At 43.7% G+C, this 144,179-nt stretch overlaps 1 long non-coding RNA gene across 2 annotated transcripts; it reads left to right on the plus strand.

Moving 5' to 3' along the window:
* The first annotated feature begins 21,060 nt into the window (after positions 1–21,060).
* Positions 21,061–95,301, plus strand: LOC137328107 (uncharacterized). 2 transcript variants are annotated; one of them, XR_010964621.1, is made up of 4 exons: positions 21,061–21,138; positions 81,678–81,778; positions 82,136–82,275; positions 93,259–95,301. It is a non-coding gene; the product is annotated as an uncharacterized lncRNA (long non-coding RNA). The 2 variants fall into 2 exon arrangements; XR_010964620.1 differs by lacking the exon at positions 82,136–82,275.
* The last annotated feature ends 48,878 nt before the right edge of the window (positions 95,302–144,179 follow it).

Consider the following 144,179-nt stretch of genomic DNA (forward strand, 5'->3'; position numbering starts at 1 on the left):
ATAACGAAAGCAATACAATAAAGATCTTGGAGTGTAATTGCTAAAATGGTCCATAAATCCGGCCACGCAATGCCCGTTTTTCGGGCGCAAACTACCCCAGTAAGCCCCCAATATGTTGGGCAGGAAGGACTCGCCCATTTCCGTTTGGAAGTGCACTGCCCACCATATTGGGAAAGGATAAAACTAGGCATCCTTTACCCATGCTTGAACCAGGCGTTAGGCCCTTTGATGGGGAAATAAGGGGCTTAACGCCTGCTTGAGATCCCCTCCCGAAGATTGGTTTGCCCCGCTGGCTGCACTCAAGGAAACCACCATAGGGACTGCCTGCCAACCAAGAAGGTAAGTTAGTTACCTGAATTTGGAGCTGGTGGAGCAGGAGTCCTCCGACTGACCCGACATTAAAGGAACTGATTGCCACCGCTCCCACTTCCATCACTGCCGCTCCCCTCCCCCACTGATACTGCTCTTGACCCTGACCCCCGCTCTCCCCCACTCCCAGTCCTGACCCCCGATCTCCGATGATCCCAACCCTCTCCCCCCAGCCTCCATTATAATGAGGCCCGAGGCCCAATATCTGGAGAGCCTCAGCTCTCATTATTCAGGCACAGGGAATGTATACTTCGTTCCCTCCCACCCACCCCCCGCCATCATCATGCATCGAGAAATGGACCCGCCCGAATTTCTGGGCCAATGTGTTTACTTCCACCAGGTGGCCATCTAGTGTTCGCAATATGCAAGTACCATACATAGCAGCGTATTGTCCGATATATGGCATTTTTTACAACTCTGATTTTTCTGATACTACTTAAAAAATAAAATCTTACTAGCTAATCTTGTCATTGTATTAGACAAAGACAACAAATAATGGAATGCACAGAAATCACATATGTATTTTAGATTGTGACTTTTACCCGTAGTTGTATAAAACCTATCTGCCCCGACCATTGTGCTGGCCTTCCTAACTTCAGTAACAACCTATACAATAAGTCTTAGCTACAATATATGCAGTGCCCCATAGCAAGAGGTTTAGACACATTCCACTGTCACAAATTATAAACACATGCCTGGAATTTTCACAGGGGTTCTCCTGATCTTTGGCTCAGGCACGATGGGCCGAATGGCCTCCTTCTGTGCTGTATCATTCTATGAATTACTTTGGCAGAACTCCCAAAGATGCAGCATAATTGGCTAAAATGGCAGTCTACAACAATAACTTGCATTTATAATGCATCTTTAATGTTGCAAAATGTTGCAAGGCGTTTCACAGGAGCATAATCAGATAAAATTTGACACCGAGCCACATAAGGAGATATTAGGATAGATGACCAAATGCTTGGTCAAAGAGGTAGGTTTTGAGTGCCTTAAATGAGGAAAGAAAGGTAGAGCGATAGAGAGGTTTAGGGAGGGAATTCCAGAGCTTAGGGCCTAGACAGCTGAAGGTACAGCCGCCAAAAGTGGGTCGAAGGAAATTGGGGATGCACAAGAGGCCAGAATAGGAGGAACGCAGAGTTCTCGGAGGGTTGTAGGGCTGGAGGAGGTTTCAGAGATAGGGATGGTTGAGGCTACAGATTTTCCTCCCCAAAGATTCAGTGGAAGAACCTTGTGGAATTCTCCCCCATAGCCTTGGGAATGAAATATTGATTGTGTTACAAAGTTTTTACACTGTGATGGTATAGAGGCAGTTAAGGCAATCTATGACAGGTAGTCGCTTCTTTTTCAAAACATAGCATAAAATGTCACGTGAAGAGTAAGCGGCAAAATCAAAAAGATTGAATGAAAGATGGCATCGTGGCAGAGTGCTTTAAAAAGAGGATTCAGCATAGCTGGTTGGGCTTGTCCTAGGTAATACTGGAACAGTATCCAGGCACAACCACATGTCCTCATAAGCATCAGTACCATAGCAGCTGTGCACAGCATGGCATTCACACAAATGGTAACAGCCCTACCAGCAGCACACTAGGTACACTTTTAATTTGAAAACATGAATTAAAGAGGCAGAATTTGGAGATTTTGTGGCTTATCTTTAACACCAGGAAATAGCAACTCTTCACTGACCTGCTACCTTAGATAAAAATTGAAACACTTATATTTTCATATATATCATTCATTAAAGACTTATGAGCTGAGAGATTTGTTTCTTGTTGCTCTTCTGTAGCATCTTCTAGCAGCAGGATTCAATTTTTAAGCAGCTTTGTAAACTGTGTTTTAAAGAATAAAATAAAGAGTGTAGGTATTCACACAGTCTAATAAATGCATGTTTGGAAACAATAACTGATTGGATTCCAGACTCGAGGTGGCACCTGGCAATGTTGGAGAGATCAGATCAAAAATAATTTTTTTTTTGCTGCAAGTAACAAAACAATGCTTCAACGAGGGTTGTTCAGACAGCGAGAAGATGATATCCTGACATTAGTCCTTCAAGGATTTTAAATAGCTTCCAGTGGTAAATGGTTTCAGGTGGTAATGTTACAAACACTCAATCAAATCCACGGCTTTAATGAGTGAGGGTGACTAATGCTAATGGATGTGACACTGTGTGCTGGTGGTAGTAAAGGAGACAGATCGGAAGACTAAAACTAAACTGGAAAGGCAATCAACGCAGAAGTTTACAGTACAAAATGAGGTTACTTGACTGATTGGAATTCGATTTTGACACTTGGCCGGCCGACCGGTAGAGACCACCTGCTGGTCGCCCGATTTCGGCTGCAATAAGGCAGCCATGATTTTGAGGCCCCAGCCTCATTTACATTGAACCGGCAAGCTGCGGACTGCCAAACAACCACCCTGATGCAGCTTGCCAGAATTCAGGCTGACCAATATCAGGCTGAGGCAGCTGGCTCCAAAGTGTGTGCAGAGTGGGAGCGGCGTCGCGGCCGTGACGAGGGGAGTTGTCCCAGGCCGGCAGCATCCCAGATCATTTTTGTGAGGCCCCGAGGAGCACTCCTGCTCTTCCTGACCCCACAAAAGTAATTGAAAACTTACCTTCGCTGCACATCTTTGGCTCCATCAGGTGACAGCTGTGGCCCATTGGTAGCATTCTCGCCTCTGAGATAGCAGGTTGTGGGTTCAAGTCCCACTCCAGAGACCTGAGCACAAAATATAGGCTGACACTCCACTGCAGTACTGAGGGAATGCTACACTGTCAGAGCTGCCACCTTTTGAATGAGATGTTAAACCGAGGCCCCATCTGCCCTCTGAGGTGGACGTAAAAGATTCCATGAGACCTTGTTGTGCGCAAATTGGCTGCCATGTTTCATAGAAACATAGAAAATAGGAGCAAGAGGGGGCCATTCGGCCCTTCGGGCCTGCTCCGCCATTCAAAATGATCATGGCTGATCGTCTAACTCAGTACCTGTTCCCGCTTTTTCCCCATATCCCTTGATCCCTTTAGCATTAAGAAATATATCTATCTCCTTCTTGAATATATGTAATGAATTGGCTTCCACTGCCTTCTGTGGTAGAGAATTCCACAGGTTCACCACCCTCTGAGTGAACAAATTTCTCCACATCTCGGTTCTAAATGCCATACCCCGTATCCTGAGACTGTGACCCCTAGTTCTGGACTCCCCAGCCATCGGGAACATCCTCTCTGCATCTAGTCTGTCTAGTCCTGTTAGAATTTTATGTGTTTCAATGAAATCACCTCTCATTCTTCTAAACTCTAGTGAATATAGGCCAAGTTGACCCAATATCTCCTCATACGTCAGTCCTGCCATCCCAGGAATCAGTCTGGTAAACCTTCGTTGCACTCCCTCCATGGCAAGCATATCCTTCCTCAGATAAGGAGACCAAAACTGCACACAATACTCCAGATGTGGTCTCACCAAGGCCCCGTACAACTGCATTAAGACATCTCTGTGCCTGTACTCAAATCCTCTTGCAATGAAGGCCAACATACCATTCGCCTTCCTAACTGCTTGCTGCACCTGAATGCTCGCTTTCAGCGACTGGTGTACAAGGACATCCAGGTCTCGTTGCACCTCCCCTTTTCCCAATCTATCACCATTCAGATAATAATCTACCTTTCTGTTTTTACATCCAAAGTGGATAACCTCACATTTATCCACGTTATCCTGCATCTGCCATGTTCTTGCCCACTCACCCAACTTGTCTAAATCACATTGGAGCCTCTTTGCATCCTCCTCACAGCTCACATTCCACCCCAGCTTTGTGTCGTCTGCAAACTTGGAAATGTTACATTTAGTTCTCTCATCCAAATCATTGATATATATTGTGAATAGCTGGGGCCCAAGCACTGATCCCTGCGGTACCCGACTAGTCACTGCCTGCCACCCGGAAAAAGACCCGTTTATTCCTACTCTGTTTCCTGTCTGTCAACCAATTCTCAATCCATGCCAGTATATTCCCCCCAATCCCATGTGCTTTAATTTTGCATGCTAACCTCTTGTGTTGGACCTTATCAAAAGCCTTCTGAAAATCCAAGTACACCACATCCACTGGTTCTCCCCTATCTATTCTACAACTTACATCCTCAAAAAACTCCAGTAGATTTGTTAAGCATGATTTCCCTTTCATAAACCCATGCTGACTTTGTCCAATCCCGTTAATGCCTTCTAAGTGTTCTGTTATCACATCTTTTATAATAGACTCCAGTATTTTCCCCACTACTGATGTTAGGCTAACTGGTCTGTAATTCCCTTTTTTTTTTCTCCCTCCTTTTTTAAATAGTGGGGTTACATTTGCCACTCTCCAATCTGTCGGAACTGTTCCAGAGTCTATAGAATTTTGGAAGATGATCACCAATGCATCCACTATTTCCAGAGCCACTTTCTTTAGTACTCTGGGATGTAGATTATCAGGCCCTGGGTATTTATCAGCCTTTAGCCCCATTAATTTCCCTAGCACTATTTTTTTTACTAATACTGGTTTCCTTTAGTTCCTCCCTCTTACTAGACCCTTGGTTCCCTCACATTTCTGGGAGGTTATTTGTGTCCTCCTTTGTGAAGACAGAACCAAAGTATGTGTTTAATTGTTCTGCCATTTCTTTTTTCCCCATTATAATTTCCCCCATTTCTGACCGTAAGGGACCTACATTTGTCTTCCTACATTACAATGACTACACTTCAAAAGTACTTCATTGGAGAAAAGCACCTTGGGCTATCCTGAGGTTGTGAAAGGCGCTTCATAAAAATGCATGTCTTTCTTTCCATCACCCGTGAAACTGACCGGAGATTGCGTGGCGTGCGCTTCAATCAGTTCTCTCCTAAAATGGCAGTCGGGGTCTTATATATATCATAGGAGCCCGACTTGCATATTGAAAGAAGCCTACCACTGTGACAGGTAGGCGCTTTGGCTGCCCAACACAAGACCCCTGTTGAAGTGCCAGTGGGTCAATCATCGGCGTTGATGGGGCAGTACACCTACCCACTCCATTTTGAGGGCATTGCCCCCATGTCATTGGTGATTTTGGGAAGTGAAAATCGACCCCTACATGGCTATGCTGTCTCTTTGCTAGAGCAATCCAAAGCTAATCTCATTGCCCTCCCATCTTCCCATAGCCCTGCATTTTGCTCTGTATCAAATACTTATCCACTTTTCCCTTAAAAGATGCAGTGTACATTGCCTCAAATATTCACTGTTTCAAAGCATTCAATGCTCGAACATTTCTCTGCATGAAGAGATTTTTCCTGACCTCTCTCTTCATTCTCTTAGTAACAAATTTAAATTGATGAATATTCATCACCGACTCCTCAACTGCAGGAAATGGTCTTTGCCTATTCACCCTACCAAATCGATTCATAATTTAATTTTTAAAAACTTATTAAATCTGCTTTTAGCCTTCCCTGTTCTGGTGTAAATAGCCCTAGTATCTTCACTCTCTCATTGTAATGACAGATTTTCATTCATGTTTCATTGAGGCAATCTACTTATTTTGGTGAAGGAATTCATCAAATTCAAAAGCAGTTCCCTTGGAACTAAACCAACGACAGAGTAAAAACCAAGATGGACAACGATGAGGCATCAAATATTGAAAATTCCACAAATTCAACAGGACTGCCAGAAACGGACGAACAGATGGCCAAGTTGGAAGCAGAATAAAATCATCAGACAAAATAATGTTGCTGTAATTGCAATGACATTCTTACAGTGGTAACCACTGCATCAGTAACTTAATGTAAATAAATAATCAAAGCATTATTCACCTTAAATTGCCAGTTCTGCCATTTTAGTTACTGCAAAACGATGGGAGCAGCTTGAGTGACATTATCATATCCATTCGGTACTAGCATAACATTCACTAAGGATGACATTTCAGTCATTGCATCAATTCCACTTTACGTCAAGATGAGAGAAAGCTCACTGAAGGGCAGTCTCATGACATTTTCTACGATATGAGGGTGTGCCACTTCAAATTGTTACTTAATTTTGAAACATGAAGTCATGATTGTTTGCAGAGCCTGTTATGTGAGGAATATTTCTTAAATCTTTAGGCATGGCTAACGGTGTCAAGAATAAGTGCTCCTTTTAACACTCATTTCTATTCCTCAGAAGGGCATAATTTTTGAATCCAGAGAAGGCGATAGGCTGCCCTTAAAGTTCCGAATGTTGGTAGGTCAGTTTCTTGCTAAAATTAAAATTTCACCAGTTTTCAGATGCGAGCAAGCTGAGTGTCTGCATAAGTGTAAGGATTCATGTGCAGAGTTCTGCGTTTCTCCAAAGTGGCAGCAATGTTGAGCGTGTGGTAGAACTCGGTGCTTCAGGCTATCTCAAAATCTAAAGGGAGTAAAAGGAGAATAATTGCACCATGAAGGGCATTTTATCAAACACCGGCCCCGATTTTAATGGGAGTGGGGAGGCGGATGCAGTGTGCACAAGCCTCGAAGTGGGCTGCGAACCTGAGGAGTCCGGAGACGTGGAGGCCCGGCCAATCTTAATTGAAGGGCCACATCTGAATAATTAAGATTGGTGTCCTGCTCAAAGTCAGCAGGAATGACGTCAAGGCCGACCGAGGGGCGGGAGCGACAATTGAGGTGGGAGCTGGCTGCGGGACCTAAGGGAATGGGGCCCTAACATAAGGTATGTGCTGGCAGTGCAAAGTGTGGGGGAGGGGGGGGATCCCAGACAGATGCTGTTGTCGGGAGGGAGATGGAGGACCGGGGCAAGAGAGGGTCCGAAGGTTTCTTCCTGCTCTTCCTGGCTCCCAAAGATTTCGACCGAAGAATAAAAAAATTAACCCTTCTGCAAAATCTGCTGCATCTCTGGTGGGTTTGACACTGGGCGGGCCTCCCCTAGAGTCATCGTAAAAATCACATTGCAGCACTGATGATGCCATCTAATTTGAATTAGGCCCTCGATTGCCTGCAGCGGGAGCCTCAATCAATTCAACGTCGGCGAAGATAAGATGTTGAAATGATTGAGGCTCTGGGCGGGAAGGGAGCGACCTCAGGCCATTAAGTGAACTTGGCCTAACTGTAACCCTGCCACACATCATTCTCACTGGATGAGGGAGGGTTAAAATTGACCCCATTATTCCACACCATATAACAGAATCAAGTTCATGTTGCAGTTATTGCTTTTTTTGCGTAAAAATCAGGAAAAGAAGGGAAAATGTGACTAAATATTTGAGCGTGGAAAAGGAGGAGGAGAAGAAAAATAGCAAATTAAAATGTTTAGTGAATGAAACAAACTGACAATGTCAACTAAGAGCATATCTGTACAACACAGTTGGTGGCAGCAAATTGGATGCACAATCCATATTAGGTTTTGATGGTTCCCAGATGGTGACACATTTTTCTACATTTATCATATAAACTTCAACTTCATTCTGAAGAATAACCGTTAGAGTTTATCCCACTGTGCACCACAGGCATTGTTTCCAAAAGTAAAGACATAGCCCACCTGTCCTTTACCAAAAAAATGTTGCATTCATATTAATTAGTACATGCTCTGAAATTTACTGTCCATTGCCTGTAAAAAAGATATTTTAATTCAATCTGAATGCCTTCAAGCCTGTTAATTAATGCATAGTAATCCTTCTCTGAGTGACCATCGAATACTTGTGTCTGGACTTACAGTTCTTCATTTTCAATTAGCTTCAATTTCTGCATGAAGAAAATGGCCAAACTTGTTAGTTTACCATTGTATTTGTCCGCAGCTTGCTGTAACACATACTAAATTATACAATATTTAAGATGTGGAGATGCCGGTGATGGACTGGGGTGGACAAATGCAAGGAATCTTACAACACCAGGTTATAGTCCAACAGTTTTATTTGAAAATCACAAGCTTTCGGAGATTATCTCCTTCGTCAGGTGAGTGAGAACCTCTCATTCACTCACTCACCTGACGAAGGAGATAATCTCCGAAAGCTTGTGATTTTCAAATAAAACTGTTGGACTATAACCTGGTCTTGTAAGATTCCTTGCATTTATACAATATTTAAAACCAACGCTTTGCCGACTGTGCAACTTAATAGAATGATTGAATGGAAACTTGAATCGGTTAATATAATTTCAGGCAACTGGCCATTTTTTAAAATGGTCTTCTATGACGAGGAATTAGTTAACAGGGGCAGAAAATATGTTACATCCTGTAAAATTAGAAAGGAATGCATAAAATACAATAAAACAAAGCGTAAATATTGGTTGTTTTATGGGAATGCATCTGCTTGTAATTTTCCCGAAGGAGAAATTTGAAATAAAAACAGCTTGTTATGAATGTATAATAGTCTGATTGGCAAAAGATTCCTCGCCTGAAAACTAGAAGGAAATTCAGACACAGCACATTTTCCATAATCTTAGAAATTCTTGAAGATATTTGAGTAGAATGTCCTTTAAAATTAGACAGTCATTAGTTCCTCAGATGTCACACCCTATCTAACATCCAATCAGGGATACACTGTGAGAAAATAACGGCCTAGAAATTCAATCATACCCAAAATCGGATAGGCCCGAGATGCACGTAATATAGGGCTTTAGGCCTCAGGCCTCATCATCACTAAGCCTGTAAGCTGCAGGCACCTAATGGGCATCCTCAGGCAGCTCACCAGAGAAGAGGGCTCAAAGATCGTCAGCAGTGGCCTTCAGGTAAGTCCTTAAAGGATAGAATCATAGAATCATAGAAGTTTACATCATGGAAACAGGCCCTTCGGCCCAACATGTCCATGTCGCCCAGTTTATACCACTAAGCTAGTCCCAATTGCCTGCACTTGGCCCATATCCCTCTATACCCATCTTACCCATGTAACTGTCCAAATACTTTTTAAAAGACAAAATTGTACCCGCCTCTACTACTGCCTCTGGCAGCTCGTTCCAGACACTCACCACCCTTTGAGTGAAAAAATTGCCCCTCTGGACCCTTTTATATCTCTCCCCTCTCACCTTAAATCTATGCCCCCTCGTTATAGACTCCCCTACCTTTGGGAAAAGATTTTGACTATCTACCTTATATATGCCCCTCATTATTTTATAGACTTCTATAAGATCACCCCGAAACCTCCTACTCTCCAGGGAAAAAAGTCTCAGTCTATCCAACCTCTCCCTGTAAGTCGAACCATCAAGTCCCGGTAGCATCCTAGTAAATCTTTTCTGCACTCTTTCTAGTTTAATAATATCCTTTCTAAAATAGGGTGACCAGAACTGTACACAGTATTCCAAGTGTGGCCTTACTAATGTCTTGTACAACTTCAACAAGACATCCCAACTCCTGTATTCAATGTTCTGACCAATGAAACCAAGCATGCTGAATGCTTGTCCGAGGAGTCCAAGAAGGGGGATGACCAGGAAGGTGTCACGTGATATCAAGAAACGGCTGAGTGCACTGGATACAACAAAGGATACAGGCCCCGACAACATCCTGACTGTAGTGCTAAAGACTTGTGCTCCAGAACTAGCTGTGCCTCTAGCCAAACTGTTCCAGTACAGCCACAACACTGGCATCTACTCGACTATGTGGAAAATTGCCCAGATATGTCCTGTCCATAAAAAGCCGGACAAATCCAATCTGGCCAATTAGCGTCCCATCAGTCTACCCTCAATCATCAGCAAAGTGATAGAGGGTGTCGTCGACAGTGCTATCAAGTGGCACTTACTCACCAATAACCTGTTAACTGATGTTCAGTTTGGGTTCCACCAGGACCACTCGGCTCCAGCCTTCATTACAGCCTTGGTCCAAACATGGACAAAAGAGCTGAATTCCAGAGGTGAGGTGAGAGTGACTGCCCTTGATATTAAGGCAGCATTTGACCGAGTGTGGCATCAAGGAGCACTAGTAAAATTGAAGTCAATGGGAATCGGGGGAAAACTCTCGAATGGCTGGAGTCAGACCTAGCAAAAGGAAGATGGTAGTGGTTGTTGGAGGCCAATCATCTCAGCCTCAGAGCAATCCCTAGGCCCAACCATCTTCAGCTGCTTCATCAATGACCTTCCCTCCATCATAAGCTCAGAAGTGGGGATGTTCACTGATGATTGCACAGTGTACAGTTCCATTCGCAACCCCTCAGATAATGAAGCAGTCCGTATCTGCATGCAGCAAGACCTGACAACATCCAGGCTTGGGCAGATAAGGGGCAAGTAATATTCGTGTCACACAAGTGCCAGGCAATGACCATCTCCAAAAAGAGACAGTCTAACCACCTTCCCATGACATTCAACAGCACTACCGTCGGCAAATCCCCCACCATCATGGGAGTCACCATTGACCAAAAACTTAACTGGATGAGCCACATAAATACTGTAGCTGCAAGAGCAGGTCAGAGGCTGGGTAGTCTATGGTGAGTGACTCACCTCCTGACTCCCCAAAGCCTTTCCACCATCTACAAGGCACAAGTCAGGAGTGTGATAGAATACTCTCCAATTGCCTGGATGATTGCAGCTCCAACAACACTCAAGAAGCTCAACACCATCCAGGACAAAGCAGCCCGCTTGATTGGCACCCCATCCACCAACCTAAACATTCACTCCCTCCACCATCGGCGCACCGTGGCTGCAGTCTCTACCATCTACAAGATACACTGCAGCAACTCGCCAAGGCTTCTTCGACAGCCCCTCCCAAACCCGCGACTTCTACCACCTAGAAGGACAAGGGCAGCAGGCGCATGGGAACACCACCACCTGTACATTCCCCTCCAAGTCACACACCATCCTGAATTGGAAATATATCGCCATTCCTTCATCGTCGCTGTGTCAAAATCCTGGAACTCCCTACCTAACAGCACTGTGGGAGAATCTCCACCATACGGACTTCAGCGGTTCAAGAAGGCAGCTCACCACCACCTTCTCAGGGGCAATTAGAGATGCGCAATAAATGCTGGCCTTGCCAGCGTGCCCACATCCCATGAATGAATTTTAAAAAAAGGGGGGATTGATCGGGAGAGGGGATGGCTGGGAAGGAGGTTGACGTAAAACGGGCTGCCGACTCGGTATCACTTGTTTTGCACTATCATGCAAAATCAAGATCTACCCCATGCACTTTTCAAAGGGGGACAGTAGATACTGATCAGGAACAAGAAGCCTGACTAATTTCAGTTAACAAAGAGTTAACTCCCAGAGACACACAGGATATCTGGGATGTTGTGGACAAATTAGTTAGAATACCAGATGGATCGGCCGTCTAAGGTGTGTATTCTCACATATCACAGTACTTTTGAGATAATGGAGGCTGTTGAGCACATTCCAGGATTGTTTGCACCATTAACGGTAAAGTGGCCCACTGCCGTCTCACTGCCCCTCCCCCACCCTCACCAAGACTACTGCTGGACATCCCTTCCGCACCCACCACATGCCAATGGTGATGGAGAGGGTGGGACCCTTGTCCCTGGCAGACTTTGCTTCTCTCTGCTCCAGTTACCACCTTCATGGGCAGCCATGTAGAAGGCCCAGAGTTCTGCTGATGGAGGAAGAGGATCTTATCTTTTCTTATATTTCAAAATATACTTTACTTCATAAAATTTTAAGATGGACACAGTTCAATGTAAAATGACACAATTTCAAGCAATGCAGCTCAAACCAATATAATGCAGATCATAAACACTACAATCCCGTTATTACAATTCAAAAAAAACACAGTACATATCTTCTAATACATTCTGTACAATACAAAGTGGGATGGCCTTACGCCATGGCCTTTCCCCATAGAACCTTTGCGTAGGCCACACCTCGCTTCAGTATGTCCCGCAGTATTCCTGGACCTTGGATTGTGCCAGTCGGCAACACTCGGCCATGGACAGTTCCTTCAGCTGGAAGACCAACAGGTTTCGGACTGACCAAAGGGCCTCCTTCACCGAGTTGATGGTCTTCCAGCAGCATTTGATATCCGTCTCGGTGTGTGTCCCGGGAAACAGTCCATAGAGCAGAGCATCCTATGTTACCGAACAGTTGGGGATGAACTGGAACAGATAACAACGCATCTCTTTCCACATCTTCTGCACGAAAAGGCAGTCCATCAGGAGGTGGATGACGGTCTCATTCCCGCCACAGCCTCGAGGGCAGCTCGCGGTGGCGTTGAGATTCCTTGAGTGTTTGAAGGACCGCACTGGGAGGGCCCTTCTTGCCACCATCCAGACTACATCCTGGCCCCTGTTGGTCAGTTCTGGTGACGAGACGTTCTGCCAAATGGCCTCGACCGTCTGGTCGGGGCACTGCCCGATCGGATCCACTCTCTCCTTTCTCTGCAGGACTCCCAGAGTGTTTCGCGCTGTCTGATGGTCTTGTGGTCGAAGGGGTTCCTCCTCAGGAACTTTTCCACCTGGGAAAGGTGGTGCGGTACGGTCCAGCTGGATGGGACGTCCTGCGTCTGCTCAGCCAGCGTGGCCAGACCCAGTCTTCTTGGTGTGGTGGACAGGTAGAAACTTAGCACATAGTGGCATTTGGAATTTGCGTACTGCTCTACACACATCCTGCGGCAGCCACACACAAAGATAGCCATCAGGAACAGAGCCCTTCCCCACTTTGTCCGGGGGCTTGTACATGGTGTCCCTGCAGACGCATTCTACCTTGGATCTCCAGACAAAGTGGAAGATAGCTTGGGTGACTGTGACGGTGGAGTTGTGGGGAATGGGCCAGATCTTGGCCACGTAGAGCGACATTGTGAGTACTTCACACCTTATCACCAGGTTCCTGTCGGTTATGGAGAGGGAACACCCCACCCACATACCAAGCTTTTGTTTGGCCTTGGCGACCCGCTCCTCCCAGTTCTTGGTGCTGGCCTGGGCCCCCCGAACCAGATACCTAGCACCTTTAGTCAGACCTGACGGTGAAGGGGACAAAGGATTGGGTCTCCCACCTGCCAAATAACATGGCCTCACTCTTACATCGGTTCACTTTGGCCCCCGAGGCCAGCTTAAAATGGTTGCATATGCCCATCAGTCTGTGTACCGACCGCTGAGGCAAAAGGCAGTGACGTTGTCCATGTACAGGGAAGCCTCAACTTGAGAGACCTCTGCTGCCTGGGATCGTCACCGCACCCCCCACCCCCACCCCCCGCCGATACCTACGTCCTTCCTGATAGACGCGGCAAACGGCTCGATACAACATACGAACAAGACCGTGGAGACAGGACAGCCCTGCCTGGCTCCAGATCTGATTAGAAAGCTCTCCGACTCCTACCCATTGATTAGGACTGCACTGCAGATGTCTGTGTAGAGCAGTCGGATCCAATCGCGGATTCCCTCCTCAAACCCCATTTTGGACAGCACGTCCATCATGTGTGGGATATTCTGTCAAATGCCTTCTCCTGGTCCAGGCTGATGAAACAGATGTTCACCCCCCTGTCCTGCACAAGGGCGATCCTATCCCTGGGCATCACATGGCTATCAGAGATCTTCCTGCTGGGTACAGTACAAGTCTGATCCGGGTGGATCACCAGCTCCAGAGCAGACTTGAGCCTGTTAGCAATGGCCTTAGATAATCACAGCCTCCTTTCTCTCCATTTGGCCCCAGAGGCTTACTGCTGAAGACCTTGGTTACAGCTGAGGCCTTCAGTGGGAGTCCTCTTTAAGGTCCCTCAGGTGCTGCTATGGTGTCCCCACTGCAGCACCACTGGGATTCTCCATCTTTGCACTCGCGGCAGGAATTCTGCCAAGAACCCAGCGTGCATATCTAATGAACCCCAACCCAGGAGAATAAGTCAGGGCTGGGACGGATATGGAGGGCGGGTGAAAGCCCTATCCTGCTGGAACTCTATTCCAGAGAGGAGAAATCTTCCCACAATGTAGTTGGCATAGCTTACACACCAAAGAGATGGAAGGTTCACGTACATGGTTGCGGCCTGGATTGTCAGTTCAGTAAACCAATCCTCAATACGCAGGACTAAGGGAGGGAGAGGGCTCAGAGGTCAACCTTGGCTGTCCATCGCTCTCTGGTTAAGTCTGAGGAACTTAGAGTGTGGGAGTCAGAATGAGACAGCAAGGTCTTGTTTTCTAGGTTAGTGCCAGTCATTTCAGGAATTGCTGACTTGTAAAGTGAATTTATCCCATAACAAAGGGTAAAGTTGTGGTAACTTATTATTTTGATGGTAGGAGGAACAACAGGAAGGAGATAAATATTGCGATGAAAATTATATTCTATTCATTGATATAGTTCATGTAAAATAAGTTGTTGTCTTGCAATTATGCTTTGTCTCACTAAGAGATGCCAACTATGCTTAATGGAATGACCAGTGATGCTGAACCCAAGAGAATATTTTGTGCAGACCTGAAATCTCCAACTAGCTCCAGGTCACTGTAGCCCCAACATAGGTTAGCTAACTCATCACAGACCAGGGATTAAACCTGGCATCATCCTGGTCTATATGACTCAGTACCGTATCTGGTTTCATTCATGTTTCATGAAGCCCTTTGGAAACGAGTGCTTAGGCAGATGGGCAAGAGAGCACAGTCATTTCTGAAGAGTTGAAATCGGTCGGGCACTGTGATTGACGATCCATGTTGTTTCTCTTTTGCAGCTCAGATGTTTTCTGCAGCTGTGCCAAGCTATGCCAGAGCAAAACCATTCGTTCAAACTGCAGCTCTGGACTCTAACAGTCTGTCCTGCCACTGTATATCTCACGCTGTGTCCATGTGCTACTAGCGCTGGATGATCAGTCATCTTCCGCTGAGGCAAACAAGTTCAAGACTTATCAGGCCTTTACTTCAATAGTTGTTGAATTGTTGCATTAACAATGTGCATCTGCAGCTACCTATCCAAAGATTGCGAGGCATGCAGTGGTTTTACCCCAATCTCACAATAGCTAATGAGATGTGTTTAAGAGATATTAGCTGGCTTGAAATGAGAAGTTTGGAGTTACCCACCTTTGAACATTTTTTAACCTATTACATCTCATTGTACATTAGTTATTTCATCTGATGGTGGATTTTGTCTTTGTTTATGTATTGTTTTAATAGCGCAATAAATCACAGTGTGTTGTGTGATCAGCATTGGACATTTTTTTAAAAATTTATTCTACATAGTACTGAGAACATGATGTAATGGACCAAAATAATTCACGGCATCTTCTGTAATGGTTTACGAGAAAAAAGTAGTGCGCAGTTATATTAAGTTTAATGAAAATTGGTGCATGTAATCAAATAGGGTCAGATCTGCACTATTATTTGTGTAACAAACAAATTAGATTGGTAATTAAATCTTTCAAGAGGCATGAACTTAATGACCTTTGTCAGACTTTGATGCATCTGTAACATGCATTATGCATATTTGCCAATGTAGAAAACAGCCTCAAAAAGCTGACAACTCAAAAACATACCATGATATAGCCCAATGACATGTAGTTACACTGAAAGCGCAATGAGGCATTATAAATTAAGTTGCAGGTACACTCTACATTCCATTTCTTGTATAATGGAAAACTGGCAAAAATTGCAGAGACATTGTATTCATGTTCTCCGTTGAAAAATCTAATAGTTTTTAAATTGTTTCTAGTGTTGTTACAGTGACGGTAAACTAATTTTCTCCTTCTCCCTCTTCTGTTTGTGCTGGCATTCTTTTCCTCCCCAGTTCACATAGACATCTTCGCCCTCTCTCCCCTTAATTTATGCCAGCATTCTCCTCCTCCCTATCAATTGATGCTAATGCTCTTTTCTACTCCCCTTCAATTCAAGCTGGTACTTTGCTTCTTCATCACCACCCCCAGTTCACGCTGGCATTCTCTTCCCCCTTACCAGTTGGTGATTGTTTTGTCTGCCTCCATTCCCGTTCATAGCCATGACATGCATAAGAACAACGTAGGTTGATATGATTGCTCATTTTTTCCCTCTCTATTCATACGCCCACCTCTTGGGAAATGTCTTGCCTACATTTAGTGATTTCTGTAGGCTGTCTCTAGGAACTCATCTTCCGTGACATTATTGCTGCCCTGGCTCTTACCTGACACTGATGCTGCTTCTCCAAGGAATGGAGTTATGCTGCAGGCGAGAATTGCTGATCTTGCAAAATTATTTCAAGGACTGCCACCCACAGGAATGTTCCTTCCCCCAAGAGCTGCAGCTATGATAGGCAGGAGCCGGGAGCAATGCTGAGGTGTGGACCCAGAAGTAGCGCTGAGGGGTGGACCCAGGACTGATGCTGAGGAGTGAACCCAGGTGTCTTGCTAAGGTTACGGTGCTGGGAGTGGCGCTGATTTTTGCCCACAAACTTGGGATAGCTGACATTGACCCCAAAACGCTGAGTGGACGAGTAAAGTAGATGATTAACAGATATGATTATGAAAAAATACATAACATAAATAATCTACGGTAAGCCATTTTGTCACTTTATACTATCTAATAGTGGTAATAATTTATAAAGAATAATGGATAACTATGAATGATGACATGACACTGCAAACAAGGGTAACATCATAAACCATGAGACCAAGGCTTAAACAATATATAAATGACATCTGGGCCCTCAGATAAGATTACTGCCAACTTCTGTTGAATTTATGAGCCTTGATTTGTGGAGAGCTTTAGTGTTTGACGAGTTTCCTGATCCAATGATGTTTGGCACCAGTGGGCTGACAGTTGGTTAATTAGATTCTGTAACATTTTATTGTAACATTTATTGCAACATTAAGATACCAAGTAGAACATTTTTTGACCCATCTAGTACAGGCAGGACATTCGTCTTCTAATCTCTGCCATGCCTAGGTAACTCCAATTCCCTCTATCCAATCACACGTACATTTTGGCTGCACTCTAGATCCAAACCCATTACTTTTATTTTCCTTTTTTTTCTTCTTTTGGCCCTCCTCGGGCTCTTCTGCTGTCTTTTATCTCTTCAACTGATTTCTCCCCTCTCTGGTACTTTGCCTCCTCAATTCCTACTCCAACCCATCACTACTCCTCTGCCTTCCTACTCTCCTGCTGCCAAATCAGGCTTGAACCCCTGCAACCCCCGATTCAAGCTATATTTTTCACCAACTGCCCCACCCAAACCACTGCGGTGGCCTTATTACTAAGTCACAACTAGATCTCTCCCTCCGGCACCTTCTCCTCCTTTGAGCATCCCACCTTGTTCTACCCCCTCACCTCTTGTTTAAAATCCTCATTATTTGCTATCCTCCCAAGCCCAACCACAAGTTTCTCCCAAGATATCCTTCCTCCTTGCCACCCTCGGCCTCTGCACTGAGTGGTTCCTCATTCTCAGTGATTTCAAATTCCATGACAGCTCCCCTTGCCCTCACTCCTCTGAATTCACTGCCCTCCTGTCCTCCCTAAACCTCTCCCTTCATATAAACTATCCTACCCATAGTTATAGCCTTACCATTTCCAATGGTCTGGATCACTGACAAGGCCATCTCCAACCACTTCCTTGTATCCCTTACCACCTACATTCCCCTACCCTCTTCCAACCCCACTTCCTTCTGCATCCACCCTTGGAAAAAAAACTCTTCCCAAGTTTCTTACAACTGCACTTTCAAACTGCCCTCGCTTGATTCCACTCTTACTCATCCAATCGTAGCCACAGCATCTCCAGCAATGGTTTCTCTTCCTGCCTCCACACCTGGAGTCCCACAAGGATCTATCATTGGCACCCTCCTTTTCCTCATTTATATATGCTGCCCCTTGACGGTATCATCCACAGACACAAGGTCAGCTTTCACTTGTATGCTGATGGCACCCAGATCTACCTTTCCACCTCGTCCCTCAACCCCGTCACTGCCTCTGTATTGTCAGGCTGCTTTTCTGACACTCAATCTTGGATGAGCCACAATTTCCTCCAGCTAAATATTGGGAAGACCGAAGCCATTGCCTTCAGCCCCCACCATAAACTCCGAACCCTTACCACAAATTCCATCCCCTGCCCCAGCCACTTTCTCAGGCTGAACCAAACTGTCTGCAACCTTGGCGTCCTATGCGACCCCAAGCTAAGCATCTGACCCCATAATCCTCTCCATCACAAACAACACCTAATTCTACCGCCGTAACTTTGCCCACCTCTGCCACTACCTTACCCCATCTGCTGTTGAAACCCTCTTCCGTGCCTTTGTCACCTCCAGAGATGACTATTCCAATGCTCTCCTGGCCAGCTTCCCATCTTCCGCTCTATGTAAACTTCAGTTTATCGAAGACATCATTGCCTGTATCCTATCCTGGTCACCCATCATCACTATGCTCACTGAGCTACATTGGCTCTCAGGTCCGTAATGCCTCAAATTTAAAATTCTCATCCTTGTGTTTAAATCTCTTCCTGGCCTCACCCCTCGAGCTCTCCATTCTTCTGACTCTGGCCTCTTGTTCGTCCCCTCCTCCCTTTGCCGCACTATTGGCGGCCATGCCTTCAGCCCCCCAGTTCCCATACTTCCTAAACTCCTCCATCTTTCCACCTCCCTCTCCACCTTTAAATTCCACCTCTTTGACCAAGTTTCAGATCACCCTACCTAATATCTCCTTCTTTGGCTCAGCATCCATTTATTTTATTTTTGATTAAGCTTCTGTGAAGCACCTTGGAATGTTTTTCTACGTTAAAGGTACTACATAAATGAAAGTTGCTGTTGTAGTTGTAACAATCACCTCCATAACTCAGTTACTCAAAAAGTGTTTTGACGAAGGGTTCACCCCTAATTTCTCCACAGACGATGCCTGATGCGCTGAGTGTTTCCGGCATTTTCTGTTTTGTTCCAGTTACTTATGTCTGGGGCCACTTTTATTCCATTTCCTATGTTGTGTCATTCTTTTTTGCCCGAGGTGGATCTCACAGCAAACATCAACATCAGGAATGCCTGACAATTTTTACATTCGGGGAGATCACCTTATGGCAAAATGTTTTGCTACCTATCTTTGTTTCTCAATTACTTAAGGAGGGTAGATAAATTATATTAAAACATGTTGTTGTGTCAGACAAGAGATCATCTCATCACTTGCATGTGAATTTGTCAAGGTAAAAATAATGCATGACTCATCTATTCTCTCTCCAGTAATGAAAGAAATCCCTCATTATAGCCATAATACTCGATGTAGTTTTATTGAATTTTTTTATATAATGCTGACTTTCTCTTGGCGTCAAGGTGAGAGATGTTAGAACTATGGAATAGGACAATTTTCCACATCTGGCATGTATTTTAGCATCAAGCATTCATACGTCGAGTATCGCATGTGTTAGATCTGATATAAAATTCCCTCCACTCTGCCTCAACTCCAATCTCAGACAAGCACTGAATTTTTATATTTCCCACAACAGCCAATTTTATGGCTTTCCTGACAGCAATTTGTGTTAAATTGCAGGCAGTTTTGTGCTATGGGTTTGGGCCTAACTGGAGCTTTGTGAAGAATATCCAGATTCATTTGACATGGAACCTTTACAGCTAGCAGAGAGATATGACTTTTAATCCCATCAGTCTGAGTTTAATTTTCACCCAGGGTGCCAGAGGTGAAAGGACATCATTCCAATTTACTGCACCAAGTGTCCCTGGGAGATTCTTCAAAAATCGTGACAGTTGGACAGGACAACTAAGCAGCTCATAAAGAGGGGAAGAAAAGGCATTTTAGACCATGAAGGCAAATGGCAAGGAATTAAGACAGATTCAATACCATATAAAGCCATTACGATGGCAAAGAAAAATTTTGATTTGATCATGCCAAGATAAAGTGAAGGAAAATAATAAAAAATGTTCATGTTACACTAAGAGAAAAAGAAAAACGAGGGATGGCGTGGGCCCACTGAAGGTTGGGTCGGGTGAGGACATGACAACTGATGCTATACAGGTTGCAGAAATGTTAAATAAGTTTTATGCCTCAGTTGTTACCAAGGAGGAGGCAAGTAACTTATCTGATCTGCAAAGGAAACTAGAGAGTGTTGCGGAGGTAAGCTTTTCACATTACTAACATCTAGGTTGCCGAACATCTGTGCAAACTTAAGGTGAATAAATCTCAGGTGCCGGATAAGATGCTTCCGAGGATCCTTGAGGAACTGAGGGAGGAAATTGCAGGAACTCTGGCACAAATCTTCCAAAAATCAATGAATACCGGAAAGGTGCCTGGAGACTGGAAAAAGGCAGATTTTTAAATAGGGTAACAAAAGTGACCCAGGAAACTACAGACCAGTCTATTGTGGATAAAGTTATCGAGACCCTTATTAAAGATAAGATCATGGAGCATCTGGACAGAAATAAAATCATAAAAGGTAGCCAATGTAGGTTCATGAAGGGGAGGTCTTGTCAATCAAATCTACTGGTTTTCTTTGAGGGTGTGGCAAAGGCGGCTGATAAGAGTTCGGCAGTGGATGTTGTATATTTGGATTTCAGTAAGGCCTTTGATATAGTTTCTCTGGAAAGACTGTTAATAAAAATAAAGAAAGCGGGAATCAGAGGAAATATCTTACAATGGATAGGTAATTGAATATATGAGAAACCTGAGACATGAAATATGATAAGTGTTTGAGAGAAACAGCTGACTTTGGGCCTACAGTTCCCAAAGTTTTCCATCACTAGCAAGTTTTCTTCACCTCATGTCTTGAGTCTGTTATAGACTAACTAATAGAGATTGATTGCCAAGATTAATCAACAACTCCATTATTGTTGTAGCACGCGCCTACCAGGATGGTAGAAGGCGAACTAGATGGACCTTGATCGTTTTCTCCTCTAGCAATTCCTATGTTGCTAAATAATTTATATCAATTTCCAGACTGTGACAAAGATAGAGGCATATACCAAGAATGAGCACACCAGTGCGACAAACATCAGGAATATATTCTGACTCGGTAAAAGGTACACTTTTGAATGCATTTCTGTTTTTTTGTACTGGCATCTTATCTAGTTTCTAAGTGTTTAAAGTGTGCAATATAAGATTGTTCTGTTGACACTCACTGGAAGCACTGAGCCCCGAACGTTAGCAGTTCACTCCTCAGACGGCATGTCAGCTGCAGCTACTCTGCTTGAGTTAAGAGGGCATTAATAAGCTGCATGTGTGCCACCTGAACAAAAATAACACATACCAGCAGTCTCATTATCAATAGCAGTTAAGAGTGTACAGCACTGTCAAAACAGTTATGTACAGCGACATGACTAATAACTGTACACAGTGCATTTTACACCAGCAGTGTATACCAATGGGATGTTCCAGACTCCAGGGTACTGCTGTATTTGTTTCATTAGTTCAAATGTAATTAGTCTGCACTTCAGTCATCCAGAAGTAGCTTACCATTTTTTGAAAATTAGTCATGATTTTTAGGTTGTGCTGACACTTAGCTATTTAAATGATTTAGTATTTACTGAGGGACATTGCTTAAATATGATTGCAGAATACAGGGATTGCCTCATACAGCACATACAAGATAAAGCAATAAGAAAGCTTCAAATCCCTTCACTATGTACCATCAGTTTCCATTACAGTAATAACTTGTTTTACTGGAAAATTGTACTCACATCTCTGGAGTATTCCACACAACTATTAAGAAGATTTGTTTTTTTTGCCTTTAATGGTAAATGTCAAGATATTGCAAGCATAAATACCTTCATACAGTTAATGTGATCAGCTTGAGCGAGCTTGGTAAGTTGCATAAATAATAGATTGCAGTAAACAACTACACTGTTTATACTGACGGAACCCATTTGTATCTCAGATTTGCCGGGCTATTTGGAGAGAGTTGGTCCTCTCCAGCACTTCTTCTGGACTAGTCTAGTGTTAAGATATTGGAGCACGATCCGCAGACAAGACCAATTCTGTAACTGGTATTATGCTTGAGGCTGGGCCTCGACAACGAATTCTGAAATTACTAGTGCCGATCTTCCTAATCTGTGCATGGAGAGATCAATCTGAAGTATGCCACCAGGTATGGGCATTTCACAGTCCTGTCAGTGCATACTGCCTGAATTTAGCTGCTGTGAAATCCAGTCTAAGCAAATGATACATTCACTTAAGCTGAAGCAGGAAAGCTTCTTTGACTATAGTGCCTGATAAGAAGACCAGTTATTGTAATCTCCCTCAACGGGGTAAGTAAGTGGCTAGCTAGGCTCCAATACTCATCTCCTTCTACACTACCCAAGTCCAATTCTGTGTGTTGCAATATCTCTCTGCCCACTTCTAGTGATTGATCAACCAACTGCCTATTTGTGATTCACGGAAGATGTAATATTTGAATTTGTGAATGTTATTTACATTTTGTTCAATTATACACAATTGTCTCTCATTCTTCCTTGAAAACATGACTATTATACACACATAAAAGTGATTTTTCTGTAATTCACTGTAAAAAAAAATCTGTAATAATACAATGCTGTAAATCCACGAGTTTCAGATCCTACCTTACAACATCACTCATACTCTTTGTACTACATCTAGCAGCACTCCATTCACCTACTAGCAGTAACATAAAGGCAGTTCCACAATGGGAAAAACGTTTTTGCTGAAAAAAAGCTTCTTTCCTTCATTTATTGTTCTCCTCATACTACTTATCACATACCATCAATGGCCAAAAAGAAGCCCATATACCCTCCTCCACGAATACTCTATCATCAATTGCTTAGGAGTGGGAAAGTGCCTGTCATTCGCTTATCATCATCTCAAGAGTGAAACCAGGAACTCACCATGTAGGAAATTGTGAGCATAAATTCCTTCTCTTCCAACCACTGCATTAGCACAATGCAACTTTGTCATCAAGAAGGTTCACACAGGGAACATTTGACAGAGAGAAATTTCACAGAGCTTTTATTATCTGAGGTTTTAACTGCAGTTGGTTTCCTCCCATGATAGGGAAATGAGCTGTTTATTCTCAGCCCAGATGCTAGTGAGTATGGGTCCAAAGCACAAAACTACCCTGAATTTGATATAAATTGCCCCCTAAGGAGTAAGATTTTCTTTGTGCACTATGTGCAACAAAATCACAAACCTGCTTACCATTTCTTTACATACAACGCCCAATTTTAACTGTGCCCGTTCGTCGGACACTAACCAGGTGGAAGTGCAGTTAAAATTATCTGTGGCCCTCACCGCCGACGTGCCACACTCACCCCTGCAGCTTCCAATTTTCCTGTTCTTCTGAGCAGGAGAGAGGGACACCTGCCGGAAATTGGCAGGGTCCTTCTTTAAATATGCAGATCAAGCTTTGATGATGTCATTCAGGACCTGTCTGCTATTTTAACCAAAGACCTGCGCAGGGAAGCCACTGTGGCTTCCCCACCAGGCCGACTTAGCGTGAAGAGGAGTCAAAGCCAGAAGAGATCCAAAAAGGTAAGTCATTTTACTTTATTTGACTTTCTTTGTGGAGCCCGAAGGAGCAGGGGTGGGCCTCCGGGTCCCACAAGGAAAGGTTAGGCTTCCCAGGCACAGGCTTCCCCCACTTCCCCCCACCCCGATCACGAGACCCTCCCAAACTCCCTCTTGGTGACTTACCTGAGCAGTGGACCGTTCCTGCTGCGTCCCGACATTGCGCTCCCCCTGGGCAGCTGCCGCTTCCCGCTGGCTGCAGGTGGGAAAGTCACTGAGGCTGTGCAAACGAGACCCGGGAGTTCAAATTCCCAGAGACTCCCGCTGCTGAGATCGGGGTGGTTTGTCGCCTGCGCAACTCCCACTCTGAGTTAAAATCGATGCTATAGCGCAAAGAGGAAATCTTGCCCCTAAATTGGCAATCTAACTCAGGTAAGCTTAAGGATGGGAAATGGAAACGTTCACATGGATACTAAAGGGATCTTTTTTGACGTTAGGGATTATGTTAAGGCACATAATTAGAGCAAAACAGAAGTCTGCATATGATCCTTGCTACACCTAACCAGAAAGTACTTTATGTTGACACTGGGGATGCAATGTGCAGAAGTATTTAATTTCTAAAGACTGATTTTTTGGATAAGCACAAAAAGTCATCAAAAAGTATGAATTTTAAAAACAACCTCTAAAGCACACTTCTACGGGATTGTCTATTTAAAATAAAAGAAAATTTACAATGATAAATAAATATGTATATGCAGATATAGCAGGAATCCTTCATTGAATTTAAGGCAATAATCCAATCGAGAGGTTCAGATGACAAACCAAACCACTCAAAGCTTTGATCTTCTGGCTTATGACATCTAAATCCCTTGATTGGATTACTGCCTTGTAATCCACCAAGAAGTATCCATTAGCCTCCATGTAATTTGGGACCTAAACATGGTGACGTGTAATCTATGCAACAAAAGAAAAATCGCATATCGGGAACTTGCAGCTTTGAATCAGGGCACAGTGTGTTGATGATGCAACCTATGTTTCCAGGGAGTCATAGGACATGGGCTCACACCACTAATTCTCCACATTGCAAATTCCCATTCTGAGACATGTCATTGTCAACTTCACTGCCTGGACAGGAACCTGGTGGAGAGAAGCATCGGAGAATCACCCTATTTTTGCTCTATGGGGGTAACTTTCAACTTTGATGGAGGCGGAAAGCTGGCGGGAACGGATCAGCTGCTCGTTATATATCCCCGCACCCCCCCAACCCCCCGATTTTCCTTTCCAATGAAGGAGTTGAAAGTTACCCTCTGTGGTGCTGGCAGTATGGCTAGTACAGACTTTCACATAGGGAGATTGAGGGGAAAAAAAGTAGTGAATGAATTATAGTCCCCACCATTTAAAACGGCCATGTTTAAAATGGGCAGTCGCTTATATCGGCCAAAAAGTGATAACCGTTATCCATTTGCATTAATGTCAATTTCAAAGTTGCCTGTTATAGCGTCTTAAGTGCTCTGTTTACTTCAGGCAGAAATTGCTGTGCTTACTCACTAGTTTGTTTAATTACATAAAACCTCACTCTTTCTACTGAAGATCAAGTATAGATTTCAAATATTTGTCTGTGTGCTTAACAGAAGCTAGTAGATCTGCCATGGCATTTTTCATCAATAGTCTAGGGACATAGTCCAGGGACTGGAGCAGCCTGGTAGGGAATGAAACGTAAAGGTGGTGTATGCAATACAGGGACAGGGAGCAGAGCAGATGGGTAAAGTGGGGCCTGGAGTAGGGTGCAAGTCCCAAATTGAAGCAGAGATGGAAAAGGGATGGTGTCTCTTATCTAGCAATTGGGAATGACAAGACTTAGGCCAGAGACATGCAGTGATGTTACTGATGCTGAGGGTGTGAGTGTGGGCATTTCTTGGGCTAAAACTGGGATGGAGGTGTTTTGGGGGTTCAAGGGGGGAAAGAAGCTGGTAACAGGAGCAGAGAGAATTCTGCACAACACTATGAAAGGTTGCAGTGTTATTGTTTGAACTATTGTGCTTTTTAAATAATAACAGAAAACTCTGTAAATACACAGCAGGTCTGTCAGCATCAGTAAAGAGAAAAGACAAGTCAGCATTTCAGAGAGAAACCCTTCATCAGAACAGGTGAGGATTAGAGGCTGAGCAAGCCGCAGAGGTTACGGCAATCATCCCAAGAGTGAGAGGCAGAGCAGGTTCCCAAGAAGGAGCCACAGTATTTGGGAGCAGTACTACATAACTGAAAGACCTGCAGGTAGAGAAAACCCTAGAACAAAGTTTTATATTAAAATTAAAACAACATACACAATATTAAAATTCAGTTCAAAATTAACTTATCCCAAGGAGAAAAATTATTTGGGAAAAAAATCAAGATGGCAGCCGAACTTGGACAGAAATGTCACAAATTCCACACCAACCCAATAGCCAAACAATACAATTACAACATGACCGGTTTACATGGGTGAAATCTATAATAAAGGTGGATACAGAGATTTATAATGGTATAAAGTTGACACAGAAAGTGTGACAAAAACATGACAAGAGGAAGTCAGGTTGTGCAGAAAGGAAGTGCATGGAGATGTTGGAGTTGTAATAAGATATAGACAGAGTTGTAGAGTTCAATCTTTAAAACATTGGTAAAAATTCCAGAATACCATTTAATAAAACTGGAATTTGAATTATTCAGTCACTGTAAATCAGTGACCCTGATGTTATCCCCCATATGGCATCACACTTTCTTCCTGTCACATTTTAGCCATCACACTTCAGATATCACAGTTTAACATATCCTCTCACTCACGTGAACAGCACCTCAGGAGAGTTGCTATAGTCACTTGATCAAGTATTTAGTTAAATAGGATTAATTGTAATCTGTATTTAAATGAGTCAAATCATTACATAAGTACAGCCAAGGACAGTAAAAGGCCTTTTGGCCCATTGAATATCCATTGGCTTATAAATTTATGTGCTTCCTTGCAAGAACCATTTGCAAAGAAGGTGCGGTGGCAGTTCTAATGCCATTAGTCAATGAACTACCGTTATTCAAGGATGCTTTCTTTGAAAAACCATAAGCTGAACACATAGAATTCCCATTATTGTCAATTCAGTTTTTCCAAGACAAGCAACATGACAATAAGCATGACGTGACAGCAATCCAATAGGATGTCACTACCCCAGAGAAACATTCAAGATAGACAATTTTTGCAATAAAATCTCTTTAATACAAAGCAGTCACTTTATTTTGCATTGACTGCCACTTCAGTTTTGTTGCACTTTTTGATTACGTTGCAGATTTAAAGGCAGGCACAAAGACTCAGTTTTGAGTGCTTATATACCTGCATGAAAATGTTATGTAGGTAAGTGACAATAGGTGTAAACTGACAATAAAAAAAGCTGACATTATCAGCTAAGAATAGGAATGAGGATATGTGGAGAAAATGAATCATTAGGGAAAACTGACACTAAGCATTAAGTAGTATAAAAAAAGACAACCATAAATGTTTTGCACTTTACTAAGCAGTTTGGTATGTTGCTGCGTTCTTGCACTGTTTCAAAACGTCAGTGTCAATTAGGTCACATCATTTAGGATATGTTCCTACATGGCAGATTGAGAATATCTTTTATGAATGGACTAGGATTACATTTGGACTATTGAGGATTGTAGCATTTTGAGATTTTTACCTATTTGGTCTGGAAGGGATTTTGTTTTAATTTATATTATGAATTCAAGAAGTCAAGCCCCAATTTTAACTTGGGCCGTGTTCGAGGCGGGAATCCCTCGCAAAGAGTTCAGTGTGAGGCCCAGGTTATTTTAACCCCTAGCTTCATTTGATTAGTCTTGATCCATCTCCCATTCAAAATTGGAGTGGCGGGAGTGGTGGGGGAGAGAGTGGCTTCAAGGCCGGTGGACCATCAGGGACCCAAAGGAACGGTCCTTGGCATAAGTTAGTGCTGGGAGGGGTTTCTCCAAGGAACTGATGGTGCTGGGAGAAAAAGGCAAGGTTGGGGCTGGGGAGGCCCAAGGACTCCTTGTGGGGCCCAAGGGAGCACTCCTGCTTCTCCTGGCCCACAAGGATTACAAACAAACATTTTTTAAAAAGAAATTTAGGACAGGTAATCTGGAGAGGCAAAAGACATCTCAATGGTGTAGCCACTGAAAGTGCCGAGATCTACAAGCAACATGAAGAAGACAAGGAAGAATCAATTCTGTAGACACTCCAGCCCCCACCCCAGAACAATCTCATCATAGTATTATCTTCATCACTTTAAATCCAAAGCTTTTTGTCACTTAATCACAACTTCATGATTGATTCCATCTCCTTGACTCTTTTCGATATCTGTGGTATCCCTACCCTATGGGCATTGGCTCCTTGCCTGGGTTTGCAATGAGAAAGCTAAAAGCCACATTTTATTTGCCATATAATCTGCGTTTAGTCAACTGAGACATAGTGAAGCACTGTTTCATAAACTAATAGTCCATTCCCCTAATAGCTAACTGAATGGAATAGTACCCTTGAAATTAGGATTTATTTATGATGAAAATCTGAGTATTAAACAGCTGGGCCCTGAATTTCATCAAGTAACTTCAGCGGGAGTCCGGCAGAACCTACCAGAAAAAGGCAGAGACTTGATTATGCTGGGCCCCGACTGATGTTCCTGGTTGGCTTTGTAAGGTTTAACCTCTATCTGCCTCTTACAGGCCAATGATGCCAAGGGGTCAGAACTGGGGGCAGGGATTCCCTACACTGCGAACTCATGATTCCCGAGCTCAGAAGGGATCCAGCATTTTACAGGATGTTGTTACACCAAGAGAGATAAGGCATACCTGCCTCCAGATGGTGCAAATGGACTACCAAGAGAAGTGGCCTGGACCCCCAATGAAAGATCTGTGTTTTTTTTTAAGTTTGGATCAGCTGCCTTACATAGCGGACTGAGGGGGAGATAAATGGGGTTATGGGATGGAAGGGGTGTCTGGCCTCAAACTCCGATAAGGTCAACACTGGAGAGCAATGGCGGATCTGATCCTGGAATAACCGCTGGGGATTTTCGAGGCCCTGGATCCTCCATATAAATGATGAAAATCATTACAGCTTCTTGCTGCTTTAATGTCTCACAATTTTAACACATCAGCTCAACCCCTCAAAGTATTACTACCTTGAATACCCCATATCCTCGCCATCATCAAGACCGCCTACTTCCACCTCTGTAATATCACCCGTCTCTGCCCCTGCCTCAGCTCTTCTGCTGCTGAAACCCTTATCAATGCATTTGTTACCTCCAGACTTGACTATTCTAATGCTATCCTGGCTGGCCTCCCACTTTCCACCCTCCATAAACTTGAGCTCATCCAAAACTCTGCTGCCTGTATCCTAACTCAACCAAGTCCCGTTCACCCATCACCCCTGTGCTCACTGACCTACATTGACTCCCGGTCCAGCAACGCCTCAATTTTTTAAAACACTTCATGCGTTGCCCCTTCTGATCCCTGGGACCTCCGTCAGTCCTACAACTCTCCAAGATCTCTGCGCTCCACCAATTCTGGCCTCTTGCGCATTCTCAATTTTTATCGTTCCACCATTGGCAGCTGTACCTTCAGCTGCCTAGCCCCTAAGCTCTGGAATTCTCTCCTTAAACCTCTCTGCCTCTCTACCTCTCTCTCCTCCTTTAAGTCACTCGTTAAAGCCTACTTCTTTGACCAAGCTTTTGGTTACCTGTTCTAGTATCTCTTTATGTGGTTTGGTGTCAAAGTTTGTCTGATAACTGTGAAGCGCCTTGGGACATTTTTACTATGTTAAAGGCGCTATATAAATGCAAGTTGTTGTTGTAATACCCTACAGACTTTGTGCCCTCTTACATATAAACAATAACAGCTAATAGTGCCTGATTTCAACTTAAGCTTCTTTCTAGTAGTCAACAGGTTCTGCTCAGGAGTAGTGCGTGGTTAATATATGTGTAAAGCTCCCTTAACTCTAAGCCATCCTCAGAAAAACACTTTCTCTGAGGCAGTCTGAACTTTTTTATTTCCCATGCCATGTGTCCTGGTGGCCTCTCTAAGATTACCATCTCTTGCCAATGTATGTTGAATTGTTCAGTCTTGTGTTGAGGACCCAGGCCCCCTTAAAAATGGGTTGAAACGGCCCAAACTCATTTCAGGTATGACTCATACAGCCATGAAAGTTCATTTCATTTAAATTGTGGTCCCGCACAATATTCTATTCCACTGCACCACCCAGTCCCAAAACACTCATACTGGACATTTGAACCATTCAATGCAAGGACTAGTAAACCTGTTGAACAATCAACAATTTCATTTGTCAGTTTCTTTGCTCAGAGAGAGGTCATCTTGTGCCACCAGTGCAGTATTCTGATTAATTTACAGCAACGACTTGTAATTACTTATAAATATTTTATCTGTGGCCAGCAGAACTGATTGAAGGTTAAGGACTATTAAACCTTTGTTAAGGATTTATCAATATTCTTTCTCCTTTCCTCAATCGTTTGACTGCTCCCTGAACTGCTGCCGACATCTCACCCCCATTCCAGCATTAAAGCTCAGATGTATGTGTTCTGATTAGCGTTAAACTGAATTGCCATTTCTAAATTATATGGGAAAATACCATTGAGCTGTGTAAAAAAAGTAGAAAGCTGTAACTCTATAACATCACTAAAACAGATTATTTGGTCATTATCTCATTGCTGTTTGTGAGAGCTTGCTGTGTGCAAATTGGCTGCCGCATTTACCTACATTAAAACAGTGACTACACTTCCAAAGTTGGCTGTTTGGGACGTTCTGTGGTTGTAAAAGGTGCTACAGAAATGCAAATTATTTCTTTCTTTCTTTCCTCTGTGGTTGCTTTGCGGTCTAGCTGAGGTATGTTTACATGATGCAAGTTTTTTTTTAACCAACTATAGTTTCAGTTTTCTGGACTAAAATTGTTAAAAAAAAAGGCTCCAAAATCTCCATGTCCTTCTTGTAGGCATCTTGGGGGATCATTTCTGTTGTTGTTTAATGGCAACAGTAGCGGAGATGTTAAAACTGGCATTAGACGAAGAAACAAGCTGTTTCCTTTTTCTGCACTACTCTGTTTTCCTCTCTGAAAAGAGCGAATGAAATTGGGAGCAGAACATTTTTGAAAAATCTGCCGTTGCTGGTTAAAATCTTAGCTCTTTCCGAGATAGGTGTGGGAATTAAAGTGAGCAGGTAGGAACTGGCTCACCCACTCAGCCGGAGTTAATTCAACGATGGAACAGCTAAACTCTTTTATCTGTTCGACATGAATATCCTTGCAATTGTTACATTAACTGGTTCAGCGCTGCCACTGATGAGAGGGCAGGCTCCACTGGAGGCTAAGTACCCATCTGACCAACTACCGTCAGGCTTCCAAACAGTCTACTACACTCTGTTGTGCTCACTGGCACTTTAATCAACTGCATACTGCTCAGCTCAGAGCACTTAAGGCAGATGAGCAATGAATATTGAAAAGCCCGGATGTGGTATTCAACTGTATATTTTATTAATCCCTCAAAGGAAATCAAAAATCTCATGGTTTGGATGTTTAAATAAATCATAAGTCCAAAGAAAACTGGAACTAATCAAGAAATTCATCTAAATATAATTTTCAATAAAATCTAAATGAGCAGACAATCCACACAATTTTAAAAACTTTTATTCCTGATTTCAAAATTCAGATGCATAAAAGGAAACACTTCAGTTCTGATATCTCTGGATCTAGAGTTCAGTCTATTATAAACTGGAAATGGCCCTGTCAATGAATTGGGATGTGCAAATTCACTGCTCTGCTTCATTTCGTACAATTTCCCACTCCCTGGAGGATTAATGTCCTTGGTCATTACTTGTGTAGTTAAGTGGCCGTTGAGGCACAAAATAAGCATTATTGGAGGCAAGTCCTGGTTGGCCAGATTTCTACCACTAAAGCTAACAAAATCCAATAGAACAAACTCACCCAGTAGAAAACTGAAGTGACTGGGATTTCTGCTTCTTGCCACTAAAAGAAACAAGAGTGGTGAGATTAACATCCCAGTTTCTTACACATGGAAAATATTTTTCTGAATTTCACATGAATTTGGTAGACCTTGGGGTCAATTTTAAATGCCTTCGCGTTTAAAATGCTCATTAACACTGGCGATGCAGCTGGCTCCATTTTGAAAGGGGCCTATCACAGGATGTGCAAGATGCCTGCCTATTTCAGGCGATAAGCCCCTTTTAATATGGAAATCGGGTTCCTGTTATGTAAATATGACCCCAAATGACATTTTAAGTCGGAATTGAAGATGCCCACTGAAGGTAAGTGTTGAAATATTTTTGCAGACCCCAGAGGATCAGGAGTGCTCCTCCAGGGCCCTCAAAAATAATCTGGGCCACTGCTATCCCGGAAACCCCACCCTCCGCGACCCCCTCCCCGCAACTCACCATGCTGGTGGCCGCCCTGATATTGAGGCCTCAATCTGGCGAGCTGTTTGGCGCCCACAGCTCCCCTGCCAGATTTAAATGAGGTCGGGGCCTCAAAGTCACGGGGATGCCTTCGCCATCGGACTGGGCGGCCGATCAGTGCGCTCCGCCTGTCGGTCGCCCAAAAGTCAAAATAGATCCCATGAAACTAAAAAGTTGATTGTCACAAGGACATGTCAGATATAATAGGATTCATTCAAAATATGATGATATCTTCATTGGTACTGGTATGCATATATAGACACAAATGAGTTAGTTTAATAAGTCACACGACCCATTGGAGCTTCTAATAGTTTTAGTTTCACTTGCAGTCTCTCTACAGATGCACAGTATGCTTGTTTAGGGTTTCTTGTTACAGTAGTACCTTTCATTGCTGCTAAAGTGGTTTTCCAAAGTTAACTTGTCCCCAGTTAGAAGGTAAGAAGAATGCACAGAGTCGGCAAACAAGCTGGACTGGGCCAGGCCATACAAAGGCCTGAATCTGTGTGGCCCAGATACTCTTCTCTCTATTGCATTACTGTGCTTTCGTTTCCTTGCAGTTATAGCATCAATCATGCTTTTTCTTGAGTGTCGTGCTACATACCAAAAATGAGCCCTCTGTCTTACACAAAACCAGGTCACCAGCAACTAACATACGGACGTTAACTCGATCACTGCCGTTGCAATGACACATTAAATGCTGCTGTCCCACTGCAAACATAGTGGCACTTTACATAGAATGGAAACTTTCATTCTTATTGGGTGCTTTGGTGTGAGCGTGATTTGCCCGCTGTACACAATAGCCAGTGTAACAGGGTAATGCTGTTACAGTACTCTACTATACCAGAGAACTAGTCAATGTTCAAGAAAGATCAATCTCAACCTAAGGATTTCCTCCTGAAGCATCTGTAAGTCATAGGAGATCCATAAGTCTATCCAAAACAGAGAGAAAAAAGCATTCAGAATTGAGGGGATTAGAAGGGCTTAAGTACTCAAAAAGTAAATGCACATTAACGAGGTGCTGTTTACTTATATTTGTTCCTGCATTCAGTGCACCTTAACGAGGTGCGAACAAATGAGTAAGCACAGCTGTTTCTGCCCGAAATAATCGGAGCACTACACGCTGTAAGCGGCAACTTTGAAATTGACTTTAACGTAAATAGTTAATGGTTATCGCTTTTTGGCTAATATAAGTGACTGCCTGATTTAAAAGTGGACGTTTTAAGCGGCGGGGACTGTATGTGAGAAATGACTGAGAACTCTCAAATCAATACCAGGGGCTCAATTTTCAAATGGCGGCAGGATGGCAGCGGTGGTGGGTGGGGGGCATCAGTGGGCACGTGGCAAACCCGGATAATAAAATCTTACCATTCCCCACGTGATCGCTAGGTAATTGATGCTCATTTTTCTTGTTTCCGGGTTTTGCGCCCGACAGGAGCTGCAACGCCGAGGGGCGGGGGGAGAAAGAGAGAGAGAGACGTCATCGGACGCTGGAACAGAGAGTGGAGTGCAGAAATTTGTCTTGGGCGATACCGCAAAATGAGTGGTTTCGCATGGTCTACCCATTATATGGCTTCAATGGGACTGAATAGCAGGCGGGGCATTTAACAGACTGCCCAGGCAATATCGAGCAAGATGCATTGCTATCCGCTAGTTTTTAAGTTGAATCTGTGACGATTTCTCCACTTCAACCACCTCCCACAAAAAATTACAACCTGAGTTTTCAGCCCTTTCACTGAACAAGGGAAAAAGCGATCAACTACCATTGTGCATCACTTGTGCATCTCTTTTATCTAAAGGTTATAAATTCTTTATAGAGGTTTCACTAAGCATTCATTTTTCACATGATACAAGGTATGTTTATCGATCTATTCTGAATTATTTAATCCTCTTGGATTTGCTTCAAAGTTAAACATTACATTCAAACTCTAGTCTTTCTCACTTACGTTAAATAAAATAAGATTACTCTTAATATAAAATGAAAGGTATAGAAAAGCCTGAAAACCAGAACTCTCAAAGTCATTTTGCATCAATACATCTTTTATGTACTGAAAATCACATTCAGATACACTCAGGATTCTGATGGACTGAATCAAAAGCACATCTTTCAGAAACATTTGTGTGTGAAAAGGATTGGAGGTGAGAGGCTCTACAAACCAGTGGGGTAATAGACCCCTGAGATGCATAAAACCCCACCCCTCCACCTACTTAGATCACTAGGGAAACAGACATCTCAGTAACTAGAAAAGAGAGTAGGGATAAACGGGTCATTTTCAGGTTGGCAGGCTGTAACTAGTGGGGTGCCTCAAGGATCAGTGCTTGGGCCTCAACTGTTTACAATTTATATTAATGACTTGGATGAAGGGACCGAGTGTAATGTATCCAAGTTTGCTGACGATACAAAGCTAGGTGGGAAAGTAAGCAGGTGGGAAAATGAGGAGGACACAAGGGAGATAGCAGGTTAAGTGAGTGGGCAAGAAGGTGGCAGATGGAGTATAATGTGGGGAAATGTGAAGTTATTCACTTTGGTAGGAAGAATAGAAAAACAGAATATTTTTTAAATGGTGAGAAACTATTAAATGTTGGTGTTCAGGGAGACTTGGGTATCCTGGTACAAGAAACACAAAAAGTTAGCATGCAGGTGCAGCAGGCAATTAGGAAAGCAAATGGCATGTTGGCCTTTATTGCAAGGGGGTTGAAGCACAAGAGTAAGGAAGTCTTACTACAATTGTACAGGGCTTTGGTGAGACCTCACCTGGATTACTGCAAAAAGTTTTGGTCTCCTTATCCGAGGAAGGATATACTTGCCTTAGAGGTGGTTCAACAAAGGTTCACTAGATTAATTCCTGGGATGAGAGGGTTGTCCTGTGAGGAGAGGTTGAGTAGAATGGGCCTATATTCTCTGGAGTTAAAAAGAATGTGATCTCATTTAAACATATAAGTTTCTGAGGGGGTTTGACAGGGTAGATGCTGAGAGTTTGTTTGCCCTGGCTGGAGAGTCTAGAACTAGAGGGCATAGTGGCAGGATAAGGGGTTAGCCATTTAAGACTGAGATGAGGAGGAATTTCTTCACTCAGAGCGTTGTGAATCTTCGGAATTCTCTACCCCAGAGAGCTTCGGATGCTGAGTCGTTGAATATATTCAAGGCTGAGATAGATTTTTGGGGAATCAAGGGTTATGGGGGTCGGGCAGGAAAGTGGAGTTGAGGTTGAAGATCAGCCATGATCTGACTGAATGGCGGAGCAGGCTCGAGGGGCCGTATGGCCTACACCTGCTCCTATTTATATGTTCTTATGTCCCTAAGACCACATACAATATAAGAAAGCATGCAATGAAGAAAGGACATTAGACCTTTCTCAAGCTTGCATTTCTATAGTCCATGTGTCTGCTCCGTAAAATTACATTGTGAATCTCAAAGGTGATCAAGCAAAACTCCAAAATATTTACTTTTCCAAAAATGTCTCTATTTAACCTTAACAGAGTGAAAGACTGTATTATAGTATGCATATACGCATTCATTTGTAGTTGTCAGTTAGATTCAAAGCTATAATCTTTGACGTTTGGTCAGAAACAAACTCAAGAATTTTGTGTCCTCTCCGTGTACTTCCCAAAAGCACATGGGGATACAAATGAAATGCACATTGTCCTATTCTTGGTAACAGCATATCAAATGGACTTGGAGGCTTATTACTGTACTTTCAATGAACTTTCCTTGGACTATAGTTTGCTTAGCATCAGTGGCAAAAGTGTTTTAAGACAGAGTTTAGTAATTAGTGGATGGGATGCCAATCAAGCAGCCCGCTTGATTGGCACCCCATCCACCACCCTAAACATTCACTCCCTTCACCACCAGTGCACCGTGGCTGCAGTGTGTACCATCCACAGGATGCACTCCAACAACTCGCCAAGGCTTCTTCGACAGCACCTCCCAAACCCACGACCTCTACCACCTAGAAGAACAAGGGCAGCAGGCACATGGGAACAACACCACCTGCACATTCCCCCTCCAAGTCACAGACCATCCTGACTTGGAAATATATCGCCGTTCCTTCATCGTCGCTGGGTCAAAATCCTGGAACTCCCTACCTAACAGCACTGTGAGAGAACCTTCACCACATGGACTGCAGCGGTTCAAGAAGGTGGCTCACCATCACCACCTTCTCAAGGGCAATTAGGGATGGGCAATAAATGCTGGCCTTGCCAGCGATGCCCACGTCCCATGAACGAATAAAAAAAAATTATCAATATAATTCTAAATGAAATTTTTAATAATGACATTCACCGATCTGCTTTGAATTGGTTATTATCCACTTTCATTCATTTGGGGAAATGTGGGTGCAAAGGCCACATTAATGGTAACCCTATTGCATTGGCCCAGGGTTTCTTGGAAAGTTTCAGCGTAACTATGCCCTAAGAGTAGAGTTGCACCATTCCTTTCCAAGGAAACTTGCGCCTTAACTGATTTACACTGGTTTTATGCTGGAATATTGCTATGCACGAATTTCCTCGATCACTTGCGCTGTTCCTGAGTTACGTCCGCTGAAATCCCATGTAACTCATTAACATTGCCCCGCCTCCCATGCAAAAGACCCTGTTCTGAACGGGCATAAATTAACGCATACAATTTCAGGCACAGCAGGACCCAAAGTCATCGGGCACGATTTTAGTTCCGAAGTCCGGGTGCGTTGGGAGCAATCAAAATCGTGGATTTCTCGAGCGGGAACGCATCCCGGCTCCAACCCGCTGAAAAATGCGTACGACCTAGACCCATCTGGGTGGGCGTGCACTTCAGGAAGCCGGAAGTTAAAGCCGGCAGGCCGATATTTAAAGCAGCAATTAAGGTATTTAAACTTGTTGAAATAGTTAATTTGATGTTTACTGATGCAGGGAAACGATTTTAACTCTGCCTCAATCTGTTTCCCCTGCTGTGTGAAATACGCCATGGAAACCAAGGCATGTTGCAGCCGGCAGCCATTTGGCCATTTAAATCACTGTTTTGACAGAGGGGAATCAAAGGTGAGTTATTGCAGCAGAGCACTCAGTTCTCTCAGACAAACTTTTGGCTGGGAGTTCTTTGTATCTAGACTCAGAATTCTTGGTTCACACGCAGAATTGTTCTGGTTACACATATTTACCTACTTTTTGGACCCCTCAAACTGACAACATCAGGATGGAGGATGCAAAGGCTGCATTCACTTCACCTGACGAAGGAGCAAAGCTCCGAAAGCTTGTGATTTCAAATAAAGCTGTTGGACTATAACCTGGTGTTGTGCAACTCCTTACATTTGCCCACCCCAGTCCATCACCGGCATCTCCACATCTTCACCAGTACAGGAGGAGGCACATCACCGTCCGCTGCAGGCACGGCCTGCAGTTCAGGCACTTGCAGCTCCGCAAGACGGAGATAAGCCACAGGGACTTGCAGAAGAGCAGAGAGGGGAACAACAGAGGGCCCGACGTTGCAGGAAGCACTATTCTCGTGAGAGGGTCTACAGACAGAGACTGAGCTTTCTGGCCCTCTCTGAGGAGCAGTACGTACGAAGGCTGAGTGTGAGTCGCCAGGTGGTCGCAGACATCTGCGCGCTCCTTCATGCAGAACTGTTCCCGGTTGGGCCCGGTGGCGTTGCATGGCCCGTGGTTGTTAAAGTGACCATTGCTCTCAGCTACTTCGCCACTGGAACCTTCCAGGGTGCCACCGGTGACATCGCCAGGGTCTCTCAGTTGTCTGCTCACAAGTGCATACAAGAGGTCACCGATGGATTGTTTTGCAGGGCATGCCATTATGTCAACTTCCCCATGGACGACCTCAGCCAGACTGAGAGGGCAGTGGGATTCCACTCTCTGGCTGGCTTCCCACAGGTGCAGGATGCAATTGATTGCACACATGGAGCAAAACCGAGCACCTCCATACGAGCCAGGACTGTTCATCAACAGAAAAGGATGTCACTCGATCAGATTCCATGGCAGCTACCATGATTCATTCATTCTGCGGGAATCCAATATCCAGGCCCTCTTCCACGGACCAAACAGACTTAAGGGCTTGCTCCTAGGAGACAAAGGATAACTCCTGCAGATGTGGCTCATGACCCTGTGAGAAACCCCAACAGTGAGGCACAGCGTCTGTTGTGTCCTGCACAACATCACTCAACAGAGAGGGTTACCGGTGGATGAGGCCCCATGCCCTCATGCAGCATCTACATCTGCCATCAACATTGAGGAGGAGGAGGAGGATGCAGACGACAATGATGACGACGATGGGCAACCCATCAGCAGACCAGCGGCTCACCTGGCTGCTCGTGATGCCAGGAAGTCACTCATATTTGATAAGTTTTCATAAGGAGATCTGCAAAGTGAGGATAGTCAAGTTCTCATACCACCTGGAATGAGCACCGCCAACCCCAGCTCCCCCACCCTGCACAAAACATTACCACAATCACACATACACCCACTGTAAACGCACCCACTGGGTGGCATCAAGGCTCGCCGTTCATGATGAAGCACATGAAAGGGCCCTTTCACCAAATGGACTCAAGAATGGACAAGACATGGCAATGGTGGTGAGAATTATAAGATCGAATGTGCATGGAACAAAAACCAAATATAAATGAAAAACATGACACTCTGTCAAACACCCTTGTGTATACCCTTTGTGATCACAAAACTTTAGCCTTTCTCTTCCTACTACTTCTACGTGGTGCATTCCCTGTGGCTGTAGCAGAGGTAGTGGCAGGTTGCTCATGCTCATGCCCTGATTGCTGAGATGCTTTAGGCCTACGCCCTCTGGGTTTTGGAGCCCATGAGGGCCCCTCCAATGACTGCTCCACCTGCACCTGTGCAGGGGCAGACTCGGCTACCTGGAGAGGAGGCAGCATTACGGGTACTGGTTGAGAGGGGGTAACGGATGAGACGTGGGAGCACTTTGAGTGGAGTCCACACTTCCACGTCCCTTTTCGTCATCATCCCTCTCCTGGGCCAGGGCCACAGCACTCCCACTACCCTGCTGGACAACAGCTTGGAGGACATGTGTGATGCTCTGTATGGCCACTTCTAATGTCTCTGTCAGCCTGTTTAAGGCAGCAGAATGTAATTCGCCCCGAGTCCGCGAGGCCATTGTCAGGGCCTGAAGGGACTCATTTGTGAGCCGTGCTTGAAGCTCAATGGAGGCTAGCCTTCTCTCCATCTCAGACATTCCTGCACTTACCTGTGCCACCAGTCCACTAATGCTTGAGGTGGACTTCTCCATCCTCGCTATTGTGGAGAGTGTACGTGGCACGTCTTCCAGTACCTCACAAATGTGGTGCTGTCCCTCGATCATTCTCCTTTTAAAGGATGGCCTCCATGGTTCAGCATCTGCGTCCAGCTGATCAGAGCCTGGAGAGGAGTGCGCCCACCAATGCAGACTTTCCACAGCTGCCCCTGCCACCAGTGTCTTCTCATGCTCACTTGTGTGAGGTGACTCACGAGGTGCCAGCGCAACTAACTGACTATTAGTACCCACCGAGTTGTGAGTATCTGCGCTGGCGCATGGCTCGCTAAGATGTGACGGTGCACCCTCAGAGGCCGGGAGCTCCTCTGAGGAATAGCCCTCTCCTGTCACTTCAGTGGTTGAAGGGTCTGGAAGAGAACAGAAGGCAATATTAAGAATCATCACAGATGTAATGTTGCAATCAGTATACTGAGGTGATCAACATGTCAATCATTAATAACACCAATTCATGTGTGTGATGAATGTTAAAGTGCTGTCACCAGGCATTTGTGGGGTGCCTGTCTCGGCATCCCCGAGGGACAGGCACTCGACAGTGCAGCTGATTTCCAGGGCTTCCTCCTCCACCTCTGTGAGGACCACTATTTGTTGTGGCCCCCCCCCACTCCAGTCCTCGCCATCTCCCATGCATTCTGAGCTATGTTCTCCTATAAGGGCAGAAAGTACAGACGTGTGAGTGTAAGTGAGGGTGAAGTGTTCACCCGATGGATGCATTGCTTTGGGTGAGGCTGACAATGAAAGAGATGCATCATAGGGTGACTATGAGACAGAGACATCACGCTGGATCAGGACTGGGGTGAGTGGTAGTGGTGGGTTCACAAATAGGGAGGTGAGGAAGTGCTCAGAAAGTGAAGGTAAGTTGAGGATGAGCCTGAAGTGGGTGTGAGGAGTGATGTGATGGAGTAGGATTCACAGGGCAGAATGTGAGGAGGGGGGTTGTGGCGATGTGCACCACAGAATGCAAGTGAGTTAGTAAGTGTGCTCACTTTTCCTGACCTGGTTAGGTCATTGAATATGTTCAGAGTAAACATGTTCCCACAAAGAAGAAGGATGGGACGGCCAAATCTAGAGCCCCCTGGATGACAAGGAGCATACAGGGTAAGATAAGGCAAAAAAGGGAAGCTTATGTCAGACACCAGTGCTCAATACTACAGAAAGCCTAGAGGAGTATAGAAAGTGCAGGGAAATTAGGAAAGCAAAGGGAGGGCATGAAAAAATACCGGCAAGTAAAATTAAGGAAAACCCAAAAATGTTTTATAAATACATAAAGAGCAAGAGGATAACTAAGGAAAGAGTAGGGCCTATTAGAGACCAAAAAAGTAACCTGTATGTGGAGGCGGAAGATGTGGGTATGCTTCTCAATGAATACTTTGCATCTGTCTTCACAAATGAGTCACAACATTCACCTGAGGAAGGAGGAAGCCTCCGAAAGCTTGTGAATTTCGAATAAAATTGTTGGACTATAACTTGGTGTTGTAAAATTGTTTACAATTGTCAACCCCAGTCCATCACCGGCATCTCCACATCATTCACAAAAGAGGGGGACGATGCAGAGATTGTAGTTAAGGAGGAGGAGTGTGAAATATTGGATGGGATAAAAGAGAGGAAGTATTAAGGGGTTTAGCATCTTTGAAAGTATGCCTGGATGAAATGTATCCCAGGCTGTTAAAAGAAGCAAGGGAGGAAATAGCGAAGGCTCTGACCATCATTTTCCAATCCTCCCTGGCTATAGCAGTGGTGCCGAAGGATTGGAGGACTGCTAACGTTGTACCATTGTTTAAAAAGGGAGAAAGGGATAGACCAAGTAATTATAGGCCAGTCAGTCTAACCTCGGTTGTGGGCAAATTATTGGAATCGATTCTGAGGGACAGCATAAATCATCATTTAGAAAGGCACGGATAATCAAGGACAGTCAGCATGGATTTGTTAAGGAAAGGTTGTGTCTGACTAACTTGATTGAATTTTTTGAGGAGGCAACAAAAAAGGTCGATGAGGGTAGCGCGTTTGATGTAGTACATAGATTTTAGCAAGGCTTTTGACAAGGTCCCACGTGGCAGACTGGTCAAAAAAGTAAAAGTCCATGGAATTCAAGGGAAAGTGGCTAGTTGGATCCAAAATCAGCTCAGTGGCAGGAAGCAAAGGGTAATGGTTGACGGGTGTTTTTGCAACTGGAAGGCTGTTTCCAGTGGGGTCCCACAAGGCTTAGTACTAGGTCCCTTGCTTTTTGTGGTATATATTAATGATTTGGACTTGAATGTGGGGGGCTTGATCAAGAAGTCTGCAAATGATACAAAAATTGGCAGTGTGGTAGATAGTGAGGAGGACTGCAGGAAGGTATCAATGGACAGGTCAGGTGGGCAGAAAAGTGGCAAATGGAATTCAATCCAGAGAGGTGTGAGGTAATGCATTTGGTGAGGGCAAACAAGGCAAGAGAATACACAATAAATGAGAGGATACTGAGAGATGTAAAGGAACAAAACGACTTTGGAGTGCATGTCCACAGATCCCTAAAGGTAGCAGGACAGGTAGATAAGGTGGTTAAAAGGCATACAGGATATTTTCCTTTATTAGCTGAGGCATAGAATATAACAGCAGGGAGGTTATGCTGGAACTGTATAAAACACTGGTTAGGCCACAACTTGAGTACTGCGTACAGTTCTGGTCACCACATTACAGGAAAGATATGATTGCATTAGAGAGGGTACAGAGGAGATTTACGAGGATGTTGCCAGGGCTGGCAAATTATAGCTATCAGAAAAGATTGGATAGGCTGGGTTTATTTTCTTTGGAACAAAGGAGGCTGAGGGGAGATTTAATTGAGGTATATAAAATTATGACGGGACTAGATAGAATGGATAGGGAGGACCTATTTCCCTTAGCAGAGGGGTCAGTGACCAGAGGGCATAGATTTAACGTAATTGGTAGAAGGGTTAGAGGGGAGCTGAGGAGAAACTTTTTCACCCAGAAGGTTGGTGGGAGTCTGGAACTCACTGCCTGAAAGAGTGGTAGATGCAGAAACCCTCAACTCATTTAAAAAGTACCTGAAGTGCCATAACCTACACGTCTATGGACCAAGTGCTGGAAATTGGGATTAAGCTGGATAGCTCTTTTTCGGCCGGCATGGACATGATGTGCCAAATGGTCTCCTTCTGTCCTGTAACTTTTATGGTTCTACGATTCATTGATTGAAGCACCTCCAACACTGTACCCAAGTGCGGGAGATGTTGCTCCTGCTGGTCACCTCCTCTGCCACCTCGAGGCAGGCCTTCTTGGTGGCAGAGGCAGGGCGCTTCCTCCTGACCGCTGGGTAGAAGATATCCCTCCTCCTCCTGACTCCTGGCCAGCAACACCTCAAGTGAGGTATCACTAAACTTTGGGGCAAGCTTGCTCCTCGCCTGCTCCATTGCCTTCAGAATTCCTCGTTTCTCCACCAAAAACCATTGTATCAGTGGCCCTTTAAATGCAAATTCTCCAGCTGTCAGCACGTCATGCGGGTGCGCAGACCGCCCGCTGTGCGGCTTTCAGACGGCAAACACGGAAGCCACGTTAAGAGCCATCAATTGGGTCATGACCGCGCGGAGAAAGGTAGGAATTTTTTTTTTGGGTTTCCCATGCATCAGTTAACCCCTCCCCCCCCGGCTGACATCCCACCGGCATATTAAAATCCTGCCCATTATTTCTAGTGTTTTATAACGATTTTTTAAAAATATTTCTCCTTACTGAGACCTACGCGGTATTTTCTTTTTTTTTAAATGCTTTTTTTTTGGCATCACAATCTGTTACATTAAAAAAAGAAAAGCTTCCACAATTGCATTTTCTTAAGTATGCCATGCTTAATGTATATAAATGATGGCTTCAGAACATCCATAAGATAAAGGGGGACTTAAAGAAGATAGATGGCATATGTTTCATGCTTTCCTCAGGCCATGATTGTTTACGCTGTGTTTTACCCCAGTTTTTATGTTCAGGTATTCCCTAGCCACCGACTCCATCCCTCGCCCTGGCCACTGTCTGAGGCTGAACCAGACCATTCACAACCTTGGCATCCAATTTGTCCCAGAGATGAGCTTACGACCACATATCCATTCTGTCACCAAGACCGCTTACTTCCACCTCCATAACATCGCTAGTCTCCACCCGTGCCTCAGCTCATCTGCTGCTGAAACCCTCATCCATGCTTTTGTTAACTCTGGATTTGATTATTCCAATGGTCTCCTGGCCGGCCTCCCATCTTCCACCCTCCATAAACTTGAGCTCATCCAAAACTCTGCTGCCCGTATCCTAACTCGACCAAGTCCTGTTCACCCATTACCACTGCGCTCGCTGAGCTATATTGGCTCCAAGTCCAGGAATGCCTCAATTTTAAAATTCTTACCCTTGTTTTCAAATCCCTCCATCGCCTCACCCCTCCCTATCTCTGTAACCTCCAAGATCCCTGCGCCCTACAACCCTCTGAGATCTCTGCGTTCCTTCAATTCTTGCCTCTTGCACATCCCCGATTTTAATCGCTCTACAATTGGCGGCTGTGCCTTCAGCTACCTAGGCCCTAAGCTCTGGAATTCCTTCCCTGAACCTCGCCACCTCTCTGCCTCACTCTTTTCCTTTAAGACGCTCCTTAAAAAAACTACCTCTTTGACCAAGCTTTTGGTCATCTGTCCTAATATCCGCTAATGTGGCTCGGTGTCAAATTTTGTTTGATAATGCTCTTGTGCAGTGCCTTGGGACGTTTTACTACATTGAAGGCGCTATATAAATGCAAGTTGTTGTTGTTGTTATTGTTGTATGCTGAGGAGACTGTCAGGAAATTACAGAGTAAGTTGCCATTGGCAAGATTGGCATTGAAACCAGCTTAAATTTTGGCATAAGTCAAATTGTGGTAATTCCAGCTCTGCAATTTTCTGGATGCAAAACAAAAAAAGGTGCACACATATAAATATCAGCTGCTACTAAACAGAAAAAATGGGGAGAGCTTCCTATGAAAATGTTTAAGGTAGATAATATTTTAACCTTTAACACCTAAAAAAGATGGTTTGAAAGGGTTGATTGTATCAGAGTTTGGGTTTGGTTGGTAAAAAGAGCCGGATGTAAAATCTCTTACATGGTGGAATCAATCAGGGACAACACAGGCATTGTTTAACTTAGATTTACCCAGAGAGTGGATAGAATATGGAGTAGTCGAGTTGAACAGCATAAATGTATTTAACAGGAAGCTAGATAAGTACATGAGGGAGAAAGGAATAGAAGGATATGCTGATCGGGTTAGATGAAGTAGCATAAACGGCGTTTGATAAAGTGCCGCATGGTAGGCTTGTCATCAAGATTGCGGCCCATGGAATAAAGAGGGCACTTGCAACATGGATACAGAATTGGCTAAGTGACAGGAAACAGAGAGTAGTGGTGAATGGTTGTTTTTCGGACTGGAGGGAGGTGTATAGAGGTGTTCCCCGGTGATCGGTGCTGGGACCACTGCATTTCTTGATATGTATTAATGCCTTGGACTTGGGTGTACAGGGCACAATTTCAAAATTTGCAGATGACACGAAACTTAGAAGGGTAGTGAACGGTGAGGAGGATAGTGATAGACTTCAAGAGGATATAGACAGGCTGGTGGCATGGACGGACACGTGGCAGATGAAATTTAACGCAGAAAAATGCGAGGCATTTCGATAGGAAAAATGAGGAGAGGCGATATAAACTAAAGGGCACAATTCTAAAAGGGGTAAAGGAACAGAGAGATCTGGGGGTATTTGTACACAAATCGTTGAAGGTGGCAGGACAGGTTGAGAAAGCAGTTAAAAAAGCATACGGGATCCTGGGTTTTATAGTACTGGGCATAGAAAGTCATGATGAACCTTTATAAAACACTGGATCGGCCACAACTGGAGTATTGTGTCCAGTTCTGGACACCGCACTTTAGGAAAGATGTGAAGGCCTTAGAGAGTGTGCTCCAGGGATGAGGGACTTTAGTTACATGGATAGACTGGAGAAGCTGGGTTTGTTCTCCTTGAAACAGAGAAGATTGCGAGGAGATTTGATAGAGGTATTCAAAATCATGAAGCGTCCAGACAGAGTAGATAGAGAGAAACTGTTCCCATTGGCGGAAGGGTCAAGAACCAGAGGGCATAGATTTAAGGTGATTGGCAAAAGAACCAAAGATGGCATGAGGAAAAACTTTTTTTACACAGCGGTTGGTTAGGATCTGGAATGCACTGCCCGAGGTGGTGGTAGAGGAAGATTCAATCATGGCCTTCAAAAGGGAACTGGATAAGTACTTGAAAGGAAAAAATTTGCAGGGCTATGGGGATAGGGTGGGGGATGGGACTAGCTGGATTGCTCTTCCATAGAGCCGGCATGGACTCAATGGGCCGATTGGCCTCCTTCTATGCTGTAACCTTTCTATGATTCTATGATTCTATTCTAAACACCAGCACAGACCAGTTGGGCTGAATGGCCTGTTTCTTTGCTGTACATTCTATATAATTCTATGTAACTCAATACCATACATGAAGTGAACCAACCAGTGAAGAAGGACTGACAAATCCCATATCTGTTCTGTGACATTTCGAAATTCAAGCACAAATATGAATCCACTTGATGGTAGGGTTCTCCTAATTCAGGTCAGGCTTCTTTCCAACACTTTTTCTTGTGTTCATACATAGATTATAATTTCCATAAGCAGACCAAGTCCCTGGTGAATCAAAACCTATGACTCTATTCATTGCTATGTACAGGTTAACAGTGTAATGGTTTTGAGTAAAAAATCCGTTGTGTACTCTTTTAGAACAGTCATTAACCTGTTTAAAATAATGGACAAAGGAATTTTGTGTGAACACATTAACTGGTGTATTACTAGAGGAAATTAAACCCCTTATTGATTCTATTATGAGGTATATACATTCTCAAGACATAGAATCAATAGAGCCTTTTAAAGACAGTCTCAACATTCAAGGTGACTGCTGTCACTGACTAGCATTATAATTTTTTTTTAATTCATTCTCAGGATGTGGGAATCATTGGCAAGGCCAGCATTTATTGCCCATCCCTAGCAGCCCTGAAAAGGTTGTGGTGGACTTCTTCTTTCACTGTGGCAGTCCGTGTGGTGATGGTGCTGACACAATAATGTTAGGTCGGGAGTTGCAGGATTTTGTCCCAGTGATGATGAAGGAACGGCGAAATATTTCCAAATCAGGATGGTGTGTGACTTGAAGAGGAACTTGCAGGTGATGGTGTTAAGAACATAAGAATTAGGAGCAGGAATAGGCCATACGGCCCCTCCAGCCTGCTCCACCTTTCAATCAGATCATGGCTGATCTGCAACCTCAACTCCACTTTCCTCCAATCCCCATATCCCTTGATTCCCCTAGACCCCAAAAATCTATCTATCTCAGCCTTGAATATACTCAACGACTCAGCATCCACAGCCCTTTGGGGTAGAGAGTTCCAAAGATTCACAATCCTCTGAGTGAAGAAATTCCTCCTCATCTCAGTCTTAAATGGCCGACTCCTCATCCTGAGACTATGCCCCCTAGTTCTAGACTCTCCAGCCAGGGGAAACAATCTCTCAGCATCTACCCTGTCAAGCCGCCTCAGAATCTTATATGTTTCTATGAGTTCACCTCTCATTCTGCTAAACTCCAGACAGTATAGGCCCATTTTACTCAATCTCTCCTTTTAGGACAACCCTCTCATCCCAGGAATTAATCTAGTGAACCTTCATTGGACTGCCTCTAAGGCAAGTATATCCTTCCTCAGATAAGGAGACCAAAACTGTGCACAGTACTCCAGGTGAGGTCTCACCAAAGCCCTGTACAATTGTAGTAAGAGTTCCTTACTCCCGTGGCAATGAAGGCCAACATTCCATTTGCCTTCCTAATCGCTTGCTGTACCTGCATGCTAACTTTCTGTGTTTCTTGTATCAGGACACCCAGATCACTCTGAACACCAACATTTAATCGTTTCTCACCATTTTAAAAATATTCTGTTTTTCTATTCTTCCTACCAAAGTGAATAACCTCACATTTCCCCACATTATACTCCATCTGCCACCTCTTGCCCACTCACTTAACCTGTCTATATCCCTTCGCAGACAAGTTGTGTCTTCCTCACATCTTAATTTCCCACCTACCTTTGTATCGTCAGCAAACTTGGACACATTACATTCAGTCCCTTCATCTAAGTCATTAATATAAATTGTAAATAGCTGAGGCTCAAGCATTGATCCTTGTGGCACCCCATTAGTTACAGCCTGTCAACCTGAAAATAACCCGTTTATCCCTGCTCTCTGTTTTCTGTCCATTAACCAATCCTCTATCCATGCTAATATGTTACCCCAAATCCCATGATCCCTTATCTTGCACAGAAATCTTTTATGTGGTGCCTTATCGAATGCCTTTTGGAAATCCAGACATACGACATCCACTGGTTTCCCCTTTGTCTCCCCTGCTAGTTACATCCTCAAAGAACTCTAATAAATTTGTTAATCATAATTTCGCTTTCATAAAACCATGTTGTCTCTGCCTAATCATAATATGATTTTCTACATTACCATTTCCTTAATAATGGATTCCAGCATTTTCCCGACAACTGATGTCAGACTAACTGGCCTGTAGTTCCCTGTTTTCTCTCTCCCTCCTTTCCAAATGATATTAATAATTCAGCCTGGGAGAAGTTTCTCCACAATCAGCATTAATCAGAGAAAGAGGGCTATGCTTATTACAGTCAAACAGCTCTTAAATAAAACAGTAAATGCTGAAAATACATGGCTGGTCAGCATCTGTAAAGAAAAAAGACAGGTTATGGAAATTTGAGTGTGTACCCTTCATCATAACTGAATCTTTTTTGTGCAGCACTAATGTCAGAGTGATTCCTAGCATCTTGAAAGCATGCCAATCTGGAAGGTTTTTACAAAGGTCCAAATCAAGAGGAAGATCTAGTGAATTAGTGATTTGTGGAATAAATATCTGTGCTCAGGCTTTAAGTATTCTTTAAAGTGCAGACCACTTCACACATCTTGCCTACCGATACTGTGCTATCAAAGAGAGCTCGCTCCACCTCAGAAAAGCATGGAAGATTCTCTAGAAAGGTTTTCATTCCCATTAAAGAGGAATTTTCCTCAACATTGCAGAGATGTTTATAGAAAATGTTCACAATTTTTGGGTTGGGGTCCATCCTTTGCAGTATGGATCTTCAGAAAATAATAGATATTAATAGATCTGTTGGATTCATATGGGGAGTAGGAAGAGAGTATAGAAGTCTGGGGAGGGGGTGTAGTCCATATGCTTACGCATGGATTATACACGAAAATCATACCAGAAATAGTTGGGAACCAAGGGGCTAATGAGAGTGAGGAACTTAAAGTAATAATTATCAGTAGAGAAAAAGTGCTTGAGAAACTAGTGGGACTAAAAGCCGATAAATCCCCTGGACCTGATGGCCTACATCCAAGGGTTCTAAAAGAGATGGCTGCAGAGACTGTGGATGCATTGCTTGTGATCTTCCAAAATTCTCTAGATTCTAGAATGGTCCCAGTGGATTGTAAGTTAGCAAATATAACCCTGTTATTCAAGAAAGGAAGGAGAGAGAAAACAGGGAACTACAAGCCAGTCTGCCTGACATCAGTCATCGGGAAAATGCTGGAATCCATTATTAAAGAAGTGGTAACAGGACACTTAGAACATCATAATATGATTAAGCAGGGTCAACATGGTTTTATGAAAGGGAAATCATGTTTGACAAATTTATTAGAGTTTTTTGAGGATGTAACTAGCAGAGTAGATAAAGGGGAACCAGTGGATGTAGTATATTTGGATTTTCAAAAGGCATTCGATAAGGTCCCACATAAAAGGTTGTTACACAAGATAAGGGCTCATGGGGTTGGGGGTAACCTATTAGCATGGATAGAGGATTGGTTAACGGACAGAAAACAGAGAGTAGGGATAATCAGGTCATTTTCAGGTTGGTGGGCTGTAACTACTGGGGTACCGCAAGGATCAGTGCTTGGGCCTCAGCTATTTACAATCTACGTTAATGACTAAGATGAAGGGACCGAGTGTAATGTATCCAAGTTTGCTGATGATATAAAGCTAGGTGGGAAAGTAAGCAGTGAGGAGGATGCAAAGGGCTCAATTTTGAAATGGTGGCTGGATGGGAGCTGGGGGTCAAAATGCGCGCAACAAACCCGAATAAAAAAAACTTACCTTTCCCCATGCGATCGCGACTTAACTGATGCTCATTGATCTTGTTTCTGGGTTTCACGGCCGGCAGCCAGCCTGACTGAAAGGCTGGCTGCCAGCAGGAGCTGCAATACCGAGGGAGGTGGAGAAAGAGAGAGAGAGAGACGTCATCCGATGCTGGAACAGGAAGTTGGGGGTGGGGGACATAGATCGGGGGTGGGGGGGGGGGGGGGGAAAAGATCGGGGGTGGGACATCGGCCATCGCGGTGGGGGGGCAGACATCGGGAGAGTGAGAGATCGGAGGAGAGACATCGGGGAGTGAGAGATCGGAGGAGAGACATCGGGGAGTGAGAGATCGGAGGAGAGACATCGGGGAGTGAGAGATCGGAGGAGAGACATCGGGGAGTGAGAGATCGGAGGAGAGACATCGGGGAGTGAGAGATCGCAGGAGAGACATCGGGGAGTGAGAGATCGGAGGAGAGACATCGGGGAGTGAGAGATTGGAGGAGAGACATCGGGGAGTGAGAGATCGCAGGAGAGACATCGGGGAGTGAGAGATCGGAGGAGAGACATCGGGGGGTGAGAGATCGGAGGAGAGACATCTGGGAGTGAGAGATCGGAGGAGAGACATCGGGGAGTGAGAGATCGGAGGAGAGACATCGGGGAGTGAGAGATCGCAGGAGAGACATCGGGGAGTGAGAGATCGGAGGAGAGACATCGGGGAGTGAGAGATCGGAGGAGAGACATCGGGGAGTGAGAGATCGCAGGAGAGACATCGGGGAGTGAGAGATCGGAGGAGAGACATCGGGGGGTGAGGGATCGGAGGAGAGACATCGGGGGGTGAGAAATCGGAGGCGAGACATCGGCACGTGAGAGATCGGAGGAGAGACATCAGGAGGTGAGAGATCGGAGGAGAGACATCGGGGGGGTGAGAGATCGGAGGAGAGACATCGGGGAGTGAGAGATCGGAGGAGAGACATCAGGAGGTGAGAGATTGGAGGAGAGACATCAGGGGGTGAGAGATCGGAGGAGAGACATCAGAGCAGGGAGGTGCAGGTGACATAGTTGGAAAGTGTAAGATTCTCAAAATTCACAGATCCCCCAAAACTCGGAGAAAAACCCCAAAGAAAAGGACTTTGGACTCTTTTCTAACCATTTCAGGGTGATGAAATGTATTGGGCCTAATAGAGAGTGATTCAAGGTCAAAAACCAAGATTTGATATTTTTTAAAAATGGCATGTTTGGGCTTGTAAAGGAAAAGGCTGCAACAGGAGTTGGGATCAACCTCTGTAATAGACGGTTTGAGTATTGGAGTTAATCAAACTGTCTGGGGAACTCTGTGACCTCACTCAGCCCCTATCAGACATTTACATTCAGACAATAGACCCACGGAAGAGCAGTCCCCACCCAAATTACAGGACCCATCCAAGCCATGCATAAAACAAATCCAATCACCCCACTCCATAGAAATCTCAGGCCCAGTCAGGAAACTCGAAACCTGAGCACAACGACTACAATCTAACAAGAGCTCAACAACTCATGAATCCATCCTGAAACCACTTCACACATTCATAAAAAAGTTACTCTTAACGAGCCTGTGAAAATCTTACAATAAACCAGGTCAGATTTGGCGTGCAGATAAGGAGGCTTCAATTAGTATAATTGAAGGACTGTTTTCTCAAGAAGGCAGTTCAGCCAGGAGTTCGACAGCTCGGAAGACGACAGTTCAACAAGGCGAGGGGGCAACAGAAAGAAGTTCAACAGAGAAGATCAGCAGCTCTAGAAGCAGGCCAACACACAAGAAGAAACTAGAGCAACAGCCCCAGTGACCATCAGACACCTCGCGGCAACAAGGGCCTTACGAAACAACCAACCAAATATTACCACCAACCAACCGGGTAATATTGGGCCACCGCGACCAAAGAAAACCAACTCGGGAGAAAACCGAAGATCCGCAAAGTTTCCACTCTACAATCTATTCCTGACTTACCCCTGGGTAAGTTTTCTACTCAAAAGACTCTAAATCCTATCCCTTTACAAAGAAAAGTAGGTACTCACCCGAAAGATCCAAAACGCATCCTACCGGATCAGCAGACTCGCGAAGACTGACCAGCTACACAGTTGAAGTCCTCTACCACGTCCAAGGTACGGCAGACACCAACCAACATATACAGCGAACCCCAAAATCTCGAACCACCTCAACTGTCAAGGGTTCGTTTGGTGAGCATTATCCCTGGTCCTTTAGAGCCCAACTTAGCTCGTAAAGTGGGATTGGGAGGGGTGGGGTATCTTTCTACTGTAATTTCCCTCGTGTGTATCGAAGTGGTCCCCATTTTATTAGAGTGTTAAGATTGTTGTGTCATATTTTCTCTCTTGAATAAAGATCAAAGTTTCTTGCACCAAAACCTGTTGTCTGCTGCACTTTTGTCAAAACCCCCAAATAAGTCCAAGGTCTAGAACCAAGGAAGTGGGAGCGATTCGAACCGCTCAGAAGTTAGAGGTGAAGCTGACACACACCACCACCCCCTACAAAAGATAGGTGTATTTAATTTTTGATGTTCTGAAATGTAATTTTATTTAATTTATTTTGTTTATTTTTTATTGATCTGGCCATGGGAAAGCCGCCCAGGTAAGTTTAAAATCGTTTTAACTACCTCATATGTCAGAGATAAAGCACCTTAAGTATCTCAATGAGATACATTTGCTTCTTGAAATATCGTCCCGCTGGCTTTAATTGCCGGTAGGACTTCTGGGTTCGGGAACGGCGTGTGCATGCGCATTCCTCAGCGAGTTGGAGCCGGGCATCCTGCCCGCTCCAGGAATTCCCGACTGTTGCTGCCCCCCGCCCCTAACGAACCCGCACTTCCATTTGAAAATCAAGCCCAAAGAGTCTTGCAAAGGGATATTGACATGTTAAGTGAATGGGCAAGAAGGTGGCAGATGGAGTATAATGTGGGGAAATATGAGGTTATTCACTTTGGTAGGAAGAATAGAAAAACAGAATTTTTTTAAATGGTGAGAAACTATTAAATGTTGGTGTTCAGAGAGATGTGGATGTTCTCCTACAAAAAACAAAAAAAGTTAGCATGCAGGTACAGCAAGCAATTAGGAAAGCAAATGGCATGTTGGCCTTTATTATAAGGAGGTTTGAGTACAAGAGTAAGGAAGTCTTACTACAATTGTACAGCGCTTTGATGAGACCTCACCTGGAGTACTGTGCACAGTTTTGGTCTCCTTATCTAAGGAAGGGTATACTTGCCTTCGAGGCGGTGCAACAGAGGTTCACTAGATTAATTCCTAGAATGAGAGGGTTGCCCTGTGAGGAGAGATTGAATAGAATGGGCCTATACTGTCTGGAGTTTAGAAGAATGAGAAGTGATCTCATTGAAACATATAACATTCTGAGGGGGCTTGACAGGGTAGATGCTGAGAAGTTGTTTCCCCTGGCTGGAGAGTCTAGAACGAAAGGGCATAGTCGCAGGATAAGGGGTCAGCCATTTAAGACGGAGCTGAGGAGGAATTTATTCACTCAGCGGGTTGTGAATCTTTGGAATTCTCTACCCCAGAGGGCTGTGGATGCTGAGTCATTGAGTATATTCAAGGCTGAGATCGATAAATTTTTGGGCTCTTGGAGAATCAAGGGATATGGGGATTCGGCGGGAAAGTGGAGTTGAGGTCGAAGATCAGCCATGATCTGACTGAATGGCAGAGCAGGCTCGAGGGGCCGTATGGCCTACTCCTGCTCCTATTTCTTATGTTCTTTTTCCCACTACCACAAGAAGAAAAATAGCATTAGCTGATTTTCCACTCCGAGCACCAGCACTTAGTAATGCAATCACGTGCAAAGGAAAAAATGTTCAGCTTATACTCTTTACAGTATTTGTTTTTGAGTCCCCAGCATTCAGATAATCAGCTGAATCCTTCCTGTCCTTTCTGCTTTCAATCATCTACTTTATTTTTTATATCTAATTTAAAATAAAAGAATCCCTTCATCCATCATTTTAAAATTAGGACTTCAAATTCTATTACATTTTGTGTTACTTACTGAATGATAGGCAATTTGGTGACATAAAGGAATGATTCAAGAATACAGATTTCCAGGATTAACCCACACTCAGTGATATACAATGCAAGCCCCTTTTTGATCTTTGCAGGCCTCCTTGGTTATGTTTTAATCAAAAACTTTCGAAAATACTCGTATCCCTAGCATTTAATCATAGCACTCCTCGAACAGAATGAATATGACTCCCAGGTAAATGCTAATGTGCCCACAAGAAAGGATCACAGTCTTTGGCTGATCCTCCCAGATTAAATTTGACTAATGGGAAGTCAAGTGGAGCTGTCCTCTTTAAACTGCTGGCTCTCAATTAGACCATTTGATTTGTGTGTGTTGGATGCTGTTAGCACATGCGTATGTCAAACACTTATTTCTCACTCAGATGCACACGCGTTTCTTTCTCCTAATTTAATTGAAAAATAATCCAGTATGGAGAGAGGGCAGAATGTGAGGAAATGAAGTGGGTGATGCTGGGAGATTCATACTGACATATATTCAAATGATCATCATCGCCAATCTTGAAAGCTGGAGCCTTTGCATGCATTAATCATTTAATAAAGCAACGTCTTGTCAGCTCTGTCTGTAGATGCAGGTACTGGTGTTTTCCCAGAAACTCAGATAGAGGGATCCCACTGGGAAACCCATTGATGCCAATTATATGGTATGGACCCAAAAAACCATTAAAACAACTGACGTAAAGGTTTATGAGAAGCTAAGTGCCAGGTCTAAAAAATGTTCTGGAAAATGGGCCAGAATTGGCCTCAAAACTGCTAAAATAAAATCTTCTATTCGATCCTTGCCTGCAATGTTAAGTGCCTAGTAACCCAAGATGCCCAGTTACGATAGATGTTGCTCTCAAGCTGTGTGGTCTGGAATTGGGGGCACAAAAAGACATGGGAAGTATCAGAATGGCACTCCTGGGTCATTTACACATTATATTGAAGCCCCCACATGTTTCACCCAGGGATTTTCTCCAACCTCTGGAAAAATGAATCATGCACAATCACAGCAGAGACCCAACATTGCAGGTTCCTGCTCCTTTTTGGTCTCTAACACTCAGGGGAACTGGCAGGTAGATATGGCAATGGAAAATTGGCCTCATCATGTTTTTAAGGTGTACTTTGGGAATGAATTGCAACTCTTGGCATTTTGTCCTTATTTTAATATTTAATGAACCATGCATTCACAGTTAGATTTGTGTCCTGCGGTGATTGAGAGGAGTTTGTATTCTGACCCCCTTGTGTCTGAGAGGGAAAGAGTAACAAGACCATTGGTGATGAGGAAACTTCCTTTTGAAAGGAAAGCTTTGAGAAGGACATCAGGAGGTAAGAAATTGGCAAATGAACAGCAGGTCAAGATGGCGCTAAGCAAGTACCAGGCATAATGCTAGGCCAGCACCAAGCAATATGCTTTGGCAGAAGGTGGCAAAATGCTAGAAAAACATCAAGATATGAGTGACAAAAGCATAACAACTTGCATTTATATAGTGTCTTTAACATGGTAAAACATCCCAAGGCGCTTCACAGGGGCGATTTTCAAACAAAATTTGACACCGAGCCACATAAGGAGATATTAGGACACATGACTAAATAGGTAGGTTTTAAGGAGCATCTTAAAGGAGAAGAGAGAGATAGTGAGGCGGAGAGATTTAGGGAGGGAATTCCAGAGCTTAGGGCTTGGGCAGCTGAAGGCAATGGTGGAGCGATTAAAAGAAGGGATGCGCAAGAGGCAAGAATTGGAGGAGCGCAGAGATCTCGGAGGGTTGTAGGGCTGTAGGACGTTACAGTGATAGGGAGGGGTGAGGCCATGGAGAGATTTGAAAACAAGGATGAGAATTTTAAAATTGAGGCGTTCCCGGAACAGGAGCCAGGACCAGATCAGTGAGCACAGGGTTGATGGGCGAACGGGACTTGGTGCGAGTTAGGACACGGGCAGCAGAGTTTTGGATGAATTCAAGTTTATGGCGGGTGGAAGATGGGAGGCCGGCCAGGAGAGTATTGGAATATTCAAGTCTGGAGGTAACAAAAGCATGGATGAGGGTTTCAGCGACAGATGGGCTGAGATCGGGGAGGAGATGGGCGATATTACGGAGGTAGAAGTAGGCGGTATTGGTGATGGAGCGGATATGAGGTCGGAAGCTCAGCTCAGGGTCAGAATATCAGGCAGGCATCACAGATTCTAGATCAGTTCTAGCTCAAGAACCATGCAGAGGACAGTAGGTCCACCAATGAGTCAACAACCTGCTCTTATATAATGCCTTTAGTATAATAAAACACCCCGAAGCTCTTCATAGAGGTGAAACGAACCGAGCACTAAGCTGTGTTATGAGAAGTTTTCGTCTGATTATTGGAGACAGGGAGACGTTACAAGTTTTAAGACTTCTCTGATTCCAGTAAATTCATCTACAATAGCTTTAGAATTTGGTCATACATTCTAGACATATATCAAACACATGCAAGGTCGATGAACTTGATAAACATGCATTTCACAGCTCTTTTTTATAAAGACAATGTCCCCGATATTAATGGGGAGATGGGATCATCGTAGTGGCCAGCAATCCCGGAAATATGGGTAATGCAGAGGTCCTGACGAATTTAACGGGCTGAGATTGAGAGGCTGGCTGATTGACGAGCGGGAAGGCCACATGCAGTGCTGGAAAGCCACTTACCTGCTGGATCTGGCCGTTCTTGCCTCCCTTCAGCTACCGAGTCCTGGGCCATTAAATTTAAAACTGTGGTAAAATTTAAGGCACGCAGCCTCATTAAAATGTTTAAATTGAGGTCCTGCCTCCAGACAGCAGGTTGGTCGCCCGCCCCGCAACCTGCCTCTGTTAAAACCGGAAATCGACACGTTGGAGTATTTGGGGGGGAATTTTAACTTCCCCAGGACGGACGGGGGGGGGGGGAGCAGTTAAAATTTCAAAAATCAGAAACACAATCCCAACCCGCTTCACCAATCTTCCTGCCCCCCCCCCCCACCCCGACCTCCCCCCCCCCCCCGACCTCCCCCCCTCCCTCGACCTCCCTCCTCTCCGTTCACCGGCTGTGGTCTTCCAGCAGGGGCCTTCTCACCTGACCGCCAGCCAGCCTCTCAATTTGGCCAGCTGCCGTCTGGGAAACGGAAAAAAAAAAATTTAAACGAGGTCCTGCCGTTAAACTCGGCCGGACTTACGCATTACCAACATTTTTGCGGCCATTACGACCCCCCAGTCCCTCCCCACCTCCCTGTAAATATCGGAGCCATCGCCTTTATATAAAAAAGAGCTGTGAATTGCATGCATATCAAGTTCACCTACCTTTGATATATGTATAGAACGAATGACCAAATTATAAAGCTGTTGCAGATGAATTTACCAGAATCGGAGAAGTCTTAAGACTTGGTTATCCCTGCTTCAAAACTTGTAAGATCTTTCCTGTCTCATTATGCCTGCTGACCATTTCTTTTCATTTATAAATGTACAAGGGCACTTGCTTGATCTACGAATGTGATGCAAATTGCTTTATATTGTCTTATGGAGCTTCACTGGTTAAGCAGTAATAATGATAGGGATTTGAAAATACAAGGGCCTAGAAATTTGATGACACGGTGCCCGTTTTACATTCTGAGTCAGAAGAGTGCCATCCGGCATTTCAGTATAGGCATCAAAAGAGGCGTCCAGGGCCCATGCCTGTTTAATTCCCCTTTTACCAAATTGCTTTTCCCAGTGCGCAGCCACTGCTGACCCAGCTGCGTTCAGGAAAGCCAGTGGTTCTTAAAGGGACTGCTGCAGGCCACCCACCAAATAGGCAAGTTTTTAAAAGATACTTACCTGAATGTGGAGCCGGGAGGTGCAGGAGTGCTCCTCCTGGCTCCACATTAAAACAGCGGGCCACTGCTGGCCCCAACCTCTCCCCACCCCTGATCGCTGCCTCCCTCCCTCTCACAATCGCTGCCTCCCCGTTCTCCCAGCTAGTGCCTCGTTCCCCCCTCCTGATCGCTACCTCGTTTCCCTCCTGGTCATTCCCTCCATCTCCCACACACCCCCCTCTTCACCTGAGGGCCACAGCCAGTGATGCAGCAGCCCAAAATTCAAATGGTCTTCGCTGGCGAGCCTTAGACCCAGCCATTCTGGTGCAGGAATTGTTCCCTGCGCCCAGACCAATTCCTTGGCCAAGAAATCCTCTAGACGCACCTCATCATCTACTCTAATGTCACAGGTAACTATGTTTGTGCCTCTTTGGATCAAGCATATCGCACACTGTAATCAAAATGTTTACTTTCCAAAGATCGTATTTATGTTTTAGTGACTCCTTCACAATTTCATCCCCCAAACACCCTCCCACCCCACACAAACCTTCTTTCACTTCTTGTGTGGGCAAAATTTAAAGTAGAAGTAAAGGAAAAATAACATTTAAAAAATATCTGTGCATGAATCCACAAATCTGCCTGGTTTGGGATTGTTCTCGTGAATCAGGACTTGGTACAATCATTCAACACAGTGAGTTATATTTTTTGCTTATATCTTTTCTTCCACTGCATTGATTTAACATATAGCCGAGGACCGAAATTCCCACTTACATAAAAATACATTTAAAAAAATTATTTTAAAACAGTTAACTTGCTTAAGCATGAATGGTTCCATTAGGCCAGCTCTTATAACAGGGATTCATTAAAATAAGATTTATCCCTCCTCGGGTCAGAATTGTAAGAAAATAAAGCTGCTTCACATTCCTGTGGCAATAGGTTTGAACCACGCCTCTGACTGACTGTGAAGAGGGACCCACCAGCCGCATGAGTGACGGGTCCCATTAGCTGTCAGCTGGCCCATTAGCTGGGACTTCTGGAGTGACAAAGTCACACAGGCTGTTTCATCTCAGCGCGGTTTAGAGTTGAGCAAGGCTGACATAAGAAGGCATGGAGAAGTGTCCTCAGTTTCATCTGTCTGTGATTCAAGTAGAGGTGTAAAAGGACGACGGGCCGTAATGGTAAAATGAAAGGAAACAAAAGAGGGAAATTTTAAAGAGCAGCAGTCATAACTACTTAAAGCTTCAATATCCATTGGTTGTCACAAAATCATTTTAAGGAAGACTGCTGGTTAAAACCCTTTCTCCTCAGCATTATTCATTTCCAAGATTTCGGATTTTTGCAATGGAAATTGGTTTCAGAGCTGTGTCGTCATACTCCTCTGGACTCTTACCAATCACAGAGCGAGATCCCAGGGTGAAGAGATCAGCCAGTGGGTGTGAGGATACCAGGCACTGAAGAAATTGGCCTCCACTGTGAAAATCTGAAAATCTTCACAACTAATGTTACTAGAAAAACATGCTGTAACAATCGTAGCTTCTTTAGGTCCTACCTGCAGGTCAAAGAAGTAATATGCAAAATCAATGGGATACCACAGGGTAGATTTTCCTCTATGGCTGCCCGACAGGTACAGTACTCCTCAGTTTTGCTGCTCCTGAGATGGGACAGTTTTTCCTCCCCTGGGGGAACTCCAGACACAGTGCCACTCGCTGGGTGGGCCGTGATCCTACAAATCAAGGAGGAAAACTGCGTTCCAGACCCCGGGTGCATCAAATCATCGTGAGATGTTAAAATAAAAATATAATACTTCTTCGTGAGTTTTTGCCCCCCCCCCACCGCCCTCCTCCAAGACTCTCCAGCCCACATGGAGTCAAAGGGGGGCCTTTTCTCCAGTTTTTTACAATGAATGTAAATCCTGGAAAATGAGGCAGGGGGCCTGGGGAATGCCACTCCCTGCCACATTAGTAAAATACAGATGCTGGGCCTATGCCCACCATTACAACTTGAAGATTTGCTATAGTCATGCTAACATACTTGGTTAGAACAAACGTCTAACTCTCTAGTGCCAGAGTTCAAATCCAGCCTAGACGAATAGGATGGCAGTTTTCTCTCTCTACAAGTGCCATTAATGATGAAGTGAGATTTGGCAGCTCTGCAGTCCTTAGTGACTAAGAAAGCTAACACATGCTGGCATTAAATTGGTAGTCTCAAATTAAAGCAGCCACAATGATGCCTGGTGTGGTAAGTGAAATGTCACACTAGTGACATGGGGTTACGGCAGATTGTTGGAGCAGAGTAAAAAGGAACTTTTCTTTGCACATCTCATTTGCTATACCTGCGCTGGGAAGGTTTGATGCCAATATTCCTTGCATAAATCAATGTTTCATTCCTCGGCATTGACATTCCTCATCATCATGGGTGCAAAATTCCATCAAAAACTAATTATATATAAAAAAAACCTCCGCCACTTAGAATGGCTAATATATAACTGCCACTCAGTTCCCCAGAGTGCCCTCAAATAGAATTTAATGAATCCCATAGATTCCACTGGATAACATTTATACCCAGTTCCGTATCAACCTTACATCATTACAAAGTAGAGCTTTGTCACAGTTATTAAAAATAGATGTTTGAGGAGTTATTTCTCTTCCCTTCTTTATCTTTATATTGGTGGTGATGTGGGCCTACAAATTCACATTTATAAAAGTAACTAAGACAGATTGGAAAAACTGCACATTGGGAGAGAGTTAAGTACATTTTCAACACCAGCCCTAGGCTGTCACGTGTAATGCCAGCTCTGTATGGATTATATTGATTTATTGTAGTCCTCACATTGCTTTACATTAAATGAAACCCTTTTTATCTGAGGAAGTTGGATTCTCCACAGCCCATACAATTTAGAAGAGGAGAAACTTTGATGGATTATGAATAAGTCTTTGTGATCCACCCACTATTACCAAATTGTACCACAAACTGATTGATGCAAGTCTGCTACTTTGAAGTCGCATTGCCAATCAAAGCACAATGAATGTAAGCAGATATTTTCATGCTCTTGAGTTCGTCCAGCTACATTGACATACTTCTGAAGGTAAGGAGGCGGAATGCTTGCGAGAGGCTTTACGTATGTGAGCCCACGATGGATTTTGAAATATATACAAGTAGGCAATGGTGAAATTATTTCCTGACCTTATACATGAACTAAATTATAAATAATTCAAAAATGTATTCACTGAATAAATTCATGCTGTTATTCTGTTCAAAAGTCATGAATCTACTTACCCCTGCCTTTTTTAAAATAATGGTACATCTTCATTTTCATGAATTATTGCCATCTCATTAAATTATAGAATTCAAAAAAAAAAGTTAAAAGCAATTTAGCACAATTATCATTAGTTATTTGCTTTACCTAAAACAATTTAAAAAGCCATTTTTAAAAAGCTCCTCTTTGAAACGCTCTCTTATCCTTAATTAAATGACCTTGTAATTCTAATTTTGCTGGGAACTGTGATATTTATTTTCGTGTGACTTCGTTTTGCAAGGAGCCTCTTGAAATCCCAGACCACATAAAACAACAACCTTGTTAATTCAGAGTTTTTAGATTAGGACTTAATTAAGTTTCCATTCGGGTTGAATGCTCGGTGTATGTAGTTAGTGATTCCTTCTGACTGTAAATTAAAACTCACCTCTCTCCCAAGCTGCACATCAATAATTAAACTTCACTGAAACCCATTTACCTATCCTTCAGATATGTAGGGATAAGTTCACTTCTAAGCAGTGATTTCTTTCCGCTCCAGTGTATAAGAAGTGACGTCACATGCATTAGACTTGCTTTACTATCTGGCAACACTACTCATCTTTTACACTGCTCAGAACAAGACCAGTGTGAAAGCATCTTTAACAAATAAATTCAAAGGCAAAAAATAAGAGCGTGTGCTCTAAATTGGTGCATTTCATCACATTAATTAACTATTGAAGCTATAACATTACAAGGCTTTTGTAGAACAGAGGTTCTAATTCGTTCAATTATATCCCCTTGAACATTTTGAAGTTGAACACACTGGTCACACTTAAAAAGGAAATGACCTTCCCTTAAAACCACAAAATAACCTTTGAACGTGTGCAGGACAAAAAACAAAAACGTCACAAGAGGCTTTTGTTATGAGATTGCGTTAAAAGTAAGCTAAAGGCCAATTTGAAACACAGTAGGGCGAATTCTCCGCAGGATCTGGTAGGAGTGGAATGAAACATGTTTTTCAGCTGTCTGAATGAAGGATGCGTGGCCCCGATGAACCTTTCAGGCATTGATAGTGAGCTCCCAATGTAAACAACACCCACACTGGGAGCTCGCTGTTTGGGATTGGAATATCTGGGGCTGCTGCAGGGATTTTAAGGCCTGCAGCAGCAGTTGAACAGAGAGGGTGTTTCTGGAGAAAGGATTTTTTGTATGTTCAAGAAAATGGAGCAGAAGCCAAGCAGAACATTACCTTATACTAAGTAGCTGGGAAAAGTATGCATGCCACAGAGTTTCCTCTGCCTTATACTATCTTACAGTCCTTTAAATGCTTACCATGCATGCCCATTCTGTAGCAAAGTGCACATGCAACACCACCTTATATGTGTCACTCTTCCCAAATTCATATCCTTAAAAGGTTTCACACCAAAAACCATTCCATTTGAATCTTGACACAGTCTATTCTCACGTCAGCAATATTTGAAGGGGTACCTTGCGGTCAGCGTTCTACCCTTTTTATAGGTGTGCTACATGAAGCAGTGCTAGAAAGGCCATCTCCCATCCTTCCTCAGCTTCAAGGCCTTGAATTTGAACGTTACAGGACCTAATTTTTTTTTTAAATCAAAGTTATCCGAGTATCACAGACATCTGCAATTATTCAAGGAACTGCCAAGGACCCTGCATGATCTGATAGCGTGTGGAGGAGTCAACTAGCCACATCCGTGTAATTACATATGAAGGCTTCTCACCACTGCAGTCTGAAATGGATCATAGGGAGATTTGTAATGGAAGCCCCCAGTGAAAAGAAGACCTAAACCCAGCTGGAGTATCTCTTGTGAATGGTCAGATTGCTGCTAGAGAGGTGTTGGGCACCAATCTACAAAAGGGACCTCTCACACGTCAGCATTTTTTACCACAGGATTGGTTAAAAAAAATGTAATTTTAATGATGGGTTTTTATAAGCAAAGTATGTTCTCACAAGTTTAAAAAAATGGGTGGTTAATAACAACAACAACTTGCATTTATATAGTGCTTTTAACGTAGTAAAACGTCCCAAGGCTATAGGCTAAATGTCAATAGGCTAAACTGAAGCTGTCTTTCCCATAGAATAAACAATAAATGATTCATTAGCTGTCTGAGTAATCAGAAAAAGCACCTCTGACCCATTGGGATTGATTTTAACTCCCCTACCTGACAGAAACAAGGGGCAATTAAAATGTAACGGGGAAATTACCCACTCTTTTCCCGCTTCGAACTGGCCGACGGCAATTTTTAATTTCAGGGAGCAAGGACACCTGTCCCAAACTGATGGGGTCCTCTTTAAATATGCAGATCGGGCTTCAATGGCATCATTGGGGCTCGATCTGCTTTCTTAACCTGAAGCCTGAGCGGGAGAGCAGTAGTTTCTAAACCACCAGGCAAAACCTGCTGGGAACAGTAGACATGCCCAGAAAAGGCCCAGCAAGGTAAGTTTTTAAAAAGAAATTTCAGTTTCCTTGTGGGTCAGGAAGAGCAGGAGTGCTCCTCTGAGCCTCACAAGGAAACCTTAGGCCTCCTCTGTCCTGGGCTTTCTCCTTTGACCTGGATACCCCTCCCGGAGCACTTACCTTATGCCATGGACTGTTTCCATGAGTCCCCAACGGAGTCTTCCTGCTACGCTGTTTTAACGGCAGAATTCCCAGCCACATTGGTCAGGAAGTCATGCTAATAAGGCCCAGCCCTTAAAATCGGCCGAGTCTCCCTGCTACTGCTACTAGACGGGCCGGTCGTTCGCTTTGCCGTGTTCTGGCCCGAGAGTTAAAATCGAATCCATTGTGTTGGAGAACACTTTGATCTTCATCTGAGTATGAAGCAGAGATTAAAGAAGAGAGACACAGTGACCAATAGGGCAGTCTGGTTTTTGGAAAAAGTGTGTTGCCCAGTCAATCAGGCACCAAAATGCTGCAAAAGTCATGAAGTTGCAAGGAGAGAAAGTTCAGCCTTGGACCAGTAATATCCTAAGGAGCAAGCAGTCAGGGCAATTGCCCAGGGTCCCAGGTCATGGAAGGGGGTGCCACCAGGCTAAGCAGTAGTGGAAGTCATCCAAAGTGTGGGTGGGAGGAGGGGGGAGGGTGGGGCCATACCATAATCTCTGCCCGGGGCTTCCACAAGTCTAACGCTAGCATTGCCCTGGACCATAGGACAAAATGAAGAGGGATTATTCCATTTAAGTTAAGTAAGTCTAAAGTGTGGGCATGTCGTGCATTTATTATTTATATGTCAAAACACAAAAATAAGTTTTATCAACTGAACTTAGAGAATCAGATCATAACTGTTACTCTGTACATTTATCTTACTGTGAAATAAAGCTTCTTAACAATTCAAACCAAGCCTTGTCCTTTCTAATGTTAACATGGTCTGTCTTGAGAGACATTGAAGAAATACACATGCAAAATACACAACAGATCCGGACCAGATCACAGGGGAGTCTCATTGTTCGACCCCCAGGTGTCTCTACGGTACCAGTAGTTTTGGAGCAGCATAAAAATATGATACTCAGACTACTTAGGGGAGCAACTGATGCCGGTGAACCTGAGACGACATCTGCAGGAGACCTGAATTCTCTCTCTTGTTCAGCTTCAACATGCGAAGGGATCAGCTAGAGAGACCTTATTGTGGTCCTCCAGTTTGCTCTTAATCTGATCACTGGATCTGCTGAAGTAGTGCCCTGCAGCGGGGGCATGGCAGAAGAGAGCACGGATAACGCTGCTGCCCCTCAGTGTGACACCACGTGCATTTTCCCTCTGCAGCTCCACCTCTCTCAAATGACAGACAACATAGCAAAAAGGGAGCAGGACCAGACAGCCACCACAGCAGTGGATGTGGCCGAGCCAGTTGCCGAGGCAACTCGTTACCCAGTACGCAGAGGCAGACCGCAACCTTAATCTCAAGTGGATCCCACCTCATTTACTGCAGCCACTGTGGGACCATCTAGAAGCACAAGATTAGGAACTAGAACACTTAAAACATATACACAAATCACTAAAAGTAGCAACACTCGTTGATAAGGCCACAAAGAGTGCAACAAAGTACTGGGGTTCAATTCTAGAGAAATAGAATACAAATGCAGGGAGGTAATGTTAAATTTATACAGAACCATGGTTAAACTACACTTGAAATACAGTGTGCAGTTCTGGTCTCCATATTAAAAGGCGATGTTGAAACACATGAGCAGGTGCAGCAAAGATTGACAAGCATGGTACCGGAATTAAGAAGATGCAGCTATCAGGAAAGATTGAGCAGGCTGGGGCTCTCTTCTCCAGAAAACTAAGTGGACACCTGACACATAGGGGGTAATTTTAACCCCCGAGGACGGGTGGGGGGTGGGGGGGATGTTAAAATTTTTAAAAATCAGAAACACGACCCCAACCCTCCTCCAAAATTCTGGACAGCAGGTTAGTGTCTTGCCCCCCATCCCACCGGTTTTGCCAGAGGCGGGTTGGGTGGCAGGCAACCAAACTACTCACCAGATTTTTACTTAATCTGGCTGGCTGCGGGCGGGGGGGGAAACTGATTTGAAAAATTTAAAACAGGTCCTGCCTTTAAATTCGGCAGGACCTCCGGGAAACCCGTATTTCCGTGTGTCCAGACCACTAAATCTACCCACCCCCCTAACTCCCTTCTGGCCTCCCTGTTATAATCGAGTAGTGAGAATGTGGAACTCATTGGCACATGGAGAGGTTGGAGCAAATAGCATTGATATATTTAAGGGGAGGCTTGATGCATTTAATGAGGGGCAGGGTAGGAAGAGATAACTAGAGTGGGAGGAGGTTCGTGTGGAGTATAAACACTAACATAGATCAGTTGGGCCGAATGGCCTGATCTTGTGCTGTAGATTATATGTAATTAAGAACATAAGAAATAGGAACAGGAGTAGGCCAATCAGCCCTTCGAGCCTGCTCCGCCATTTAATAAGACCATGGCTGATCTGATCCTAACCTCAAATCTAAATTCATGTCCAATTTCCTGCCCGCTCCCCGTAACCCCTAATTCCCTTTACTTCTAGGAAACTCTCTATTTCTGTTTTAAATTTATTCAATGATGTAGCTGTGGCAGCAAATTCCACAGACCTACTACCCTCTGAGTGAAGAAGTTTCTCCTCATCTCAGTTTTGAAAGAGCAGCCCCTTATTCTAAGATTATGCCCCCTAGTTCTAGTTTCACCCATCCTTGGGAACATCCTTACCGCATCCACCCGATCAAGCCCCTTCACAATCTTATATGTTTCAATAAGATCGCCTCTCATTCTTCTGAACACCAATGAGTAGAATCCCAATCTACTCAACCTCTCCTCATATGTCCGCCCCCTCATCCCCGGGATTAACCAAGTGAACCTTCTTTGTACTGCCTCGAGAGCAAGTATGTCTTTTCTTAAGTATGGACACCAAAACTGTATGCAGTATTCCAGGTGCGGTCTCACCAATACCTTATATAATTGCAGCAATACCTCCCTGTTTTTATATTCTATCCCCCTAGCAATAAACGCCAACATTCCGTTGGCCTTCTTGATCACCTGCTGCACCTGCATACTAACTTTTTGATTTTCTTGCACTAGGATCCCCAGATCCCTTTGTACTGCAGTACTTTCCAGTCTCTTGCCATTAAGATAATAACTTGCTCTCCGATTTTTCCTGCCAAAGTGCATAACCTCACATTTTCCAATATTGTATTGCATCTGCCAAATCTCCGCCCACTCACCCAGCCTGTCTATATCCCCTTGCAGGTTTTTTATGTCCTCCTCACTCTCTACTTTCCCTCCCATCTTTGTATCATCTGCAAACTTTGATATGTTACACTCGGTCCCCTCCTCCAAATCGTTAATATAGATTGTAAAGAGTTGGGGACCCAGCACCGACCCCTGCGGAACACCACTGGCTACAGGTTGCCAGTCCGAGAATGAACCATTTATCCCAACTCTCTGCTTCCTGTTAGATAACCAATCCTCCACCCATGCCAGAATATTACCCCCAATCCAGTGATTCTTTATCTTGAGCAATAATCTTTTATGTGGCACCTTGTCGAATGCCTTCTGGAAGTCTAAATACACTACATCCACTGGTTCCCCTTTATCCACCCTGTACGTTATGTCCTCAAAGAACTCAAGCAAATTTGTCAGACATGACTTCCCCTTCGTAAAGCCATGCTGACTTTGTCCTATTAAATTATGTTTATCCAAATGTTCCGCTACTGTCTCCTTAATAATAGACTCCAAAATTTTACCCACCACAGATGTTAGGCTAACTGGTCTATAATTTCCAGCCTTCTGCCTACTACCCTTTTTAAATAAGGGTGTTACATTAGCAGTTTTCCAATCTGCCGGGACCTTTGCCGAATCCAGAGAATTTTGGAAAATTATTACCAAAGCATCCACAATCCCCACTGCCACTTCCCTCAAGACCCTAGGATGTAAGCCATCAGGTCCAGGGGATTTATCCGCCTTGAGTCCCATTAATTTACTGAGTACCAATTCCTTAGTGATTGTAATCGTATTTAGCTCCTCCCCCCCAGAGCCCCCTGTTTGTCCAGTGTTGGGATATTCTTAGTGTCCTCTACCGTAAAGACTGAAACAAAATATTTGTTCAGCATTTTTGCCATCTCCATGTTTCCCACCATTAATTTCCCGGTCTCATCCTCTAAGGGACCTACGTTTGCCTTAGCCACCCTTTTTCTTTTTATATAACTATAGAATCTCTTGCCATCTGTTTTTATATTTTTTGCTCATTTATTTTCATAATCTATCTTCCCTTTCTTAATCAATCCTTTAGTTACTTTTTGCTATGTAGTATACTACCACCAAGGGAAGCATCAGGGTGAAACGTACTAAGCACAAGTAAACTTATCACTTGGAGGGGATTGAAGTGAATTCAAATTGTCTCCACTTTGTCCAGACTTTTATTTTCTATTGCTCAGAGATTTTGTTGCCAGCAAATGCCTTCTTTCAATCTGTATCAGCTTCAGAATCAAATACAATGACTGGGGAGCTATCAGAGCAAGTATCAGCTAACAGAGCTTTCAGATAAATGGCTTGGCCCATCTGACAGTAGAATCACTATTGGTATTGTGGAAAGTACTTGACTGATCCTGTCTTCTTTCGGGAAATTTCTGCTGTGCTGGACTCTTGCAAAAAGTTTCTTTACATTCTGTTTCTCTGTGACATTGGAAACAAAGATTGGTCTGCCTGTCTCTCAACGGAAATTTTTCCTCCGTGTTATGTCGCTAAAGCTCACGGTAAAATAAGAAAAACAATTTATTGAAATGCTAGCAAAAAAAGCCTGGGCACTCCTTTAATTTTTCCAAAGGAAACAACTTGGGGTAGAATTTCCGCAGGGGTTCCCTGATCTCCCATCGTAACTCTGAAGGAAGATCAGCGGAAACCCTGGAGAAATGGCTATTTACGCCATTTCACTGGAGCTTCTGCTGAAGTTGGAGCGTGAGATTGGGGGAACTGCACAGAAATTAATGGCGCTTACCTTTAACATCTGGTGTGAATCGGCAGAAGTAGAGCTGGCCGGTACTTCTGCACAAACATCGAATGATTTAACAAGGACAAAAATCAACTTCATTACTATATTGCACCTGTGCTTAATAAGCCTACTGTTCAATACAAGCTTAATTGATTAATGCAGGCATAAAGCCCCAACGGAATGCAACAACTAGTGAGATAATGGCAGGAACCATAACTGTTCAAACCCCTGCTCCCTGCATGCCCAAGCCCGACTGGCAGTAAGGTTAACATAAGTTAGAAAATCCACTCTCATGTTGTATAAATTAGCATCATTCTCACATAGCTGTGATAAAACAGACAAAAAAATCCTTATAGTACAGATCATTACAGGTGCCGGTGTTATGAAGTAACATGCAGCATTACATTTTTAACAGAGCTACTGGATTGTTTCACCTTCCAAGCATATGACAGTGTCGGTTATAAAACACTCCTCTGGCACTTGAAAACGATTTAGTGCCAAATTGTCACACTGGCAGGATTGTTGTCTTGATAAATACTTTTCAAAAACATTATGATCTGAACAATGATTATCGCTACTAATGAGAGAGATGTCTTGAAATATGTTTGACACTAATGCCCCATCACTACCATCAAAGTGAAAGAGCACACTTATTAACCTGTCATCAGATAACTGTGCAGTTATGGATTTGATAACTCGAACACGGTTACTTCACTGTCAAGGTTTCCAATTACCTAGCTGACTTTTTCGTTACTTTTTGTGCGAATGGAAGCCCCCTGCAATCTAAACCGAGGTAAGTTATTAACCTGTTTATGTTGTGTGAGGTTATCAAGCTAGGATAGACCTCATTGCTGATTCCCTGCAGAGTTGAACAGCCTGCCAAGACTTAGGCCCTGATTTTAAAGGGGCCGGGGGGGGCAGGTACGGTGCGTTGAGCCCCAAAATGGGCGGTGCCCTTGGGGAGTCTGGGAGCGTGGAGGCCCGGCTGATTTTAACGGCCAGGCCTCATTACCGTAACTTTCATCAGAGTCCCACCTAATCCCGGCCAGATATCTGGCCGTCGAGCAAGAGCGGAAGATCGCAGGCAGGAAGCCGCAGCTAGGGACCCATGGGATCAAGGGAAGCCCGGGGCTGGGAGGTCCAAGGCTTCCTTATGAGCCCTGGAGGAGCACCCCTGCTCTTCCTGGCCCAGACGGAAGCCTAAAAAAGAATGTTAAACTTACCTGCCTGGGCTTCTTGTGGCCCACGATTCACCTCCCAGCAGGCTTGGCCTGATGGGGAAGCCATCACTGCTTCCCCCGCTCAGGCCTCGGACTAAAATAGCAGATCGGGGCTCAATGACATCATCAGGCCCCACTCTGCATATTTAAAGAGGACCCTGCCAACATGGGACGGGTGTCCTGCTCGCCTGCTGAAAAGAGCAGGTTCTTATTCAGACCTGACGGGAAGGCAGCTGGATCGGAGGAGGTAAGTAGATCCCATCATTTTAATTGCCTCACACCTGGTTTCTGTCAAGCAGGCGGTGGGGGGGGGGGCGGGGAAGAGTTAAAGTTGGGGCTTATCTTGATGTCTGGAATCATACAGCACAGAAGGAGGCCATTTGGCCCATCGCGCCTGTGCCGGCTCTTTGAAAGAGCTATCCAATTAATTGCACTCCCCTGCTTTTTTCCCATAGCCCTGCAATTTTTCCTTTTCAAGTATATATCCAATTCCCTTTTGAAAATTAGTATTGAATTTGCTTCTACCATCCTTTCAGGCAGTGCATTCCAGATCATAACAACTCGCTGCGTAAAAAAACATTTTCCTCATCTGCCCTCTGGTTCTTATGCCAATTACCTTAACTCTGTAGACCCACCTGCCAGTAGAAACAGTGTATCCTTATTTACTCTATCAAAACCCCTCATAATTTTGAACACCTCTATTAAATCTCCCCTTAACCTTCTCTGTTCTAAGGCTTAACCTTCTCGACTCTAAGGTTCACACATGAAGAATGGCTTCTTGGACAAGGTATTGATGTGAAGCCAACACCCAAGGGTGCCATATCCCAGCATGAGTCACTGTTCTCAGAGAGATAAGGAGGAAATCAGAAGAAGAAAAAAACAAAAGAGATGGCTAAATTGGTTTCTCTATTAAAAATGGTTTCTTTACAGGAACAATAGATATTATAACAAAGATTCTGATATATCAGTTTTAGTTGAAAGAAAAGGATTTTATATGGCGTATGCATTCAAGTTGAAGACATCAATGCATGAGGTTATGATAGCAGAGCTATGGGTTCTTTTATGTCCACCTGAGAGGGCAGACAGGGCCTCAGTTTAAGGTCTCATCCGAAAGACGGCACCATCGATAGCGCAGTACTCCTTCAATAACTACATTGAAGTGTCAACCCACAAGCTTCTGACTCAGAGGCGAGAGTGCCACCACTGAGCCATGGCTGACACCTAAAATGGCACAAACAGCCACTTAAGCCTTTTCTCCAGGGTTTCCGCTGAAGATATGGTGGATGATCCCCTGCAGAAATTCTACCAATACGATATCCAGAGCAATGTATGGTATAACAGAGATTGTGATATGTCTGAAGAGTGAACACTTACTACCTTTCTGTAGAACAGAACTTCACAATTATTTACTAACATACTCATAATAGTGAACAGGGGGAATCTTCCTCCAACTATTTAATTAATTGTAAATCTTTTTCTTTTTGCTAACAGGATAAATATATTTTATAAGATAAAGAAAAGAAATGCAAGACTTCAAGTTTATGCAAATTAGTTAGCTTAATCAGCCTAAGCCAACATCAAGTTAAAAGGTACCAGCTTTGGCATCAAAATCAACTGGACAGCTACTTTTGGAGCCAATCACATTTATTGTGTGGCTCCAAGACATTCTCCAATTAATGCCGCTCCCAGTTACAGCAGTGATGGGAGAACGCTGCCATAATTTTGTCTCAATGCTACATGCACCTGGTATTTCACTCTAAATCGAGCTGATTCCAAATTGACATTTTGACTCTCAATAAAAACAGAAAATGCTGGAAACATTCAGCGGGTCAGGCAGCTCCCGAGATCTCTCTCCACAGATGCTGCCTGACCTGCTGAGCGCTTCCAGCATTTTCTGTTTTAATTTCAGGTTTCCACCCTCCGCGGTATTTTGCTTTTGTTTTATAGAGTAACTATGAAGTAAGCTTTGGCTTGAAATTAAATGGACGTTTGTCTGCTAGGGATCATGTTGTCAGCAATCTCTCGTTTGGCTTTTGAGGATGGAAAGTAAAGCCACATTTGTGATCCATTTCTCTGGTTTATCTCTTTCTCCATCTCGATCATTCTAGTTCACTTTCATGTATTAAGGGAATGATTCTGATTCCTGCAGTAATTATTGGGCCAGAATTTACCGTTCGCTCGACTTGCACTTGCCCGTAGACTTTCCATGAGCTTTTGTGCTGAAAGTTGCTGTAAGTTAGAGAGCCAAACAGCTCGGTGCCCTCTACAGGGCATCTGGGACCTGTGTGAACAGGACAAGCAACTGTGTATCCCCTTAACCAATCAGATTGAAGAATCGTTAATGAACAACGCAGAGTCTGAACCAGGAAGTGTAAGTTAGAATAGTGAATTCAGTGTCAAATCAGGTACAGTAAGCCAAATAAAGAGAGGGAAAGAGATTGGATTGAGCGAGAGAGAGATAAAAGAGACAGAAAGAAAAAGTAAAAAATATGTTAATTACAATTTTTTAAATCTCCAATAACAGTTAAAAGCGGAAGGAATGAAATTCCATGCTTGTAAAAGTTAATTTTCAGTGTCAGAGAGGTTGTTTGGCAGTAGTTAAGACTTACCACGCCGTACGTGGTAGATACGGACTAAGAGTTTAGTCCATATCAACCACGTAAGTACAGCAACCTCATGACGTTCAATGTATTTGAATGGTGAGTCAGACAGCAAGATGCCGTTTTCGCAAAGCTGATGGAGGGGCAGCGCATCTCGGACAGCAACCACTGGATTTTCACGTTTAACTGCGCATGTGCGCTCGCCGGAAGTTGCTGTCCGATTTGTGCATAAATAATGGTGAGCGCTGTTATTTTCACAGTAAATTCTGGGCCATTATCTTTCTGGTCTGTATGTACTATTATTTGTGTAGATCTGGCTGTGCTCCTCTGTGTAAAATGTCTGCTCGAGGTAAAAAGGCACGGTTCATTTAGCTTCATTAAAAAACAGACCTTCCTCCTTGCTCACAACCTTGCCAAAATGTGACAAGAGATTTATGTGTTTGGAGTCCTGTGTCTACAGAGGACCGGCACATTAGAGCAGTCTTGTCAAAGTCTGTTGGTGCTCTGGGACTGCATGCACAATTGGAAGGGAGAGATGAAGCAAGATTTGCCATTCAAGCAACCACCCTGACTTTTACTTATAGTCAAGGGCTTTCGAGTCTCCACGAGAATGTGTTTTCAGGTGACAAAGAAGGGAAACACATCATTAGCCTAGAAACGGACATTTGAAACTCTGGCCAACACAGTCTCACACTTAACAAAACCTCCTTCCTGTAAGTTAATGAGTCCTCCAATTATGGTGTCCCCAAAAACACTTTGCACTATGATAAATTGGACGATAATTTACTGAATACAAGTGTAATTTCAAAGACGTGTACATCTTCAAAAAAAAATTATGCTAGGAGATTTGCACCTTGCTGGGAAATGTGCACCTTGCCAACACATTATATCACAATAATCCTCTTATGTTAGAAGATCTCAGTTCCCTCTGGAAACCTTCCTTCCTGAAATAACCATTATTCTTTCCACCAAGGTGATGCTACATCCTGATTAAATTGATATCAATTAATTTACTGGAGTTGTTCTCTTAGATTGTGAGTAAAGATTATTTTATAATTTACATTTTCACTTTTTCCTGATCGTTCTCTAAATTAAATTGCCTTAAAACACACTTTTAATTTAAAAAATCTAAAGAAATGTATATTTGTCTAGCTATTGCTTCTTTTAAACAAGAGTTCTGTTCAACTGCAATATTTCCAAAATCCTTCCATATTATTAAGTAAAATTAGTTTGCTTTTTCCCATATTCAAACCTACCAACGTCCCATTATTATCAGAAGATTCCCCAGACCCATGGAATTAATTGGGGAACCCTGCTCAAAATAGCAGTAACTGCCAGGAGCTCAATGGTGCTGCTAAAGTGGTGCAACTGAGCTAGTCCATCACAACCCCAAGATTCACATAGCATCTTGGAAAATAATGACATGGGAATGCTAACATTTAGAGAAGTCTATGATATCCTGTGCACCATTCTTTAGTTGTGGATCTATATTGAGGATTCTCACAATGAGCAGCTTGCATTTTGTTGTGAGCTTGAGGTATTAATTTGTCTTGGAGAGTAGCATAAATTGGGCGCTACCGATTGGGCAGCCCATTTTGCAATCTGCCCAATTTTCTTTTCCGATGAAGTCAATGGAAAACCGAGACCAAGTGCAAAATGGGCTTGCCGATTCGCTGTCGCCCATTTTACACTGCCGCCCTGGATAAATTTATACCCCATCTTCTCTCCACCATCTGTATGGCACCATGTACACTGATTGTGGACGGAAAAAAAAAGGAGCAGAACAGACAAAGGAAGAAGAAACTGCTGCAGAAAATAAGATTGAGATAAAAGAAAACAGCAGATAAGATTGCTTTTGCCCTCCATGTTGACATTTTTGGGTGATCCTGATTTGGTGCCAGGATCAGTGAAAATGCCAAGTTGTACAAATCTCCGAATTGCAAGGCAAACCATTTTTTTTCAAATTGGAAGCTCTATCCATTCTAACTTTGGACGTATGGTTGGATGATTTCTCCATCGTGGCTACAAAGTGGATGGTTTATTTGATATAGGGTAAATACCGGAGTCCTCGGAGAATCTGATTCCCTGATTCAAGTCTCTGAGCCTACCAAACTAGGGTCTACATTCTCCACAATCAAAATTTAATAGCTGTAGCACCTACTAGCCCTCTGTTGCTTTGCCCTACCCTCCCTTTCCAAAATATCAAATGCGTAGTACTTAAGTCTCTGCCAGTGAAGCTTCTCCTTTTCTATCCAAATAACCACAATATTCATTGATGCGCACAGATTTGTATTTAGATTTGATAAAGAAATTCTATTTACATTGTACTCACTGCATAACTCTTCATTCTTCTTCTCTTTGATCGTTGTATATGAATTTTTGTGTGGCTAAGCATTAAGGTTGTAAATGGAGCAGAGGGATCTTGGTGTATGGGTGCACAGGTTGTTAAAAGGAAAGAACGAGTAGAGAAGGACACAAAAAAGGCAAATGGAATCCTTGGATTTGTACGTAGAGACACAGAATGCAATAACAAGGAGATAATGAACTTGTACAAAGCCTTAAGGGGCAGTTAGATTATTGTGTGCAGTCTTGGCCACCCCATTAGAGGAAGAATAATAAAGCCACAGACCTGAACCTAATTCAGCTAGTCTGGTCTCAGAGAGCAGCTAGATCATTGTCCAATTTTGCTAGTTCTCCATCGATGATGGTGGTCTTTTTAGGATCTTTGACAAACTCTAGATCATTTGACATACTACTACACATTGCCATCAAATTCCAACAAGCAAGTTGTAAAATAGTTCTTTTCAAGCCAGGAATACTAGACTGGAGAAAGGATTTTTTAGCCCACCTTTTCTAGGGCCGACTTCAAATTGGGGCAAGCAGTCCATCCCTAAACAGGGCTGCTTGGTCGCTGTCAGGTTCTCAGCATGCTCTGTACCAATGATGTACTCAAACCTTTGGCTCATACGCTTAGGCAAAAAGAATAAGGAGGCAAAGGCTTGCCTTGGGACCAAAGCCCCCCTCTCGACTGTACAGACTAGGGCCAAAGGCTTGGAAGGCCCAAGACAATTAGAAGTCAGCACAGGTGTAGGAGAAGTCGAAGGGTGGAGGTGAGTTAGAGTGCCAACCACCTAATTTGTCCGGAGTAGATTTGATTTGGGGTTTTCTGCCCTAGCCTTTGTTCAACCAATAAGTAGCTGCAATGCAGCAGCACCCACATTTTTAAAATATATATATTGAGGTTGAGTCCTCTTAGTCACCCCATACTTGGCCTGATCTCTCAACCTAAATCTCCTGCCAACTCATAACCCAACTCTCAACCCTGCACTCTCCAACTCACCGCTCGGAGCCCAGCTCTGCTTTTCAGTTAAAAAATAATTACTAATTCATGGTTGAATGCCCTGTTGCAATATCAGAACATTTTATGGGGATTAAATTAATTAACCCACAAAAACGGGCACAGGGATCACGGTGCACGATTTACGCACTCGGTTGTTGAGATGCAGGCAGCACATAACATTCATTCTGCTTGCTGTTTTACACAATTGCTGTGTGCAGCCAGTGTTGGTTAGTGGCCGCTCACCAGCGGGGGGCCCAGATATTGCGAGTGGCTAGCATCGCTTAAAGGCAGCCTGCACCTCTTAAAGGGGAGGTGCCCTATGGCTGCAAGAAGTGGTGGAAGTCAACGATGAAGCGAATCTGTGCTGCAATATAGTGAAGTATTGTGATGATGGGAACTCTGGAATTTTTAATGAGCAACAACTTGGCTGCTCAAAGTTTGTGGGACTCTTATATTTTCAAAATATAAGATACGGATCTAAATGGAGCCTGAACGGAGATCAGAAATCGCACACGTAAAACACAAATGCAGGTCCCGTCCTTATGTTTATAAACTGTTGAGTTCTTTCAAAACATTGAATAAAGATTGCTCACAACTACATCCGACATCCTCCAATCTGCACACCAGAACCCACCAATGTTCCGATTTGAGTTTGTACCAAGTCAGCGAGAGAGCCTGCACCAAGGTTCTCTGATAATGCACTAGAGGCCTTGGTGCAAGAAGTGGATAGAAGGAGGGGCATCCTATATCCACAGGGGGCCAAGAGGTCCTCCAGACATATGCTCCCGAGGCAATGGGAGGCAGTAGCGGACGAGGTCTATGTCAGGAGCAGAGCACCACGAATATGGATGCACTGCTGGAAGAAGTGCAATGATTTGACATGAGTGGTCAAGGTGCGTGAGTTCAACTGTCAAGTGGCATCTCCTAGAACTGCACCATTGGCCGCATCCACTGCTCAACGCATTACACCCCCCATCACCCACATACCAACAAACTCTTTCAATCAGTACGCAACTCTTCAAATCAGATGCTTCATCTCACCCTCACACATTACCACTGTTGCAAGCCGCACAACCACAACTCACAGGTCACACACACTGGCAGTTATTCAACTACGACAGGCGCATCATCTAAACATCTTGCAAGACACTCACCAACACACTTCCCGCTTTCTTGCAGGAGAAGGTGGCACATAATAGAAGGCAACAAGTGGTAGTGGCTCCATGGAAAATGTACCTGCTGTCCTCTCTCAGGATGACAGCATTCCTATCTAACCCCTGCCACTCCACCAGTGCCCTTGCTGTTGCCAGTCAACTAGTCAGCCCACTCCCTGTAGAGTATTGAAACTTTATTATAGGAATATGGGAAGATAGGAATAGGAGTAGGCCTTTTAGTCCCTTGAGCCTATTCTGCCATTCAATGAGATCATGACTGATCTGTGGCCTAACTACATATACCCGCCTTCGTCCCTTAATAACTTTGGTTAACAAAAATCTATCAATCTCAGATTTAAAATTAACAACTGAGCTAGCATCAACTGCTGTTTGCAGAAGAGAGCTCCAAACTTCTACCACCCTTTGCGTGTAGAAGCGTTTCCTAACTTCACTCCTGAAAGTCCTGGCACTAATTTTTAAGCTATGCCCCCTCGTCCTAATATTAAGTATAGGAGACCTTCAAAAACAGGCACAAATGCATCAGCAGCCAGAAGCAATAATCCAGCAACAAACCTGTACCTCCTGCATAATCCCTTTAAATAGCACTAGTGGGGGGGTCCTCCATGCTGTTTAAAACCTGTTGAGCTGTGCGAGGTTAGACAGTGCGTTGGCTGGAGCATGGAGTTCCAAAATCGCATCTGTCCCTTTAAATGAGCGTTGCTCACTGATCTACCTCATAATCTCCCTACATAATCTCTTTACATGCCGCTAGCATTTGTTAAGTGCACGTGCACAAACACCTTTACCAATATGGCGTCCTGTGCACGTCACGCCTGAAATGTGCACGCACAGCAGGGACGCCATTTTTGGTTATTAGGAGTCCGGGTAGCGACTATACAACAGGCATAACGCGGCCCCATTTGGCCCCCTATATCTTTAAGAATATATACTAGTGAGAGCTTTGCCAACATCATCAGTATATATGTTCTAACAGTTTCCTCCACCTCTGAAGATAAGTACTTATTCTGTCAACAACTTGACAGCGTCATCAGTAAACTACCATCTGGCGAGTGACTCTACCTACTAGGAGAGTTTAATGTAAGAGTTAGCTCAGATCATGAGATGTGGCCACTTTGCACTCGCCACCATGGATTGGAGAAAACAAACGACAATGGGCAAAGACTGTGGAGCTCTGCACCCACCAAGGACTGTGCATTACCAATACCTACTTGCAAGGCCCTCACCGCCAGAAGGCACCATGGAGGTACCCCAGATTTGGATGCAGGAACCAACTAGATTTAATTATCATCCGTGGAAAGCATCTACAGGATGTTCTTCATACTCTCAGTTTTCACAGTGCAGATTGTGATACAGACCATGCACTTGTATGTTGAAAAATAAGGCTTTCACTAAGGAAATTCCATCGTACCTAACAAAGTTGTTGCCCACATAGTAATATCAAAAACACAAAAGACCAAGGAAGGTGTCTCCAATTTACTGCAAATCTCAAAGAAGCTATGGTATCAATTCCAGCTGAATGTTGATGTAGCATGCAATACACTCAGAACTAATACACATACAGCTGCAACCTTAATTTATGGTAACAAAATTATACAACATAAAAATTGGTTTACACCATACTCTGAGGAAATGGTTCCTGTTATTGAAGCAAAACAAACAGCATGGCTCCACCACAGACTGAATCCCTCTCCTGAGATATGTACTAATTAGAGTGGTCACAAGCAAATTGCAACAAAGAGCAAGGAAATGTGCTCAATCATACTGGCTAGATCTATGTGAGAAGATAAAAATGTCCTTTGAAAATGGAGGCCTAAGAGGTATGTATATACCTCTATATCTTCTCAAGCCTTTCTTTAGAGCTGTAGCTCTTCATCCCTGGTAATAATCTAGTGAATCTACATTTCATCTCCTCCATATATATATATGAGAGGGAAAGAGAGAGAGATATGCACATATATATATGTTTATATAATATATAGAGACATTGAAGAGACATTGTGAAACAAAGATACACCATAAGTGAATGGTACTTGTTGATATACCTGAGTATAGAGATTGTTTTATCGTTAGTTTATCTATCTCCCTTCTTAATGCCTTCAATAATCTAATCGTGCTGCACCACTAAGCCGCTTATGATATGGATACAAACAGTTTCTTCGTAGGATTAATTAGTTTTTAAACTTTCTCCTTAAGCCCTCCTGGAGGAACAACATTAAAGGTCACAAATTTGACAGCTAACAACACTGAGCAGTGAATGGTTCCATAGAGACCCAAGTAGATTGGCATCTGTTGAGGTCTGAGATGTCATCTGAGTACTACTGTGAATTTAGTCAATACTGAACTTTCTAATGTTGGACACTCCAAGTGATATCTAGGACCAAATAGAGAGCTATTCAGCAATAGGGACCTACAGCTGACACCAGCTAAGTGGCTTCATAGCAACTTTGAGAACTGAATGATGATCTAGTAGCAGAATTTATTCTACTTTGAAAATGTTTCGCTCCAATTACATTAACTCATTGTTTCCATACTTACCTTAGCAGTCCCTACCACACCACCTCCAGACTTTTTTCCCCAAAAGCATTGTAAATGTACCATATCTGTGGAAATTACTGTATTTTAAATGAGCACTGACCTGTATACAGAGATAAGTGAAGGAAAATGATAGACTTGCCATCTACAGTAAACATGGGAGAACATAGGCGCATCCTGGCATCCAGATAATAGCACATTAACAGGTCGCAGAGTGGTGTCATTCTGCCATTTTTGTAACATTGGAAACCTTGTCACAATAGTGACAGCATAACTGTGGCGTTGGGTCTCGATCCGAGTCTGGAGTAGAGCAGCATCAGGTCCCCTGGGGCACAGCAGCGTCAGACCATGTAGGTTTGACATGGCATGGAGCATAATTCCAGTGTGGTTGCATGCAAGCTTTAAAAAAAATACTTATGTGATCCCTCAGACCTTCTGGACACTTCATAATCTTAAGCAGAGTTTTTTTTGTAATGTTTTAAGGATGCTCCCACCTGCACTCTTAAAACATTTAAGGCCCCAAATTTCCTTTGGTGCCACTTTGCCACTGTAAAAATGGGGGGATGGGACTTCCAGCCACATCGTAGTTGTGCACCTAACCTTGTATCACTTCCTGGGGTCAGGGGCATTTAAATATTTTGGGTGGTACCCATCGCCTCAGATAGGGGGGGCAGGGGTGGGAGAGGAATTTTCTTTTAATATATATTATTTGCTACAGCACCAGGCTGAAGGATACGATGGCCAGCTGTGCTGGTCAAAGATTTAAAAAACAATTTAAATGCTACCATGTTTTGCCCTTGGTGACTTCCTTGCTGCAATCGATCACTGTGGAGGAACCAGCCATTCGACATGTAACCACGGCGCCTCAAGGCCCTAAACAACACTGGATGCCAAGGATGCACTCGCACCCCTTACACCCATCATCTCATTAGCGTGGCATCTTTATATGCTCATCCATATGTGGGTGAGCATTATGTGCCAGCCCCAAATATTGTTTATCAGCTGAGGCAGAGCTCTGTGCATGTGTAAAGCACACGCCCGCACTGTTCTATCTTGGCCTGAGAATTCAATACAGAGCAAGGAATTATAAATTAGGTACTATCAAGCTGGAAATAATTCTGTAACGGCCAGTCTCAGACCAACGTGAACTGTCTAAATTCAGCCTCCAACCACTGAAAATGCTTGAAACCTATTAGGATCTGTACATCCTCCCTGGAGAGACAACCAGGCATTGCCAAATTAGCTGTATTAGCTAATGAGGTATGTTAGTCTTAGCCAAGTATAACTGTTCTATTTCTTTAGTTTATACGGAAAAATATTTCATTCCTTCCATATGTTTCTTGATGAATTATCACTCTTGAAGGCGTACAGAAAAAATATTGGAAACCTGCCAATAAAATGCAGGAGGAGTCTGACAATGATCTGTGAAAGCTGGATAGGTTCCATAAAATAACATTTTATTGTCATATAAAAATGGCTTCAAGAGTCTAAACATGGTTTCCTACTAACACAATAGAACTTATAACCAAACTTTAACAGTTAGTCTAAAGCCGCCATAATCATGGCACACAAAAGTCGGTCATCAAATTGGCCAATTTTTTTTAAATTGACAAAAATAACAGACTTATCTTTGATAAGCAGAATGTAAATAGACTCACTTTAGGTCTAGGTCTGATGCCAATGTTGATTCAGTTGGATATAGAACATGCCAGTATAAACCAGTAATTAACTGATAACCCAAATTGTGCCTGTATTAGTAAATGTATTTTTTCTCTTCTCAATTAATACAATTCCTCCTCAGACACCAATTATATTTTGTGTATACACCATACCCTTTGTTCTCATCAGTATTCCACCACTCATTTTATTAGAAGAGAATGGTCTCTGTGTTCGCACATGTACAACGTCTGACGGCTGCTTGCGAAAGTGTGAAAACTTTTATGTGAAGTGTGCAAGGTGAGAAAAGTCACGATGCTCCCGCAATTATTTTGTTACACACTTCTCAAGCAGTTAACAAGTCACTTAAGCAAGATAAACGCTGAAAAAAACATTCATCCTGCCACTAATTGTGCAATTTTTAGTGATATGGCTGAAAATGACAAGGCACTCCAAAAGTGCTGAGTGACTTTGTGATACATTTTTCATGAGATGAGGACAACCTGTGCAAAGTAAGGTGCCAAGCATGGCAATATGTGACTGTCAGAGTGAACCATGTATCAATGACTGGGAGGAAATGACAGGAAGTTCATAAGAAGGTATATGACGATCATAAAGCTATGGCATGAATAGCACACAACATACTGTAAAATGAAGCAAAGTAGCATTTGTTAAAGGCCCTAAGCTCTGGGATTCCCTCCCTAAAGTTCTCCACTCTCCACCTCTCTCTCCTCCTTTAAGACACTCCTTAAAACCTGCCTTTCGATCAAAAGCTTTTGGTCACCTGTCCTAATATCTCCTTGTGTGGCTCGGTGTCAAATTTTGTCTGATAATGCTCCTGTGAAGCGCTTTGGGACATTTTACTATGTTAAAGGTGCCATATAGTTGTTGTTATTATTGTTGTTGTTAAAGATAAATTGCAAATAATGTTGCACTGACACAGAAAAAATTTTAAAAAGAATGTCGCAAGTTAGCTATTAGTAGTGAAAATAGCAGGGTTAAACAAATTACCGTACACATGTCATGATGGGAAAGAGAATATGTTGTAGAAAGGAATTTTCATGAGCTTAATCACCTTGTCTCAACCCCCACTACTCTTAGGTTCAAAGGCAAAACTGGAAATCATACCACACAACCGATGTTGGAGCCTCAGACATTAAAGAATGCTCACCAGATGAGGAATGTATGGATCATTTGTTCAGGTAAGGAAAGTTTAGAAGGGGTTGGGACTGTGGAAATTGGCAGGAATGCAGAACTAGTGGTATGCACCAAATTAATCATACATTTTACAGTTTGCAAGATTCTTCGCATCAACATGTCCATGCAGACTAATTGTTATTTCACGCACTATTATGCACTTGTGCACAATGTGGTACCGAAATAGATAAGTCTACTTAAAAATTCATAAAGGATAATTTAACAAGTATGGAGCCTCAGCCACCAAGAGTGTATAATGGGAATTGGGGTGCATGCCCTCAATAATTTTTTGTCCTCTAAAATTATTGGGCAGAAAATCACAGGAGTCATGAGCCTGAATTCCTGATATGTGTTCCCAACAGGCGAGGCACTGCATCAGGAGTACAACCAATGAAATTACCCCTCTCATCACTGAGCAACAAAGAACCCAGAGAGGTGAACCACCCCTTTAAGAATGCCATTCATTTAAGCAACAAATCTCACCACCTCCACTTTTAAGCAGGTACGAACACAGTTACACACTTGGGGCAATTGATGTTGATGAGGAAGTACAGGTGCAAGGCACCAAGCATTGGTGAGGAAACGGTTGCAGTACCGGTATGACGAGGGGTTAACTGGAACAGGGCAGAAGTCCAGTATGTTGAGTGCAGGAATTATCGATCTTAAGTGGTCCAGCATTCAAAGAGAGATAAGAGGCAGCAGTTGCTTGCCTCGTCCAAGCTCAGTGGTAGAATGATATGTGCTTCATGGGGAGGAACCCAAGAATCCAACACTAAATACAAACTATGTCCAACATGAACAATTACCTACAGTTGTCCATGCTGAAGTCGGCCCTTCAGCATATGGTAGCACCATTTGGTATCTGCAGCGAAAATCTGTGACAAGGACTACAAGCACATTAGAATTATCTCTCATGAGTATATGAGCTACTGCAGCCAAGGCTTTGATGCAAATTCCAAACTGCAAGAATGTCAGCTTCAAGAAGAATTACAGGCATCCAAAGGATTCTGAAACATCATAGTTCTATGCTCACACAGATCAATGGGGATTGCGAGGAGATGCTTTCCGTGCATGGAGTAGCACATGAGCAGCTGGTTAACATTCTTGTCCTTGGCTGTTCTGTGCTATCACAAGCCCAGCACAAATAACAATGGATTAGTCACAGGTAGTCGGCCTTATGTATTCTGCTCCCTCAACTACAGGAACTCTTATTATTGTGGGTACATCCATAGCCAATGTGGAGAAATCACAACACACAAGGAGCAAATGCAGCAGCAAAACATATTAAACACATACACCTCTAGCACCGCACAACTTCAAGTGAAATCATTTTTAATATATTCTATAATGTCATTCTTTCATTGTGAAGAAAATAAAGAATCAGTTGTCCAGAAGTTAAACAAAGTTTCCCCTGAGGGTCCCTGTGGCATAAAAATCAAATGCATTGGTCTCTTTCATTACTATAGAAGTGTAGTAGGGATGGTTTATTATCCCTGGACACCTTCTTGGATCTGATGGGAAAAACGGATACGGTAGCATACTGGTTATGTTACTGGGCTAGTAATCCAGAGGCCTGGACTAAAATCCAGAGTCATGAGTTCAAATCCCACCATGGCAGCTGGCGAATTTAAATTCAATTAATTAATTAATTAAATTCAATTAATTAAATAAAAATCTGGAATTAAAATACGAGTATCAGTAATGATGGCCATGAAACTACCGTAAAAACCCATCTGGTTCACTAATGCCCTTTAGGGAAGGAAACCTGCCGTCCTTACCCGGTCTGGCCCATATGTGACTCCAGACCCACAGCAATGTGGTTGACTCTTAATTGCCCTCTGAAATGGCCTAGCAAGCCACTCAGTTGTAAAATCTCGTGACGAAAAGTCATAATAAGAATAAAACCGGACGGACCACCCGGCATCGAACCACTAGGCACCGGACACGACAACGGCAAAACACCAAGCCCAGTCGACCCTGCAAGGTTCTCCTTACTAACATCTGGGGACTTGTGCCAAAATTGGGAGAGCTGTCCCACAGACGAGTCAAGCAACAGCCTGATATAGCCATACTGACAGAATCATATCTTTCAGCCAACGTCCCAGACTCTGTCCCACCGGCAGGACAGACCCACCAGAGGTGGCGGTACAGTGATATACAGTCAGGAGGGAGTGGCCCTGGGAGTCCTCAACATTGACTCTGGACCCCATGAAATCTCATGGCATCAGGTCAAACATGGGCAAGGAAACCTCCTACTGATGACCACCTACCGTCCTCCCTCAACTGATGAATCAATCCTCCTCCATGTTGGGAAGCACTGAGGGTAGCAAGGGCACAAAATGTACTCTGGGTGGGGGACTTCAATGTCCATCACCAAGAGTGGCTCGGTAGCACCACTACTGGCCGAGACCTGAAGGACTTAGCTGCTAGACTGGGCCTTGGCAGGTGGTGAGCGAACCAACACGAGGGAAAAACCGACTTGACCTCGTCCTCACCAATCTACCTGTCGCAAATGCATCTGTCCATGACAGTATTGGTAGGAGTGACCACCGCACAGTCCTCGTGGAAATGAAGTCCCGTCTTCGCACTGAGGACACCATCCAACGTGTTGTGTGGCACTACCACCGTGCTAAATGGGATAGATTCAGAACGGATCTGTGCAGCTCAAAATTGGGCATCCATGAGGCGCTGTGGGCCATCAGCAGCAGCAGAATTGTATTCCAGCACAATCTGTAACCTCTTGGCCTGGCATATTCCTCACTCTACCATTACCAACAAGCCAGGGGATCAACCCTGGTTCAATGAGGAGTGTAGAAGAGCATGCCAGGAGCAGCACCAGGCGTACCTAAAAATGAGGTACCAACCTGGTGAAGCTACAACTCAGGACTACATGCATGCTAAACAGCGGAAGCAACATGCTGGAGACAGAGCTAAACGATTCCACAACCAACGGATCAGATCAAAGCTCTGCAGTCCTGCCACATCCAGTCGTGAATGGTGGTGGACAATTAAACAACTAACGGGAGGAGGAGGCTCTGCAAACATCCCCATTCTCAATGATGGCGGAGTCCAGCACGTGAGTGCAAAAGACAAGGCTGAAGCGTTTGCAACCATCTTTAGCCAGAAGTGCCGAGTGGATGATCCATCTCAGCCTCCTCCCGATTTCCCCACCATCACGGAAGCCAGTCTTCGGCCAATTCGATTCACTCCACGTGATATCAAGAAACGGCTGAGTGCACTGGATACAGCAAAGGCTATGGGCCCAGACAACATCCCAGCTGTAGTGCTGAAGACTTGTGCTCCAGAACTAGCTGCGCCTCTAGCCAAGCTGTTCCAGTACAGCTACAACACTGGCATCTACCCGACAATGTGGAAAATTGCCCATGTATGTCCTGTCCACAAAAAGCAGGACAAATCCAATCCGGCCAATTACCACCCCATCAGTCTACTCTCAATCATCAGCAAAGTGATGGAAGGTGTCGTCGACAGTGCTATCAAGCGGCACTTACTCACCAATAACCTGCTCACCGATGCTCAGTTTGGGTTCCGCCAGGACCACTCAGCTCCAGACCTCATTACAGCCTTGGTCCAAACATGGACGAAAGAGCTGAATTCCAGAGGTGAGGTGAGAGTGAATGCCCTTGACATCAAGGCAGCATTTGACCGAGTGTGGCACCAAGGAGCCCTGGTAAAATTGAAGTCCATGGGAATCAGGGGGAAAACTCTCCAGTGGCTGGAGTCATACCTAGCACAAAGGAAGATGGTAGTGGTTGTTGGAGGCCAATCACCTCAGCCCCAGTACATTGCTGCAGGAGTTCCTCAGGGCAGTGTCCTGGGCCCAACCATCTTCAGCTGCTTCATCAATGACCTTCCCTCCATCATAAGGTCAGAAATGAGGATGTTCGCTGATGACTGCACAGTGTTCAGTTCCATTCGCAACCCCTCAGATAATGAAGCAGTCCGAGCCCGCATGCAGCAAGACCTGGACAACATCAAGGCTTGGGCTCATAAGTGGCAAGTAACATTCGCGCCAGATAAGTGCCAGGCAATGACCATCTCCAACAAGAGAGAGTCTAACCACCTCCCCTTGACATTCAACGGCATTACCATCGCCGAATCCCCCACCATCAACATCCTGGGGGTCACCATTGACCAGAAACTGAACTGGACCAGCCATATAAATACTGTGGCTACAAGAGCAGGTCAGAGGCTGGGTATTCTGCGGCGAGTGACTCACCTCCTGACTCCCCAAAGCCTTTCCACCATCTACAAGGCACAAGTCAGGAGTGTGATGGAATACTCTCCACTTGCCTGGATGAGTGCAGCTCCAACAACACTCAAGAAGCTCGATACCATCCAAGATAAAGCAGCCCACTTGATTGGCACCCCATCCACCACCCTAAACATTCACTCCCTTCACCACCGGCGCACTGTGGCTGCAGTGTGCACCATCCACAGGATGCACTGCAGCAACTCGCCAAGGCTTCTTCGACAGCACCTCCCAAACCCGCGACCTCTACCACCTAGAAGGACAAGAGCAGCAGGCGCATGGCAACAACACCACCTGCACGTTCCCCTCCAAGTCACACACCATCTCGACTTGGAAATATATCGCCGTTCCTTCATTGTCGCTGGGTCAAAATCCTGGAACTCCCTTCCTAACAGCACTGTGGGAGAACCGTCACCACACGGACTGCAGCGGCTCAAGAAGGCGGCTCACCACCACCTTCTCGAGGGCAATTAGGGATGGGCAATAAATGCTGGCCTCGCCAGCGACGCCCACATCCTGTGAACGAATAAAAAAAAACTCCCTATTCAGCATGAGCCTTCTCAGACATTCCTCCTGTGCCATGCTCAGATAACTGACAGTGCACCCAATCCCTAGTGTAGTGACTGCTGCAGGTTATGCTCCTTTCATGCTGTCCATGCTCCTAGACAACCCTCTCTCTCCTCCTTCTCCACTGTGATACACTGATTAATGGAAGTTATGCCCACGGCCTAAGCAGAAAACCACTCTGTACTATTCACTTCTGTGGTGATATTTCAAAATCTTCCCCTTCATTTAACGCACTAATGTCTGGAGCAAATTACTTACATTCTGACTGACCTCTACAACGCTCAAAAGCTGCACGAGCTCATCATTAATGTTTTTAGCAAGTTAAAAACTGGCCTTATTGCTCCCATTTTGCTGGTCTTTTGAACACCATTTTTGCATGGATAGAAACATATGGAATAACATTACAAGTAGGAAAATCATGCACTGGTATTTCTCCTGATATCACACCATGATTTACTCATGTCTACTTTTTGCACAGGGATTAACAAACAAATCGATGTCAGGCCCAATGTTTGTCATTGTTTCTCTCTCAGAATTCCTATTTATTGGACAAAGGGCAATAATAATTACAATATATCTTTTTACTTAATTTTAAAATGGTTACTGCAACTGGGAATTACCTTCAAGGCTGTAGGGATTATATCATTCCAACCTTCAAGCAATGGTCTGACTCTCCCCTGGTTCATCCTTTCTCCACAAAGAGAAAATGCTTCAAGAATCTGCTCTTGGTTGAAATAGAAGAGGGACAAAAAGAGATGATTTAAAAAGGTACAATAAAATAGCTTTCACAGCTCAAAGGTGTCTCAAACATCAGAATCTACTTTAAAAGTTGATTTCTTCTCATAAGAGAAAAAGCTGGAGCAGCTCGAGCTCCGGATTTCGGAGCTTGAACAGCAGCTGGCGTCACTGCAGTGTATCCACGAGGCTGAGAGCTACGTGGATAGCACATTTCAGGAGGTGGTCACCCTGCAGTTTAAGGGAGTGGAGGCAGAGAGGGAATGAGTGACCACCAGACAGACCAGTAGGACCAGGCAGGTACTGCAGGAGTCCCCTGAGTGCATCTCCCTCTTTAACTAGTATTCTGAATACTGGTGAGGGAGAGGGTTCCTCTACAGAGTGCAGCCAGAGCCAAGTCCACAGCATCATGGATGGCTCAGCTGTACAGGGGTGCAGGAGAAAGGTCAGGAGAGCAATAGTGATAGTGGATTCTATAGTTAGGGGAACAGACAGGCATTTCTGCGGACGCAGACGTGATTCCAGGATGGTATGTTGCCTCCCTCGTGCCAGGGTCAAGGATGTCACTGAGTGGCTGCAGAACATTCTGAGGGGGGAGGGTGAACAGCCAGAGGTCGTGGTCTTGGTCCATATCGGTACCAATGACATAGGTAGAAAGAGGCATGAGGTCCTGCAGGCAGATTTGAAGGAGTTAGGAAAGAGATTAAGAAGCAGCACCTCAAAGGTAGTAATCTCCGGATTACACCCAGTGCCACATGCTAGTGGGCATAGAAATAGGAGGATAGAGCAGATGATTGCATGGCTGGAGAGATGGTGCAGGAGGGAGGGATTTAGATTCCTGGGGCATTGGGACCAGTTCTGGGGAAGGTGGAACCTGTACAGGCCGGACGGGTTGCATCTCAACAGAGCTGGGACCAATGTCCTCGCGGGGAGGTTCGCTAGTGCTGTGGGTGGGGGGGGGGGGGGGGGGGTTTAAACTAATTTGGCAGGGGGATGGGCACCAGGATGTAGCAATGGAAAGGAGAAACAAGGGGCACAAAGGACCAGGGGAGAAAGGTAGCACTAGAGCAAGTGATAGTACAGTATTAGGTGGGATCAGACTAAGAGAGAGTACAAGAAAGTCTAAAACTGGTTTGCAGTGCATGTGTGTAAACGCACTAAGCATGGTAAACAAGGTTGGTGAGCTGCAGGCGCAAATAGCCACATGGGAATATGATGTTGTGGCGATAACGGAGACCTGGTTCAAAAAAGGGCGGGATTGGGTACTAAATAATCCTGGATACAATGTGTTCAGGAAAGATAGGAAAGGAAAGAAAGGAAGGGGGGGCTGGGACAGAATCTATTTGGTTAGAGTTAAGAAATAAAAGAGGTGCCATTAAACTACTGGGTGTATTCTATAGGCTACCAACTAGTAGGAAGGATATAGAGCAGCAAATTTGCAGAGAAATTACAGAGAGATGCAAAAGCTATACAGTAGTGATAACTGGGGACTTCAACTATCCTTATATAGACTGGGATAACAATAATAATAGAAGGGGCACAGAGGGGGAGGAATTTTTGAAATGTGTTCAGGATAACTTTCTTAACCAGTACGTTTCTGGCCCAACGAGGAAGGAGGCATTGCTGGACTTGGTTCTAGGGAATGAGGTGGGCCAAGTGGAGCAAGTGTCAATGGGAGAGCATTTAGGGTGCAGCGATCATAGTATCATAAGGTTTAGAATAGCTATGGATAAGGACATGGACCACTCTAAAATAAAAAATACTCAATTGGAGGAGGGCCAATTTCAGTGGGATAATAACAGATCTCGCCCGGGTAAATTGGAATCAAAGATTGGCAGACAAAACTGTAATTGAACAATGGGCGGCCGTAAGGAGGAGATGGTTCGGGTACAGTCTAGGCACATTCCCACGAGGCAGAAAAGTAGGGCAACTAAAGCCAGAGCTCCCTGGATGACAAAAGAGTGAGTAAGATGAAACGGAAAAAAGGGGCATATGACAGATGTCAGGTTGATAACACAAGTGAGAACCCAGTCGAATATAGAAAGCTCAGAGGGGAAGTGAAAAAGGAAATAAGAGGGGGAAAGAGAGAATATGAGAATAGACTGGTGACCAACATAAAAGGGAATCCAAAAGTCTTCTACAGGCATGTAAACAGTAAACGGGTAGTAAGAGGAGGGGTGGGGCCGATTAGGGACCATAAAGGAGATCTACTCATGGAGGCAGAGGGGATGGCCGAGATACTAAATGTCTTTACCAAGGAAGGAGATGCTGCCAGAGTCTCAGTAAAGGAAGATATAGTTGAGATACTGGACGGGCTAAAAATTGATAAAGAAGAGGTACTTGAAAGGCTAGCTGTACTTAAAGTAGATAAGTCACCCAGTCCGGAAGGGATGCATCCTAGGTTGCTGAGGGAAGTAAGGGTGGAAATTGCAGAGGTACTGGCCATAATCTTCCAAACATCCGTAGATACGGGGATGGTGCTAGAGGACTGGAGAATTGCAAATGTTACACCCTTGTTCAAAAAACGGTGTAAGGATAAACCATCTCCAATAAGAGAGAGTCTAACCACCTCCCCTTGATATTCAACGGCATTACCATCAACGAATCCCCCACCATCAACATCCTGGGGGTCACTATTGACGAGAAACTTAACTGGACCAGCCACATAATTACTGTGATTACAAGAGCAGGTCAGAGGCTGGCTATTCTGCGGCGAGTGACTCATCTCCTGATTCTCCAAAACCTTTCCACCAACTACAAGGCACAAGTCAGGAGTGTGATGGAATACTCTCCACTTGCCTGGTGAGTGCAGCTCCAACAATACTGAAGAAGCTTGACACCATCCAGGACAAAGCAGCCAGCTTGATTGGCACCCCATCCATCACCCTAAACATTCACTCCCTTCACCACCGGCACACCGTGGCTGCAGTGTGTACCATCCACAGGATGCACTGCAGCAACTCGCCAAGGCTACTTCAACAGTACCTCCCAAACCCGCGACCTCTACCACCTAGAAGGACAAGGGTAGCAGGCACATGGGAACAACACCACCTGCATGTTCCCCTCCAAGTCACGCACCCTCCCGACTTGGAAATATATCACTGTTCCTTCATCGTCGCTGGGTCAAAATCCTGGAACTCCCTACCTAACAGCACTGTGGGAGAATCTTCACCAAACGGACTGCAGCGGTTCAAGAAGGCGGGTCACCACCACCTTCTCAAGGGCAATTAGGGATGGGCAATAAATGCTGGCCTCGCCAACGATGCCCACATCCCATGAACGAATTTTTAAAAAAGTCAGTTTAACCTCAGTGGTGGGGAAACTTTTAGAAACGATAATCCGGGACAGAATTAACAGTCACTTGGACAAGGGTGGATTAATTAGGGAAAGCCAGCATGGATTTGTTAAAGGCAAAATCATGTTTAACTACCCTGATAGAGTTTTTTGATAAGGTAACAGAGAGGGTAGATGAGGGCAATGCAATTGATGTGGTGTATATGGACTTTCAAAATGCGTTCGATAAAGTACCGCACACTAGGATGGTCATCAAGATTGTAGCCCATGGAATAAATTTGCAGATGACACAAAACTTGAAAGGGTAGTAAAAGTGAGGAGGATAGTGATAGACTTCAAGAGGATACAGACAGGCTGGTGGCATGGGCAGACACGTGGCAGATGAAATTTAACACAGAAAAATGCAAAGTGATACATTTCGGTAGGAAGAATGATGAGAGCCTATATAAACTAGAGGGCACAATTCTAAAAGGGGTACAGGAATAGAGAGATCTGGGGGTATATGTACACAAATCGTTAGAGGTGACAGGGCAGGTTGAGAAAACAATTAAAAAAGCACACGGGATCCTGGGCTTTATAAATAGAGGCACAGAGTACAAAAGTATGGCAGTCTTGATGAACCTTTATAAAACACTGGTTCAGCCACAACTGGAGTATTGTGTCCAGTTCTGGGCACCGCACTTCAGAGATGTGAAGGCCTTAGAGAGGGTGCAGAATAGATTGACTAGAATGATTCCAGGGATGAGGGACTCTAGTTACATGGATAGACTGGAGAAACTAGGGTTGTTCTCCTTGGAACAGAGACGGTTGCGAGGAGATTTGATAGAGTTATTCAAAATCATGAAGGGTCTAGACAAAGTAGATGGAGAGAATCTGTTCCCATTGGCAGAAGGGTCAAGAACCAGAGGACATAGATTTTAGGTGACATGAGGAAAAACTTTTTTACACAGCGAGTGGTTAGGATCTGGAGTGCACTGCCCGAGGGGGTGGTGGAGGCAGATTCAATCATGGTCTTCAAAAGGGAACTGGATAAGTACTTGAAAGGGAAATATTTGCAGAGTTACGGGGAAAGGGCGGTGGAGTGGGACTAGCTGGATTGCTCTTGCATAGAACCAGCATGGACTCGATGGGCCGAAAGGCCTCCTTCGGTGTGTAACTTTTCTATGATTCTATTCTATGCATTGAATTATGACTTGCTGAGTTTGGAGTGTAATTTTCCATTAGCTTTAAGCCATAGCCTCTGCAGTTAAAATTTTTGATGCATTCCAGGGTCATCACTCAGGGAGTAAGGGGTCTCTGATAATGAAGCCTTTTGATGGTGTAAAGAATTACTAGCTTTCTGTAATGTGGTTTCAGTACATTCACAACATGTTTTTATATAAAAGAAACAGCTGAACCAAATAGCTGAAACAATTATTACTCATCAGCCGTTTTTAGCCTTGAATATGAAATGTATTTTTCAACAGAATATTGATACTTGTACAGCTAATGTGCTTACAAGATTAAAGGAACAAAATTATCATGAATCTTACATATTGTCTGGTTCAGGCAGAATGCAGAGATAGCAGCATCTCACTGCATCTACCATCAGGGCTGAAAAGACTGGATTCAGGGCTGTGGACAGCAGGGTGATGCCTTCCTCAAGTTCTAGCATATGTCTTAAACCATACTACAAGGGCACATGAAAACAAGTTTAAAACATAGTTTTGTGAATATTGGTACACTTGCTCAGCAGACAATAGAGGATGGCTCCTTGTGTGCCAAGCTGTAAACCAAATAGTAAAAATCAAAAGAAAGAGCCACAAATCCTGGAAATTTGAAATAAAAGTAGAACATTTTAGAGATGCTCAGCAGGTCTTTTATCATCTGAATGAGAAAGGACAGTTTAATGTTTCAATCCAAAATGTGAACTCAACTTTTTCTTTCGGATGCTGGAATGTACTTTCAGCAATTTCTGTTTTTAATTCAATCTTTAATCCAAAGTCTGTTAGCAACAGCTGATCTGTGCTTAATAGCTGTTTCCATTGAAAGATCCCTTGTCAAGCATGATTATTTATTTGTTGCAGATACTGGGGTAGATCTTTGTGTGATAATGTAAAGCGACAGTGTGATGAGTGCATTCAATGGAAATAAAAATTGGGAGAAATGTAAAAGGGGCTGCCGACTCGCTATCAACCATTTTACACTGTCGCACAAAGTCAAAATCTACCCCATTGTACCTAATCCACCCAATTAACACTGCAAAATTAAACAATCAATAGCTCTTTCAACCAGGGATGTAATTATCGAGTAACGAATTCTTGGAACTCACTGTTAACGTCTTAATTTTGTTTTCCCACTCTTTTCCACTCCTCGTCTGAGCCACTGACTCTTGCTAGTGTTTCATTTCATAGATGCTGGACACTCTCCAGTACCTTGATCAATATTCTTTCATCATATGTGAGTCTAGATAGTAAGTACTGGAAGATATAATACAGCTTAATCCTGTCCTCATCCGTACAACAAAATACATGCATTTTCCAACAAATGTCACTGGATAGTGATCCGAAAGAGAATATGTTGCAGAAAGGAATTTGCATGAGCCAAATCACCTTGTCTCAATTCCCACTGTCTTTTAAGGTTCATAGGCAAAACTGGAAGGCACAACACACAACAGATGTTGGAGCTCCTGACGTTAATGAATGCTCTCCAGATGAAGAATGTATGGATCATTTCTTCACATGGGAAAATTCCGAAGAAGTTGGAACTGTGGAAACAAATCTTTGACAGCATAACATTAGAGTCAATGACGGGTTGACAAAGATCCAATACCCCACTCTGCCGAGTTCCTGATCGCAACAATGTCAGTGTGGGGAGTCACCATGGAGACTGTGGATGATATCCTACAGTAATAAATCAATAGAAGAATCATTACCAGGGTGCTCTCACATATTTGCTGATAGCCATTACAGAGAAGCATTAATGGGGTCTTGGGATCAAATTTACAACCTGTCCTTTCAGCTACAGTTTGGTCAGTAGAGGAAAATAAAGAGAGTGACTTTCCTTAAAAAAGGAACTTTAAAGTGAGTATTTCAATGGTTTGCAGAATTAAAATAATGATTTTATCATTATTAGTTGTAAGAGATGCTCAAGTTAATCACATTCTAGTGAGACATCCCCACATTCTGGTATAGCCAGATGTAGCCAATCAGTACACAGATACCAGCTGGAACTCAGGGCCTGCCAAAAATGGAGAACAAAGGCAGATTGATGTGATATAGTCCTTGCCAGATAACCCTTAACAAGACCTTGAGAGAGAGAGAGAGAGCTGTTACTGGAGTGTTCTATCCTCTTAAAGATTTAGACACTGGGGAAAAAACAATGAGTAAAATCAATAATTGGGTATGTAGTTTTTGGTGAAATCTGGCAATTATAGCTTGTGACACATATCTATTTAGTCGAGTGGTTCCTTTGACAGTTATCCATGTGCCCGAATCAGTCATCTTGTTTGGTTATGCCACTTAAACAGCGTCTTCCTTTGCAATACTTTAAGATATTTAAGGTCAGACGTTATTCACCTACATCAAAAGGTGATGATTTTCAGTAAATCTTAGGAAGTTTTTGAAGGAGATTGGAAGATTCCAGCTGAACTTCAAAAGTTGAGCAAGTGTTTAAGAGTAGAACGCTAAGAAAGCTTTAAGAAAGGTTAAATGTTTAGATCAAGATAGAAATAGAAACTGTAAAGTGTATTACATCAGTTTGATAATGCAAGTTTAAAAGCACATAGAGAAGTGCAATATAACGGCAACAGAAAACGACAGAATGTGCAAGATTAGCTAAATCTAAGAGAAGAGGATGACAGAAGAAAGACAACCACAGCCAATTACTTACTGTATGCATCACCAGAGGTGAAGCCAGAACATTCCAGAGGAAGGCAGAACTACCCAACACTACAGCAACCTACCATTCATGGAAACGGGTGGTATTATGTTTTCCTCACATCACAAAGGAACAGTCTTCCTGCTGGAAACCTACCAATGATACATTGAATGCAGTCTACAAACTCAACATTGCTAAGACCATCTTGAGATATTGGCACATGGAAGATAACTTTGTTATACTGTTATTAAGCAAAACTCAGCAACGGTTGAGATATTGGGTACACTTAAATCATTGGGAGCAATTTTCCACTTCGCTACCTGGGCGGTAACAAGGCGGAGGGGATCGTCCACCACTGTAGAACTCACCCGATTTTCGTTCCACTGTGGTATGAAAATCAGGGAGGTTCTACCACAGCTGATCAGATCACCACCTTGGTGGCAAAGTTGAAAATTATCTCCTCTGTTTACATGTTTATGATGATTTACATTCTATTAATTGATATTAAGTATCAGTTTTACCACTCTAATCACCAATACTTTAATTTTCTAATTATAATAATCTATTATTGTAGAGATAGTTCAATAAATCAGTGTTAGTAATGCAGCTCTGTATCGGATTGAGTCTTTGATGCCTCTGACAAGTAAAAGTTAAATTAATCTTTACTCAGTGCTGTGCGGCAGTCCGGCTGTGTACGGACCTGGCTTGGTTAACAATCAATAACTTTCAGACTGGGGAATGTGGGACAAGCTAATGTGGGTATGCTAATTTGGGCATCATATATTAAACTCTAGATATGAATGGAAAATTGGACTGGGATTTACCAATGTGTAGATGTTGGTGAAGGGGGTGGGGCGATAAGATTTGTCTGATATCCTTCAACTAATATTGGTTACATATTGGAATGTCCAATGCAATATTTCTTACATATTGGGGGTGGTTTTAAACCCTAGGAACGGGTGGGTTGGGGGCGGGTGTGAGTAGAAAATAGTTGTTTTTTGGGTCGCGACCGCAACCCGGCTTTATTTCCGGGTTTAATGTCGGCGCGTAAAAGTATAGGCTTCCCACTGAGAACGCAAAGTCTGAAAATGTTGTGGTTGCGACCCAAAACAACAACTATTTTCAACTCCCACCTGCTCCCAACCCACCCATTTTTGGGGTTTAAAATCACCCCCATTGTGTGGGATTTAGTGTTCATTTTTCCTACATAGTCCACATATATATAACTTTAAAAGTGGTAGTAAATTTAATTGTGCCTTGAAGCAAATGTTGATTAAATCAACTGCAGTTATTGAGACTCACACAGAAAGAATATCCACTAAGGAAAGAGGCCAAAAGGCAATCAATATGGATGAAGCCATACCTCAGCATTAGTCTGGGCCTTCAGGAGAAGAGGGGAGAAAAGTAGGAAAAAGAAACAGTAACAGTACCTCCTACTTAATTGCATAACTTGCTCAATTTACACAAGAGTCTAAAGTAATAATTTCTCGTATCATTTCCTATGCAAACCCATTTAACTGAGATTCTTATTCCTTATTTGCTGAAGAGTTAAAGGCTTCTGATTGAGTTGTGCTTAATTATCTGCATGTTTTAACTGTTCAGTTTACTGATCTAACCAGCACCGATCAAACCCTCTACTAAAACTTCCCCGAGGCTCAGCAAGTTTATCCAGTGAGTAATTGAATCATACACATCGGATAAATACCAGGTTCAATCCCTGGTCTGTGATGTGTTAGCTGATCTCAACTGGGATGGTGATAAGGGCCCTTCAATTGGGCTCATTCTGTTGCTCCTGAGGACTATCTAGCAACCCTTGCTGGGATTGTATGTGCCTGGGCAATGGGCGAGGACAGGATCTGCTTTGGTTCTAATGTCTCCTACTAGCATCTGCTATCAAGGCTCCACATGCAGAATAGGCACTTAGACAAGGTACCAGCAGGCAATTGGCAGCTGTGAAACTGTACCACAAGAAGAAATGAATGGTTTCAACGGGGGAGAAAATTAACTCTCAATTGATCTGACAGACAAGGTAGAACAATTCTATGCACGAAAACAATAATAGTGTCGTAAGATTGGTTGAGATCTGAAGTTTTTCAATTTTCAGTGTATAAAGTTATTTACCTTACAATCTTTAAAAGCATGTGATTTAATACATAATTCCAAATATACTGAGGGGTTGCAATGTAAGACAGATTTGTTTTAACGGAAACTATTTAATTACACAAAAGTCTCTAGTTCCAGTATTATGGGCATACAATATACAATTACAAATGTTTCTCTCACCTTATTGTTCAACAAGGCTTTGAGGCATCTGATAATTTCATGTTGGTTTTTAAGCTTGTTCTTCTCCACACTGTTAAAAATAAGACTTGGTGGCCCACTAGTGTCAGGATGACAAAATCTCACATCAAAATCCACAATAGAATTGGAGTAATTAACAAATGTGAACATTAAGTATATTGTACATTGGGTGATTTTGAAATGAACATGTGTAACAAAGGGGTAGATTGTATCTTCACCGCCTGGGTGGTTATTTGGTGGAATGGGTGAGCCACTCATTGTAGAACCTGCGTGATCATTCCACTGTAATCAGATTACCACATCTTGTGAAGACAAAAATTTATCCCAATTTATCCCAGAGCAAAATATTCCAAGTCAAGGTAAGTCAGCAAGCAGTAGATTCACTGACCTAGAAATTCATTGACACCCTGCCCGTTTTACAGGCATAAAACAGGCGCCTAAGCTTCCAATATGGCGGACGGCGTGCACGCGCACATTCCCTGCCAGAGGTGTGTTGCCTGCCATATTAGTAAAGGCTGAAGTATAGGTGTCCAGGGCCTGTGCCTGAAGCAGGCATTAGGTCCTTTACATATGCGAATAGGGGACCTAACGACTGTTTCAGAACCCCTTCCCAAAATTGGGCTGCCTTAAGTGCAACGAGCGCTGGACTTGCTGTGTTCAGGATAACCATGTCTACATTCAGGGTAACCAGTGGTCCTTAAAGGTAATGCTTGAGGCCGCCACCAAAAAAGGGAAGTTTTTTTAAAAAGTACTTACCTGAACATGGAGCTTGGAGGAGCAGGTGTACTCCTGAAGACAGTTGTTGGCCCCCACTCAGGCCCCGCCCAATCACCTCCCCACTCACCCAATCGCTTCCCCCCTCACCGCCCTCCTGACCGTCTCCGTGTCTCCCAATCACCTCCCCCCTCTCCCAATCGACTCTCGCCAGTTAAAGAGTGCCTTTTCCTAGTTATTCTGAACAGTTATTGATTAAATTTGGGAAAAGGCAGGAGAAAATTATTCTGAAAAGCAACGTTTTATTGTGCTGAATTAGATTCACAATGACATTGGTATTGATGGTGCCCCGTTCTGGTGATGTTTCTTCATCTATGCTGCTACCTATGTTTCTATGTTCTTCCAATGACATTGTGCAAAAGGACATGGTCAGGTGTGTAGCACAAAGACAATGTAGTAATGGTGAGAACTGTGTGTTATTGTTACACGCTTATAACATAATTCTTATTTGTGAACTATCATTGGGGACAATGAAAATAAATGTACAATAAATGTACTTATCAATAAAGCATTATAAATATATCAAAAAACCAACCTCAACTATAATGGAGCCCTGCAAGATTTCTGCACTCCTCCAATTCTGGCCTCTTGCGCATCCCCGATTTTCATCGCTCCACCATTAGCGGCTGTGCCTTCAGCTGCCTCGGCCCTAAGCTCTGGAATTCCCTCCCTAAACCCATCTGCCTCTCTATCTCTCTCTGCTCTTTTAAGATGCTCCTTAAAACCTACCTCTTTGACCAAGCTTTTGGTCATCTGTCCTAATACCTCCTTATGTGGCTCGGTGTGAAATTTTGTTTGATAACGCTCCTGTGAAGCGCCTTGGGACGTTTTACTACGTTAAAGAAGCTATATAAATGCAAGTAGTTGTTGTTGTTGTGGCAAGAGACAAGACTGAAGGGTTTGTAAATGTTCTCAAGACAAAGTGCCGATTGGCTCCTCCCCATTATCATAGATACCAGTGTCCAGCCAATTCAGTTCACCCCATATGACATTAAGAAGCAGCTAAGTGCAGCAGAAACAACAAAGGCTATGGGCCCTAACAATTTCTAACCATGTTGATGCTGGCATCTAATCAATAACGTGGATGATTGTCCAGGTATATTTCATCTAAACAAAAACAGCATAAATCTGACCTGGCCAACTACCACTTTATTAGCTTTTCCCCAAATCTCAGTAAAATGATGGAAGGAGTTACCAATAGTGTCATCAACAAACACCTCTCACAAAAAACCTGCTCACCAATGTTCAGTTCAGGTTCTGCCAGAACCACTCAGCTTCAGCCTTGATCCAGACATGAACACAAGCTAAATGCCAAAGGAGAGGTGAGAGCACGTTCCCTTGACATCAAGGCAGTATACAAGCAAGTATTGCATCAAGGAGCCCTGGCAAATCTGAAGTCAATGGATGTCAAAGGGAAAACCATTCCCATAAAGTGCTTACCTTGCTGGGGACCATTTCCAAGGGTTAGGGAATACAAACCTTTTCTCAAATGAAATGAAAACATCTCCACATAGTAAAAATGAGAGATCGGCTGTCAATTAAACGCCTACTTCTGCATCAATGTGAAGTGGTTTTCATGTGGTAGCAATGCAACATCAGAAGTATATCTTGGAAGTAAGACAATGATACTTGCATTGTTCTCAGATGGAAATGAGCAGAAAATATGATCCAAATGAATCCTTTCAATGATTTATTGAATTTTATGCACTTTTATTTTTGAGATGGAACTTAACAGAGGTAACAATAACAATGAATGACCCCCACCTTGGGCATTCCTGCAATCTCTTCAATATATGTAACAGTAAAGGTAAATCTTCGGTACCAAAGTTTACAACCCAGCTGTATGGAATAGAAGAGATGAAAGAACTGAATACTAAAATCTCATTAGCATTATCGCAACATCAAGCTCAATGAAAAGTCTGCTGACTACATAGCTCTGTTCACCTCTCAGAAATTCACAGTAAAATATCAGTACACATTTCAATTTCACAACTTCTTATTTTTCCTTGTTGCTTGAGTATTTTCTAAAATTCAAATTGTTTCATGTCGTTCTTCCTGTACAAATTTATAGTGCTTTGGATATTGTAGAAATAAAAAAAAGTGATGCAGATGGTACAGGTGTAACTATATGGGATCACTGGTCACAGGCTGTACTGGCTAAGTGTGAATGAGCATTGATTAACATTGACTCGTCTTGTGTGAGATAGTGGAAGCAGGTGCTCTTGGTCAACCTAGGATGCAATGGGAAGAGCTGGTAATCAATGGCAGCTTTCTTCTGAGAATGATTAACTCTTGGTGAATTCCTGGAAAGAATCTCGGGCAGTAAATATGGTTACTCGTGTAATCCAGGCCAACAACACATTCTCTGTAACTGACACCTAAAACTGATCAGTTAATGGGAAATAAAACAAGGTGCAAGAACATTAAGGTTTTGGATATTCAATTTCCATTCACCCAACAGATATGTTCATTTATCAATTAGCCACTTAGGTAGAGTCGACTGTACAAAGAATAAAAAACATTTGCCAACACCTACAAATCACAATAATATTGAATGCTTCACTTTTTAATTTCCTGATGGCATTACAGGGTAAATTTACTGATCCCAGCAGGGGGCCTCACTGGAAGGGAATGTGATTCAGAAGGGTCGATTTTAGCCCCTTCACTCAGTAAGAATGGTGCGTGCGAGGGGTTAAAATCATCCAAGTCCACTTACTGATCCGAGGCCGCGACATTTTTCTTCACCAGCTTTGAAGTCAGCCATGGCTCCCACTACAGGCAGGAGGGGGTCTAATTTAAATCTTAAAGTCACAGCCTGTTGATGTCGTTGAAAATAATTTTTATATTGAATCCTTGTGGGCCAGGAGGAGCAGGAGTGCTCCCCGGGGCCCCCCAAAGATACCTTGAGCCTTCCTTGCCCCAGGCTTCCACCACCAAACTGCGATTGTTCCCAATCCCCCTCCTTTCTCTCTTACCTTGCTGGGGATTGTTTCCGTGGGTCCCTGGCGGTGGCATGACCCTTCGCGACTTTGCACTCTTGCTCGCTGGCATTGACGTCATTCCCGATGTCTTCAGGCGGGAATCAGTTTCGGACCATTCAAATGAGGCCCGAGAGTTAAAATCTCCCTGGCCTCACGCTCCAGGTGGCCAGACGGATCACTGCCCGCTTTGGTACCCGCACCCCCGATTCCCACCCCAAGTTAAAATTGATATAGCCCTATCTCCAACTCACATTCCCTTCAAGTGAATCCCCTCACATGGAGCACAGGATTGCTGAATTTACCTTTGCATTTTTATGCATATGTGGATTTAAATAATTACATATTTTGCAGCATTATGGATTATTTTTTCCTTTGAGTAAATTATGCTTTCCTATGTTCACAAATTGACTGATCTTAACTTGACACCCTCTGTTAAAGAACAAAGATGGCAGAAGATAATAATTCTTTCCAGGGCTCCAGTCTTCACAATGTCAGCAACACTTAATTATCTGCAGAAGTTAAAGGTCTTCCATTACCAGATCTGTTCATCACCTCCTAGGGTGATCAGCCATCCTTGCCTCCTTTATTGCACTACAGAGAAGTCATTGCTAATTGATCCTCATCCATCCTCCCAACATATATTAGCCCCTACAGTCTGCGATTTCTTAGTTGATCACAAGCATATGGTTGATCACAGATTTCAGTAAAACCAACTATAAGAGGCTCGTCAGCCAGTTTGATTATAAATATGTACCAGAGATTCATTTCTTTTCCTGAAACGATCAAGCCATAAGAACTGGTTGAACAGTGATGTTCATGTTATACAGACTTTTACTAGAGTAGAAAATACCACTGATCAACAAACTCTCATTTCTATTTCAAGACATGCCGCTGTCAATTTCGCCATGGGGCTTACTATGTTTTGGTCAACATTACTGGTTGGGTGCATCCTGTGTGACATTACTTTGCCCATATCAGAAGTAATAATAGACCCACCGCAAGTAATCAGCAGCCTCTATGTGCTGATATGGAGTACTTATATGCTTTAAGTTGATTTGATCCATTAAATGTATTTTCATTCTGTTGAGAGCAACCTTCAATTAAACAATACCAGATATGCCTTTTGAAGAATCACAGATAATTGATATATTGACGTAAATCAGAATTTGCACAAACCCTTTCCTTCCACTTTACATCTAGACTGCAATAGGCCATCAATTTGGTTAAAGACTTTGAAGCCTATTAATATTGCTATTTGAGAAATCAAAATGAAGACTCAAAGTCCATGGTGCAGGCACAATAAATGTTGTAAAGAATAAAAGAGATGACACAAGTCAAGGTGATATCAAGCATGGATTTTAATAGCATGAAGGTCGTAGGAAAGAAAGACAGAGGGACAAAGTTCAACAGTAGTGAGGTCCTGTGAAAGAATGAATTAGAGTAAGAGACTGCAGTATTTTTTATTTCTACACACTGAGGATCCGGTGAGGAAAATATATTTTGCAGCTCAGGACATGAGAGAGTGAGATGGAGAGAGAGAGAGAGTGAGAAAGAGAAAAGTTCAAAGGATCTCTGACCATTGTAGTATCAACGCAATCGAGAGAAATGATAAAAGTTTGTAATGCAGAGAGTGACTGGAGGACAGAGATGAGAGAGGGTTTGCCTATTGTACAATATTCAATTTTCAAGTTTTGAACAGTATTCAAGTTTTGGACAGAGTTGAACTTTATAGAGAGTGAAGAGTTGTCGAGGGGACAAGTGTTTGGTATGAAAGAGAAGCCAAACTTCCTGAAGGTTGCTTTAGAAATGGGGGCGATGTGGGAGTTTCCTTTAAGGTCAGAGGAGATAGTGAGACTAGGAATGTCAGACCATTGGGATGCTTAAGCAACAATTCATCTGCCTGGACAAGTCTGGTGACTTCCTCCAATATAGTTCAGACAGTGTCCCATATCATTGTGGTTTGCCGCTTGCTGTTTAACTTTGCTAAACAATGACCACACATGGAGTCACCATTGGATGAGGAACTTCAATTAGATGATGAAGATGAATACAGATGACATTAAGGATAGCGAAGAAACAAGAGGGCACCAACACCAGCCTGTAGCCAAAGCTCTTCAGCAGCAGCTTATTGAACAGTGCTTCAACTGAACCATCTCTGCCCTCCTCGCATTAACAGTCATGTCTTAAATTTGTCCCAGTCCTTCCACTCTTCAATAAGCTACTTCTGCCCTAGACTCACATTGATATACTTGTCATCTGACATTGCAGGGTCACCAACTACCACGGGTACACTCTGCACACAAAGATTTCAAAATGGTTTACAATTTTACTAACTTACACAAATCCTTACAAATTAATTATCACCCAGGTGACAGTCCATAATGCTTTTCTTAAGTGAATTTTACCTACTCTACGACTCCTATGAGATTCTCCCTCAATGGCTTTAGCATGGGAGGTAGAAGGCTATTGGAGCTCACATGAGGGCTCATGAAATGCTTATGGTCAGTAACCTCAAAGAGCTCAGGCCTGAGAGGCTGCAGCTGCAGCCTGCTGGCTTTCTGGCACCAGGGTGGGCATTGGTTGAGGGGTGGTAAGATTGCCGATGTGCTGTTATCTTGTGAGATGACAACATGTTTCACATCTATTGCACGACTGCGCCTGCTATCAGGGTGCTGCTCAGCTCTCCCACTGATCTGCAGGGGAACAGACTGCAGGACATCCGTGATGTGACTGAAGCCCCTATCCATTCAGTCTCCCAGCCTGTCCAAGGCAGAGTCCAGAGCCTGTAGGGCACCAATATGTGCATCCCTAAGAGATGCTACTACTGGTGCTATAGGCCTCTGTAATGTCAATTATTCAATTGAAGAGTGTCAATGCCATGCGCCAGAACTCCAGACAAGTTGGTACTTTGAACTCCATTTCGAAATTAGTTACTCGCTAACACTGATCCTTCAGAACTTTTAAACACTTTTCAGTTAAAGAAAGAAACAAGGTTTGCATTTATATTGTGCCTTGCATCACTCAGAAACTTCTCAAAGCACTACATATCATAATGAATTACTTTTCAAATGCAGTAACTTTCATTAGGTAGGCAACCATTTTGTGCACAGCAAGATTCCACAAACAGCAATGAGAGAAATAATCATTGAATCTATTTATGGTGTGGGTTGATATTGAAATTTTGGCCAGAAAACAGGGTGAACTCCCAATGTTTCTTCAAATAGTACCATTTATTTGGCAACTGAACCATTGGCACAAGAACTCAGGGCCTCAATTTATCACCTCATCCAAAGTGTGGTAATGCAGCACTCCCTCAGTACTGCACTGCAGTTTCAGCCTGCATTAAATTCCTAAGTTCTGGTGTTGGGCTTGAACCCATGACCTTCTGACTCAGAAGCAAGATTGCTACCAACTGAGTCGAGGTTTACTGCTTTTTTTTAATTCATTGCACTACTAGAAAGCCCAAGGCCAATAGTGCAGGACACTACCAAGGTTGAAAAGGGCCTTCTGAGATGTTGAGTGGCCAAGAAATCTAAGCAAGATCTCCGAGATCTGTAAACTCCGTGGAGTAGGAATTGACATGTTGAAAACAAACATCTTCTGTGATGCCTCACCCTAAGTTCCTCCGACAGAGCCCACAGAAACAAAATTCACAGTCCCAGTAAAATTCCACAAACAGGTAAATACATCTGTAACAAGGGTCTCCACTATGCAGTATCCAATTCACAGATACCAGACTGTTGCTCATACTATTATTTATATAGAGGAGTTGTTTCCCTAGGTCAGGTTATGGGCACTAATTAGGGGAAATGGTGGGCATAGCTTGGCCATGCCCATCTACACCCATTTATATGTGGTGGGGTGGTTGGTAATTGGGACTGTCAGCTTTTAAATGGGTAAAATCTTGGTGGCCATTTTTTTGGGGCTGGTTTATGGCGATCTCACTTATTTTAACACCTCAAATGGGTGATTTTATCCCCCAAGGGAAAATCCAATGGGGTAAAGTTTCCGCTTTGGGCGCAATCGGGAAATTGCACCCAAAATGCGCTCGAAATTGCGCTGCTTAGGTTACAGTTCAAGTTTCCGATAAAATTCATTTGAATAATCACAAACGTAAAATCATCAATGAATCAGCACAATCGGGCAGCGTAATAGAATGTAATCGTTTCTTTCTTTTTCTTTCCATTAAAAAGTATTCCTTGTATTTAAGAGTGGTAATCTGGTGCAGCTTTATTAATACAGCTAAAAATGGTTTTATCACCAAAAATAAGCATTTTTAATAAGAGTGCCTAGTGCTCCACCTGTGAGTAACCTGATTTTAAAATCACTGAAAATTACTTTAAAAAGCTGTGCTGAACCATTTAATAGTTTCATTGGTGTACACTAGTCAGTTTCTTCGTAAATTAAATATTTTTTGATATGAAAAAACTTTTAAAATGTGCCTACTAGTGCCTGTGCGCCTAAGAAAATGACCGCAATTTGAAAAACCTTCAGCGCAATTGGAGGAATCTCGCAATTTCGACCTGGGGGCGTGACCAGTTCTGTGGGCGGGGCCTGATCCGGAGAATTGAATCTTAAATCAGCGGAAAAGTTCGTGGAAAACACAACCGGAAGTGGTTTTGGGTGTAACTCACTCACGTTTAAAATTCCCCGATCTTTTGTGCTGGTTCGGAAGATTCCGCCCAGATTGCGTTGATATTACTGGCGTAAACGAGCGGAAACTGTACCCCAATGTTTTTTATGTTGCAGACAATTTAGTTCTGAGGACATGAAAGGTTCTATATAAATGCAAGTTCTTTCTTTTCTATGTGTCTGCTAAAATCTAGCAAGAATATAGGCAAGTAGCTTTACAAGAGATGTCTCTATGATTCTCAATAGCTTCGTAGCGAGGAAGAGATGAAGGATAAAATGGATGAGGCCCAGAGGCCAGTTTAAGGCGGTTATGAATTGTGCAGTCACAGGGGTATCCCTATGCATAAGTATTATGTAGCCATGATTTATCTCTTCAATTATGCTAAATTGTAAATGAGCTGTAAATTGTAGAAGCAAGTAACAGATGACAGAATGGCCCCGATATTTCCGGGGAGGTGGGGAGGGAATGGGGGCGGGTGTTTCCAGGGGGGAAACCCGGAAATGCCGGGAACGCGGAGGTCCTGCTGAACTCACTTTTATTTTACTCTGTTTCCTGCCTGACCACCGGCCAGAGTGACGAGTTGGCCACCTGCCGGGCGGGAAAGTCAGTGGTAGAAGGCCGCAGCCGGGGACCATCGGGAAGCATTGCGGGTTGGTGGGGGAGCGGGGGGGTCAGACCAGCACTCGGGAGGGAGGGGGGACCGGGAAACATCACTGGTTGGTGGGGGGTGGGGTTGGACTGGGAGACGGGAAGGAGGGGGGATTGGGAAACATTACGGGATGGTAGGGGGGGGGTCGGATTGGCAGTCGTGAGGGAGAGGGAATCCGGAAACATCATGGGTTTGGAGGGAGGGGGTTGATCGATCGCGGCAGAAGATTTGCTTCAGGGTCTGGGGGAAGCAGTTCTGCTCCTCCTGGCCCACAAGCAATGCAATAAAAGGCACTTACCTGCTGGATCCGACTGCTTCCACTTCTCTTTAGCTGCCAGTGTCCAGGGAAGTTCGGCCACCGTTAAATTTAAAAGATGGCTGCCAAAATATCGGGAATGGAGCCTCTTTTACATATTATAATGACAGACCCACCTCTCCAGAGCGGGTTACTCGGACGCCCCCAAACTAGCCATGGTTAAAATGGAAGTAGGGGCGTCTGCGGTGGGTTTTGGCCGGTTTTCGCATATTTGCCAATTTCACCCCCCACTGCGCCCCCCCACCCACCAGACCCTCTCCCGCCCGTCGTGGGGGGGAAGTTAAAATTCCTCCCAGTGAGTTCAACCAGGTAATGGTCGCATGGAGATAATAACATAGAGAGGAAAACAGAGAGAGGGAAAGAGGGAGAATAACCGCACAGAGAAAAGAGGTGGACTCAGACACTCACAGAAAGAAGAGGGGAGAGTAGTAGGTAAAAGTTTTTGTTAAACCATAAGGTCAGGATTGACGTAATGTGTGGGCCTCAGTAAGGCCAATGAATGTTGTAAGTAGACCTTGCCTGAATATAATTAGGAACCCCTGCCATATGTGTTATGCCACTGAAACAACACTAAGTGGAACAGAGTGCATCAGGTTGCTCCAAGAATGCAATTGTCATATTCCCTTAGACTACCTGTCCACACCTTCAATGCTTGCTCAGGTGGCTATAAAAGATCTCATTGCTGTTTCTGGGATCTTGCTGTATGCAATTTGGCTGCCACATTTGCCTACTTTACAACAATGTAACAATGAATTGGCCGTAAAGGGCATATCCTAAAGACGTGAAAGGCACTATATAAATGCAAGTTATTTCTTGCATTGTTTTATGGTTCCGCTTCTGCACTTAACACTGGTTCTTTCTGAGGCAGATTTAATTATGTGTTAATTCGGAATTGTGATCCCCTTTGGTTTTAAATTCCACTCAGTCTTTCCTCACACAGTTTTGCCATCTATATTTTCTGAACGAGAAGATTATTTAGCTCGTTAAAAGGTTCATACAGAACCTCAGCGAACTGGCACCGTCAAAATGGAGTCATTTTGTGCTATAAAATCATGTGAACTAGAGATCACAGTCAATGGCAAGAAGTGACCTTCAACTCAATTTTAAACCCAGCTCTCCAGAAGTGAAGTGCTGATACCACTTTCTTCATCCACAATACAACATATTTTTAAGACAAAAATATATTTGCATACTTATCTTACCTGATAGGGTAGCTGTTTACGGAGACACACAATGATTCCAGACAACTGAGTAGCTCTTCAGCAGAGATTCCAGATTTGAGTTTATCGATATTAATCTGTGGGCATGTTAAGCATCCATCATTGCTCTTCTGCCCCTGCAATAAAATCAGAATTACAGAATCATTATTTTAAAATGATTAACAATTCGCTGATCCAATTTAATGAAAATAATAAACATATATACAATAGATTTCTCCAATAAATAAGAATTGGGCTTACTGCAGAAAACAACAGGGACTACGTATTCTTTTAAACGCATTTAAAAACTGACTGTCTCTGATTTGCACACTGCTTGTCCGATATCCAGTGCTGGATGAGTGAAAATTTCCTCCAACTAAATATTGGGAAGACCAAGGCCACTGTCTTCAGTCTCCGCCACTAACTCTGTTCCCTAGCCACCGACTCCATCCCTCTCTCTGGCCACTGTCTGAGGCTGAACCAGACCGTTCACAACCTTGGCGTTCTATTTGACCCTGAGATGAGTTTCCGACCACATATCTGCTCCATCACCAAGACCGCTTACTTCTATGCCTGTAAAATTGCGCATCTCCGCCCCAGCCTCAATTAATAGTCATTTGAGGAATAACAGCTGTTTTATTGGTAAAACTCTAGCAACTATCAGTCGGACACAGGAATGGTTTCAATTGCTGACAAGTGGCAAAGTGCGCAAACTTACAGACCAATGCATGACAATTTAAGTTGCTGACCTATCAAAAAGATTTTGCTCTAGGGAAGTTCTAAATAAAAATAAAATTGTTAAATTTATCAACAAGCCTTGGGCAACAGCTGACTTGTTTAGTAACATGGAATGCAAATATCTCCTACCACTCTTGTCTTTGAACTTGATTGATTGACAGTTCTTTATACAAAGACCTTTAGTGTGGAATAAGTGATGCAGACCTTTCTCAAGGGGGATAAAGGGTTGGACATTTAGGACTGAGATGAGGAGGAATTTCTTCACTCAGAGGGTCATGAATATTTGGAATTCTCTAACCCAGACGGCTGTGGATGATCTGTCGTTGAGTATATTCAAGACTGAGATCAATAGATTTTTGGACTCTAAGGGAATCAAGGGATATGGGGATTGGGCGGGAAGGTGGAGTTGAGGTCGAAGATCAGCCATGATCTTATTGAATGGTGAAGCAGGCTCGAGGGGCCGTATGGTCTACTCCTGCTTCTATGTCTTATGTTCTTATGTTCTTATCTTCAGTTCAGTCCACTTTCTGGAATTGTCACTTAGACTCTGTAGACTGACATGCGAATTGTATAATCTACATATAGCAATGCATTGTTGAGGGTCTATAAAAGACTGTTTTATACAAAAACCTAATTGTGTCAGGAACTGTGCAATACATTCTAGAAAAGGTGATGTTAACCCCTTGTGGCTGATTCGATCTTTCTTATTTAAGTATTAATACTAACAGAATTTTGTTGTGCCTGTCTGCCTTTAAATAACATCTTACTTGTAAGTAAATCTTTGACCACTAATTATAGCCTGAATGCAACAGTCTGACACTGTGGTACTTGCCGTCTTATGGAGTGGATAGAAGAGCATGGTGGGCATTCCACATTGTCTCCAATATAAAATACTATAGATAACCGTTAGTCCTTTAGCAGACTGTGCCATTCACATCATACACGAGGTGCAGATTTAAATTCAAAGGAGACCAATTCTGCCTATGGAAACTGCCTTTTTACTGTGAGCATTAGACAAATGAGAGGGTGCAGACGAGATTTAATAGAATGGTACCAGGAATGAGGGACTTCAGTTATGTGGAGAGAATATAGAAGCTGTGATTGTTCTCCTTAGAGCAGAGAAGGTTAAGCGGAGATTTAATAGAGGTGTTCAAAATTGTGGAGGGTTTTGATAGAGATAATGGGCTCGATTTTAGGGTCGGGTTTCCGGCGGGTTACCAGCGGGGTGGCCCCGAAAATCCCGATCTCCGGTCACGTGACCGGATCGCGACGAAATCCCGGCCACTTCCGGGTACCGCGCTGACGTGCGGGGCTGCGCGCGCAAGCCCCGCTGGTGGGAATCCCGCAGGCAATTAAAGCCAGCAGGGTTCCACTTGAGAGTACTTACCTTGCTCGTTGTGGTCAGTTAATGAGCTGAAGCAACTGTCAAAAGAGGAAGTGTGGGATTTTAGGTTCAAGGCAGTGAGTTTCCCACACTGGGGGAAACAGTCTCCCTCCAACCAGGCGTGTTGCAGCCAGCAGCCTGCGGCAGGTGCCAAGGTGCGCTCCACGGGGGAGAGCCCTCACCCACGCAGGAGGCCACCGCGTCACATAGGGCAACCCCTGCCCTCCACCACCCCCCGCCAAGCCAGAGGACAGACCGACACGAAACCGCAGCCCCAGTCCGAGGAACCACACACCTACCCTGCACAACCCCTCAGACCAACACCTGCCAGTTGGGTGGTGTGTGGACACCCTCGGAGGACGAAGAGCATGACCAGCACCAGCAGCCTCGCAGTCCACGCCGTCCGCCGCAGAGACGTGGATCCCCCCAACACGGTGTTGTTGCACGCCCACCTGCACAGCAGGAGGGAGGGCTACCGCAGAGAGAGACGCGTCGCAGAGGGCACTACCCTCGCCACAGGGTCCACAGACCGAGGCGCAGCTCCCCGGACCTCTCCGAGCAGCAGTGCACAGGGAGGCGCAGAATCGCTCGACATGTAGTCGTGGAGATCTGCAGCCTCTTTCATGCCGAGCTGCTCCTGGCTGGCCCCAGCACCAACTGCTTACCTGTCGCTGGCAAAGTCACCACTGCCCTCCACACCTTCTCCTCCGCATCCTTCCAGGGTGCAGCCGGCTACACCGCCGATGTCTCTCAGTCGTCTGCGCGGACGAGCCCTGCAAATACACCTGCACCTACTCTGCAGTAACACGATGGGTGGCATCAGTGGTGGGTCCTCATAGTGATACCCAGGAGCGGGCATTATTGGACACAACGGACAGGATTCGCGGAGACATGGCAGTGGTGGTGTCAATATAATGTGTGCTGTTTGTTGCTCTGAAATTCAATATGGGTAACACCCATGACAAACCCTCAGACACCCTTGTGCACCCCCTTCATGCTGACGAGACGTTTGCCTTACGCTGCCTACTGCACATATGTGATGCATGCCCTGTGGCTGCAGCACAGGTGGTGGCAGGTTGAGTGAGGCTGGCCGTGAGGGAGATGCACGAGAGGGTGAGTATGGGATGGAGCCATGAGATTGTATGAGGATTGGGTTGCGTGTTAGTGGCAGGATGAGTACTGGCGAGGTGAGTAGGTGGAGATAAGATGAGGACGGGGTGTGAGTGGGTATGAAGGGTGATGTGACAGAATAGTGTTGGCGGTGCCGAAGGAGATTTGGGGTGGGGGCAGTGTTGTGGCAGACGGAGTGTAGGGGAAAGACTTTGTGTTCTCACTGTGGCGGACCTACTGCGGTCATTGCAGCGCCTCCTGCACTGTATGCAGGTGGGCCATATGTTGGTGGCGCAGGTGACCCCCTCTGCCACCTCGAGCCAGGCCTTCTTGGTGGCAGAGGCAGGCCGCTTCCTCCCGCCCGCCGGGGGGAAGATCTGTGTCCTCCCCCTCCTCCTCACCCCATCTGATGATACCTGGGGTGAGGCATCATTAAACTGGGAGCAGCCTTCCCCCTGGGCTGCTCCATGCTGCAATTTGTTCTATTGGTTGCAGCATCTGTCAGTGGAGGACTGCCCCTTTAACTAGAGAGCCTCCAGCTGACAGATCGTACTGCGCATGCGCAGCCCGACCGACGCGCTGGCCAGCGCCGTGGACCCCGGAGGAGCAGGTAATTGATTCCTATTAGTGTGTTGCCTGCTACGATCGCGTGGGCAACCCACTAATTTCGCCGTCCGCGTTTTCGACGCTCCCGGAGGACCACCCGCTGGGAACCCGCAGGCCTGCTAAATTCGAGCCCAATAAGGAGAAACTGATTCCACTGGCATTAGGGTCGGTAATGAGCGGACACATATTTAAGATAATTAGCAGAAGAACCGATGGGGAGATGAGGAGAATTTTGTTTACACAGCGAGTTGTTATGATTTGGAATGCACTGCCTGAAAGGATGTGGTGGAAGCAGATTCAGTAGTAATTTTCAAAAGAGAATTGGCTATATACCGGAAAATGTAAAATTTGAGTGGCTATGGGGAAAGAGCAGGGAAGTGGAACTAATTGGATAGCTCTTTCAAAGAGCTGGGACAGGCACAGTGGGCCAAATGGCCTCCTTCTGTGCTGTTAGATTCTATGATTCCATGAATCTATGAAATGTGTTTGGAGAAAAGCCAAACCGATCAATGTTATGAGGCTACTTTAATTGCAGGATTGTGTTAACAATTTGTAGAAACATAAATTGGTTAGAAAAAACTGTTATGAAGTAAATGAACAATAAACACCCTCCAGAAGTATTCTCCAAAATGAGATGTAGCTAAATAAAAATAGAAAGGATATTATATTTTTAATTTTAACATACTCAATAACATTTCCCATTACATTTCAATAAGCACACATGGAGCTAATGTTTCCTTTATCTGTATCAGTACTAATATGGAAAGAAAATGACGTGTATGGAAAATGACAGCGATCTCGGGGTCAATTAGGAAAGCAAATGGCATGTTGGCCTTTATTGCAAGGGGGTTGGAGTACAAGAGTAAGGAAGTCTTACGACAATTGTACAGGACTTTGGTGAGACCTCACCTGGAGTACTGTGTACAATTTTTTTTATTTGTTCATGGGATGTGGGCGTCGCTGGCGAGGCCGACATTTATTGCCCATCCCTAATTGCCCTTGAGAAGTTGGTGGTGAGCCGCCTTCTTGAACCGCTGCAGTCCGTATGGTGACGGTTCTCCCACAGTGCTGTTAGGAAGGGAGTTCCAGGATTTTGACCCAGCGACGATGAAGGAACGGCGATATATTTCCAAGTCGGGATGGTGTGTGACTTGGAGGGGAACGTGCAGGGGGTGTTGTTCTCATGTACCTGCTGCTCTTGTCCTTCTAGGCGGTAGAGGTCACGGGTTTGGGAGGTGCTGTCGAAGAAGCCTTGGCGAGTTGCTGCAGTGCATCCTGTGGATGGTACACACTGCATGCGCCGGTGGTGAAGGGAGTGAATGTTTAGGGTGGTGGATGGGGTGCCAATCAAGTGGGCTACTTTGACCTGGATGGTGTTGAGTTTCTTGAGTGTTGTTGGAGCTGCACTCATCCAGACAAGTGGAGAGTATTCCATCATACTCCTGACTTGTGCCTTGTAGATGGTGGAAAGGCTTTGGGGAGTCAGGAGGTGAGTCACTCGCTGCAGAATACCCAGCCTCTGACCTTCTCTTGTAGCCACAGTATTTATATGGCTGGTCCAGTTGAGTTTCTGGTCAAAGGTGACCCCCAGGATGTTGATGGTGGGGGATTCGGCGATGGTAATGCCATTGAATGTCAAGGGGAGGTGGTTAGACTCTCTCTTGTTGGAGATGGTCATTGCCTGGCACTTGTCTGGCGCGAATGTTACTTGCCACTTATCAGCCCAAGCCTGGATGTTGTCCAGGTCTTGCTGCAGGCGGGCTCGGACTGCTTCATTATTTGAGGGGTTGTGAATGGAACTGAACACTGTGCAATCATCAGCGAACATCCCCATTTCTGACCTTATGATGGAGGGAAGGTCATTGATGAAGCAGCTGAAGATGGTTGGGCCCAGGACACTGCCCTGAGGAACTCCTGCAGCAATGCCCTGGGGCTGAGATGATTGGCCTCCAACAACCACTGCTATCTTCCTTTGTGCTAGGGATGACTCCTGATTCCCATTGACTTCAATTTTACTAGGCCTCCTTGGTGCCATATTCGGTCAAATGCTGCCTTGATATCAAGGGCAGTCATTCTCACCTCACCTCTGGAATTCAGCTCTTTTGTCCATGTATGGTCCAAAGCTGTAATGAGGTCTGGAGCTGAGTGGTCCTGGCAGAACCCAAACTGAGCATCGGTGAGCAGGTTATTGGTGAGTAAGTGCCGCTTGATAGCACTGTCAACGACACCTTCCATCACTTTGCTGATGATTGAGAGTAGACTGATGGGGCAGTAATTGGCCGGATTGGATTTGTCCTGCTTTTTGTGGACAGGACATACCTGGGCAATTTTCCACATTGTCGGATAGATGCCAGTGTTGTAGCTGTACTGGAACAGCTTGGCTAGAGGCGCAGCTAGTTCTGGAGCACAAGTTTGGTCTTCTTACCTAAGGAAGGATATACTTGCCTTAGAGGCGGTGCAACGAAAGTTCACTAGATTAATTCCTGGGATAAGAGGGTTGTCCTATGAGAAACGGTTCAGTAGACTGGGCCTATACTCTCTGGAGTATAGAAGAATGAGAGGTGATCTCATTGAAACATATAAGATTCCGTGGGGGCTTGACAGGGTAGATGCTGAGAAGCTGTTTCTCCTGGCTGGAGAGTCTAGAACTAGAGAGCATAGTCGCAGGAAAAGGGGTTGGCCATTTCAGAATGAGATGAAGAATTTCCTCACTCAGAGGGTTGTGAATCTTTGAAATTCTCTACCCCAGAGGGCTGTGAATGCTGAGTCGTTGAGTATATTCAAGGCTGAGATAGATAGATTTTTGGATTCGAGGGGAATCAAGGGATATGGGGATCGGGCAGGAAAGTGGAGTTGAGGTCAAAGATCAGCCCTGGTCTGATTGAATGGCGGAGCAGGTCGAGGGGCCGTATGGCCTACTCCTGCTCCTATGTCTTATGTTCTTATGTTCTTATTGCTATTTTAGGATCTTGCTATATACAAAGTAGTTGCAGCGTTGGCCTACGCAACAAAAATCATTCTGTTTCAAAGTAATTCATTGTATATGATGGGGGTTAAATTGGACAAGGCCAATAACTGGGCGCAGATAGCGCGATCTGCAGCTAACCCGCCCCTTTGCTACCTGTGCAGGCAGGACTAGACATTCATGCTTATCTGTCAGCAGCATTAAAAACCAGGCCTGATACGAGGATTCAAAGAAATGTGCACTTTCCAACAGCAAGGTGAGTCTGAATGTCTTAAAGGTCGGATGTCTCTTAAAATCTCTTAAAGGTAGCTGGTACCTGTTATTTGCTGAAAATAACATTCTGCTGTTTGCACAGAGTCTGAACGGAGATCAGATATCGCATATGTAAAATACAGATGCAGGTCCCGTCCTTACATTTACAAACTGATGAGTTAACTTAAAACATTAAATAAATGTTGCGCACTACTAAATCCCACATCCTCCAATCTGCATGCCAGACCTCACCAATCTGCTGATCTGAGTTTGTACCAGGCCTGTGAGAGTGCATGCACCAAGATTCTCTGCTGATGCACTAGAGGCCTTGGTGCAAGAGGTGGACAGAAGGAGGGACATCCTATATCCACAGGGGGGCAAGAGGCCCTCCAGATATATGCTCAAAAGGCAGTGGGAGGCAGCAGAGGACGAAGTCAAAGCCAGGCACATAGCACCACGAATATGGATGCAGTGCAGGAAGAAGTTCAATGCTTTGACACAAGTGTAAGGAATCTTACAAAACCAGGTTATAGTCCAACAGTTTTATTTGAAAATCACAAGCTTTCGGAGCTTACCTCCTTCGTCAGGTGAGTGAGTGAAGGGTTTCCCTCACCCTCACCCTTCACTCACTCACCTGACGAAGGAGGTAAGCTCCGAAAGCTTGTGATTTTCAAATAAAACTGTTGGACTATAACCTGGTGTTGTAAGATTCCTTACATTTGTCCACCCCAGTCCATCACTTGCATCTCCACATCATTGACACAAGTGGTCAGGGTGAGTGAGGTCAACTGTCAAGTGGCATCTCCTACCAACTGCATCACTAGCCGCATCCACTGCTCCATGCACTATACCCCCATCACCCACATACCAACAAACTCTTTCCATCAGTACTCAACTCTGACAATCAGATGCTTCCTCTCACCCTCATACATTACCACTGTTGCAAGCCACCCACCCACAACTCACAGGCCACACACACACTGGCAGCTATTCAATTATGATAGGCACATCACCTAGACACACGTCCCGCTTTCTTGCAGGCAATGGTGGCGCAGAACAGGAGGCAGCAGGTGGAAGTGGCATTTAGCCCCTCAAGCCTGTTCTGCAACTCAATGAGATCATGGCTGAGCTGTGACCGAACTCCATATACCCACCTTAGCCCCATGTCCCTTCATACCCTTGGTTCACAGAAATCTATCAATCTCAGATTTAAAATTCACAGTTGAGCTAGCATCAACTGCCATTTGCAGAAGAACATTCCAAACTTCTCCCATCCTTCATGTGTAGAAGGGTTTCCTAACTTTACTCCTGCATGTCCTGGCTCCAAATGTTAGGCTATGTCCCACGTCCTAGTATTCAAGTCTAGGAGACCTCCAAAAACAGTTACAAATGTATCAGCAGTCAGAAGCAATAATCCAGCAACTAACCTGTAAATCCTTCATGGTCCTTTTAAATAGCGCTGGTGGGGGGTCCTCCAAGCACTCTAAGACATGTTTAGATGGTCATGGCTAAGACTGTGCGCTGAGTGGAGCGTTAAGTCCCAAAATGGTGATTATCACTTTAAATCAGCGTTGCACACTGATTCTATCCATTTTCTCCTTACTTTATATGTTGCCGGCGTTCGCTCTCTGCGCATGCGTTAACACCTATAACAAGATGGCGTCCAGCGCACGGCACGCTGGAAACGTGCGTGCGCAGCCAAGACGTCATCTTGGCAGTTCGAGAGGCCCCTTAGCGCCAAAACAACGAGTGCTAGACAGCCCAATTTCTAGCCCGAATTGTTTTGAGAAGTTTGAGATACTCGATAAGATGCCACGTAAAATATTATTGTTTTTCTATCAGCACATATAAACCTCGAATGCTGAGTTCTCCTAACATTATACGACCTGTTATTCATGTGTGATTTTCATTAAGAACAGCGAACACACCAATGTCCAGCCAATAATCACCAACAAAGTATCAATAACTTGATTAATACATCTCTTACGTGATGAAAGGCTGCTGTAAGGGTAAGTCTTAGCGAGAGGTTTTAAAAGGAACCAGTCATATCGGAGTTGAGGGCAGAGGCTGCCACTAGATAACTACATTCAAAACTATGCAGACAACTTGACTAGCTATAAATTCTCCTGCAACTCATCACTTAAGTCAACTATCATTTGTTTGCTTAGCCTAATATTATGTCGACCTGTCTTTCACTAAGAGCCACAAAATCTCAGTATGGTCTCTGTCTTTCCTTGGCACCAGCTGCCACATATATCATAATGTATCTTTGCACCATCAGGACATATTTTCTGCTGAAATTTCTGGTGTTCTTTTAGATATTGATGGCATCCTTAGGCCCAGCTGCATGATGACTTAATTAATGCTCGGGATTACATTGAATTACACTGGGCTCAATTTTAAAACGAAGCCGGGAAGGGGGCCAGGGAGTCAATTTGAGGTCGGGAAACCCATTAGTACGGGTTTCCCGGACATCCTTACGATTTTGACGTAAGGACGTCTTTTATTTTTTTTTGTCAGTTTCCCGTCCAATTGACTGACTGAATGACAGTCGGACGGGAGACCAGCCAGGGAGAGGATGTCTTCAGGTAAGTCTGCAGGTAAGTCTTTGTTTGCATGGATGGGGGGGGGGCCCGGGAGGGCATGGGTGGGCACAGGGGCATGGGTGGATGAGGAGCATGGGTGGGCATAAGTGGGCACAGGTGGGCATAGGTGGGCATGGGGGTCACAAGTCATGGGGGATGGGATCAGGGGGTCATCGTGGGGGTCCGCAATTGTTGAGGGGGAGGATCGGGGTCGGAGGATCGAGATTGGGATCGGGGTCAGGGTCAGAGGATCAGGATCGGGATCAGGGTCGGGGCGGAGGATCGGGGGTCCGCGATTGGGGGTGGGGGGGAAGTCGGTGCAGGTAGCCTTGTTGGGCCTGGGGGTAGCACTCCTGCTCCTCCGGGCCCACAAGCTGTGCCTTTCTAGGCATCTACCTGTTAGTCTCTGGTCTTCTCGTCTCCTTTCACGAGGCGTAAAACAGAAGGCCCAGGAATCCCGGCCCTCCAGGATTGAAATCGGGAAATAGTGAAAAATAGAGGCCTAAAGCTTCCTTGAAATGTTTTAAGGCCCGACCCGCCTCCTGGGAGCGGGTTAGCCGCCGCCCCTCGTCCCACCCCGGTGAAAACTGGAAATGGGCGAGTTGGAGGCGGGTTGGGGACGGGCCTGAAATGGTGGCAATTTTCAATACACCCCGCCCCCAATCCACCCGTTTTTTACTTTTAAAGTCAAGCCCGTTCAGTCTACAGCACAGAAACAAGCCATTCGGCCCAACTGGTCTATGCTGGCGTTTATGCTCCGCACGAGCCTCCTCTCTCCCTATCTCATTTACTCCTACCAGCACACCCTTCTATTCCTTTCTCCTTCATGTGCTTATCTAGCTTCCCCTTAAATGCATCAATGCTATTTGCCTCAACTACTCCTTGTGGTAGCACGTTCCACATTCTTACCACTCTTTGGGTAAAGAAGTTTCTCCTGAACTTCCTATTGGATTTATTGGTGACCTATGGTTTTGGACTCACCCACAAGTGGGAACATTTTCTCTACGTCTACCCTATCAAACCCTTTCATTGTCTTAAAGACCTCTATCAGGTTACCCCCCAGCCTTCTCTTTTCTAGAGAAAAGAGCCCCAGCCTGTTTAGTCTTGCCTGATTAGTATAACCTCTCAGTTCTGGTATCATCCTTGTGAATCTTTATTGCACCTTGTCCAGGCCTCTGCATCCTTTTTATAATATGGAGACCAGAACTGTGCACAGTACTCCAAGTGTGATCTAACCAAGGCTCCATACAAGTTTGACATAACTTCTCTGTTTTTCAATTCTATCCCTCTAGATATGAACCCCACTGTTTGATTTGCCTTTTTTATGGAATTATTAACCTGCGTCGCTACTTTTAGTGATTTGTGTATCTGTACCTTGAGATCCCTTTGCTCCTCTACCCCATTTAGAATCTTGTAATCCAAGCAATATGTGGCCCCCTTATTCTTCCTACCAAAATGCACCACCTCGCACTTACCTGTATTGAAATTTATTTGCCAATTACACGCCCATTATGCAAGTTTATTAATGTCCTCTTGCATTTTAAAGCATTCTTCCCTTGTATTAACTACACCCCACAATTTTATGTCCTCTGCAAATTTTGAAACATTACTTCCGATTCCCAAGTCCAAATCGTTGGTGTAAATTGTGAATAACAGTGGTCCCAGCACCGATCCCTGTGGAACACCACTTCCCACCTTTTACCTGTCTGAGTAGCTATCCTTAACCCCTACTCTCTGTTTTCTGTTTTGTAGCCAGCTTGCTATCCATTCTGCTACCTGTCCTCTGACTCCACATGTTCTGACTTTCGTCATGAGTCTACAATGTGGTACCTTTTGAAGGCCTTTTGAAAATCCAAATATATTACGTCTACTACATTAACCTTGTCTACTCTTTCTGTTACTTCTTCAAAGAATTCAATAAGGTTGGTCAAGCATGACTTTCCCTTCTGAAATCCGTGCTGACTGCTCTTTATTATATTTTTGTTTTCTAGATGTTTTTCTATTACATCTTTCAGTAAAGATTCCATTATCTTTCCTATTGTTGTGTTAAGCTAACTGGTCTATAGTTCCCTGGACTTGTTCTATCTCCCTTTCTAAATATAGGAACAACATTAGCTGTCCGGCAATCCTCTGGCACTTTTCCCTTTCCTAATGAATTTTTAAGCACTGAAATGCTTTGGTTAAATTTCTTTCACTAATACTAAGAAAAGAAAGAACTTGCATTTATATAGCACTTGTCACAACCTCTGGATGTCCCAAGATGCTTTACAGCCAATTAAGTACTTTGAAATGTGGTCACTGTTGTAATATAGGAAACAATACCAGGACCAATAAGCCCACAAATGATTGTTTGGTTATTGCTTTTGTTGGTTTCAATGCACCATGCATTGAATTTTGCACTGCACACTATTAAAGGGAGACTGTGCTATTCTGCAAACTGTGAAGCCAGAGTACAGATATGAAAATAGCATTATTGCAACAAAATATCATGGGGAACGTTGAGCAAATGACTTCCAAAAAAACCATGACATAATAGAAGTCTTGTGCATTGTATGCACTTCCTGTCTCACACTTTAGCCATCACACTTCAGACAAAACATGTAAGCATATCCTCTGATTTGCCAACAACAATGTCATGGGAGATCTGCTAGAAATATTGGATCACTCTTCCCATGTAATTGCCGACCTTGATTTCCACTTGCTCAAGAGCTGCAGCAGATCACGGAGGTAAGTTAAAACAAGGGTAAGAACAATCGAACAGCTCCAAATTAGGTATAATGTAGGAAAGCTTAAATTTTATAATCAATCATTCGTACAATTAAGACGTTTTACACTTGGCACCTCCTGCATGCAGCTCATTGTTACAGATGCAAACAATCTTAAACAACACTGTTTCAACGCCCTCCCTCCAGCAAAATATCAATTCCACAATATCTATAACTTCTTAATTGGTCTGTCAATCAAACAAAGCTGAGGTTCTGATCTTTGGACCTAAAAACGATAGATCAGAGTGCTTTCTAAATAGTGAAAAGCTCAAAACAGCAGAAGTCCAAATAGACTTAGGGGTCCATGTGCATAGGTCATTAAAATGGACAGATACAGAAAATAATCAAAAAGGCGAATATAATGCTGGTCTTTTTATCTAGAGGACAAGGATTCAAGGGGGTAGAAGTTATGCTACAGCTATACAAAGCCCTGGTTAGACCACACCTGGAGTACTGTGTTCAGTTCTGGGCACCGCACCTTAGGAAGGGTATATTGGCCTTGGAGGGAGTGTGGCGTAGATTTACAACAATGATACCTGGACTCCAAGAGTTAAATTACGAGGAGAGGTTACACAAACTAGGCTTGTACTCCCTGGAATTTCAAAGATTAAGGGGTGATTTGATCGAAGTTTTCAAAATATTAAGGGGAACTAATAGGGTAGATAGAGAGATAGAGACTATTTCCGCTGGTTAGGGATTCTAGGACTAGGGGACATGGCCTAAAAATTAGAGCCAGGACTTTCAGGAGTGAAGTTAAGAAAAGCTTCTACACGCAAAGGGTGGTAGAAATTTGGACCTCTCTTCCACAAATGGCAGGTGATGCTAGCTCAATTGTTAAATTTAAATCGGAGATTGATAGATTTTTGTTAACCAGAGGTATTAAGGGATATGGGGCTAAGGCGAGTATATGAAGTTAGGTCATAGATCAGCCATGATCTCATTGAATGGTGGAACAGACTTGAGGACTTAAATGGCCTACTCCTGTTCCTATGTTCCCATATTCCTATCTGCATCCTGACTTCTAAGCGAACCCACCATTCATTTCAATTACAATTTCCAGTCTTAAAGAAATACACATACATCTTGTTTTACATGGTATAATATTCCTGTTGTTATAAAACAGCATCTCCTCTGACTTACTGTGAGTAGCACCACAGGAGATTCACTATAGACAAATACACATACACATGCACACAATTAATTGAAATTCACTGTTGGTAAATATCCTTCGGAGAAAAATTATCTTTGGCCCAATTTTCTCTTCCAGCTCTAATTTTGATGACCTATCAAAACCTATTTCCATGTTATGCACTCTTGGAACTCCAAGTTTTAAGTATTTCAGTCTTGAACACTTGATGAATCATCCATCATTACCCCTCACTTTGAAAAAGATCTGGCACTGTGCATTTCTAAAAAATTATCATGTATCTTCGCATCAAACATATCCTCCTGGCTACTTAGTTTCCTCTCAAATCATACTGTCTATACTGTAATTGATGGCACATCTTCTAACTCTTTGGGGTTGCCCAGGACTCTGTCAACCCTGTCAGTCTGTTCCTTCTTTATATCAATGAGTTCCTGCAATCATCATCCAATCTTATCTACTCTTTGCAGATTATTCCACTTTATAGTCAGCAACTCCCTGCAGATTTCACACTATGGGGGTAATTTTAATTTTTGGCAATAGTATAAACGGAATAATATCATATGCAAATCGGACAGCAACTTTTGGCACCCATTGTACACCTCTCCCCATTTTCATTTCCATTGACTGCGTACCCATTAAATTTAAACTCAAATTTTGAACCCTTCAAAAACTGAATCCAAAGCTAAATGTCAAGTCCATATTTAATCAATAATTTATCCCTGGTCAATATTTGCTTGATTGTATCCTTGAGCTAAATCTTCTTTTAAAATAGTAAACATATTCAACTATTAGCAAGGTTCAGTCTGAGGGCCTTATTGTTCAGTCATACAAATGCATTTAAATGTGCATTTCCAGTGCATCTTGCAGTTGAAACATATTTCCACCTGTAGAGCATTTTCAGTTTCAAAATACAGATATTTTCACACCATGCAATAATGGAGTATATTAAAAGTAATTTCAACCTTCTTGGTGTGGGTGGGGGGAACTTCCCTTAAAAATAATGAACTTTTATGTTCATTAAGGTGAGAAATGTTTATGCTGGGATATTGAACACATATTCATTTTAGAATCTAGTGTCAGCATCAATGAATCCAAGGTAAGGTATCGCACAACCAACTGGAAAGTAAAATGTTTTCTGCTCTACCACAGCAATATGCTTCATTCCAACCGTAGGATAACACCTTATTGCACCAGTGTGAGATTCTCATTTTCCACATCAATTCTCTCTTTGATTTTAAATCTCATTCTTGTTTTCAAATCCCTCAATGGCCTCGCCCCTCCCTAACTCTGTAACATCCTCCAGCCCTACAACCCTCTGAGATCTCTATGCTCCTCCAATTCTGGATTCATGCGCATCCAATTTGACCATCATTTTCCAATCCTCCCTGGCTACAGGTGTGGTGCCGGAGGATTGGAGGACTGCTAATGTTGTACCGTTGTTTGAAAAGGGAGAAAAAGATAGACCGAGTAATTATAGGCCAGTCAATCTAACCTCGGTGGTGGACAAATTATTGGAATCAATTCGAAGGGATAGCTTAAATCGTCATTTAGAAAGGCATGGGTTAATCAAGGACAGTCAGCATGGATTTGTTAAGGGAAGGTCGTGTCTGACTAACTTGATTGAATTTTTTGAGGAGGTAGCAAGGAGGGTCGATGAGGGTAACGTGTTTGATGTAGTGTATCTGGATTTTAGCAAGGCTTTTGACCAGGTCCCACATGGCAGACTGGTCAAAAAAGTAAAAGCCCATGGGATTCAAGGGAAAGTGGCTAGTTGGATCCAAAATTGGCTCAGTAGCAGGAAGCAAAGGGTTATGGTTGACGGGTGTTTTTGTGAATAGAAGGCTGTTTCGAGTGGGGATTCTGCAAGGCTCAGTACTAGGCCCCTTGCTTTTTGTGGTATATATTAATGATTTGGACTTGAAAGTGGGGGGCTTGATCAAGAAGTTTGCAGATAATACAAAAATTGGCCATGTGGTTGATAGTGAGGAGGAATGCTGTAGACTGCAAGGAGATATCAATGGATTGGTCAAGTGGGCAGAAAAGTGGCAAATAGAATTCAATCCAGAGAAGTGTGAAGTAATGCATTTGGGGAGGGCAAACAAGGCAAGGGAATACACAATAAATGGAAGGATAGTGAGAGGTGTAGAGGAACAAAGGGACCTTGAAGATCCCTGAAGATAGCAGGAAAGGTAGATAAGATGGTTAAAAAGGCATACCGGATACTTTCCTTTATTAGCTGAGGCATAGAATATAACAGCAGCGAAGTTATGCTAGAACTGTATAAAACATTGGTTAGGCCACAGCTTGATACTGCGAATTGTTCTGGTCACCACATTACAGGAAAGATGTGATTACAATAGAGAGGGTACAGAGGAGATTTACGAGGATGTTGCTAGGGTTGGAGAATATTAGTTATGAGAAAAGATTGGATAGGCTGGGATTGTTTTCTTTGGAACGAAGGAGGCTGAGGGGAGATTTAATTGAGGTACATGAAGTGATGACAGGAAAAGATAGAGTGGATAGGAAGGACATATTTCCCTTGGCAGAGGGGTCAGTGACCAGGGGGCATAGATTTAAAGTAATTGGTTGAAGGATTAGAGGATAGCTGAGGAGAATTTTTTTCACCCCGAGGGTGGTGGGGGTCTGGAACTCACAGCTTGAAAGGGTGGTAGAGATACAAACCTTCAACTCATTTAAAAAGTACTTGGATGTGCACTTAAAGTGCCGTAACGTACAAAACTACGGACCAAGTGCTGGAAAGTGGGATTAAACTGGATAGCTCTTTTTGGCCAGCACGGACATGATGGGCCAAATGGCCTCCTTCTGTGCCGTAACTTTCTATGATTCTATGTTTCCCAATTTTCATCTCTCCACCAGTGGCAACTGTGTCTTCTGCTGCCTTGGCCTTAAATCTCTCTCTTCTCCTTTAAGATGCTCCTTAAAACCTACCTCTTTGACCAAGCTTTTGGTCAACTGTCCTAATTTCTCTTATGTGGCTCGGTGTCAAATTTTGTTTGATAACGCTCCAGTGAAGCACCTTGGGTCGTTTTACTATGTTAAAGGCGCTATATAAATGCAAGCTGTTGTTGTTGTGGGGGGAGTACCTCCTCTAGCAGTTTGGGAACCTCAGTATGTGATACTTCCAAATAAGTTTGGTACTACTGGCCCACGTTCACCGGAAACTGGGTTCAGACTGCTCAAATTCACTTCTCATAGGATATTTGCAGTCTTTAGAAAGAGGCTTAGACCCTATCATTTAAGAATGACTTTAAACTTGCATTCTAGAGATGACTGGGCCATGTTTCGACCAACTGTAAATTTCTATTATTGGCAATCATGATGCCATCTCCTCCCTGCTGTACTGGGAATCATTCCACAACACTACCATAACATCATTTACAACCTGTAGATATTTTAAGCAGGTCTATCAATTTCCCTTCCCCTCTGCTTCCGATGGCTCATGACTGTGGTTCTGTGATTATATTGTAATTCCTGTCCCCACTGATGACTGTGTGCTTGCAGATATTATAAATAATTCAAAATGCTTTGCAATGGTGTGCAATGATCTGATGTTCAGGCTTCAGTTTATAAAAGTGGCAGTGGTGCAGGAAATAGCAAAGACATAAAAAAGAAAAAACTTGCATTCATTTAGCGCCTTTCATGACCTCAGGACGTCCCAAAGCGCTGTACAGCCAATGAAGTACTTTTGAAGTGTAGTCACTAGTGTAATGTAGGAACAACACAAGAACAAGTTCTTCCCCACAGCTTGGTGATGCTTATTATATCACTTCTTGTATGGCATTGATCAATAGTTTTCATTGCCTTCTTTGTTGGTTTTCTATGCCCAATTGGTGAACTTTTACGTCTGTTGTCATTTGATACATTGGGCTGGATTTTGCTGTGAGATTTGCACTTTCCCATAGACGGCAATTTCCTATAAATTGGAGATCCAAAAATCACGGTGCCAACTCCCGGGCATCTGGGACCTGTGTGAACAGGGCAAGCAACTGTGTACCTCCTTAACCAATCTGATTGAAGAATTATTAATGAGCAGCGCAGAGTCAGAAAGTGGGACCAGGTAGTGAATTCAATATCAAATCAGGTACAGTAAGCAAAATAAAGAGTGGGTAAGAACGATTGGGTTAAGAGACAGAGAGAATAAGTAAAACATTTATTTCAAATTTTTTTTTGAAAATGTCCCACAATAATTAAAATCTGAAGCAATGAGACTCCACACTTGTAAAAGTTAATTTTCAGTGCCAGAGAGGTTTTTTTTGGCAGTAATTAAGACTTAAAAGAGCCCTTAAAAGAGTACTTAAACTTGAAATGACTTGACTTAACTTTTCTTGGCAAGTTTGGTCCGTATCTATCAGGTAAGTACAGGAGCTTCACGCCATTCAGTATATTTGAACGGGGAGCCAGACAGCGAGATGCCGTTTTCAAGCAGCTATTGGAGGAGCATCGCATCTCGAGCAGCAACTTCCGGATTTCCGCGTTTAACTGTGCATGTGCGGTCCGTGCAGTTGCTGAAAGTTACTGTCTGATTTGCACATAAGTAACGGTGAGCGCTGTTAGTGTCACCATTATTTTTACAGCAAAATCCAGCCAAATAACAGATTCCTATTATGTAAAGTTTAAAGCATCTCCTACTTCCCTTTCCTGCGACATCTTGGGTACTGTTTTGAATTCAGCTGTAACTGCTTTTAAAATTAGACCATATGCCATTGTTATGTATAACGCATTGGGGGTAATTTTATCCCTCAAGGATGGGTAGGTTGGGGGCCGGTGGGAAGGTAAAAATTGTAAAAATGTAAAACTCGCCTCCAACCAGCCCACTTCCGGTTTTAACGGAGGCGGGTTGGGGAGCGGGGAGTAAAATCCAGTCCACTTTGTCTGTGTGTAACGGAGAGGGTTGATGAGCGTGGGTGATATTGTGTATCTGGACTTTCAGAAGGTGTTTGATAAAGTACCACATAATAGACTTGGTAGCAAAATTGAAGCTCATTTCATTAAAGGGGCAGCAGCTGCATGGATATGAAATTGGCTAAGGGAATGAAAGCAGAGAGTAGTGGTGAACGGTAGTGTTTCAAACTGGAGGAAAGTATACAGTGGTGTTCCCCAGGGGTCAGTATTAGGACCACTGCTCTTTTTGATATATATTAATGACCTGGACTTGGGTATACAGGGTATAATTTCAAAGTTTACAGATGACATGAAACTTGGAAATGTAGTAAACAGCGAGAAGGATAGTGAAATGGGCAGAAACAAGGCAGATTAATGCAGAGAAATTTAATTTTAATTAAATTTAATGCAGAAAAGTGTGAAGTGATGCATTTTGGAAGGAAGAATGAGGAGAGGCAATATATAGTAAATGGTACAATCTTAAAGGGGCTGCAGGATTAGAGAGACGTGAGGGTTTATGTACACAAGTCTTTGAAGGCAGCAGGACAAGTTGATAAGGCTGTTAAAAAAGCATACGGGATCCTAGGCTTTATAAATAGGGGCATAGAGTATAAAAGCAAGGAAGTTATGCTAAATCTTTATAAATCACTAGTTAGGCCTCAGCAGGATATTGTGTCCAATTCTGGGCACTACACTTTAGGAATGATTTCAAGCCCTCGGAGAGGCTGCAGAGGAGATTTATTAGAACGGTACAAGGGTTGAGGGACTTCAGTTAGGTGTAGAGATTAGAGAAGCAGGAGCTGAAAAGGTTAAAGGGAGAATTAATAGAGGTGTTCAAAATTTTGAGGCGTTTTGATAAAGTAAATAGAGAGAAACTGTATCCACTGACAAGAGGGTCAGTAACCAAAGGTCAGAGAATTAACATAATTGCCAAAAGACCAGAAGGGAGATGAAGAGAATGTCTTTTACGCAGCGAGTTGTTATGATCTGGAATGCACTGCCTGAAAGGATGGTGGAAGCAGATTCAGCAGTAACTTTCAAAAGGGACTTGGATGAATACTTGAACAGGAAAAAACTGAAGGGCTATGGGGATAGAGCAGGGGTGTGGGACTAATTGGATAGCTCCTTCAAAGAGCCAGCACAGGCACGATGGGCCGAATGGCCTCCTTCTGTGCTGTATGAATCTATGATTCCATGATTAGAGAAAGGGAGAAAGCAGGAAAATGGGACTGTGTACAATCAGCCCCTAAGTGGTGCTTAAATTCATCGCAGTCAAGAAGGGCCAAATGGTCTCCTGCTGTGCTAAGATTTATACGATTCTATTAGTATCTATTTCTCAATCGGAAATTTTTCCTTAAATGAGTTTAACTAACACATTGTAATTAAATTTCTTGACCTCCTTCCCATGTCACAGTCACTTGTCAATCAAACCGTTGTGGAAGTGTCCATTTTCACGATTCCACGTAGGCAACAACACCTTTCTTATCTGATTGATTGCGACTCATTAACCAACTTTGAACCTTCCTTCATAGAGGACAGCTCTGTTATGCAGCTTCAAATGTAGAAGAGACAAGTGCTAGCTTGCAGCAATGGTAGTGGTATGATAACATAAATGATATGAAATGCCACCTGCAGCCTAACCATTCCGCTTCATCACAGTGCTGATGAAAGGTGGATATGTAAATGCAGTTCACTTCTATCGTAATGTTGTTGGCGTAGCTGATGTTGCTATCAAGGTAGACAAACTAATGATGTAGCTGATGGTGTTATTTAATGACCTTTTCTTTGTTTTATTTGAACTAGCTCAGGGATATGAATAGATAAAGTCACATCAATTACTTTAAAAATTGGCACTTTAGGATAGTTCAGTGGCACAGAGACTTGGAGTATCAATGGGATGGTGGGTTGCAGGCATTCACTCCTGAATTTCTGATTTTCTTAGCAGTCCACGAAAGAACGAGACTAAAGAGCCTTGGGAGTGGGGCACCCTCCCTGTCCCCCACCTCCTTCCCCACCATCTTGGCTATTTAGAGAGTGGACAGGTGACCTACCTAAAAGGGGAAAAAGGGAAGAGATTTAAAGCTTTAATAATGTGCAGTTTTGGGTTGTTTTCATGGAGTTTCCTTTTAATACAGCATTGTGGAAATGATGGTATGCCCATTAATTAACACACTTTCATGTATTTTGAATATATTCCTTCCAATGTACAGTATTTATTCCGTGAATTAGTAATATTGGTGGGAATTTTTAACTTTGTTGCCTGGGCAGTAACCTGGTAGAGTAGATCTTCATTAATAGAACCCGTTTGATTTTCATTCCATTGATTTCAGTGAAGTGTACATTGGGCAGGTTCCACAATGTGTGGGTGATCCACACTGCCAGGCTACTGCCCAAGTTGAAAACTACCCCCATCGAGTGGCAAACGATTCTGTACCTTTTTTGTTGGATAACTTTTTAATGTATGAATTCAAGTTGAGGCACTTTAGCATTGGGAAATAGAACACTCATCAACCGGAGACCCAAGGACATAATGAGGCACTCCCAGGTCATGTAATTCGATGTAGAATGAAGGTCCCTTTACTTTGTCCCAACAATGGGTTTCAGCCTCAACCTGAGAAGAGCACCCGACTGCATCCAGCGGAAATGTTTCCATTTTCCACACCAGCCATCCTGTGGCCTCTCTGGGTCAATTTAATGCCAGCTACTGCCAAATAAGAGGCAGTTTTGTGCTATGGGTCTATGTTTATGTGAGGAATAAAAGGGAAAAGAGAAGAGTAAAAAATGCAAGAGCTAACATAGAAAAGTTAAACTGGGAAGAAAATAAAGTGCTGGAGAATATGGAGAGAAGATGATTTTGAAAGAGTTTAATATTAATTACTTTGATATTGCTCTGATTGTACTGTGGTTTCAAATAATTGAAGTTAGCAAATTGGCAGAAATCCTGACAATAGGGTTTTCATGGTAATTCAAAATTTAAATCAATCACATAACTCTGAATTCAAATGTACATGTTTTCAATTGGATAAGTATTCCAAATTCTATCACTTTTCCTAAAGCATTGTTCTTGGGTGGTTTATTTTAGTAATAGTGATATTGTGCAGTTCATTGTCATGATGGTGGGTGGTAAGTTAATGAAATTTTAATATTTAATTAAGCTAGCCGCATTAGAAACAACACTTACAATGGATACATGTATGACTTGTCACTCTTCAATTATATATAGCAGCAATACTAAGGGGGAGAAATTGGTCTGTGTCACGCTCAATTTTGAGGCGTGAAATGAATGTAGCTTGGTTTCTGTGGTGGAGATGTTTGGAAAAGTTTTGGAAAAATCCTGGAAGGTGATTTTTTATAGCTTTACCACTTTGTCTGTGCAAGGGCTTCAGCTGTTTATTGTGGCAAAAATGGGTATGCTTCTGGATCTGCCTTTGGGGCTGCAGGAGGTTGAGGAGGGTCAGCAGTAAGCAAGACAGTGGAGACCTGCAGATGCTTGCACCAAAGAAAAGGGCTTAAAAGGCCTTGCAGCACATGGGTCTTCTGTAACAGAATCCCCTCCTCAACTTGAGTGAGCCTCCTTCACCAGGGAGGCTGTGACTGAGCTGTGACACCTATTGCAGCAACAACTGAAGCCCAACAACAGGGTATGCACAGCACTGCCTGTAGCTGCTAGGGTAACTGTGGCCCCCAATTTCTATGCCACAGAGTCATTCAAAGCTGCAACAGGTGACATCAGTGCTATCACAGATGCACTCTTCAACAAGGGAATAATTTCATCACCTCTCCGATAGAGGCTGCCAAGCAACAGGAGAGAGCTCTGGGATTGGCCTGAATTGTTGGCTTCCCAGAAGACCAGGAAACAATTGACTGCACACATTGTCCTGCATGCTCCGTATGAAGACCCTGGAGTATTCATGAACATGGAGGGTTTCCACTCTATGACTGTGCAGCTGATTTGTGACCACAGGCAGTGGATAATACAGGCCTGTGTTCGGTTTCCTGGCAATTGTCACAATGCCTTTATCCTATGCCAGTATTCAACCCCCACTCTCTTCCACCCAGACCATCTAGGTCAGAGGCTGGCTGCTTTGAGACAACGATTATCCTCTGAATACCTGGTTCGTGACTCCTGGCAGGAACTTGAGCACAGCTGCTGAGCAGCGCTACAATCAAAACCAAACTGCAACCAGAGATCTCACAGAGCAAACCATTGGTGTTCTGAAACAGAGGTTCCTCTGCCTGGACCTGACCGGAGGGCTCCGTCAGTACAACCTCGAGAGGGTCTCCAGAATCAGCTTGGTCTGCTGCATTCTCCACAACCTTGCTATGAAAAGGGGAAAGCCCTTGGTGTCACCTCGCGAAGAAGACGTGGAGGAGCATGAAGATGAACAGGAAGACCAAGCAGCTGAGGACAAAGAAGTGGGGTGAGAGCCAGCAATGCTGCCAGCTGCTGCAGCTCTGTGTTAGCAACTAATCAATGAAAGGTTTCATTGAATTACCCCTCCCCCCAATGCACCAACAGTCCCTCCTAACCTTACACCCATTCATTATACCCAGCTGATTAATGCCCTAATGTTGAATACGAACATCAACACAAAGGCACTTCGGCCATCAGGAGGAGATAACAGCTCCCTGCTGCTGTGGGCCTCTTGCACCGACACCTCGAGTGCAGTGTCGGAGAAGCAGAAGGCATCCTCTACAGCAGCTCTGCTTGCCATTTTTGACCGTGAAATGGAAAATCAGCTCACAGTAGCCAAAGTGCACCTCCCTTTTAATAGGTGCAGGCTGCCTATAAATGGTGTCGCATCGCCAGATGTCCAGCCCCCTTAAATAGGCGAACTGCCAGTAAATTGCACTAGGAGTGCTGGCATCTTGTCATCATATTAAAATAAAGTACGCTCGAAATTGGAGCTGACATCATTGGACATATGTTTCCAACGCAATGCCAATTTCGTGCCGGTTCCCAGTGATCACCAAATTTCTTGGCCTAATTCTGGTGCAATGACCTAGCATAACTGACCACATAACTTGCTAAGTCCCCAAAGCATTCGACACTTAATAAGGGTCAAAAAAGCAGTAATTATGGGCTATTTCTTACCTCGTTATTCATACACAATCAGATAAAACTTATGCAAAACAACACAGCGAGAATCATTTCTCATTTTGCTTCCTCCTTCAGGGCATTGAATGTGATAGCAGTATCTGGAAGGGGCAGCAGTACATTGCTCAAGTAAACACGCCAAGATCCAGCTGTGCCAGTGTTAGAACAGTACACATTTATAACACACCCCACTGTGTAAAGCAAGAGGAGTTTTTGCAGGTAGATATTTTGCACTTGGAAGTTGTTAGCTGCTGTCTCGTAAGCTCAGCTTTACTCAATGTCATCAGTGCTAAGGACTTTTCAAAAATCCACATCTCAAAAGAACACTGATTAGCGGTGAAGGGCAGATACATGGACCTCAATTTTAACCCCCCGCCAACGGGCGGGAGAGGGCCAGGGTAGCGGGGGGTTAAAATATCGGGATCGAGCTACCTGACCCCAAACTGACCCCATTCCCGGCCTTTTACATTTTTATTGCCCCATATCAAGCCATCGACCAGGCTCCCGCAAAAGGCAGGCAGGGGCTGGTTAACATTCAAAAGTTGCGGGCCAATTATGTCATCGGCGCCTCTGCTTATTTTTAACCTCACCCGCAACAGCAACACAGCGGGAGGAGCCGACTGACCAGAAGAGGCCCAGGTAAGTATTACAACTTTGCCTGTTTTTAAGCTCCTTGTGAGCCAGGAAGAGCAGGAGTGCTCCCCCCAAGGCCTCACAAGGAAGCCTTCGGCTGCCTCAGCCCCGATCTTGCCGACTCCACACTCCCCCAGCCCCCCACTGACTGCCGTGGACCATCTGCATGGGTCCCCGGCTGCAGCCTCCTGCTGATAGTTTTTGCTCCCACCCCCCACAGCCAGGCAGTCAATCTGGCTGGCTGTCGGGTGGGAGTCTGCACAAAATTGTTTAAATGAGGCCCTGCCATTAAGGTCGGCAGGGCCTCCACGTCCCTGGCCTTGCCGGGTTCTTCACCCGCTACCAGGTGCCCCCCCTTCCTGCTAACAATGGGGCCATGATCTTCGATTTAACAAAAAAGAAAAACTCCCGACTAATTTCAAGGCTACAACATAGAGGCAGAGAGGAAGGGGAAAACATGGGAAGGGCAGTTCCGGTAATCTAAAGGAATGACATTTTTCTTGTTAAACATCCCCACCCACTCTACATCAGTTATCTTCTGTGGTTTATTACTTATAAATTAGAACTCTCATTTCCTTTCAAAAGGCTTTCCTTTATTAATTTCACAATTTATTTTCTTTGTTTATTCCCCAATTCCCCACCACCCATTCCAAAAAAAGAAATAAAACTTTGTCCAAGCATAAATGCTCAGTTGGGAAGTCAATACGACCATATATGCTGACCTGCATATATGGCTGGCGAGGTTGTTAAATGTAGCTCCTTGGGAGACTCACCCTGAAGTGCTCATCCCCCAGACACTATGGAAAATACAGGTGAAGTAAACGTTCTAAAGGGAGTCCAGATGTTACCCAATTTTGGGTTACAGACTCAGCTCCTCCAGTTGAGAGCCCAATGTTTTTGCACATATCAGGAAAAGACAGCTAAATGTCATTAAACAGAACAATCGATTTCCTTCAGACACTGGAAACTAATTTGCAGGATTGTGACTGAAGGAATGGTTTTAAAAACAGGCAAGAGCTTCTAATCGGTGAAGTTCACGTATGAATGCTGAACTCAAAGGTACTATATTCCTGTGTGTGCTATTTTTATGCCGGTTTAGTGTAAAAATAGAAAGAAAGAAAGACTTGCATTTATATAGTGCCTTTCATGACCTCAGGACATCCCAAAGTGCTTTACAGCTAATGAAGTACTTTTTTGCAGTGTAGTCAGTGTTGTAATGTAGGAAACACAGCAGCCAATTTGTGCACAGCAAGATCCCACAAACAGCATTGTGATAATGACCAGATAATCTGTTTCTTAGTGGTATTGGTTAGGGGATAAATGTTCGCCAGGATACCAGGGATAATTCCCCTTCTCTTCTTCGAAATAGTACCACAGGAGCTTTTACATCCACCTCAGAGGGCAGACAGGGCCTCGGTTTTGACGTCTCATCCAAAAGACAACGGTGTGGGACTCCCTCAGGACTGCACTGGAGTATCAGCCTGGATTTTGTGCTCAAGTCCCTGATTAACATTTGTGTAAAAATAGCACAGAAATGTAGTAGAAGTACATTAAGTGTTCATTCATGAATTTGACAAATCAGAAGTTCTACGTTGTGATATTATAAAAGGCTGATTTAGTCACGGCTGTTATTCCTGTGATTAACAGGTAGGAAATGTATGAATATATGAAAAGCATAAGATAACAGTATAGTGGCAAAATGTGTTGTACTTTCGACTTGGTGTGCCCCAGAATGGTGGGACACTCACCCAGGTTTGCCCTATATATTGGGGCCGATCTTCGACTTCTGTCCGAAATGGCCATGCCGCACTCCTAAAGCAGGCATCGGGTGGTCTGCACCATTGTCGATTTGGCCCTCATTTGACTGCTGCCAGTGAGCTGTGGGCACCAAACGGGCACTCCGCTGCGATTCACTGGTTGTGGGAAGGCGGGAAATCGTCTGGCTTCTAAAATTTGCATCAAGCGGGCCTTGGGCACCGAAAGGGCAGCTGAGGTACCCCCCACCCCCATCCCCACCCCCACTTTCAACTGCCGGCTGCCTGTTTTTCAGGTGTGAGTGAGTTCTAAATCTCAATGGTGCTGAATGGAGGTCAGGCACTTCTTTAAAAGTAGGGAGGGAAGAAAAAAATCTAAGGACGAGTTAAACCAGGGCACTCCTGTACACCTGCTAGCAGCCATTTACAAAGTGGCATTGCCTGAAGCCTACTAGCACCTCACTTGCCAAGTTTCATGGCTACAGGTATGCTACATAGTTCAGAGAAACCTATGGTTGCTACAGTAGCTTTAAACCGTCTGAATAAGCTGCCCACATAGCTTAACTGGTAAATGCACTGACCAGCATAGGACTGAGCTATACAGGTGGGGAAGGTCTCAGGTTCAGTCTCCAGTTTGTGCTGAGTTAGCTGGAGTGGTGGCAAGACTGCCACGATTGGCTTCATCATTCTTGGGTTAGAGATGGAAAAGTCGATTAAGGCCCCTGCTCCTGATTACCATCAATTGATCCTGGTGAAAAGTGGGCATTTGTGGATGTTGGATGAGTACAGAATCAGGTTTAGCTGCAATCCCCTTCATAGTGCATGAGCTTGCTGGCACTGACTGTTTAAAGGCACACATTAAGAATGAAGATTTGGGGTAAGGTACCATTGAGTGGTTGGCACCAGGGGAACTCCAGCCAAAACAGGACTCTGTGCTTTTAGGACAGGAGGGAAAAAGATTGGGAAGAAAATAGTCTGAATGAAGTACAGTCTTAAATAAATGTACTGACAAGCGAAACTAATACCACAAGCTGGGGGATCGGTAACCAAAGGACACAGATTTAAGATAATTGGCAGAAGAACCAGAGGGGAGATGAGAATTTCTTTTACTCAGTGAGTTGTTATGATTCGGAATGCACTGCCTAAAAGGGTGGTGGAAGCAGATTTAATAACAGCTTTCAAAAGGAACTTGGTTATATACTTGAAAAGGAAAAATTTACAGGGCTATGGGGAAAGAGCAGGGGAATGGGACTAATTGGATAGCTATTTCAAAGAGCCGGCACAAGGACGATGGGCCAAGTGGTCTCCTTCTGTGCTGTATGATTCTATGATTTTATAAGTCACTTGTATTTTTTTTTCTATTTTGCCTTTTCCTGGTTTGTAAATTGAAAGCATATTCTGTACTGCTTAATTTCAGAAAAGTCTTGCATTTTTTAATAATTAAGAAATGAAAGAACACATGGAGAGATTAAGCTAAACTTAATTGAACCATTGCAGAATTGATTAGTTAGGTTTTTTAAATGCCCTTAGAAGGTCATGATAGATGTGCTATCAACTCAAGCCCAAAGGGACAGAAACTGAAGCTCTGCGATCAGGTCAAAAATGCTGCAGTAAGTGCTGCAAAACATTTTAATGGTGAGAGAAATGCAGTTTGCCCCAAAGGTACACAAAGCTAAAGGAACCTTCTATGGCCTGTGAAGAACATTAGCTATTCCACAAAGCGCTCCAGGTAAAGCTTATCATAGTAACAAGTCCCAGAGTGCGATCTTAGCAGCGGTTTAAAGAGGATAGCGGATTGAATTGAAAAGAGGCAACATTTATCAAAATCAATCCAAAAGTGTTTTTTTTTAAAAAAAACATTCTGCCTGTTGACCTTGATCATTTAGGGGGCTCCACTACTGAATCACACAGGACAAGGGGACTCAGAATTAGTTGATGACAAACTGAGAATTAAACCCCAGAGGGTGTCTCTAATGTGTGATTTGTCAATCACAAAGGGACACAGCCCTGTCAAATGTTTTTATGTGACCCTTCACTCTTAAAAAACAATACATGCTTTGAAGCACTTAGCGGTAACCAGAATTTCCTCGTTCAATATTTACTCACTTGTAGCACATCAGTTAAATTAATTCCTTATTGCAAAATCAAGGACAAGGATGGTCTAGCAGCTCAAAGCTGTTTGGTACCTGCCTGCCAAACAGAAGATCCAGTACTCAAGTACTCTGAGGTTGATGTCACTTAAACTCACTTAGCTCCATCTAATGAACTTTGTCCATTCTTATCCTGGCCACCAGGTGATGATGAGTTAAAACTATATTGACAGTAAAATAAAATACTTTAAGATTATCATATAGATAGTTAGAGAAAACTGGAACGGACTGTTAATCGATATCTAATTTGGATACCTTTGAAACACAAACGCTACACACCAACCCAATGGCATCACAATTCACAAACTGTCACAGATTTCCCATGTACATGCAACAAAGTTAAAATTAAGTTTTAAATGTAGTTTTAGTAGAAGTACCAGATAGGATTGACCATGGATCACTCGGGTAGAAACCCAGAGTCAGCATGCCAATAGTAATCTATTCTTGTCGCCATACAGTGGTACACTATTTTCTTTTGCGTTAGATTTCCATAGGTTTGCCAGACCATAAGTAAGTTTATATAATGATGTGGAGATGCCGGTGATGGACTGGGGTTGACAATTGTAAACAATTTTACAACACCAAGTTATAGTCAAACAATTTTATTTGAAAATCACAAGCTTTCGGAGGCTTCCTCCTTCCTCAGGTGAATGTGGAAATGAAATCCTCGAACCTTTCGCATTTATAAATCACAGAACAATACCTGGTGATTACAGATAGTCTTTCCAACTGCCCGTTTCCAAGGCAATCAAAGTATTCAGTCAGAGAGGTGTTACCTACAGGGCCACCGAATATACAAACAACCAAAAAAAAACAGAGAGAGAGAGGCAGAAACATAGAAACATCCGGAAGGAAGAGAAAGACAGCAAATGACCCGTTATATTAAAAACAGATAACTTTTGTTCGGGGATTAGGTTAGGCACCTGTGGTGTAGGTAAGATGCCTAATATTATGGGTTTAACCCCGAAAGTTGAAGAATCCACAGAAAGGAATGGGCGAAGAAGAGATGTTACAGTTTGGGATTGGCTAAAATGGTTCTTTTTTGGGAGAGAAAGGCCATAACTAGCTCTCCTTTACCCATTCCGTTCTGTTGGTTTGTCAACATCTGGGGCTAGATCCTACTGCGTGCCCCATAACGTGAGGCATCTTACCTCCACTGCAGTTGCCGAACCATAACCCAATTCCCTCTGTCTTATATAAACTTACTTATGGCCATAACTAGTGATTTTTAAAAATTCGTTCATGGGATGTGGGCGTCGCTGGCAAGGCCGGCATTTATTGCCCATCCCTAATTGCCCTTGAGAAGGTGGTGGTGAGCCGCCTTCTTGAACCGCTGCAGTCTGTGTGGTGAAGGTTCTCCCACAGTACTGTTAGGAAGGGAGTTGCAGGATTTTGACCCAGCGATGATGAAGGAATGGTGATATATTTCCAAGTCCTCCATAAAGGTCTGTGCTGGTTCTCCTTGATGTTCTGACTATTCATAAATAATAAGGAGGAGAGTTCTTGTTATAGCATGACATTTTCTGATGGCAACAAGCTATGTAGCAATGTAACAGGTATAAGAGATTGATAATTTTGGAAGAGATTTGGATGAGCTAAGTAATGACAGATAGGTTTCAATGGAAACAAATATAAGGTAATACAAGCTGAAACGTGATCTCAATGAATGGATGTTCATTATCAAAGTTGGAAAAGGACAACGGTTTGACACTGATTACTGGCCATTTAATGAACGTTTCCAGTTAATATGAAGCTGCAAGCTTAATCAAGTATTTGGATACACCTCAAAGGTGTTTGATTATAATTCAAACAGGTTATGTTAACATTGTACAACTCATTGATAAAGGGGCATTTTGAATATTGTATGAAAAATTGGGCAATACACCTTCAATAGATTTCTGAGAAGGGTGAGATAGTATTTAGTGTTCTAAGTTGTGAAGAGAGACTTACAGAAGACATAATGAAGAGGGGGCATAATGTGGGTTCTTAAAACTATGGCAATAATTACCAGTGTAGGTTTACGCAAGCTATTTTAATTCGTGTGATTTCAAAACTCAGAATTTAGAAGCCTCAAGTAAGACTGGAATAGGACTGCAATTCCTCACCCCACAGAGTAGTGGACATGTGGAATAGACTCCCAATAATGAAAGCTGTTAAAAGGATTGAAGGTTATAGACATGGGTAATCAAGTGAATGTGAAACACAATGGTTCTTGTGCTGCTGGGACTGTGGAAGAATGGAGTGTCGACATTAATGGGGCAGTAAGTCTATCAAGCCTATTTTGAGGTCATCAGTGCCTCGTTAAAACCAATTTGGCCAAGTTAAAATCAGCCCCAAATTGTTTTACACCTGAAGATGAAAATCACCACACATAATTCCACACTATTTTCAATTGGAGCACACATTGGGCGTCAGATGGGTGGGGTGTGCGATGTGAAATGCATAGATTGAAATGTGTTGGTCGTCATATCAGATCAATGTCCTGGAGATTAGCTGTTATGGGATAATTTTGCAAACTTTATCATAGAAGATTGAGCAACCAAAGTCCATGAGAATATAAATTGTATATGGCCTGCAGAAGGAATGCACCAAATAAGTTAAATGGCCTTTTCTTGTTTCAATTTTCTTGTGTTCTTATGTATTATGATACAAATCATTGCAGCAATGGGTCTTGGGAGATAGCAGAGGCTCAACTGTTCAGTAAGGCCTAAGCTCTCTTGACTTCTAATAATTCTGTTGTAATAAATAACATTGGCCCAGAAATTGCTTAAAAACGAACAGTGAGCTCAACAGCGCTCACCGTTGTTAGTGGCGAAATCAAGGACCAAGTTCTGGTGTTTGCACATGCTCCTCCTGGTTCTCCGGCGATGTGGCAGCTTCGCATTAAAGGGATATCGCCGGCTGGAATCAGTGGAATCAATGGACCAGCATCAACTTTCCACCCAGCTGGAAAGTAACTAATATCGCCACAAAACAGGCACACTTAAAGATACCAGGTTTACACCAAGTTTTAATGACTGCCAAACAACTAAAAATTAACTTTTAAAAATGTGGACTCCTTGTTTTAATAGTTTTGGCCATTAATTTTTTTTTACCTTTTTTCTTCTGTCTCCTTTATTTGATTATTTCTTATCCTCTCTTTTTTTCGCTGTCTATAACTGTTTTCACAATTTGATTTTAATGTTGTACCTTTCACTTCCTGGACTTTACGTCCTAGCTTGCAGAAGCTTGTCAAAAATGTTCCAATCTGAATGGTCGAGGGGAGCGAGTGATCCCCTCGCTTCTCCCATGGGTCCTAGCTTCGCTGGCTCGTCTCCGCTTCCTATTCGAGGAAGTGCCCACAGTAAAGACCGCGGTAAGTTAGTGGGTTAGTATAAATCGATGGAGCGGCGAGCACTGTTGGTTCGCCACTCGGAGCAATTTCTGGGCCATTAACTTTCTCCTGCGAGCTGGGAGAAATAATGTCAGTATAAATAGAAACTCCCTTCAAACAAATTTCACGTTATTGTTTTTATATAGAAGCCATTATAGAGCAACAGCGTTTTTCAAACTGCCACTTTTAAATTAACAAAATATCTTTATGTCAAATTCTCACAGCCAACCTATCGTGCAGTGATCACCACGTCTTAAACTTATTACCATTTGAACCACGGAATTTATAAGCAATCAAGCTGTTAGCAGAACTGTAGCACAGCATTTCGAGATGATGAAATGAAATGAGACGTAATTTATTCCATACCTATGGATCCATTTTGAACAACATGAAATGATAATGTGCAACACATGCTGCACACGATTTCCATTTCAGACAAAATGGAAATCGAAAGCAACTGGAGCCACCATACCAAAAGATCCTCCGTTTAATAATAGGAATAATAAGACACATCGACTGATACACTGGGGCTCTCAGTCTGCAGGGGCGAGCTAACATCAAATCCTGGCCTCTGCTCTTATCCCCTATTAATTATTCATTTAATCATCAGTTCATTGCTGGGACAAAAGCAGTTGCTTACAGGATATTTCACAAGAACTTCTTTTAAACTGCTAATGCTAACCTTTTAAATGGAAAATTTTACTAGTAGTTTGCAAGAATTAGAATCATAGAATGGTTACAGCAAGGAAGAAACATAGAAACATAGAAAGTAGGAGCAGGAGTAGGCCATTCGGCCCTTCGAGCCTGCTCTGCCATTCAATACGATCATGGCTGAACTCAATACCATATTCCCGCTCTCTCCCCATACCCCTTGATGCCTTTTGTGTCTAGAAATCTATCTAGCTCCTTAAGTACATTCAGTGACTTGGCCTCCACAGCCTTCTGTGGTAGAGAATTCCATAGATTCACCACCCTCTGAGTGAAGAAATTTCTCCTCATCTCAGTCCTAAATGTCCTTCTCCGTATCCTCAGAAGGAGGCCATTCGGCCCATCGAGTCCGTGCCGGCTCTCTGCAAGAGCAATCCAGCTAGTTTTTCCCTTCAAGTACTTATTCAATTCCCTTTTGAAAGCCACAATTGAATCTGCCTCCACCACCCCCTCAGGCAGTGCATTTCAGATCTTAACCACTCGCTATGTAAAAAAGTTTTTCCTCATGTCGCCTTTGGTTCTTTTGCCAATCACCTTAAATCTATGTCCTCTGGTTCTTGACCCTTCCACCAATGGGAACAGTTTCTCTCTTTCTACTCTGTCTAGACCCTTCATGATTTTGAATACCTCCATCAAATCTCCTCTCAACCTTCTCTGCCCTAAGGAGAACAACCCCAGCTTCTCTAGTCTATCCACATAACTGAAGTCCTTCATCCCTGGAACCATTCCAGTAGAACTTTTCTCACCCTCTCTAAGGCCTTTACATCCTTCTGAAAGTGCGGTGCCCAGAACTAGACACAATACTCCAGTTGTGGCCGAACCAGTGTTTTATAAAGGTTCGACATAACTTCCATGCTTTTGTACTCTGTGCCTCTATTTATAAAGCCCAGGATCCCGTATGCTTTTTTAACCACTTTCTCAACCTGCCCTGCCACCTTCAAAAATTGTGTCCTGATAGTCATCACTTAAAATCCACATGAATGACATTCAATGAATCTGCGGATTATCACGCACATGAAAGAAAAAAGTTTTAGGTAAGAAATGTTTATTATAAAAGGATTATTGCTTCAGCTCTGGGATAGTGTGCACCTACCAATGTACACTACGCCAACGCTGTAATATTAGTTGATTAAAATATGTATTATTGCATCAGTGCTCAGTTCCACAGAAGGGAAGCTATAGGTGACATCACCATGTGACAAGCTAAGAGTTAGTCCAATCATGCAGAAAAAAATAGAGCTAATTCTTGTTGTTTACAACATGTTACATTGTATATAATATCCAAGGTTCTGTGAATTAATTGCACAAAATAGTGGATCAAATCAAAATTAGTGTTGTACGAATTCTACTATCACTCAGTTACAAAAGAATGCAGTCACTTCTGAGAACGGACATCTGCACTTTCTTTTCAGTAACTTATACTGGCAGTCATTAGAGACAGCTTGCACCACGTAGTTTATTTATTTTTTAAAGTTTTGTTGGCCCAATGATGGAGCTGTAAGACATTAGTCCTCATCCATGATTCTTCGTATGAGAGGATCTTCATCTTGGTTATGGAGGGGGAGGGCATGTTGGAAGACGAGTCATCCCAGGCCACTCTTGTGTGCTTCTTAGTGGATGGGTACAGAGCAGTATTGGCAGAGACAGATCACCAGCCCATCCCTCTTGGCCAAGGAATAGTGAAGGATGAAACAAGGAAGTAAAATGTTGGTTTTATAAACATGGGATGTAGATTTTTATCTTCTAAACACGATTCGATGAAGATTAAATCTACTCAGTCTGCTTTTCTAAACTGCTAAATCAATCAACTTCCTACTTAATGAGGTTGATTTTAACTCCCCCCGCCTGGTAGAAATGAGGCGGGGAGGCAGTTCAAATGGAGCAGGGGACCTACCCACTCCTTTCCCGCCTTGATCTGGCCGACTGCAATATTAAATCTGGCAGGGTCCTCTTTAAATATGCAAATCGGGTTCCGATGAGGTCATTGGGGTCTGATCTGCTATTTTAGCCTGAGGCTTGAGCGGTGTAGAAATGACGACTTTCCTGCCAGGCAAAACCTGGCAGGAACAGGAGGCTAGAAGAGGCCCAGCAAGGTTGAGTTTTGAAAATATTTTTTTGGTTTTCTTGTGGGCCAGGAGGAGCAGAAATGCTCATCCAGATCACACAGCAAAACAGGGCTTCCTCCCCTCCCCCGACCGGGATTCCTGTCCTGGAAGAAGTGGGACCGTTCCCACTTGTCCTGGCGGCGGCCTCTCACTGCCCCCTTTTTAGCAGCTGCCCTTTTGGTCGGCAAGTCGGCAAGCGGCATGTTAATGAGGCTTGCCTGTTAAAATTGTCCGAGCCTGCCTACTGCCACTCCTGGACAGGCCTGGAGCTCGTTTTGCCAAGTTGCTGCTTGGGAGTTAAAACTGAGCCCAATAATTCAGTTCATCCCTTCTCTAGCTTTCGCAAATAATACGTTATTGGACCCGTGGGCTATGGATGACAATTTTTCTTGTACACAAATTAGAGTTGGCTTCATTTAACCTTCAGGTGATGATCTAATTACACTCATAATTAATATATACTGTAATGTTCAAATGAAAACTAAAGTGGGAATAACTTATTTTATTAAATTGCAGTTATTTAAGTAAGGATTACAATTACCTTGGAATCTGAGTGAGATATTATTCAATAGGATTTGCCAAGTTCCATGGTTGATGTAATGAATATGGTGAAGTGCTTAACCCATTTACTGTATAAAAGAAAATTGGCAGTGTTTACCATTGCAGTCTCCGGTCCCAAGAAAACAACAAACGGTGACATTACTACATCTATACAAAGTGGACCTGGGCTGTTTGTAGCAAGCACCATCCCAAAGGAAGTGTGCAGTGAAGGAATTTGTTGACTCTGGCATTGTGCAGGGAAATGCAGAGCATCACAACAAGGATGGACTCTGTCCAGTGAAACATGGCATTGGACCACTAATAAATGAGCATGACAATTAGACAGTTTATTATTTACTTTTTCTGGTACAAAGTGTGTGACTTTTTAAATTATATTCCATTGTTTTATGAAATCTTTGCACGTTGTACAATACATACTCAGGAAACAGCAAGTCAAGTGACTATTTAGCCAACCTGTTTTACTGACTTAGTTATGCAAGACCTGAATAGGAAACACAATATATTCTGGCTTTCTTTGATTGAGCACGTTATCTGGTAGAAGGGACGGGGGTTATCTTGAACTACCTCGGGGTTGATTTGAAGGACTACTTGCTCTTGTCCTCCAGTTTTACTTGGACCTCTTTAAGGAATGTTCTTTTTGATAGAAACTACAAACAGCCCATAGCTGTTGAATTTCCAAGACTGAACAGCTTTTCCTTTATTTCTACCAAGGTAGCTGTTCCCCATCACTCCTCTAAACAACAATTTGATGCTACAAGCATGTTCCTGCTGCAAGCATTTCATATGCAGCGGCATGTTACTAAAAATCCTACAAGACGTTGAAATGATCCTATGGGATTAGATTATAGAGGGTACAGCAAAATCTTATCTTACAAGAAAATCCTTTCATGTCTAAATGCTTAAGAGCTGCAATAAGATTTCAGAGTATTAGAATTTCATGTATGCAGACAAGACAATATAACATCATTTAAAGGTTGAACATAAAAAATTCAGAGATATGGGGCATGATTTTTGCTGGGAGCTGGGAACCCAGTGCATGCGTAGATATTTGCGCAAGTGAGTGCGTCGCAAACTGCGATCGCTACTCAATTGGAGGTAGTTATTTGTATTTGTGTTTCCGGGTTTCCCATGCGTCAGGCAGCCAGATTGACAGATTGGCTGCCTTTCAGAAGGGAAAGGAGCCGCGAATCGGAGAGGGGGAAGGGAGCGAGAGAGAGATCGGGGGCCATGGAAGAAATCGGGGGAGGGAAGGGGAAGATGGAGGGGATGTGGACGACATCGGGTGGGCTTTGAGAAGATCGGGAGGGGACCACCATCGGGGGAATCCACCATCATGGAGAGGAGTGGGGTCGGCCGATCCCGAGGGTCCAATCACGCCAGCTGAGCTTGTTGGGCCTGGAAGAAATACTCCTGCTCCTCCTGGTCCACATGCAGTGCAATAAAGGCCCTCACCTCATGGATCTGGCCCCTCTTGCCTGCTTTCATCTGACATGAATCAGAAGCGATGGGAAACCCAAACAGGTACGGTTAAATTTGTTTGACATTTCTAAAACACAAAAAATTAAGTGCCTCAACTATTGTAATGATGTACGTTGCCCCTTTAAGTATCGGCCCACTGGCTTTCAGTGGGGATGGGACTTCCGGGTTTCTGTTGCACGCGCGCATCCCAACGCGCTTGGTTTAAACCGGAAGTGGACACGTTGGAGCCGGGATGCAGTCCCGCTCCAAAAACAAACTACTTTACTGCCCACCCGCCCCCAATGCTGATGTCCCCGAATTGTGTATGTAAGCAGCCTCCTGTCTGAAACAGGCGGCATGCTGCTCGCCCATCTACAGACCTGCCTCAAAATTGCATCATGGGGCATCTTCCCCTCCCCCCCATCCCCGATTTTCAACTCTCAACCACCTCTTCTTCAGGCGAGAAACGGGCAGACGGTAGTTGAAAATCAGGCTGATTGAAACTTAATCATAACCCCTGTTTTTTTTGTTTTGT

Source organism: Heptranchias perlo, chromosome 1 (genome assembly GCF_035084215.1).
Source record: "Heptranchias perlo isolate sHepPer1 chromosome 1, sHepPer1.hap1, whole genome shotgun sequence".
NCBI lineage: Eukaryota > Metazoa > Chordata > Chondrichthyes > Hexanchiformes > Hexanchidae > Heptranchias > Heptranchias perlo.